This window comes from Corvus moneduloides, chromosome 2 (genome assembly GCF_009650955.1).
Source record: "Corvus moneduloides isolate bCorMon1 chromosome 2, bCorMon1.pri, whole genome shotgun sequence".
Classification (NCBI taxonomy): Eukaryota; Metazoa; Chordata; class Aves; order Passeriformes; family Corvidae; genus Corvus; species Corvus moneduloides.
Genome location: NC_045477.1, coordinates 90,249,593 through 90,393,771, shown reverse-complemented (window position 1 = coordinate 90,393,771; position 144,179 = coordinate 90,249,593). Strand labels below are relative to the sequence as shown.

The 144,179-nt window shown below is 40.5% G+C and overlaps 1 protein-coding gene across 2 annotated transcripts; it reads right to left on the bottom strand.

Annotated features, from left to right (window-relative positions):
- Nucleotides 1-29,233: 29,233 nt before the first annotated feature.
- ATP10A (ATPase phospholipid transporting 10A (putative)) lies at nt 29,234-143,415 on the bottom strand. 2 transcript variants are annotated; one of them, XM_032100298.1, is made up of 21 exons: nt 142,565-143,410; nt 99,781-99,985; nt 81,905-81,990; nt 75,489-75,595; nt 75,253-75,384; nt 72,799-72,932; nt 70,952-71,204; nt 60,390-60,607; nt 58,733-58,927; nt 56,696-57,257; nt 51,311-51,414; nt 51,013-51,139; nt 48,624-48,808; nt 46,945-47,266; nt 44,954-45,030; nt 41,511-41,636; nt 37,049-37,249; nt 34,850-34,930; nt 34,655-34,759; nt 34,123-34,310; nt 29,234-33,425 (listed from the first exon to the last, which is right to left on the bottom strand). In XM_032100298.1, exons 1-21 carry the CDS (start codon nt 143,005-143,007, stop codon nt 32,720-32,722), a joined length of 4,557 nt encoding a protein of 1,518 aa, XP_031956189.1. In that variant the 5' UTR covers nt 143,008-143,410; the 3' UTR covers nt 29,234-32,719. The 2 variants fall into 2 exon arrangements, with proteins under 2 accessions (XP_031956189.1, XP_031956190.1); XM_032100299.1 differs by lacking the exons at nt 29,234-33,425; nt 34,123-34,310; nt 34,655-34,759; nt 34,850-34,930 and adding an exon at nt 35,145-36,485 and having other exon boundaries at nt 142,565-143,415.
- Between the last annotated feature and the right edge of the window lie 764 nt (nt 143,416-144,179).

Genomic DNA, 144,179 nt, shown 5'->3' with positions numbered 1-144,179 from the left:
AATTTGAGGCCCAGCAGGGAGTTTATCATAAAGTAAGCAGCCTGTGAAAATCAATGATCCTAATAGAAATTTATAGATTTTAAATCCAGAAAGGACATTGTGAATGCATAATATGACCTCTTGTACAACGTAATTGATAGACTTTTACTTAAAAATTTTCACCCACCTTAGCTAAACCAAATAATTTTGAAAAGATAGATGTCCTCATTTCAATAATTCAAGATTTTAAGACACAGCCGAGGATTTTGTTTTTGTTTGTTTTGTTTTGTTTTGAGTGGGTAATTACTTTCTCTGTCACAATATTTTGCCCACTTCTGTTGTGAGTTTATCATAACTGTAATACACATCTGTCTGCTCTGGAAAGAGTCTTCTCACATGCAAGCTCTTCTCACAACTGATCAGCTCATATGCAGAAACAAATAATTTCCTCCCCTTATCCTGCAGACTAACCAGAAAGAGCTCCTTCATTTTTGGTGAAAGAGCTAAATTTTACATTCTTGTCATGTAGTGGGTTTTTGAGGTGGAGGGGGTTGGTGCGGGTTTTTTTTCTTTTTAGTGTTTATCTGGTGTGTCAGCATCTTCTTCACTTACAGAGAAAGTGTTCTTTCTTTTAGTTCAAATGGTGGAAAAGCATTTACAGCATGTTTTATGGGCCAATCAGTCCTTGAGAGTACTGATATCAGATAGCAGATCTGCTGCTTTACACCAAGGCCTTTTCTATTTTTGCCTGTATAGAAGTAAGTCCTTCAATCAGTGAAAATTTGGGGTTGATAAATAATAAAGCAAAGATGTGCAGGGCCACATGCAAGAAAGGGGGCCTTTCCTTTATGGTCATTAGTGCTATCAATAACCCCTATGAGTTACACAGATTTGCAGTACAATACCAAAAGCTTTATGGAAATCCAGAAAGATGACATCAGCTGGCTTCTCTTGATCAACTGGATGGGTTACCTCATCATAAAAAGAAATTAAGTTTGACATGAACACATGCTGGCTGTGACTGATGACTGAAGTGTCCTTCAGGTGTTTTTCAGTAACTCCCAGAATAGTCTTCTCCATAATTTTACCAGGCACTGAAATGAGACTGAGAGGCCTGTGGTTTCCAAGGTCATCTCTTTCACGCTTCTTGAAAACTGGGACAATGTTAGCCAGCTTCCAGTCAACTGGGACCTCTCCAGATTCCCAAGATCATTGAAAAATCATTGAGAGAGGCCATGGGATGATATCAGCCTTCTACTTGCTCCTGGCAAAACAGTATTTAGAATGAATGAGGACCCTTTGATCTCCAGCACCTCACCCTTGGTAAAACAGCAATCTCACCAAAGATAGCGTGATGAGAGTTTGAACCTTTGTTGGAGTGTTAACCAGGCCATTGTTTCGCATTTCCTACTTGGATCCTTAAAAAATTCCATTTGATCTGACTCCACTGCTAGTAGTCCAGAAATAAAGCAATTCCTTGGGGCATGAATGCTATTCAGACAAAATAATACCAAGTTTTGTCTGCTTTCCCTTGCTGATATCCAGCATCTTTGCCAGCTCATTTTTCCTTAAAGAGGAAATAACCCACTTCTGGAATTTAGATTTTCCTGACTTCTTGGAAACAGGGAGTATCAAGTGTTCTGAATAATGTTTCCCTTTGAAACCTTCTCAAAATAGCCTTGAAAATATCTGCCACTTTGAAAGTTTTAAGTTCCCTGGGGGTGTAATTCTGCTGACATTGATGGCATCTGCTAGCAGAAACTTTGTTTCTGCAGTTTCTTCTGTGAGTTGCATTGCCCCTTGCTTGATAAGGAAAGCTGCATGAAGTAGGTCCAAACCCAGCCATGAGTAACTTTTGCTGTGCTCTTCTCAGGCTGTGCTCAGCACTCAGACAGATCCGATGCTGGTCTGACAGTGGCTGAACTACTCTGATTAGTGGGGTCACCACTCACAACTGAGGGAGAGGGCACTTTTCTCTCAAAAATATTTGGTATAGAAATGCGCAAGAATTTGATCATTTTCTTCGGGAACCAATCCTCCCAAGATAATGACTATAAATCAAAAAGCAAAGCTCTCTCACATTACCAGAACAGAAGTCTCATAATTCTTACTGAAAAAATCACATGCAAGTGAGTCATTCATAATTGCTTTATAAAAATAGTGAATAAACGCTGTCTTATTCTATACTTGATTAGGCACATGTACAACTTTAGTCAAAAGAACCTGTCTTGTGAGCATAAAGTTGCGGGAATAAGGCTCAGTAAGAACAGCACCGTGTGGAAAATATGAATCCCACAGCCAAAAATGTCTTTGGGAGATGCAGTTCACTTTTAAAGCATTTTCTACTTCAGGAAGATTTGCTTCTGTGCAGAGGAAGAGCTTGTGCTTGTCTCCTTTTTGGTAAATGAAACTGTCTCCCAAGTTAGCATGGTAGAGGCAAGAATTTCACCTATCTAAAAATTAGTTTCTTCATAAGTTTATTGTCTAGGGCAATTGCGTTTTCTCTTTGCTTAGCTACACCTTTGTTCACAGTACTTTTTTTTCTTCCTGGAGTGAAGATATAGGCTGAGCTCTGAATACAAAATAAAACCAAACCAAACCCTTGGATACCATACATTGGAAGGAGAAAACCTGTGCCATGCTGAAGTTACACAATCTCATTCTTTTAATTTGAATGCTATCAGTTTTCTGCCAGGGCACTTCACCATCTCTAAAGCCAAATTCAGTCCATGTAAAAGTCAACATGAATGTTCGATTTTGGCTTGAAAAATAGATTGTTTGACAGGTATTGCCTCGAGCACCAAGCAGTCTTCTGTCCACCCACCTACAGCTCTCCTACTGACAGGTGAGCAAATTCAGCACTCCCCCATCAATGTTTTGAGAGATTGCATGAGAAAAGAAAGTGTGAAAAAGCTCTTGCAAAGTGAAGCACATAAGGGTCTTAACATGGAGGTTTAAGAAGTCCACAGGCACTGTCCAGATGGAGGCTGCCTTTCAGACCTGCCTGGGAAAGGCTGAGCAGTTCTCTATTACTCATGTCTCATTCACTTGATGGGTTTGCCCCCTGGACCCCTGCAGTTGAAATGTCTGATGAATTTATGCATTCCATCCCCATCAGCTGTTGGGGAAAGGTGTTGAAGAGCATTGGCCCTAAAATGGAGGATTCTGTGAGAGATGCTACCGAAAGTTTTACTAAAATGCAAAAAGATTGTATCAGCTGGCTTCCCTTGATCAATTAGGCAACTTTGTTGCAAAAGAAAATCGAACTTGTTAATCAGGACTTTCACCTCCTGAACTCGTGCTGGCTGTTCATGAGGGGAAAGTCCTGATTAACAAACTTAATTTTTGGCAATAGAGTTCTCCTCAAGGTAGTCTAAGGACTGTCCAGCATACCCTAAAAGAGATGCCTACATCTGGTCAGTGCACCTGCTCTTCAAACATATATGAAAACCCCTAAATTTAGGTGTCTTAATCTGTGAGGTATGAGGCCGTGGTGGCAATGGTAGAGGCCAGGTTGCTGCCATCAGTCCTCCTGCTCACAGTTCAGGGACACCAGGACTGCCCCTTCAGACAAGAACTGGGGCAGGTCCCTGTTTCCCCTGAGGGGAGAAAAGTTTTGAACAGTCCATACTCCTGTGGTGCTGGTGTCTTCTACCTCAAAATGCCTCTGAGTACTTTTCCAGCATAATTATGGTGATACTCAAAGCTATTTGAAGCAGAATAATGCATCTCCCTTGTCATTGCTCTTAGGATGTGAAAAGAAAGATAAGCAAATGAAATATTCAAAATACTAAATGTTCATACATTTAAAGGTATTAAATGCATTTTCCTGTCAATCTTTTGCTCAAATCTTTATACTCAGAGCTAGTTCACCAGGCCCTTGCTAATATCCCAAATAAGTGAGGCCAGCTCTGGTAAAATGAACTGCTTTTCCAGGCCTGGTAAGTGTTTTTAGGGCCATGACAGTTCTGGTCAGACAGAAAATCAAGTTCCTCCCTGCCCCCGGTGCTGTCATAACATGGTCTCCCTGGTCTTCTGTGTGTCCCTTGGCCATGTCCTAAAATGATTTGGGCAGTCCCCATCTGCTCCAAAGCTCAAAGACAATTCCAGCTGTTCTGACAGCTCCGCTTGGGGTGGAAGACTTGTGGGGACTAATTGGAGGAGTAATTAATGGTGTTTGCTGCCAAGGGAAGCATGCACAGCACCCTCTGGAAGGGCTGCGCTGTGCTAGTGGACTGGGATGGCACCCCTCTCCCGATTTGCTTCTGCTGACAAGATGAAGCTGAGATCTGGGCCTTCTCCTGACACTGGGTACAATGGCAGCTCTGATTAATGCTCTTGTCACCTCATGCATTGATCCTTCCAGCTCATCTCCTCCATTTCACCTGCTTGGCCTACTTCAGGAATCAGCTGCTCTGCAAGAAAGCCTCCATCTCTCTCATGAGAAAAATGAGACCTGCCCAGCCATGGTCTGCTCCACAGAGTGATCTGTGGTGGCTGAAGTCTCATGAAGTGCTTTGCCACATTTTTCACCCCCAGACTCATAGGGGCTGGTTTAGTGCTCTGCTGGGCACCACGGGGTGTCAGTGCTCACCTCCAGAAATGCTGCTGACTACTTTCTGTAGATGGCTATTTCCTTAATTACTGTAGTCTGAATAGTAGAGCCTCCACGACCTTTCAGCACAGGGTATAACAGGGTACACAGCCTTCCCAGTGCAGTGCTGCACTGCTCTGAGAAGCGGCACAAGAGAGGTGCAGGGTGTGAAAAGGCTGAGAGGAGGGGAGTCACCATACCTCCACTCCCTCCAGTGCCAGAAGCAGGGAAGGTCCAACTCTACCTTTTGTCATGGAGGTTGGGGATGCAGTGGTATTATAACTAAATGGGGATGCAGTGGTATTATAACTATCGGGAAACTGTGATATGCATTTGCAGGTTGTTAAAAGGTCCAAGACTGGTTCCTGACATTGCCTGCTGTTGTCGCAAGGCTGTGAGTGTGGTCAGACAGCTAATGGCCTCAGGCAGAGGTGATCCAGGCCCAGCACATTGCCTCCTTCTCCCCTGTCTGGGGAGAAAACATTTCCATACCTGATCTCCTCTCTGTCCTGGGGCCTGTGGCACACATGGTGACAGGACCGTGACAGCCCAGGACTTGCCCTGCTCACACAAACGTTGTAAAAGCATGGCACACAAGTGTCCTAAGCTGTGCTGTGTAACAAGAGAGAATAAACCTAAGGTATCAACAAGGGTCTGCGTACGTCCCCACAAGTCTTACCAGTGTGTGTGTACTTCTCTGGAAAATTGTTATCTCAGTCCTTCCAGGAACAAAAGAAAAAGTTTTTACAGTTGCCTAAATATGTTCATTTTGTTAAAGGTAGAATATGTTTTTAGTATAAACGGTGACCTTAAAAGAGCAATTTTTCACCACTGGATGGCAGAATCTTCCTCTGGTCTAACAAGCTAATAGCAGAACAATTTGCTAAAATTAAAGAGAAATTGGACCTGTCATAATCAATCCAGTGTCTGATCAAAGTGGAAGGATCTACTGGAAATGTAATTGCAGAGGCAGAAGTTATATATTTTAGAAACTCCTTTCTGACTATAACACCTGACCTTTCAATATCTGTCCTGTTCACATGAATTACTGGGCACTTGCTCTTCTGAAGATTTGTCACTGTCCCACAACATTACTCACCTTGTCAACATGGTGTTTATGTTTACACTGAATATTTTTTCTCTTGAACTCCATATTGTGCCACAACTGTCTGAATTAGAGAAATCACTACATGCTTGGGAGATGTGTTTAGGAAGATGCTGCAGTTGTTAATATTATATCCCCTTAAAAAACAAACAGTAGTAGGTAATAGTAGGTGCTAAAGTTCGAATAATATAGTGATTGGACCATCAATGGAAATATTATAAAAGAAAAAAAAAAGTTAAATTTCTGTAGGGAGGATGTGGTATTTTTAAATCTTGGAACTTTTCAGGAGTTACTTTTAAATAGAGAAAAATAAATGTATTTATTCACTATTGCTTCTTTCAATTATAGTATACACTGAGCAGCTTCATTAGATCATGCCTGAACAAAAAGAGAACATGGAAATGAGTTAAGACTTCACCCTTGCCAAGTGGGAAGACAAACTTCTTCCTTAACCTCAGAGGGATTGGAACTAGTTTCTATCAAGCAGAGACTATTAGTTTCTATGAGCAGAGACCATTAAGCAATTCTGAGTATAGTTAAGAATATAAAACTTTGATTATTTTCTAAGTTCTACTTCCCTGGGCATACCCATGTGAAGGTTTTCACAGAGATTTCCATAACCTCAAAATAAATCTCATAACACTTGGTAATCCTTCTTTTAAGAGAACTTTTTAAAATGTTCAAATGAAAAAAATTCCCCAAATGGTTAGCCTTTATAAAGAAAACAAAAAGTATGTGGATAGGTAAGAAAGGAGAAAAATCAAGGTGTGTCATAAACTAAGTTGTTTCAGTGCATGAAACATCCACTTTGTATCTTTGACTTCTGCAGCATTCTGTGGCAATGAGTTCAATAGCATCATTATACACTTTGTACAGAGTATGTCTTTAGAAGTCTTTGTTCATGGTATTTTTACCTTCTTTATTGGTCATTTATGAATTCTAAGCTTTTTGTTGAAGGGATTTTAGCTTAAAAGAGACAAATTAGCATTTAGACAGGAACTGAAATATGCATTTGAGTCATTTTCTCAGCAACAAAATGCATATGATATCCTAGAAAAAGTAAAAGAGAAAGTAAGCAGGGCAGTATGAGTGCAAATAAAACAAAAGCCATGTTGACATCTCCGAAGGGGTTGGGGATGCCACTTGCGTTTCCATGAAGCACGAATCTCCCTGTGTATCAGCAGGTGCCGTGCTGGAGCAGCATTTCAGGAGGCAGCAGTAGCTCATATGGCAAACCCCAGTGAGGGGCTGAGAAGTTGCCTATTCTCCCCCTAGCTCTTGGCTCAGGATTACAGCTTGCCTTGATTAAAGCAACCCCCAGGATGACCTAAGGTCCACCCCACCCTCCCTCTGTTCAGAGCAGCTCTCCTGGTGTGTTCTCCAAAGAGCATCTTAACCCTGAAAACTGCAGAGCTGCATTTCCTCTGTGCAGCACTTGTTAAGTTGTGCCAGAGGGTAAGAGGGCCTTGAGAACATCTGGATTATAATTAAACAGGAGTTTCCAGTAACTAGACCTAAGTGGCTTGAACAACAAATTTACTGCTGATAAAGAGAGATGAATTTACCAGGGTAATCCTCTGTGTTTTCTTCCATCCTGAATAAAATGTAGCTTTTTAATTTATAGTGAGGGAACACTGGGAAAGGTTCATTTTCACTTGAGGGCTAATTGCAGGTCCAATAAAAGACTTTATCAATGACAATACCCAGCAGCATTACTGTTTACCTGAGTACCAGGCTCACTTCGGAGAAATGTAGAATTCAAGCTGCTGATTAAGAAGTGCAAAACCAGATTCAGGGCAAATAAACCATCACTCATGATGTTTTAAAACATCCTATTAAAGCTACAGTTAAAGTCTAGAAAGAGTTTGCAGCACGGCCTGTAGTTTGTTTTTCTAAAGACCTCCTCATTCAGCAGAGGCCTGTCAGGATAAGTTCCCCATACTCAGACTCAACACAGCAAGTCACTGATATGCATAACGTGATATTCATAACAGGGTAGGACATCGATGTTACACCTGAATTAAACACACCTGGGGCTGCTCTCTGGCATCAGGCCCGCAGGTTTAATCCAGCCTCAACATGTTTTTCCATCTCTTTTCCCTTTGGAAGAGGGGACGAGAGGTGCAGCCAGACTGTGCACTCAGAGTGGCTGCTGGAATTGGCTTTCCCTGACCATGACTGGATGGACATGTAAGGGTCTCTGCCACTCTCCCTGTAAGACCCTGCAAAGGGCAGGCCATGCCTCTTCAGTTCCCTGTTTTCTTACAAAAAACACTGTCTACTTCATCCTTGGCCCTGTATTTTTCTCTCACCTACCACAGGGATGGTACAGAACATCATCTACACAGGTGGAAATTCCTTGAGGTCTCCTCCTACATCCACAATAATATTAATGCTGACACCTTACACTTGCCACATCTCTGCTGTGTTACATTTTTGATGAACAGTAGGCAAGTTTTTTTCCCTTAATGCATGGGGAACTGCTAAAGAGGGGGTTCCCAATACACTGCTAACAGAATTTGAGGCTCTGAGTGGCTGATTTTTAGTACAGCTCTTGTCTGACATCACACAGCCTTCAGCTGCTGTGTCCTCATCCACTGCCTCACAGGTTCGCATTGGAAGGAGCCAATGGACTAATTTGGCATGTCAAAGCTAATGTTGCGAAATCCTTGGGTATATCAACGTTTCCGAGCAGTCATAAATATCAGCAACTTCAGCGACGGAATGAATTACAGCAAAATTATGGTTTAACCTGTCATGAAGAGTAGGCTCTGACAAATTGGTAATCTTGCCCATGTTTTGCAATGTATGTCTTCGACTGAGGTCACATTGAGAAGTCACTGCTGAATGTTTAGCAGAATAAATGGTGCTCAGTCTGGTGCTTAAAAACCATTCCTTAAGTTTTGCTTGTGCTTTGAACATTTATTTATTTTTCCCGTTTCTTTTTGCAAGGCTATTCCTGCTGTATGAATGTCCCTATGAAATGCTGCTGTCTTTCAGCATTACTGTCACAGGTACAGGGCTTTGTCTCACTGTGACTGTTCCCGTATGTAAAATAACCCAGCTAACCTTGGAAAACCATGAAAAAAGCTGTTGGTCCTCCCTTTATCAGTGTCACCCAATCCATTAATGAGATGCTAATGGAAAGGTTTTTACTTCTGGTCTAACTCTGCTTGCTAAGGTCAGGATTAAATGTAAGGGTTTCCTTAACTGAACTCCTCAGGGTTCGTTCCTTTCCTCTGGCAAAAGGACTTGTGAGATTAGATTCAAGCTTGATGTCTTGGATGTGAGGAAGAAGTCCCAGCACTTATTTCTGACAGCTTTTTCTTCCAACAGTTTGAGTCCTTCTTAAGGCCATTCCGAAGGCTTAAGGGGCCCCTTTGTTCTTGTGCCAACTCTGTGTGGATGCAAACCATCGCCTCAGGACACTAAATTGTCTGGTTTGCCAAGGTGGAGATCTGCTTCTGCTTCAGAAAATGGGTCTGATTTATATGAGGGCATTTGGAAAAGAATGGGAGGTGCTATCTTTGTGACTCACTCTCTCAGGCAAAATGCAAAGTAGGGTAAAGACTGTATAGCAGCAACAGGGAATAAATAGGTTTCTGTTTTGCATAGCTGTTATCCAGGGAGACAGGGCTAGAGCAAACATATTCAGTGATAAGTCTCCTTTTTTTGTCTCATCGCTGGGTGTAAAAATCACTGCTCTAAGCTTGAGCAGGAAGAATTTGATGCACAGCAAGAAGTGGCCAGAATAAATGAAGAGACATGAACACAGACCAGGGTGTGTTTGTGCTGAGAGAAGCACCTGCAGTTCTTGTGAAGAGAACTACAGGGAAGTCTCTGCAAATCCAGATACTTTATTTTTTATTGTAACAAAATAGAAAACCTGCATCGCAGGGAAATGAAACTCTCCATGTCTCCCTAGAAATGGTGGTTCACACTCTTTCAGAGGTTCTTATTCCCTTGATGGTCTTCGAAGGGTAATGAGGTGATCAGTGGAGGACTCCTTCAGCTATTAGTCTTCCCTGGACTGAGTGGTACTGCAGAGAATTGAAGCTCCCAGAAGACAACAGACCTTCCCACGGTCTCAATACATTTTATTTCTGTAAGTGGAAGAAAGGCTACAACAGATTTATTCACCCTTCCCCCACCCCCATAAGTTCCCTTATTGCTGCTGTATAAATTAAGGCTTGCAAGGGTTTTTCTCCTGAGCAGACTCTGAGGGCAAGTGAAAAACTCATTAAATGAAAACAAATGTTCAACCCTTCCCTGTTATTTCCCTCTCCAGCTGGCCTGTTGAAAAAAATAAAATCCTAAAACTGAAATAGAAAAAGGTAGGAGTTTCCTGTTTTGCTCACTAAAGGAAAAGGCCAAGCTGAGCCCTGCTGCAAACAGTGGGACCATCCATCCAGCCTTCAACTGGGACTGACCAAGAAAGGAGAAGCAGTCTCAGAAGTAGGTGTGGGGATGCTGAGCCCTGGGATAAGCTGGTGGACAACGGGAATGAGGCATGTATCTCCTCTTCAAAGTACAGCCCCAGGCCACCGCTGGGTGCAGACCTGTGTGCAGGCAGCGTGTCCACCAGCAGCTTGAGTTGGCCATTTAGTGACAGGAGATGCACTCAGATTGACTCCAGCCACGGTGTGATGGAGAGAAATGCCACAGAGATACATTGGCTTCATGGAAACACGCAGTAAGTTTGCCTCTGCAGTGATTAAATGGAGTTGTAAACAATGGAACTGCAGAAGGGCTTTGAAGGGGTAAAATGGCCACGCAAAGCCAAACAGAGCCCTTCACCATCTCAAGTTGTGTAACCCCAGTAGCAATGAAAAATACAATGAAACCCACAATTTCCTAGAAACTTCAGGTGTACTATACTGGGGTCTATGGGTGCTGAAAACAGCCATATTTCTGATTGGTAGGGGGTTGGTAATACCACCAGAGCCCACATGGCAGTTTTCCTTTGCCCTGGTGTGAGCTAATGTCTTCATAACTCTCTGTCAGTGAATTGTATTAGCTGCAGTTCAGAGCAATCAGTCTCTCTTGGGAAGTTACAATTTGACTTTCGCACTTGCCCTTACTAAGTAATACTATAAATCTTTGAATCATCTGGCTGCCTTTGATCGAGCTGCAAGTGTGTTGAATACTTGGTGACTGGAGTGGAGGAAGGAGGGAGAGAAATACCTCGTTGCTGTGCTAAAGTCATTCAGAGTGCTGAAAAAAGAGAGATGGATATGGCTTATCTCCCTAATGAAATTATTTTAGTTTGCAATGTAGCAATTTGTGTTATCACACTTCAGAGCTAGGGAGGAATAATTATTTTTGTAAGTGTATATTGTCTGGGGAGAAAAAAAAGTTTAGTTGTATCTTGAAATGGCTTCAAAATAAGATCTTGTCAATAGCAGAACTTGCAGGTTGTTTGTAAATGGCATTTTGATACACTATTATACAAAATATTTAAACAAGACAGAATTGAGGAGGGATATGCTGCTTGCAGGTGGAGCACCCATGGCAGAACGTGGGGAACCAGATGATAGTGTAGAGTACACTGCACTTGCAGCATAAAACCCCCGAGTCATAAGCCCAAGTGATTGCAATACAGGAAAAGCACTGGATTTCCCAAGGGTAGGATTTATCTCATTAAGTTCAGATCTTGCACAGTCATCTAGAGTCCCTTTAGCAGCTAACAAACAGACTCAGCTCATTGCATGTCTGCTGGAATGTGGAGCTGACCCTGCTTTTCGTTCCTAGTTATCCAAGTGCTGCTGTTTGCATTGCCCCTTCACACAGGCAAAGGGGCAATTTCTCATCCCCTGAACATTTGTTACCTATGTTCTTGTGACATTGTGAAGTAAGAGAACAGACCCAAATCTTGCAATGGGTTTAGCATGGGCTGTATCAGCATTTGTAACAGATATAATCTGGTGGGCAGCTCCCTTGGAGTGGATCAGTCACTACTAAGGAGTATTAGGGGCAGCCCAGCAAGATGTGCTGTGGGAGGCGCTTTACTGAGAGGCAACGTGGTTTGTTGAAGCTTCATTGGCCTTATTACACCACATCAATGACATAGAGACCACATTGCCCTGAAGTCTGTTCAGAAAAATGAGAGTGATAGCTGTGCCAAGCAATACATTAAAAAAAAAATGAAGAGAAGGGCATTGTACTCAATATTTGCAAGGCCATCAGCCACATCCATCAGCAATCACATCTATTAACACGATTACTATTGATAACGTACCCTTCAGTTCTGAGCTTCCTTAATTTGAGCATTCATGGAACTCAGGTACCAGCTGGAAGGCTTCTGATTTATTTTCCCCTGAAAATTACTAGATGAAATTATTATCAATGATGAGAAATCTTTGAAAAATGCCTTCCTCTGAGAATTTAATTTTGGCATCCTTTTTGGGTAATATTTAATACTCTCTGACTGTCTGCAAACAAGAGCAGAAGTGGGAGAGAAACACATCCTTGAGCACACATTCGGTGCTCAAATTCAGCTGCAGCACCAGATTTAAATGAGACAGCAAAGCAGGACAATCACCTTTTACTCCTGAATGCTCTTGAGGTCAAAAAGGAGAAAATGCACCATTCAACTATTGAGACTTCCAGTTTCTGAGGCAATCACTTATTTTTTGTAACTGTCATCAGCTACTTTTGTTACTGTCTGTTATAAAAAATGACTCCCACACCCTTTATATCCTTGTATTGTGCTTGTTTATCTGTTCTGCTGAGGCACTTATGAAACAGAGGAAGCTTGAAACTAATCTTCCTATAATATTACACATAGACAACATGTGTGAGTGTATGTGTGAATACATACTTATTTATCTGGAGGCTGGTATAGTCCGGCATCCCTGGATACATTCATATATCTCCTAAGGAGAAAAGTGTATCTTACTATAAAAAAAAGTTTATCTGTATCTATACCTGTACCTATACCTATAGCATGGAATCATAGAACGACCTTAAAGATCATCTTGTTCCAGCCCTTGTTCCATGGACAGGGACACCTTCCACTAGACCAGGTTGCTCAGAGCTCCATCCAACCTCGACTTGAACACTTCCAGGGATGGGGCATCCACAGCTTCTCTGGGCAACCTGTTCCAGTGCCTCACCCATCTCACAGTAAAGAATTGCTTCCTAATATCTTATGTAATTCTGCTCCCTTTCAGTTTGAAGCCATCTTCCCCTGCTACTTTCACTCTTTTAAAAAGTTCCTCTCTCTGTCTTCTTGTAGGTTCCCTTCGGGTACTGCAAGGCCCCAGCCTTCTCCTTCCAGTCTGAGCAATTCCAAATCTCTCAGCCTTTCCTTGTAAGAGGGGTGCTCCATCAACCTGAGAGGGATGTTCTAATCAACATAATAGGCCTTCTGTGGACTCACTCCAACAGGCTGATGTCCTTTTTGTGCTGGGTGATATCCCAGATATTCCCAGAGCTGGACGGTATCTATCTATTTCCACAAACACAGAAAAATTAGAAAGAAATAAATGTGTGAAATGGACAACCCTCCCAGATTTATTCCTGGATTTGAAATTAAATCATATATCAAGGGCTCTGAGTTATCCATATAAAGCAACAGTGGGATCCTTGCCTCAGACGGTCTTACATGGGCTCAAGCCTTCTGCAGCTCAGAAATGCTCAGAGGGAAATTAGGAGGCCGATCTATTTCTGTTGTCACAGACATGTCCGCAAATGTGAGTTTAGCCCGCTCCTGCCATTGCCTGCTCCTAAAGTGTATGTTGTACACAGGTCTATGAATACCAGAGAAGAAAGAAGGGTTGTATGCCTTGTGAGTAGCTTTCCAGTCCTCATGGGAAATACTATTTTCTGCTTAAAATATACCAGGGTTTTATGGTCTTGAATTTCTTATGAAAGAGGAAGGCTTTTGATTTTCAGAAAGGAGGGTTGACTGGAAAAAAAGTTCTATTTGCATTTTTTAAAGAAAAATATTGACAGGCAAAATTTGCCAGGACAAAACTAACCCCTTCCCATTTTTTGTGAGCAGTAGGAAAAGCGTATTTTGTGAAACACGCTTACACTGTCTTTATGTGTTGAGGTAGGTGAGACCCAGCACACTGAAAAAATGTGTTTGGTGAAAACAACAGGCAAGAAATCCAGGTGCCAGACTAGTGAGAATTAGACAATGAAAGCACTTTTCTCTCCTGTAACAGAATCAGAGGTATAAGTTACAAAAAACACACTGCCTGCTTTCTTCCAATACGTGGGACTCACCTCTGGGACTGCTCACCTGGATGGGACATTTGGAGAGGGGAAGTGTTGCTTTTCTTTGGAAAGGCAAAGAGCAGGTGTTCTGGTGCACTTTCTATCTGCCTGCTTTGGTTAGTTCACTCTGCCATTAGGAAGTGGTCCCCACTTCCCACTTCTGCAGCAGAGCACTCCCACAGTGTAAAACAAGCCAGGGAATGCAACCTTCTGGTCAGCTAGCAGGATCAGCTCACCAGCCCAGTGCTGATGTCTTAAGACAAAATGACAGGAGGAGGTTGCATGAGAAATACTAGTTCCCACTAATGGTTGAGAGCAGAGGCATGTGCAACAGTTTGATTTGATGGATTTTCTTTAGAAGTGAAGCAGGTAATCTTGGATCTGCTCCAGACAGCTTATTCTTGGTTTGTAATAGAGTGAATAAATATCACTCCTTGCTTGTAAGGCCAGCTCCAAGCAGGTGACTTTCCGCTGGGGAAGCTCCATCAAGCCCTCTTCAGCTCTACCAAGTTCCTTTGATTAGGCTGAGTGCATTCTATAGCAATAACCCTCCTCAGTACTTTGGAAAACCTGTATTAGAACCAGCAAACAGGGGTTGTGTGGCAGTCTGGATGGACGGATAGCCTAGGTCTGGTCACAGCAGCAACATCAGAAAGAGCAGCAGGATACCATGTCTTGGCAAATGCAGTGGCAGGACAGAAGTAAGAGTGAGTGAGTTCAAGGAAGCTTTAACATGTCCCCGGAGGTTGTTGCAGCTCAAGCCCTTACATCTGTAGGCACAGACCACGTAACTGAGCAGTGGGAAGGATCAAGCCCTAAGAGAGATGTCACCTAGCTGCTTGCCTGGGGCAGCTGCTCCCTTGTGTCTGCCCTGGGGCTGCCTCCGCCTCCAAACACCCCACCAGGATAAGGTATGGCAGGCATTACACTGGGGCACATGCATCTATCTCAAAAAAAGAGGCATTTCTGAGTGTCTTTTTTCCAAGTTTACGCAGAAGTTTGGATGCCCCAGGATAGACATGCTGACCCCAAGCAGCTCCTGAGCACAACCAGATTGCTCTGGGCTGTTGGCCCTCACATCACTAACTTTTTAAATGAAGGGAAAAATCCTCAGAAAATACAGAATTTTCCTTTAAGCTTCACTTTATCATTCCACATGAACAGTGGAGATTTCCACTACAATGAATAGAGAAGTGTGTACCTCTTTCCAGTATCTATACTGCCTGACAACAGCAAAACACAGCTCTGCTGGAAATAGTTGCATGGAGCAATTTGCACATCCAAGAGTGGGTAGGAGCCAAACTGCTGCTGTAGTGCTCTCTTGGGGGTGCAGCATTTTCCTTGAAATCCCTTCAAGCACTCTTGATAGGCCTCTGGGGCAGACCCTGAAAGCACCTCACAACAAGCCCAAGGGATGTCCTCCAGCCTTGGCATGAAGCCTGTGACGATTTTGTTTCCCTAACAAGGAAACCCTCTCCAGTAAACCTCTGATCTCACAATGTGGAGTAATACTCATCATTTAGATCCTCCTATAAAGGATGAAGAGCTTTGGGACTGGGATGGATGCACTTGAAATAAGAAACTTTGGTCCTATTGAGTGCTTACCTTGGGTGTGTTCTTGGTTGCTCAGACAGGAGGTTCAGCCAGTAGTGCCTTGGAGGCTGGACATTCACAGCCCTTCAGAGAACCTAGGGTTGAGAACCACTGTGCTGACCAACAGCACTCATCCCCTTGACATAGAGCAGCCTTCTCCATCTTAATGTAGTGAATTAAAATCTAATTGAGATTGGTCTGCAAACAAGGCAGGTTGGGGAAGTCTGGATGGTCCCCAGAGCACCAGATGATATTCAGGTCCAGTTTTAATTATTTGTAATAGAGTAAGTATCTTCAGTTTAACCATGTTAAAAGTCTCTGAATTATGTCTACAAATGAAATAGGTACCAACAGGAACTCCTGCTAGGCTTTTACATGAAAGATTTCTGCTGCTCATTGCTAAAGGCAATCATCTCTATGTCTCTGCAGGACTTGTAGCCTCAAAGATCAAGAACTGAATCTCTTAGTCATATTTTTGTCCCTGAAATCCAATATCCTGCTTTTTTACGTTTTACCAGCAAAAGTCTGTAGTTTCAGAATGCAGCTTGTAGCTCCTGTACCTCTCTAGGCTCAGTCCCTTTTTTCTGCTTCCTTTTGTTCAAGTGTTTCTTCCAGTTTACCAGCTCTAACAAGTAAATAGATGGTTGCTCTGATTATTCTCCATGCTGAGTTAAATGCTGCTAAAAGTATTAAAGGATTGTTATAGAACAAAATGCCCCTCTGGGTGAAAAGAAAGTAGATAATGTGGAAAATCTGGGTGTCTCCATGCAGTCAAAATACAATTTAAAGCAGACAGGTTTCAAAAGTGCTTTAGTTGGGCAAATATAGTGCATACTTTTGTTATCAAAATATATTTGGATCAATATTGCTCTTTGAAATCACACGGGGTCTCTGCTGGAAGACAACTGAAATGAAAATTGCTCTTCTACGATTTCACATCGGGCTTTGTTTGCTCTCTAACTGGGGGAGAGGTTAGAGAAATGCTGATGCTGAGGGTACTGGGCTACCTCTGAAAGTCCTTCAGCTGTTCTTCGGTGTTTTCTGGCCAAGGGATATAAGGCAATGGAAGTCAGGCATAGTATTTGCTTCAGGTCCTGCTAAGTTGCAAGACACAGGGTTATAAAGATATTATTGACCCCTAAAAGCAGGTTGTTTTTTGAAAATAACATTCATTTATTATGATTTTCTTCTCTCCTTGGGATACTTGTACTTGGATTTCTGCTACCATCAACTTTTCAAAAATTAAAAAATTGAAGTGTTTAATGCTTTAACACTGTAAACTTTTAAGGCCCTTAATTTTCATTTTTTAATTTTTTTATTTTTTTTTGGTGGGAAGGGTTCTTCTGAAAGACGTGCATGGTTTGCAAAAATCTAGTTGGAACATGTGGATATTTGAAAAACCCCATGTAATTTCCTAATGTTAATGACCCATCTGCCTCCCTAAGACTCCAGGCCCTCTGCAGTTTCTTATCTCATCTCCGTCTTGATGCAGCTTTTTATATTATTGCCCCTGCAGGGATGAAAACAAGCCCCACTGACAAATTACCTGCACCACAGACGTGCAGCTTCTGGGCCAACCTCCCCATCTGTACCGAGGGCCGGGCTCTAAGAGCTGGGACCAAAAAAAAAAGGATAAAACTCTGATTTATTTTTCTGTACACCTGCATGCAAGAGGGTGCAGAATATCCTTGACATGGTGATGCAAGTGCACAGGTTGTCAAATAATTTGAAGGATAGACAATAACTGCCTAGCTGCATTTTTAAAGGAAAGTGCATATGTTTTGGAATGCCTGCTAACAAGCTGTAGAGGAGTAGCATGGAAATCGGCATCCCCCTACCCCCGCTGAGCCTAGAAAATGCTATTTAGAGCAGTTTGTTTTAATTTTAGTGGAGAGATCTGCTTTAAAAGCTTGTACTCTCTATAGTATTATGCAACATATGCCCTGAAAGGCATGTTATTTAATCTGTTTTCTTGTTTGTGTTCTATTTAATGCTAAAGGGAAAAAAGGGAAAAAAGGGAATACAGAGGTTTTCTACTGTCCTCCCCTCAGCAGCTTTTTGAGGAGGGTTAGGAAGCAAAAGCAAGGGACATCGTATTTCTGCTCTGGGAAAAATGGCACAGGATGGATGTACTATGGACCAGCAGGAACGAAACCTGAAGGTGTGGAGCCAATCTCTGCCTAGCTCTGCATGCAGGAGGGGAGATTGTGCTGCCAGTTAATGTAAACAACACAGGGGTTGTGTAGTTTGGCATTTCACAGGCACTCCAGCCATTTCAGGGCATGGCAGCCACCTCACAGGCAACTGCTCTGTGGCACCACAGACAGCAGCAATACAGGTTCAGCTCTGCCTCCTCTCATCTGAGTGATGGGCTCAGTCCAAACCTTCAACCAGAAACTGGTGAAACTTGGAAATAATCTGCTTTTTTAGCACAAAAATAAAGTGCAGGATTGTTTCTGTTGCTAACCTCAAGAATAAATGGCTCTATAGGCCCTGTCTGTACCACTTCATGAAGAGAAACCCAGGACAACTCCTGCCAGGAAGAGAGGCTCATTTTGGGAGCAGTGACATGCTGCTCCACAGAAAGCAGAGTTTCATTTCTTGGTTAAGCTGCAGGATTTCTGCCTGGCGTTCAGCTTCTGGCCGCATCCTGCTCTTCTCTCATGGACTGAACTGAAATAGTTCAATGCTCAGAGGGCTCTGGGGAGCACCCTCAGCCCTGTGTTCAGACATAGCTGCTGAAACATCCCCAGGGTAGTGTTTTGAGGTTTAAAAATCTCTCACTCTCAGGAAGGGCAGCTCCATTTTCCCACCTTTTTCCAGCAAGAAGAAAGTGATTCCCAGGAAAGAAAATACATTAAAGCCCTGTTAGAGATATTTTCCCAAGGAGAGATTGGGAGGGCATGGGGTTGAGGGAGGGTGAAAATGGAAAAGACTGTATGCAGTTTCTGGGCAAGTATTATACAGAAGAATTCCTCTGCCACTGTTGGTCTCCTCAGCAGCTGACTCTTTGCCAAGATGCAACCCAAACCTTCAGGGCAGGAGCAACCTGGATGAAGCCCAGAGATCCAGCAGGTTTCTCACCACTGGCCATAACTTCATCCAAGACCAGTAGTCCTTGCTAGTCACTGCAGGACTTCCCCTCGGGTGGGGAGCAGACACCCTCCCAGGTTTCCTAACGCAGGTCATGCTTTTGCACTTGACAGCCTGGTGCATCCCCTCCCCTTTCAGTGGCCCCATCTAAGGCCGCTACTTACACGGAAGAAAGTAACACAATATGATACTCAGATGGTGTAGATTTTTTTTTTTTTTTTTTGAGGCACTTCATGTTCAGGAGAAGGGAAGGAAAGGCAAGAGACTTTTCAGTCTGGATGTGGGAGTCTTGGCACCCTTCATTCTGCATCTGCCCAGGGTGGGCTCAGACCCTGATCATTCCCAGGAAGGAGGTCCTTTGGGGAGTTTTCTCCAAGGCTGTGAAGCTCCTCTGATGTTATGGCCCATGGTAGCTTTGCAAGGGACAAAGAGTCTCACTCCCACAGCCCTGGACCAAGCACATCTCACCCTCCTAGCAAGCAGAATTCCTAGCTGTACTGTCCCAGCCATACCTAAAAAAAGAAAAAAAAAAAAAAAGAAAGGAAGCAAAATGTAGTATTTCCCACAGATTTCCCCAGCTGCATGATGTAGTTGTGATCTAAATACCTGAGGCAGCATTTTCAGAGCTTCAAGGAAGCACAGCAGTTAATTAAGGGATTTTTATTGGCACAAAGGATCCTTTTCAGTCAGTGGCTGAAGGAAATAGGACAAACCTGAACATCAGAGGGGCAATGCTTCAGCTCAAGCTTCCTAAATCCTTTGTCAGATGACCTGACTGCCACAAGTGACCATGCTTTGAAAAATGCTTCTTGTCAAAATTTCTGATAGTAGAATCCTTCTTTAATCTACACTGAATCATGCCATGCTGGCCTTTCTCATGCTGCCAGGGTATCCCTGAGAGTGACATTGCCCAGGAGGATGACAGGTTCGTAAGAGTAGCAGCTCTGGTGAGGGAATGCAAAAATGATCCTAGATTTCAGTATATGCAGAGTGCTACCCAGATGGATGGGAATTTTCTCATGGAGCAAGGCTTGGACTATAGCTTCCTACTATGAGAGGAGGGAATAAAACAGGGCCCTCATTATTTAAGAGCATGAGGAAGGATCCACTCCTCAGGCAGACATTTTCCTTCAGTAACTGAGTATGAATACAGGCCCCCAAAAAACCAAAAAAGTGGAAAACCAAGGGAGTGGCCAGGCTTAAAAGCAGTATTCGGGGTGGGATGCTTTGTAGTCATGCACTGCCATGTGCTGAGTTCTTGAGCTACCTACCTGAGGGGTGTGTTGTGGCTAGTAACTCTAGAAGTACCTCAGTTAGAAAATAATTTTAAAAATACACAGAAATCAGCTGGCACCTTCCTAAATCAATACAGCTTACAGCAATCAAAGTAAAGAAAAAGAACTTGATTTTATTTGCTTTTTGATATTTTTTAGGGAAAAAAGAACCTTAAAAACCTGATGGTATTTTACTGAGTAGATGAATACATATGTGGTGGGCTGATCCTGACTGGACACCAGGTACCCACCAAAGCCGCTCCATCACTCTCCTCCTCAGCTGGGCATGGGGGAGAAAGACATAAAAAAAGCTCATGGGTCAGGATAAGGGCAGGGAGAAATCACTCTCCATCACAGTTACCATCACAAGCGAAACGGACTCAACTTGAGGAAATTAGTTTAATTTATTATAATTTATTATCAGTCAATTAAGAGTAGGGTAATGAGGAACAAACCCAAATTTTAAAACACCTTCCCCTCACCCCTTTCTTCTTCCCAGGCTCAACTTCAGTCTTCCATGAACTTCTCCAACACAAGTCCTTCCCACATAAACTGCTTCAGTGTGGGTCCCTTCCATGGCGTGCAGTCCTTCAGGAGCAGGTTACTCCAGAGTGGGTCCCACGCTGGAGCAGGTTTGCTGACAGGACCTCTGTCTCAACAGGGGACCCACATCACAGGTCCTGCCAGGGGCCTGCTCAAGTGTGGGCTTCTCACAGGATCACAACCTCCCTTGGATATCCTGCTCAGGCATGAGGTCCTCCATGGGCTGCAGGGGCACAGCTGCCTCACCATGATCTTTGTCACAGGCTGCAGGGGAATCTCTGCTTCAGTGCCTGGAGCACCTCCTCCCCATCCTGCTTCACTGACCTCAGTTTCTGCAGGGTTGTTGCTCTCACATATTCTCACTCCTCTGTTTCAGCTGCTGTCGTGCAGGGTTTTTTGTCCATTTTTAAATCTGATATCCCAGAGGCTCTACCACTGTCACCAATGGGCTCGGCCTGGGACAGCAGCAGGTCTTTATTGGAGCTGGGGAGCACTGACTTCATTGGACACAGGGGAAGTGCCTGGCACCTTCTCACAGAGGCCACGCCTGTAGTCCCCCACTCACAAAACCTTACCATGCAAAAACCCAATAGAAAATAAAAAAGAAACCTGGCTTGGTCCTAGACAAGCTCAAATTAATCAATTAACTTGAGGGAAAGCAAATTAAAGTGCTGGGAGTTTAATAGTAAATAATCATACAAAATTTTATGAGCTGTGGAAAAAAATTGTGAAGTGTCCCCAAGTTAAGGTAGTCTGTGGAGTAATAGGAAAAAAGGGTCAAGCTTTCCCCAGCTACCTATAGCTTCATTGTTTAATCAATGTACCTTCTCAGGTTGGTGGAAAAAGATGGACGATTGTGAACCGGGGTGCAAAAAGAGGGGGTGTGTGTGTCTCCACAGATGCAGAGGTTGGATGCTGAGCATAAAAACTTCACTTTTAGGGTAGCCTTGTCTGTGTGTCTAGCTCAGCCTTTGTTTCTTTTTTTAATTGTGCCACATCCCGAGTCAACAATCAATGGAAGGTCCTGCTTGATATTCAGCTTGTTACGTTCTTGGAGCAAGCACGTGTGGAATAAACAAGAAGGGATTGCTTCTGGGTGCTTCCTAAAGGAGAATTTCTGTCTGCAGAGGTGGTTGGGACTTTTTGGCTATGAGGTGGGAGGTGGCATGAGAGTCAGGAGAGCAGCTCTGTACCTGCTGGGTTTCATTTAATGGTTTGAGTGGGAGTCATCTGTCAGTTTTCCTCCTGGCCCAGTGGCAGAAACAAGCAGGGAAACTTCATCCTGGTGGTCTGATAGATGATCAGTTCAGCCTATAATTCTTACATAGGCCTTGAGGCAATTTGCTCTGGCCTGCAAATGCAAGACAAAGCCATGCTGGGTGCCAAAATGAGATGTCAAGTTGCACTGCCCTTTTCAGTGAGATGAGAAATATGCCTCGGACATGAACGCATTCCTCTCGGAGGCCTGCCTGCAAAGCCCTCAGGTTTCTGTATAAGGGAGTAAATCTGACATCTGTACCCTGAGCAGGCTCAAACAGCTGTGCATGCCCAGCTCCTCTGCACGTGCACTGGGCTTTTATCTACACATCAGGAATTTACATAGGGATGATGACAGCTGTCTCTGCAGGGGTGACATCCTATCCCTGCCAGTAGCCTGAAGAGCCCACGGCAGCATCTGTGGCACAAGTGCATCTTGTACTCCACCACGTTCTGCTGCATCCTGTGGCACTCCACAGCATCCTGTAGCATCCTGCTGAATCCCATCATGTTTTCCTACAGCCCGCTGCCCTGTCACTGGAGCAGAATTCATTTACTCTTTCTGGCTGTGCTGGTGCCAGGGAAAGGGGCTGCATTCCCAACCAGCCCTCCCTGGCTCATACAGAGATGGCAGCCGAATGTGAGGGGGTGGTTTATTCAGTTGTGGCCTTTGACTGAATATGTGCACTGGGGTGATTTAGGGCAGGGAGATGGCTCACTCCTCGTCTGGTGTATAAATGTGTCTCTACTTTGGTTACAAAGGACTGGAGAGAGGAATGCTGAGTGCCAAGATTTATGGAGCCACATGTTTGTCAAGGAGATGAAAAGAAAGAAAACACCTTACTAAAGCTCAGCAGCATGGTGGCATCTTTTTTTCTTTTTTAATACAGGAAGAATAATTAATTCTCCCCACTATGACTCTTTCTCTGCTGGCTTGCATGTTATTTCTTCATTGGGTCTAAAGTCTGCTTGCCCTGCACTGCCAAGGAAAAGCTCTAGAACAGAGCAGCCCTGCATGGGAAACTCTTAGTGACTGTTGTGAGGCAACAGACAAGTCTGCCTTTGTGTGGTGGTTTGTTTTGGAGGTTTGTCACAGCCTGACACAGACGAGCACTCGCTGTGCCCAGGCACCACCCAGCCCCTGGGTGTGCCCCATGCAGAGCCCAGGGCCCCTCAGTGCCTTTGGGCTGGGGACAGCTCTCCCACAAATCCACACCCTTAAAAAATGGGGGAAGGGGGAACGGGACAAAAGTAGTAATTAGGTATAGGGTTAGCTAGCAGTGTGTGTGCTATTTTGGGAAGCTCAATTCTCAGTGTAGTGCGGCATTTTTCCAGATTAACAGCGGTGTAAAAATATCCCAATCTTTTAAATAGTCTTCACAAACTTGTCTCAAAGAGGTTTCTTAAGGATAAGCCTCACTTAAATCTGAAGCAAATATAATTGAAAATATTACAGATTTTAGTTAACACTTTCTTTTTTGACTTTGTAAGGAGCAAAATGTTGTTTTCCTGCTTGGAGACCCTTGAAGTTGAGATTTTGTCTCAAGGCACCTAGTTACAAGTTTAAAATCTCCACATTGCTTTCAAATAAGTATACAGGGTTTTTTATTTAATTTTTTTCTCCCTCTATGCAGAAGCACTTTCTGTTTGTAGATAACAAGGGCCTGGAAATGAAAGCCAGGGGTGGGAATAGAAGGATACAAGGCCTTTTCGGACTTCAAGCAGGTGATTAAAAAAAAAAAGCCCACAATGTGGTAATGCAGTCACTTATATTTCTTGGGGTCTTTTTTCCTGCTCCAAACAAACACCAGAAAATGTAAATTGCTTCTCTCTTCAGACAACACTGAATTACGTCTAAGCAGTGTTCAAAAGTCTATTATTTAAACATAAAGAAGTCTGCATGTTTCCTTCTGGCTTTCTTTGAAAAACAAAAGCGTTCTCCTCTTCAAAACACAGCGGTGGGCTCTGACAACTCCTGAGCACAGAGTTACCCCTGGCCTGGCCCAGCTAGAGACAGTGAGCTCCAGACTGTGCTACAGGTGCCAGCTCTGGACCCATCCTTGGGATGGACATGGATGATGAACTGAATAGCTGTCCCTGGCACAGGGCTGCCAAGCAGGAGAAATCCCACACTCAGAGCAGTGCTGGAGGAGAGAAGGAGATGGGATGAATCCTATTAATTTTTTAAGCAGGTTTTCTCTGCACATTCCACAGAATGGAAAATACTGGTGGTGCACCTATGCCTGTAAAGTTGTTTACATGGTAAAGCACCTCCTGGTGCACACAGACTTAGGACTTATGTCCCAGAACTGTCCCTTTTCAGCTGCCCTACCACTCACAAAAATGAGATCTTTTGTATTTTATTTTTCTGAAGGGCCCCTGGGACAAAGAACAAACTCTAGCTGCAGTACATGGGATGAAATTGTGGTAATGCTACTCAGAGAAGTAAAACTGGCGGAAGCAAGATCCCAGTCAATTTTTATATCAGACTAGGATGACAAGAGGGAGCTTGGGGGAGGAGAATTGTCCATGGGTGCTTGTTTGGAAATGTATTTGGACATGACTTTCCTCTGCTTGTGTTGCTGCCTCTGGAGGGGTGTGTGTGGGGCTAGAAGGTGCAGAAGGTGCAGATTTGCTGGGAGAGGCTGAGAGAGGGCTGGGCCCACTCCCACTGTGACCTCTTCCTGGGGGCAGGTAGGGGCAAAGTGTTGTAATGTATTTGAACCCTGATGGTGTGCCCCAGCCAAACCATCTTTAGTTATTCTTATCAGAGCCCTCAGGAATTCATCAAGGTTACTGAAATGTAAACTGCGCTAAATTGGGAAAGAAGAAGGTGAAAAACAGAATACCGAGACAGCAAGAAATACATAAAGAAGGACTGTGCTGCACTGGACTAGAACCAATCACAATATCTGAAAAGTGCTTGCAGAACGCGTGGACAAGATAGAGAGGCCAATCAAGCAACGCGTGATCGCGTGTAGAGCAGTTGTAAAATGTATAAGTAGAGTGTAGTGTAAACAATAAATGGCTTCTGAGAAATCATATTGATTCGTTGCTCAGAAGTCCTGAGCTCCCACAGCAGAGGTATGCACTGAAACCTCTCAGCATTTGATGTGTCCCCAAAACCTCATGACAGGAGTCACCGCTCGACTTCAGTCCTGGATGAGCAGGAGCCATCTGGCAAGGGGGCGGTTGCTGGTGGGCTACAACAGCAGCCAACTGAATGCAATAAAACCACATGGGGTATTTTTGGAAAAGCTGACATCTTTCTTTCTCTCTTTAGCACTGAATAATCCGAGAGCCTGGCTTCCTTGCACTGTGGACCTTGCTGAAAGCAACAGTCAATGGGCAGGAAATGCTGCCCCCTGGTTTTGATGGTTGCAGACACCACCAGTACAGTTGGATATAAATGAATTAATTCACTCATAATCTTCAAAACTCAGAAAACTTCAGATGAACTGCAGGTCTTGGTACCTACACTGACTGATAATTTCCATGGGCCCCCAGGGGAGAGGAGTTTTTGTCTGCAGTGCCTCCCATGATGCCATAATTTGCCCTCAGTTTCCAGATGATACCAACTCAAACTTTCTATTTTCTTTCATCTTACAAGGAGATTTTAGCTATAATGGTTTTATTGAGTTCTTGAGTGTTAAGCAAAACAATCCAGCTATGAAGTTAATTGTGTCTGTAAAATGACAGGGATCTTACAAACTGCAAACACCCAGCCCACTCGGGCTAAAAATGGTTCATGCAGCTCTAACAGTACACACGGTTGATTGAGAGTTTGTTGGTAATTTGGGTTTTTAGTAAATATAACCCCCACATTTTCATCAGCAATTTGATTTAAAAAAAAAAGAAAGAGCTTTGCATTTTCAGGTTTTTAAAGTGAAAAGCTCAATATCCCCTTTCTTGGTCTCAAGTTTTGGAGCATTTGCACATAAAGAACAGGACAAGAAGCAGCGTCAGGCCCTTCAGTGGGCAGTTGTGTGGGGTGTGAAGGACATGTCAGCCAAGATGCTACTTAAACAAGAGGCATCTCTGCTGTTTTCATTCCTGCTTTTTTCTAGGCATGCAAGTGGTGAGCAGTATCTCTGTTGTGGTTTGAGTTTCTGAAAGTCCAAGTAGATTTTTGTGGGCACTGTGTTTTGGGGAGGAAAGTGAGGAAGGGTGGAAAGGTGGGAACTGCATCCAAGCAAGTCTGGCTGCAGGGACAACTCAGTGCCTTCATGCACATAAAATGGGTGGTCCAGGAATAAACTGGAGACTTGAAAACCTGCAGCTTTTGGAAAATGTGATGAACAAGCACAAGAAATATATCACTGGGAATTTTGGGCCAGGAAATGCTAACTTTAGCTACAGCAGTGCTGTGTTTAAAGGTTGTGGGGCCAAAGTGAGAGGCTCCTTGGTCCAGCTCTGAGTCAACGCTGCCTCTGGAAACCTGCACCCTGTCCTGACTAGGGGAACTGCCCAGGTAATGAAGAGGAGTTAAAGTCCCAGCACGTCTCCCTGCAGAGGGAATGGGCATTCCACCCAGTTTGAGCAGCTTTAATTCACCTTGGCCAGCTCTTCACTGACACTTTTCCCAGTCTCTCAGAAGGCTCTTTCAAGCATTTTGTGTTCACTAACAGAATATTTCCCTGCATTGTGTATTTCCATGCTGCAGCAACAGCCATGAGCATGCTAAATGCTGATGTCTTTAATCTGCTTCTAAGAAGGTTCTTGTTTAGTCATACCTTGCCCAGGGCTACATCACAGACAGGCACTATGCAAGATGAGCTGATGAAACAGGATTTTTAGAGCTGACCCAACTAAAGTCCTTCCAGCAGCAGAGCTGGCTGCAGGACCTGGCTGTCTTTGCCCGCCCTGGCGAGGATATGCTAAACCTCATCTTGGAAGGATTTATGTAGTGCTGCACTTCATGTATCAAGGGAGACATTACTGCACAGAGCAAACACCTGTACTTAAAGCCACATGGAAGCTGCTGCTCAAAATAGAGATAATTCCTCATGCAGCTATATGGAAAAACCTTCCCTAAAAGTTAGTCTTTTCTTTTAACTGCTCATCTTCCATATAGATAAAGCATAGTCCTCATGGCACTGTTGGCATTTTCAACAGTGGCTTCTAATTCTAGATTTTGAGATTTAGGGGTGGCCAGCCCCCTGGGAAACCACAGGAAATTTTAAAGCACACAAAGCACCATGATCCCTCTGAGTGTGTGATATACTACAGGGTTTCACGGCCCAGGAGAGCTGGACAACCCTTGTCTGGATATGGGTGTCCAGACCCAGAGACATATGTAAATCTTTCCCCGTTGAACCTCTTAAGCCAGAGCAAAACATTTTGCTGTTGTGTTTTTCAGCTGAAGATACATGGGCTGTGACCACACAGAGTCTCCTTCAGCAGAAAGGATGCTCAGTGAGAGGCACATGGGGTGGCCAATGGAGCTGTTGCTACTGGCAAAGGTGCCTGTCATCCCTGGGGCAGTGGCCTCAGTGCAGGTGCTTCAGGGGCCCCTTCAGGAGGCAGCACAGGACTCCCCATGGCATCTTGCATTGCAGGAAGTGCAACCATCCCAGGGGCTTTCCGACGGCCGGGATTCATACTGGAGAGCACGGGGGAGAAACATGGAGGCATTTATGCAATGACACAGGGGATTCCTCATGGAGGAGGAAGTTTCTCTGCCATGTTAGCTGTTGCTTCCCTTCCTGGTCACTACCAGGACACTGCAGGCAAATTTGTGGTCTCAGCCTAGTGAGCAGTGGAGGGCTGCTTGCCCTGGGATGGCACCGAGGCCCCTTTGCTATGGCTCCTGCCCTGGTTTTCAACACAGGGAGGAACTGCGGGACCAGTAGTGGTACCTGCCCTGGTCCCTGGCTTGGGAGAGCTCCTGACTGGGGCACAGCCAGCACGTTCCTGTTTGCAAAGCAGGTGCTGACCTACCTCCATCTGAGTCAGCATGAGTTCAGTTCCAACCCCATTATCCATTCTCAGCTGCAAGTAACAAACCAAATTCACTTGTGGTGCAGCTCCAGTAAAATTTAAGCTTGATGGAGTCCACTAGCAGGCAGAGAGGGAGATGTGCAGAACCTTTGTGAAGGCAAAAAAGGCAGTTGGAAAGCTCTGAAGATCCCCTTATCTCCCCACCAGCTGTAGGACTTCTGAATAGCATCCGGCAGTGCCTTTCCTTCCTCACCCACTTTACCACACCTGCATGGCCCTGCCTCTCATGGTTTCTGCAGTGCCTTCGACACATAGCTGTTACTGCACCATCACAGTGCACGGCTTTATCAGCATTGTTTTTGGAACTGCCATGTGTGCTCCACTTCAAAAGCACACAGCTTCATTTAATGCTGGACTGAAAAATGCCTGGGGCATACATCAGTCTGGATCAAGAACCAACTGCTGCAAAAACATGAGACTTTAAAAAATGTATTTATTTATTTCAAGTTTTGATGCAGATTTATGTTTATGTTCTATGAATTGTCACTCCCAGATGATTCAAGCACACGCAGTTCTGACAGTTTATTTTAAGCTGAACATCTCCATTTACTGAAACCAGTATTCATGCAAAACCCTTTTATATAGCAACTTTAACAAGTAAACCTCCTCAAATCCTCTGTATCTTGTGTGTGTGGATCAGGCAGTCAGTAATGTTTAGAGGAACTATAAGCCTGGAGTGCAGCAAAAGGTGAGCATGACACTAGAAAGGTGGCTCAAGGCACAGCAAAGCAGTACTTGATTAAGTGGGTAGAGCCTTCAGGAGATGTACTGGGAGCATGCACAGACTGCTGCCCTGAGCAGTGAACTGGATGTGAATAAATGATAAATCAAAGTTCAGTGCAAGGTAGTTCAGGAAGTCATGTAATAGAAGCAAGAACAGTCTCTGTTTGAATAATCTGAAAAGGTCTGAGGAAATTTTAATCAGGGCGTAAGGCTGTGGTTCCACAGCCAGTGCAGGAGGGCAGCAAGAAGATTCATGACTGGGCACACAGAGCAGTGATGTATAGCTGGAAAAGCCTGGAAAAAATAGTGGAAGGTTGTTTTGTTTCCATTTTGATATTTAAATGCCCAGTTCTAGTGCCCTGGAATATGTGTGAGATAAAATTTCTGAGACTAGAGAGCCAACCTGATAGAAGACTTCTGGCTGTTTCTAAAAGATCTTTATACATCCAGAAGGAATTTTTGAAATGGATAAATCACTGAGAAGTTGGTTCCCATAAATAAGACTAAGAAGTATGGAACACTGTGATGCTTAATTCAAAACTCTCTTCTTCTCAGTGATTAATTTCATCCGGACTACTTCAGCCAGCAACGTCAAGCAGACACAGAAGTGCTTGCAGAATTCATTGCAAATATTTCAGTGTACAGGGGGCTGTTGCTGGTAAAAGACCAAACATGGGTATTGTTTTAATTGCCTTGTGGAATCTTTTAATAAACAGTTGCATGCTTTTTGTGGATTAGTCTCATGAATTTAAAGCTTTGTTTTGCCTGATATAACAACTCCTCAATTGCACCAACAGGAATAACTTTACAAGTTTATTCTATTTTATTAAAATCAATGTATACAGCTTCAAAAAGAAATTAGTATTTATTTAGCTAAAAATTTTCAAATATTAATAGCAGCTTCAAAATGTTGACAAGCCCTAAAGCCCAGCAAGTAACATGCTTTGATGTGTTTGTCTTCTGGCAGCTGGAGAGAGAACTGATTTAAAATGTAAATAATTAGTTTGCTTAATATTTTCTTTCCAAATGTGAAACCTATTTGGGCTTTTTTTCCCCTCCAAACTGTGGTTTAAATTACATTTTATTTATATGATTTTACAATATATCTCCCAAAAAAAAATGGAGACAACTTGCTTGCTGACATCCAGCTGACTTGGTTCTTGCCTTCAGGTAACTGGCTGTGCAGGTTTGGCACATGTTGGTCTCAATGTGGCACGTCCTCCTACCTATCTGTAGGCACACAAGCAACCCTGCTGAGGCCACTGCTACATTAAGGTCAGCAGGATTATTTGGTTTATTTAAGATTAAATTAATACATTTTTGAAGGATTGCTGCCATAATAAAGATATTTTATCTTTCAGTACAAAGGGGTTAATTACACCTTAGGTATTCCAAAATATATCTCTAAGGATTTTTTTTTTTTATTATTTTACAAAAAATAGAGCAGTTATGGAGGCCTGATTCCCAGCTGGGGTTAGTCAGCTTGCAGGTATTGGAAAGGCTATGATGATTACAGCAGCTGAGGATTGAGATCTACAGTTTCCCTAAATATATGATGCAGATGTACAACTCGCACTCACAGTGGCAACTTAACACATCTATCTGGCAGTGCATGAGCACCTCTCAGTCCCAAAGGAACCCTTCTATCCCTCTCCTACAGAAATAATCCTCGAAACACTGAAAGCACAACAACTAAACCAAATCTTGTACCGCAAAGGCATGGCCAGAGAGGAATTTAGGCTCTTTTTGAAAAAAGTAGTGTGAAGTACAGCTCTGAGCCAAAGCCCAGTGATGCTCCAGCCCTTTCTGCTGCCAGCAAATCCCACGAAAGCCTGTGGGACACCAACTCTGCTGTGAAAAGGTGCAGAGGAGTCAGTAAGTTCAGGAGATCCGCACCTGGCTCTTAGGGCTGCTGCAGTAACTGAGAGAGGGCACACGTGTGACATCGCTGGCAAGCTCCAGCTATGACCCCGTGACACTCTTAGACTGAATTTAACATCCTGCAAACCTATGAACTCTGCCCACCTGGTATCTGACACTGTGTCCTTCTGTGAGATCCTGTTTTACAAGCAGATGAAGGTCTCTAACCAGATGGCAACATTTACACATTTTGAAGTGTCATTTGATTTCTCCTCTGACATTAAAAGACGCTGCATCTCCACACAGATGAGTATTTAGAACAGCAATCTCTGCACAGGATGTGTTAAATACAGCCAGCTAACCTTGCAAAAAAATTACCTGCAAAGTCATCCCAACAGTTACTATCAAGACCAAGAAGGCTGGTAGAGCAATGAGAGATACCTGAACATGGAGGTATCTCCCCCAGCTAGAGACCTGTGCAAAGGAGGTTTCTACAGCTGAGCTGAGTTCTGCAGGCTCCCTTTCCAGTGAGTGGAGAGTGCTCTGAGGGCACGGGATCTGCCCTGCTTCAGAGGTGTGTATCAAGACCCACACTCCTGGCTTGTGTTGGCACCAACAGGGCAGAAGCCCACCTGCCTTTGTGGAAACCAAGTGGACACTTCAAATGCCCCATTTCCATCACAGTTATTATAGCAGAGAAATGCCAGCATGTTTTCAGCCAGTGACAAATGAGTCAATAACAGGCATGCTTTCCTCCACTAAAACCTATAGATACAAACCAATGTTCCTCTTTAACTCAAGGGTAAAAGAAAGAAGTTCTGCTTCAGGTTCATTTTTTTCAAATCAATCATCTGCTAAAAGCTGTTCACAGGAGACTACAATAGTGAGTCCCTTAGTGCCTTTTCCCTGTCCCTAGTCAATTCTAATCCCAAAATGCAGTTTAGTTACATGAGGATGTGTCATGTCTCATGAGGGTAACACATTTACAGGCTGACTGCTCTTATTTACATTGCTTTCATCTCTTCCTTTCATTGGCATTTTACAGTATCATATTATCAATTCAGCCTTTGGGAAAGAGGCCAGTGTATATAAATCTTTGAAAAAAAAAGATCCTGAGCGGATTAGCAAGTGACAGATGGTAGGCACTGTGTCTTACCACGCTGAGGCAATCCACATGGCAGGCAGGTTGCCAGGCACAGAGCATGGCACGAACAAGTTGTGGCCTTACACAACTGATGGCAAGAAATGCAAAGGCCATCTGAAAATCTGCAAAGAGGAAAAGAAGTGCAGCACATAGTGCATATGTGGTCATGGTGACCAGGTGTGAAAGAACCAAGCAGCGTTCCAAGGCTGGGATCCATCAGCCTGGCACAGGGCAGCCGCACACCCATGTACCAGTGGCAGTCTGGGATTTACAACCACGTGAGGTCAGCTCAGGCATAGCCTCAGAAAGCAGTGCAGCTTCCTGCTTTTGGGACTGGATAGCCTGCTTTACACCAGGCTCAAATACCTCTGCTTAGCATGTACCCTCACAGCTGGTCATTTGGCTTCACCATCCCCAAGAACTCGATTTAACCTGGCTGAAACAACAGCAAAGGCGTCTCACAAAATTCCTCGCTGTCAGTCCTTCACCCCACTAGCAAGCAGAACAGACCCCTTCAGTAACAGCGCCTGTGATAGGGTTCCAGCACTGAAGATCACAGGCTTCCCCACCCAAACTCTACAGCAGACATGAGGCACCAGCTTTTTGCCACCAAATCCTTCCTTACAAACAAGCAGCAAGCTTTTTGTACAGCATGATATAAGGCCATGCCCAGCCAAACGCCAGCTACTCCAAGGGAAGGGCTGAGTTACAGTTAATGCCAGACTGGGAAGTCACTTTGCAATACGGATGGTCATTTATTTATTGTTTTATCATGACACACCAAATGCTATGGCTGCAATATCAGAACAAGGTGTCATTTATAAAATATCAGTATTATTAATGTGGTGGTAAGATACTGTTAACATTTACAGAGAGGTGTATAATAATTCCATAGCTTTGCCTCAGTGACAAAACACCCTGGCAAGCAGATGATGGATGGAATACAGTGACTCTTTATTATCATGGTTTTTCCTCCTTGATTACTGAATTGCCTATAATGATATCAATAATTGTTGCTGAATCTAGTCCTTTCAAATATGGTAGATAGATCCTTTGCTTTTACAGTATGTGTCAGAATAAAAGAGAAGCATCTGAAAAATAAAGATAAGGCATTTTCTTACAAAATGAGATGAAAAAATAAAACAATATAAATGGAACTTTCAAGTGTTTCTTTTTATATTTAAAGCTCTTATTTCAATAAACTGTATTTAAACATTCTTAAATAATCATTTTGTACCTTTGATTTTCTGTTTCACCTTTGGAAACAAATAGAGTAATCTCACTATAAATGTGTGCAAATAGAAAATATATAAATATTTTTATGGCCCACGTCATAAAAAGGTGGTCTCGGAATTGTCATTTTTACAATGATCAGTTGGGGTTCCTTTCATTTTGCCCTGCAAGTTATTTGAGCTCTCTTCTTTTAAGCCTTTGAAGTCCACATGCAAAGAAGAGCCAAGCACACACATACTGTCCTGTGTTTCATTTTGTAAACTGCTGGATGACACCTGTAGAACAGTCCCAATGTGACTGAACAGTGGAGTTGATGTGATCCACTTCAACAAACTGAAGTCTGCTTGGTCAACTGCTGTGCTCCATGGGAATGTTGTTCCCACAGGCAACGACTCCACCTCTGAAGTGCCACATTGAACTTCATGAAATCCCACAGACCTTTCCAGACTACTGGCTGATGAGGGGAGCTTGTTTTCCTCATACAACACAGCACCCTGGGGAGAGGCAGCTGCAGTCTGATCTGTTTTATGTTCTGCCTTTGTGTGCTCTTGGAAAAGTGACTCCCTTGTTTGAGGAGATGCTTGCAAAGGAGTGCTTTGGTTATTAGCCTTAGAACAATCACTAGCATTTGAGCCAAGGCTCGGTGAGAAGCTGTCTGCAAAGAGCCGTGTCTGACATGTTGTCTCCTTTACATTCAACTTGGTGAGAAGCTGGGTGCGAGTCTCTGGGGACAGTTTACTCAACTGGCGTCCAAGCTGAAGCTGGGTTGGGAATAGTGTTCCCTGGAGGGTTCTGTACAGGAATCTGCAAGAGGAAAATGGGCACGTGAAAAGAAAGGAAAGAAGGAAATACCAAATACGTTATTATGAGAAAATATCCAAGCCAAAAGTACAACACAGAAAAATAAGACAGTTCTATGTGCTGTTCTTATGCTCTACACAAGAAAGCTTGCAGATGGACAGCTCTGAATGCTGTGCTAATATTTTGATTAATAACTTAATTAAGCAGAGTAGTAAATCTGACTCTTTAGCCAGTGATCCACCTTGTGATTACGCACAGTCTTTCGTCTTTCCTGATGAGGAATCGAAGGCAAAGGGGATAAGTCTGCAGAGCAAGCCTCCTACATCTAGAAATAGGCAAGTAGGTCCACAACGTACTATGAGAATTTCTGTACTGTGCTTTTTGTGTGAGGATGGACTGAATCTGGAAGCAATACAGAAAACCTCAGAGGGCAGCAAACCTCTGCATGGCCAGGAGGCTTGACCAACAGTCTACAATTATCCCACTCCTGTGGCCTATGGTCAGGAGCTGTGGTCTGTTCCTGTGGTCAGAAGCACAGAATAGGTTTGACAACCTGATTTCATATAATCAGCTGCTGAAAGAAAGTGAGTTGGCTGGTAGGCAAAACAAAAGAGGGGGGGTGGAAAATGTTCTTGCTCTCCCAATCATATGCATAAAGTGCCTTTACAAACAAGAAAAGATAGGAGAGAAGATACAGTACCTGGGCAGCAACGCAACAACTGGTGATATAATGCAAGCAAAATAGAACATAGGGTCTCCCATCAGCCTTTCCATAGTCCAGTAGGGATTGGATGGAGGATGGCAGACTGGGCAGGAAGCATTGTAAACCAGAGCCACAAAGAAAAATAAAACGATACTGAAGATGCAAGATGTCCAGTGAAGAAAAGTCTAGAACAGCAACCAAAAAAAGAACAAAAGTATAATTATTCTTTATATTCTGAGAAATTTGCTGTGACTTATTTAAATCAAAACTCCTTAATTTCTGGAGTCAAATCCATGCACAGCAAAAAGTTTAGAGCCTTGTATATTTATAAATTCTTATTATAAATACAACACCACAAAGCTGTTTGCAGATCATACTTTAAAACCTTCTCCATGTTTGTTTAAAATGATTGCTAAAAGTAGAATGTGCTGAGGGAAAGAAGCAATCGTCTTATATTTTTGAAAGGAAGCACTAAGAGAAGAACTATGTATGTGCCAGTGAGTTTCTATGTAGGCTGTGGGTACCTTACCCAAGTTTTGGTTTCAATAGCCAAATGCAGGATGATGGTGAAAAGAGCTATTGTGGTGATGGGAGTTCCCCAGGAGAAGATGTCCACCTCCGAATCATAGTAAGTCTGTAAAAAGGAAGACAGAATTTAGCCCAAGCTGAGTTGCCAGTTCTCCTCCAAATGCTTGAAATAGAATGGCTTAAACCAAACACTTACAAAATAGGGGATGAAGAAGCAAACCAGGCTTTGATACATAGCATCAATCATGTTCATCCAAAACATGTGTGGTTGGTACTCCTGCATCATTAAAAAAAAAAAAAAATTAAGAAAATCAGACAATGAAGATCCTGGATATCTGCCAGGATAGGTATTTTAAGGGGCATATTTCAAGGTTTAAGGGCTTGGGGAAATAGCTTTGTAACTTTGCCAATCATTTAGCTACCCTGGGGGACGAAGCATGAACAGTCTACCTGCAAGTCACTCTGTTCTGGGATGGAAGTCTTTTGCCTTATTTTTTTTTTCCTGGCAGAGGGTGTAATTTGAGTCTGATGCTCAGGCCAGGAAACATTTATGAAGGTGCCCTATTTTATGCAACTACAGTCAGACAACTAATGAACATGAATAAATGGGTTCTACACCACATATGCACAGGGTATTTATTGGCAGAGAAGAGAAAACAGAAAATGCACATAAACTTAGAGAACATCCACAACAATGGTCTTTAGTGGAAATTCATGTAGTGATGTATGCTATAAATATGTATATACAACATATATATACACACACACATCTCTCTAAGTGTGTGCATAAAATTGCTTGCTAAAACCAGTATTAAACTAACATTTTGGTTTACAGAAATATACAATTGCAGGGGTATGTATGGTCATATAAGGGACCTAGAAACAAGGAAAAATAGTTTATAAATGGCAAAATATTTATACAATTTTGGTATATATTCTACATGTCCAACAACTGGGTTCATGAGGTCTTCTTCCCTTTGTGGAAAATATCATTGCAGACTAAAAATGGGAATTGCAAGATGCTTAGAAAGAATTATGGTGTTACTTGGCCTACTGAACTAACATCTGCATCAGGTTGCTCAGAGGTGTTGTGGAATCTCCAGTGTTGGAGACATTCAGAATGGACTAGTTAAAGACTTGAGAAACCTCATCTAGGTTTGAAGCTGTTTGGACCAGAGGTCTGGATCAGATGGTCTCCAGAACCATCTAAACTATTCTATAATTCTATAGGCCCTGAATCTCTTTTTGAAAGAGATCCTACCTGAAACAGGATTTTTAAGTTTTTAAAATGCCTTTTTAGGTAACTATAAAGAGAATATCATCAATAGCTTTAAAAAAAACCTTAGAAGGATCTCTGGGCTTGTCTATGAGAAATAACTGTGCTGTGAACCTTGGAAACTTCTCAGTTTGAGAGCTGAAGACAGGCAGACATAACCTCCCAACAAGCCTTAAGGCACTGCAAGATTTCTATCACCCTAAAAATGTGCAAGATAGGAAGGCATTAATATTACAGATCTTTCAAGTGTGATGCACTGAAACAGAAGAAATGTAGAAAACAGAAAACAACAGATGAAAAAGACAGAATTTGGACTAATGGACTAAAGTAAGTTACACTAAAATTCTCCTTTCATCTTTCCAGGAGAGTATCTAGCAATGCCACTACATGTGTGGGGTACCAAATACAGGTGTACACTTGGAGGTAAAAAACACTTACTGTGTCCTCTCAGAGGACAGCTTTGTAAGATACTTTAAAGAAGACTTCTGCCTTCAAAACAACATCTCCATATAGATAGTTCTGCTAAGCAGCAAGATTTTCCCACAGTACACAGTACCTGTAATTAACAGGAATGGTTTGGCTCCTACAATTCCCTCTGTTTTCATTGTACAGTTCAAGCAGATGGGGACAAGGTGTTTTCAACAGGTATTTCAGCTGAATCTGTCATCTGTGACTACCTCTCTCAGAGACTAAGTTTATTGTGCTACTCCCAAGGCCATTTTCTCTTCTTTTTGTAAAGGGCTGGGGACTGAAGTTTTGAGTAAGTACTGTGAGGTTATTCTGTGAAAGCCCACACTAGCTACAAGGTGCGATCTGTTTCATTTTTGTGGTTGGTTGTGAGCCTGGACCATGAAGGAGGTGTTCAGTTTAGGCTGAATTAAATCATCCAGTGCTCTCTCCTGTCACGTATTAAAAATATGGCTGGTTGGGGTTTTGTTTGTTTGTCTTTTTCTTAGGTGTACTTTTGGCATTTTGACTCAGATAAGAAATATCACAAAATAATAACACTGACTTCTCAGACTGTATTTATCAGTCATCTACCCTTTGAGAGCAGGGTTGGTTTTCAGCTGAAACTAAAGATGTTCAGGAAAGAAATTACAGTAATCAAGAAGTTTTTACCTCCATATTCTGTCCGCTTTTATAAAGCTGAGGTACAGCAATTAACACTTCAGCTGGCACATCCTTATCCAGCACACCAGTAATCAGTTGTGGAAGAGAAGAGAAGAATAAATTAAAGAAGATCAGATACCACTGATCAATCATTGATGAGCCAGAGAACCCGCAGTAGAACTGGTACCAGAAGAGAAGGGCCACAAACATCTGAAACAGAACAAGCAATGCTGTAAATATAACAAGATAAGGAGGATCATCATCCCACTGCATTCCGAAACCTTTCTGATTCCAGTTCTGCAAGCACTTAATCTATGAAAGCTGAACACATGAGCAATCCTTCTGAGGATACCTACTCTTTAACTCACTTCCTGATGCATGGACCACTTGGCTAAGCTGCAAACATCTGGCACACCTGCAAGACTTTGTGCTGCTGGAACCTCAGATCTCAGGAATCACACAAAATTAACTTTCAGTTCAAGTGAAACACTGAGGTGCAATTTAGTTAACTGTAAAAAGCTCTCCCAACCACTACTGACCTCTAGGTAAGTAAGTACTGATGTCACAGCACTTACATGACAACTGGAAGAACAAGCATTTCCACAATAATACCCTCTGCTGGCTGGAAATGTTTCGGGACACTTTTCTGGTCTACAACAGATAAATGCAGAGGTTTTTTGCAAGACTAACGTAAGACCAGCAGCAGCAGGGAAGGTGAAACTGTAAGGTCTAGAAAAGTTGTCTTACTATTCAGTCTTTGTGCTTTGACATCCAGCAAACTAGCAGTGCTGTAAAGATTCCTCAATCTCCCTTACTCTTCCGCTCTATGTAGAAATCAGCTGCATACACAGCTGCAGAAGGGTTGTTCATCTACTTGGGTTGGAGTCCCCCAAAAAGAAATAAACCACACAACTTGTTTCTTCTACAAACCCGGAGGGCTCAGGAAAGGTGCTGATTTCAGACGTTGATGAAGGATTTGAGGCCTAGAAAAAGATGGCCAGCTTCCTAGAGAAGGAAATAAATTCCCAGGCTTGGTTCTCCTAAAACTACAATTTTTATTATGCTTTGTAAAGTGATTAAAACCAGAAAACTGTTGGACACTGCTGAGAGTTTCCCTCCTTTTAACCATGAAGATGGGAAATGACATGACCTCTTCTTTCATTTCCTCTTCTTTTTGTATTCTGTTCTCAAAAAGCTTTCAGCCAGATGGAGAATGTTAACCCTTCATGAATTTTAGATACACGGAGGAAAATACAGATCTGTTCTACCTGTGTGCCCAAATGTGGTTGAAAATTAAACATAGGAGGAAAAAAAGGTTATGGAGTGCTTAGTCAGTGAAAGCTGCTTTAAGGAGACTAAGCCTATCTCGTAAAGGGGAATTGCCACAGAGTAAGAGGTCAGTCCTGCAGTACACAAATGTACATATGTGTGTGTATATATATTTATACACATATATTTATACATATATATATACATAAAGTAGATATATGCTCAGGCAATGTTTACATCCTACATTGAAGTGGCTTGTGTATGAGCAGCAAATACACCTCACTGTTAGTGAGCCCATATTATAAATTAACCTAGGAAAAGTTAAATGGTAGTATTTTTGTAAGCATGACCTCTAGATTTGTTTCTGTAAATATATTTATCTGGCCCAAACAAGACTGAGTTACTAAAGCCTACCCTCTTCAGTACAGTTGTCTGGGACACGGCAATTTCCCAAACTGTACATATTTTGAAAATTATTTCTTTTCCACATCCAAAACCAAACAAAATTTCTTGAGTAATTTCTCAAAAAAGAAAATGAAACAAACATGTGAGTTTAGATACTGTTTTCTTACTGTTTTAAAACAAAATGAAGCTAATCCTGGACCTATTAAATTTTCTCTCTAGAGCCTTGCTAACCTGTCTTGGAAACCATTTGGCTCTGGCGCAAATAGGCAGTTTGATGAAAATACAATCAGCTGAAAATCTTCCTACCACCTCTACTATGGGTCATAATAGTGCTGTTGAAGAAAGCTACACACATAAATGAAATTTTAGCAATCAAGCTTAAATCAGATTTTTTTCTCCTAAAAGTTTATTTTGTATTAAACAAGTTTTAAATTTTATTTCAAATGTTCTCTCTTGCCTCTGTGCATTACCCCTCTGAAAAAGACAAAACAAATTTACATAAACATTTTAAATAAAAAAGGTTTCCTTTCTTTCCCAGCTAGATTGATGCCATGAAGATTTTTGCCTTTTCTTTTATACCCCTGTTATACCTTTTACAACTTCTGTATTCCTAGTGCTTTTTGCCTACATTCTTGGACTTGTTTGTCAAGCTAAGAGACTAAACATCTTAGAAGCTTCGTAGCTAGGGATCAGTGTGCCCCAGACCCCAAGGTCCTCTCCAGAACATATTCTGTAAACCAAGATAGAACCATCCAGGGGAAGGCTCCTTGGGGAGGGGGGGCTCACTTGAACCTCTCATTGGGGAATCTTTGATAGATATGCTAATTAGTAAAACCTATAATGTTATACCCAATGTTGGGGGGGAGAAAGAGAGACACAGAGACACAGGGAAAGAGAGAGATAGGCTCGGTGGGGTGCATCTCGATGCATATGACCTGATCGTGTACACCTAAGGATCCTTAAAAATAAATACCAAGGTAAAATCCCTTTTCCCCTTCTAACTGTGTATGCCTCTTGATTTTAAGACCAGGAAAAGGCATCAAGATGAGACTGTTTTATAAATGTGGTCCCAGACAGAATGTCTCAGTGAATGAAGCATATGTCAAAAAAATGTTCAGTGCTGTCTTGCAGAGACAAAGTATAAAGGGAAGAAGATGAGCATGCTTGTGCAGGTAAAATTTTGTTTACATGAAATGCCTTTTCATCAAGCTCAGATATTTCCAGTCATGCTATGTTTTAGTTTGTATTTTACTTGCATTTTTCTCATCTCCACGAAGCCAAACATCTTCTTGGATAAGTCATTTGAGTTTCCAAATGGCTTTTGCAGCAACATGGAGTTTAAATTTTAAATTAGATAGGTTCTAGTAGAGAATGGAAAATTTCATAGTATGAGCAAATGGGGAAAAAACATTTGAGGAAACAGAAAACTTGCAGAACATTTGCAGTGTAGCTATCTTGACTGTGGAGAATCATCCAGAATAGTCTCCTTGCAAAAGGTTCAGGTGCTCTTATCTTTCCATTTTTAACAATCTTTCCTTAAGGGCAGGCACTGTGTCAGACATATTCATGTCTATATGCTGGATATCCAACTACAATTTTAGAGTCAGAAGCAACAAGTATTTCTCAGAAAGCTATGAAGGCTGCCAAAACACAGCCAACACAAAGAGATTTCTTCAGTTTCTAGCCTTGAGGCGGTAGCTTGTGAAAATGTCTAAAAATGGCATGAGAAATAATACTTGTAATCAAGGGCAGTTGTACCAAAGAAAATGGAAGATTTTACCCAAGCTGAACAAAAGCATCGATGTATAAACAGCATCTCTGGCTGCTGATTGCTGGAGTGTCTTATGTGCATTACTTTAATTTAAAAGATTAAAATTGGAAAGCAACTTTTAAAAAACTGAAACCCACTTTTTTTCTGATACTAGGGAAAAAATCCAGTCTCCTGCACACAGTTCATACATTGCCCTCTGGAGAAAACAGAGGTATGAGTGTTCTAGCTGTCCTCTTCTACCTGCTTCTTCATACACCTTACTCCCAAAGTGATCTGTAGCTGTTGCCAAGTGAGCAAATATATGTGCCTGCCAGGGAGTCCCACCCAGCTGGTGGTATTCTTGGTTGCCTTGTTAGGCTGTTTTCAATCAATCATCTTTGTACTCCAAGATCAATGCAAAGAGCCTTTGTTGAGGCCAAGGAGTTGAGTTGCCTCTGGCTCGATGCCCAGTACTGGATTGAGTCCTGTTTCATACACCAGGGAGGAAACACAGACCCGTCATCTGTTCTTTACCACTGTGTGCTTCCTTTCTAATGAACTCTTTTGATTAGTTGGAAGTGAGATAAATCAAGAAAAAAGCCTTCCCAGTCTCTGCATCTGAGATACAGAGAGGACTCGAATTATCTCAAGTCACTAGGAAATATGTACAATGATTCATAAACAATGATGAGATACAGTCAGGAAGAGAAAACACACTCAACTGCTACTTGGGACCAGTTCTGGATGTCTTTGGCATTGAAGACTTCTGTATCCAGCCAGCTAAATTCTGCAAAACTGCTCTATAAAGAAACTTTTCTTCAGCAGGGCTTGTTATTTGTGTTACCTAATTTGCACATTCAGCAGCACACTGTAGCTGTTATGGAGTGGGTCCCGTATTTCTGCAAATGGCAGCCAGCTGTCTTTCAGCTCCACAAATTTCTTTGCAGCTTATTTATAAACCATTTGAAGGCTGACCTAATGCTCACTTAGCACAAAATAAACCCTGGAAACATGTGGTGCCATAAAGCTGCCAAGTCAAACACTTACGGCATTTTTGTAGAAGAAATACAGCACCATGTTGGCGAGTCGGGAATAACACCAGTGGCCATGAACAAGCAAAAGCTTCTCCAAATGCCTGAACCTCGGGATTGCAAAGTCGCTTGCCATCACCGCCTTTAATGAAACAAAGGTTGGAATCATTATTGTAAAGCACCACTTCTAACACTAACAATGCATCTAGTCATCTTGTCAACTCCTACAGTCAGTGGAAGTTATACTCATGAAGAATGAAATTCATGACAGTGCTTATGAAATGCAGCTATTGCTGCATGGATTTGAAATACCCATGAGCAAATGCAGCAGCTTGGCAGGACATGCAAGACAACCCAGTCCTCACCCAGACGAGATTACAGCCTACACTGCAGATGGTGACAAGCAACAACAAAAAGCAAGAGGTGGGAGAATGGCTGGAAATTGCACTTGGACGAGCATGAAGGCTCAGGGTCCATGTATGAAGATCTTGGTGGCTGTAACATCCTTCTCTGTAAAAACTACAGTGTACTTACAGGGCAAAATGAATTTCCAGAGAATAAGATAAGAACAGCACAATTAAGTGGTTGCATCATAATTATTCGACTTCAAAAGACAAAACAATAAAAATATTAGTTTTAATTTTATTTGCAGACCTGGTTTATAAAGTTTACTTTGGCTGTCCTGAGATACCAATATTTTGATGGTTTTTTAAAATCGCACATTTTCTATAACTGTGTATGAGAAAAAAATCACACTAGATGAGAGTCCTCTGGGACTGTGCAGACTGTCAGATGACACTGACAAAATGAATCACACAGTTTCTCTCTAATTCTGACTAAATTTCAGGGTACTGTACATCTAGGTGAGACCTACTTGTGTTATCATGGTTGTTTCATGATTTTCCTTATGCCTAGGATCACACTAAGGTTTCAGTTAATATTATTTTACATTTAATTTTCTATTTTGGTATCACCTTTCTTCTCACAATTCATTTCAGCAAAAAGAGAAGGAAAAGTGGAAACCTCCAAAGGAGCAGTATCCTCCTTACACTCTGATGGCTATATTTTGTCTGTATTTTTAAATGAGAGACATATTTCCTTTTAAGTTTTCCTAATTCTCTTTCTTGGTAAAACATCAAAAGGGCTCAGTTTTTCCCATGTAGGTGCTTGTAGAAGCTATCAAAATAAACTCTAAAACAGTATGCAAGAGAAGGTGTAAGAATGCATTGCAATTTAAGCAGTAGATATATATATAAGGACTGAGACACTTTTTAGTATGTTGACACATCCTAGGATTTCTCAGGTACTGACACACACTTGTTATAATCTCCCTGCACAGAAGTCTGATTTGTCTTGCAGACATACAGCTATCTTGCAGTTTGAGGAGAACAGAGCTATGCAATGTCTGCTTCCTTGTCCTCCACCCCATCTCAGCCTATCCAATGTCAAAACAAAAACGTTAGCTTCATTTGTGCTTCTAACATAGTACTTCTCAGCACACTCTGAGAAGTGTCATGATTTTTTTCTTTTTTCATTCCATTTTTATGATGGTGAGAAACACAGAGAGAAAGATATGTTATCCAGTTACATTTGCATGTTTACTTAGTCTCAAAATAGCCCCTTGATTTTTCACATTTTACTTCTTTTTTTTCTTCCAGCTCCACATGCTTCCACAGAATGTGGTAAGAAAATAAATCAGACAGTATTGCTGTCTTAGACATCTAAATGCTCAACGCCTTCTGAGTACCTGCATGTGTACAAATCTGACAGTTGTTTATAGTAAAGAGGTCTGTGTGGTTCCTTAGGACTTGCAGGAAGGGAAGGGATCTATAAACATTTTCCACTCTATTGAACTTTCATTTAGAAAAAACCAGGTAGTTTAATGAGTTAATGAGAAAATAGCTTTCAGACCTGAATACACTGCAAAAGCCAGGGGAATTTGAGGACTGGTTATTGTAAGTGTATGAGCTCAACTGAAAGTGGCATAAAGGGGCAAGGAGTCAAAAAAAAATCCTATGAGCAATGTATGTCTGCATTAGGAAAAAAATTGATCTGAATTAATACATAGATGACAAGAGCTTATTGGTAAGTTCATAAGAGGTGGTAAGACTGAAGAAGTTTGCAGCAGACTTTTTTGAACTGACAGGTTTGGAGGGGAGCCCACAAAACCAGTCTTCTCTGAGCTCTCTGAAGCTTGGACTGCCTGCAGAGTGACAATGCAGAAGTAATTTGAAGATTCATACACATTGAAAAGTGTATGATAAAGAAGAAAAATATCTACTGACTTTTCTCCAGTGACCTGTCCTAGCTTCTGCTGATCTGGAGTCAGAAAATGCATAAAGTTGATACCCAAGTTCATAGCTCACTTTAATTTTTGTTTCATAAGTTTGGGCGTTGACCCAAATAAATTACAGCATTCATGAAATCCCATGAAATAAAACTCTATAGCCAACTTGTGCACTGTGTGAAGGAGGCCTCTCTTCCCTTTTGAGCAAAACATCCAGCCAGTGTTGCAAAAAATGCAATTTGGGTCAGAGAACCACCCACTGGTAACCAAGTTAAGGAGCATGCTCATCTGCTCAGGTCCTCAGGATGGAAACACTTCCCACTTTCAAACAGAGCTATTTGACATATACTCAGCTACTCTCTTTTCTCATGCAATCAGCCCGCCCAAATACAAGGTAGGTTGTGGAAATGAGGTATCCTCCTCATTCTCTGTGTCTTACTGCCATGTCTGGTCCTAACACTGCAACTGATCTGCAGTAGCAGTAGAGGAGGCTGAGATAATACATACATCATTTCTGGGGATGAGAGAAGTGCCTCTTACACAGTGGAAAATGCAGTAATCATGGGTGGAACACATCCAGAAGACTACAAGGCAAGTACCCTCAATCTGCTATTCCCTGTGGCTGGAAATGTAGCCAAAACCAAAACTTACTATAAGGTGTAGGGAGCAGTGGTTCTGCAAAGGGCCACAATTTCTGTTTTGCTGTCTGAATAAGCTGAGTGAGATGTGTGGGTGGCTGGGCTAAGGGTCACCACCACATCATGCAAATAAGCTATGTGAGTTGTATTGGCTCGTGCAGCCACTCCACAGAAGTATACCCAAGCAATACAGGAGAGAGGAGAATAAAAGCCAGAATAAGATGAACCTTTATTTCCTAAATAATGCATAACTGAGATTTTTTTTCCTCCTGTAAACAAGTATTTAGCTAATTATTTCTTTAATCATATTGCTTAAAGGGATATGGTAAGTTCAATTTTCTGAGAAAGTAGAGTGTGTGTACATGCATCAGAGATCTGAGAACAACTGTGAGCTCAAACTCAGGTTGAAAGAACCTGAGCTGCTTTTTCTTTATTTGTGCTGACTGTCCAGAGGCAGTCTGAACAATCTGACCTATAGGAAGTGTCTGTTTCACCCCCTCATGGGAGTGCATTCCACTGGATGAGCAACATTACCTGCATGCCTTCTTGACCAGAGATCCCCACACCAACATCTGCCACTTGGATCATGCTGACATCATTAGCACCATCACCTAAAGATAACAGAATACAGTTTTGCTGTCACTAGTAGATCACCTACTTTTAGCAGCAACAAAACAAAGGAAAAACAGTTGTTGGTTGAGTGTAGAGAGACATTTAGTAAGTGCTGGTTGGGTATAGTAAGGGAGATGTGCGGTAGAAAATGATACATCTATAGAACATAAGGTTCAAAGCTTGCAAAGTTTCCAAGACATTCAGATCTTTGTACACCTTTTAATTACAGGAGAGTAACAATAAAACAAATCCATCTCATTTTAGTTATACCTAAAATTCAGGTGTCAGGCCTGAACTGCACTAATAGTAAAACAGTGGAAGGCTGAGAATGAGCTTCCCAATACTTCTACTTCCTGATTAACAGTCTGCCTGCAATCAGGTATGACCAAGAATTAAATGTCCCAGAAGGCCTAAAGCCAGTGAAGATGTCTAGATGAATGAAAGAAAAAGTCAAGAGAGTAGGGTTGACCAGTCCGAGATCTTTAATACACCGAAGACTGGTAGATTTAATTGGAATGGCTGCAGAGCCACCACCCACTACTCTGCTTCCAATCACGATACCACAAGTGATAGGTGCCGTAGACAGGATATCAGAATGAGATATGTATCTACTTATTAACCTCAAATTTACAGCCAGTGTACTAGTGGAAAATGAAACTGTATTGGCTTATGACAAGACACGTAGTTTTAAACTTCAGTGGCTGAGGTGCACACCACATCTCATCAGTTTCCCTGCTGTTGGCACATGTAAAGAGTAGTATCCACTCACCAGACAAAGCTGATGTCTTTGTGAGTGTGTGACACAACCCTAAGTTAGCTCATGTTGGTTAAAAGGGAGGATGCATACAGCTAGGCTCTAAGCCAGAGCAGGAGCTTGAGCTCAACCCATAGGCTCAAGATACTCAGAAAGAGTGAAAATACAAGCTGCTCAGTCTCCACTAGGGTTTTTAAGCATTCTGGATAATTCAAGTTAACGAGCCAGATGTTTTTTACAACATATGCAAATGATTATGTCCACAGTCAATTAGCCAAAGATATAAATTCAGTGGGAGGGAGGCATATCTGGGCTAGATATATTGAGCATAAAGATTATGATAATCAGCATGTACTTGGTGATGTAGATGTCACACAAATCTGGCAATTATTATATGTACTTAGGGTTTCCCATGGGCAGGTCCCACCCACATATGTTCCTCCAGCTATAATTAACCAATACAGGTAGATGAAAGCAAGTGTATTTATGACAGTGAATGCTGAAATCGTATCTTCTAATGAAACACGAACCTAAACTTGAGGCAGGGAAAGAAGAGCTGGATGACTTGTGTAAAAATCATAGAAACATGGAAGATTGTGTCAAATTTAAGACAGATCAACTGCCAAAGTCTCCCCTTTGCTAATTGAGTGATTAGGTGGGAAGAAGTGTAAGCGTTGGCATGATAGCAGTTGTAAATCCACTCTCTATAATGACAAGGCCAAGTCATAGCCTGTGCTGTATGGCTGACTTGTGATGATAAATACAGAACCTTGAGTTTAAGTATGATCAGATGAAATAGCAATAAGCACAAATTTTTTTTTGTGTAATACAGTGACTCCAAAATGGTGTTTTGCACAGCATCAGATAACCCAGTTCTTCACAGCTGTGTTCAGACATGTCAAAACCTCTTAGCATAACTGGTCCTGATCACCTAATTTCTGTATGAAGAAATCCTAAATACTACTCCAGAGTTCTATCCTGGTTTTGAGTAAATATGTTAGAATAAATATATTAGAATTGTCCAACATGTTTTCAGACAAAACTGGAAGGCTGTTTCAGTTGTGAGGCAGCTGGGAGGGTCCTACTGCATGTCAAAAAAATCAGAATTTTCAAGACACAGTATACATCAAGGCAGGCTAGTTTAAACTGAGGTATTTACCTATTGCCAAGGTCATTGCTTTGAGTTTGTCTCTGACTAGTTTCACTACCATGCTCTTTTGGAGTGGGGTAGAGCGACAACACAGTACTGAACGGCATCGCTTGGCTAGTGCAAGAAATTTATCTTCTAGCATGGGTTCCAGGGCATAAGCTAGAGTCCTTCCATCAATCACTAGGCCCAAGCTGGAAAGCACAGAGGAAGAGGGTGGATAGAGAGGGGTGAACCCAACAGTCATGTTTCCAGTAGCTCCGTCTATTGTGTTGTTTGAAAATTTAGACTCTACGCATTGCAGACACTGCTCCAGCAAGACAGCACATGTCTCCTGAAAAAAAATTCAAAATACAAATGCTTGAGAGAAAAGAACATGTATTCAAAGGCTTCTGTTTGCTATATGTTTAGGCATAACTAATATGGAGAATGTATTATTTGTTGCACTGTTAAAAGTTTTAATTTCTAATAATCTTCTTTTCTACTTGTTCTGAGCACAATTCTTGCACAAGGTATGACAACAATAAAGAGTAGAAAGTCTTAAAATCTAATTCTTCTTTAACATGCACTTTTGTACGCTAAATTAATTTCTTTTAGCTCCTTCTCAGAATAACAGTGCTGGGAAATGATATATAATTGGTACCAGTTAACTATGGTGATGAACACCATTATGGTGATGAACACCATGTATACGCCCACAACTCAGATCAAAGAGTTATGCATTGTTAAAGGCCAATTAAAGGTTATTTAAGCTGAAATCTCTCTCCTAGCCATACTCAGCTAGAAGATGTTACTGAGAATACATGAGCATTCAAAAAAAGTGCTATTGGTCTTACAGCAAAGTATGACTAAAAAGAAAACCCATGGAAAATTAATTTACCAATTCAGTTGATACACCCAACAATGGAAAATGCTGTTATCGTTTCTTCCTTTTTGAAAGAAATTGGAACTGAATACTGATGGCCTACCTCTCCTCTGCTGATCTGAAGTCCAATTTTATCACCCCATAAAAGGACTACAGCACTATCAGTCTGGTTCCTTGTATGTTAGACCGTATCAGTAAACTCTTTGCGCTGCTTGCAAAAAGTTGAGCACAGGAAAGATCAGTAATTCAGAAGGATTAGAAAAGCTCTGTTAGGAAGCAAGGCATTACTGTAGATGTAGTTTTCTGCCTCTCAGTGTTAGCATCGGAATTTAAATATTGCTTCTCTCTCCAGAGAAAAAGCCACCTGAGAAAACATGAATGACTGAGTTACCTAAATACTACATTTCAGTGGCTTAAATAAAGCACAAATTCTCAATAGGTTATCAATTGCTTTCTTTCTCAACATGTTTTAATAACAGGTTGCTTTTTAGACCCATTAGTGCCAATAAACAGAATTAGGGATGTTTTGAGAATGCATACCGAAGACAGTGATTTATGCTGCTATGGCATATTTTCATTCATGGTGGAGTTCACTATACACAGTTACATGTTTTCAGTATGTTTATGATAGATGAGATTAAGGTTTAGAAGCATGACTCACTGAAAAGTATTCAAAGACATGTCCTACCTGAAAATTATAGATGAAGCAGGAAAAGAAGAAAAAAAAAAAGAGGAAAAGGAAAAAAGCCATCAAACTTTAAATTGTGCAAGTTGAAAACAGAGCAAAACTAGTTCATTAGTAAACTTGTACAGTGGATCTGCTTACTGGTGATTCAGCATTCAAAGTGATAATTTCTTCATCATGATCTAGTAGCTTGCAGGCATATGCAATATTAACAGCTGTTTCTTGCTTGTCTCCAGTAAGAACCCAAATCTGCAACCCAGCTTTACGCAAGCGTGCAATGGTTTCTGGAACACCATCCTGCAAACGGTCCTCTATGCCAGTTGCACCTAAGTACACAAAAAAACCGCAAAATATTCCATATCAAATGAACACTTAGGGTTCCCCAGAAGTTTTAAGATTAGATTTAAAAAAAACCAAACCCCAAAACAACCAGCAGTCACTTTTACCGGGAAACAGCTAAACTACCAATGCTTGCAAGATTTGGGCAGCTTTTTGGGGGTATTGAGGAAGAAGAGAGGAAAGTAGCTGTGGTAAACATTTGCATCAACAATAAACAACAAATCCAGAATTCAATATTTTAAAAGCAACCAGACGCCACTCCTAGTCCCAGAGGTTCACAAGGCTTATTGTCTCTATGCTCTATATCTGCATCATTTCTGCTCAATGTTGCTAGAGAAGGTATTGGTTCTTGGAGATCTTTTCAGTTCCTAAGGGTCTTAACTGCCTTTTCTCCATGAGAAGAGAGTGGGTCACAAGAAATTCCTCTCTTGAAGGGGAATAACAGCAGGACTGCATCTTGGCAACAGCATATTAGGCTGCAGACATGAACCTTTTTATGCCTTGTTGCTGCTCCTTGCTCTTGCAGAAAGACACTGGTGGCCAAATGAGATATAGCAGAGAATAAGTCATAAATCTGTTGACCATGATGTGAGAGTAAAATGTGTATTTTCATGCTTTCAATGCATCTTTCTACCTGTTTTTAAGAGACTGGGTATCTGTTTTACGCTTACATAAATCAGTTGACTGAGATGAGATTTTCATATATATGAAAAGTGGCAAAAAGCCACTCAGGACCAAGCTCAGTGTCACCATTGCTACATCAGTGCTCTACTGAATGTCAGAGAGTCTTCAATGTGAGGAAATGCAAGCCCTGCTACTAGCAAATGAGGAAGTGACAGACAAGCAAGTTACCTGGAACAAGAAGAAAAACAAAATCAACTTTTCTCAGCTAATTATTACTCCTACGGTTGCTCCTTGAAAAAAACCCAATTAACAATAGAAGTCCACTTAAGTCTGAGCACCAGTCATTTACATGAAAACACATTCTTAGGGCAGTGTTGGGAAAGCTACTGCTATCCAAACAAAGAAAAATATATTCCAGACTAAATTTTTATTCCCACAACCTAATGATGACTGATCATTGCAAACTACAAACCACAGTATGAGCTTCTTGGGGAATGACTGAACTGATAGTTTACTGCTGGCCAGAGCTCACTTATTTGTCTAGCAGCTCAATTTCACTTTTTTTTTTTTCTCTTCACCTCAGACTGCAGGCAGAGCCAACAGGTACACCCATGGTGAGATCTTGATTACTCTGGGCTGAACTAGGCAACTCATGCCCCCTTTTTAAGTCAGGGGAGAGAACCAGACACTTCAAGAGCATGATTCACCTAATCCTAAAGTGGATATCTAAGTCAGACCAAATGAACTATATATTTTTTTGACTCTCCATTATATGTTATATATGTTATATGTTATATGGTTATATGTTGAGCCTTGGAGATCTGCAGTAAATTCATTAAAAATTGGGTGAGGTGGCTCTGTCTCCCAGAGACAAGCAGGCTGGCAATTAGTGAAGGTTGTTTTCTCCAACAGTGTTATGGCTGTCCCACTTTCTTTGCCAGAGAAAGTAGTTAGATGCATGGAGTACTAGTGTATATACGTACATTTTAGAATCTCAGTGCTTTCAACATCTCAACTCAAAAGACTATGACTTAGCTCTTGCAATGCTTTTTACATACACTGATTTTAACTGCAAACCCTTGCCACAGAATACACAGGCCCTGAGTGCATGTGCTGAACCTGATGTATATGAAAGTTGATGCCTCTCACAGATGCAGTTTATGAGCTTTGCTTTATGCATGTCTCTGGTGTCCCTGGAGTCACGGAAGTCTCTGACATGTTGAAGTGGCACTGAGCTAATGAAATTCTGTAGACAGCTTGGGCCAAATCCTCCTCTTGTTTAGAGCAGCAGTTCCCATTTATGATATTGTGTCAAATTCATCCCTGGTTATTACTCCACTTATTTCACTAGTGATAAAATTATGGCAGGAGCAAGGAAAACAGGGTGTCTTTTATGTTAATTATATCCCATTCCTTCGTGGTGCTGCACATGACAGCCATGATAAAGTCCCACGGAAGCCAATTTCTATACTGTCAGAAACAATTTAAGGGAAAGAACGGATTTCATAGCCAAGCTTTCAGAATTTTTATTACATTTTAATTTCATGTCCAGCTCTCATTTCATTACCTAGCAGATGCAGATTCTTCTCTATCCGCAGTGCTGATTGAAACAGAAGTTCTTCACGATTTTCAAGAGAGGATTCTGCTTCCAAATGAGTTTTTAACCAACAGCCATACTCTTCCTTGCTGAGAACCTATTACAAAGAGTATGTTAGGGCACAGTCAACATGATGCAAAGGCATTCATCCTTTACTGAATAAAATGAAAAAGAAGTTATGAATCAAGAACAATAAAATAATAAATACCTTCAGTAATCTTTGTCAAGACTCTGCTTAAAAGCAAACTAAAAGCCTGCATTTACTTACTCTTTTTGCAATACAGAGGGTGCGCAGCCCATCTACAGCATAAAGATTAAGGTAATTCTGGGTTTTGCTTCGGATTTTTTTTTGATGTTTGCCCCGAGGGTCATCTAGATAAGAATAAAAACATAAATTACTCATTGAAAAATAACAGCAGCTGAATTGCCTCAGAGAATAAAAACTTATATACAGTACTTACTGTACCAGCACTTTATAACTGATACTTTTAAAGAGCTGTTGATATTTCCTGGGAAACTGAAATAAAACATTCCATTAAAAAAAATTATCTTTTTGTTCTCTTTTCTGTCTTCTCTCTTCAAAAAAGTCACTGCGAATATACGTGAGAAAGACCTTTTTTTTTTACTCCTTAAGTATTTCTTTTGCCTGAATATTTTGAGAAATCATGGTAATCTTCACACCAAACAATGCTGTCAGAAATAGAAGTATGATTTTAAATACACTAGTAGCAAATGCTTTTCCGCTTCTCCACAGCTCATCATGTGCAGAAAAACTACACTTAAAAATAGCACTCAGTTTTCCACCAAGGCTAGTGTCTTGAAATAAGTGGAAACAGTGCTCTGTTGTGTGTATCTAAGTGCATGAAGGTCCTTTTGTCTGTTAGTGCTGTACTGATACTTCCTCTGAGCCTGAATCAACACACCAAGTTCTGGGTATGACTGTGATTTCATTTAGAGGAGAATTAGCACTTGCAGACCTCACAGCTAGCTTTTACCTCAGATGCATCAGCAAAATTTCCACTTAGCTTTACCCTTCACTTAAAGCCATGTGTAACCACTCAAAACGAGGAGTGAGCATCTGTTTCTTTTCTCTCTTGAGCTGGGACTGGTGCAACGTGCTCACTCTGTGATCAACATAGAGAAATAAATATGATGGCAGCACATTTTGTTCTATCTTATTACATGAAATGGTGTCTCCAAAAATTAAAAACAAGCAATAATGCAGTTTTTTATTAGCTAGGATAAAGACAAGTTCATGAAAAAGGTACGGTAGTAGTAATATTAAGTAATATGAATTTCAAGGCTAGCACTAAAGTAAACGTACAAGCTGGTAAATTTTTAGATTGGAACCATTGAGTGAGAATGACTGGTACCTTCTGGCAGGTTTTCCTATTCCCTGATGTGATACACTTTTTTTTTACTAAAGTCTGAATATTTTCAGGGGATGTAGAATCGTTTCAGGATATAATTCTGTAATTGGAGCTGTTCTTAAGTGCAATATTTGAGTTACTGGTACTTACACAGTAACCAGTCACTGAGTCAGGTGACCACTCCTCACCAGAAGTCTGAGTACCTCAAGACTCAATTCAGCACTGAATGTGCTCACCTCTCATACTGAGAGCCTGTGGGCACTATACCATTATATTAAGCACTTAATACTGGTATATAAATTAGATGGCATAAGTATCTTACAGTTTATACTTTTCAGAGCCCATTTACCCAGTGTGCACTCATACTGAATTTGATCCTGCTATATGTTGACTGCATACATATATATATCTGTCTGGCTACACAGCATTCAGCACTTCCATATTTATACAGCAGCAGAGTATGTAACTGGGCATTCAGATGCTCCACCACAAACACATACATGGATTGATTTTGCCAAAATAAGGGAACTGTGAGTTTGGAATCCCAATATTCTGGTTTTTGTTCCATTTATCTCAACCATGTATCAGAACATTTTACTCACTGTAAAGCTATTTTTTCACCTTTAAAGACTTTTCTATCCTCTCTAGGTCTGCAAAGCTGGGAGTATACATATGCAGTTGTTCCCAAGGGACTCTGTGAAGACTGTGGTATTCCCAACATGTGTTCATTTCAGTTCCATCTCTGATTAAGTTCATGTGGTGAATACTGACTGGTAGGAATATTCTCACGGGCCTGTCCATCTACCTATTAATACTACCTATGCTATCACTCTTTGTTTCAAAGGGACAATATAGATATATTATTCGCGAAGGACATCCCTACAAGTATTATTTGCAATTGGAAAGCCCTTTCTGACATTATATATGGAAGTATGCATACAAGGAACCACCAGCCTAATACAGTTTCACTTAGCTACTTTTCTATTAGGGTGTTATAACCTTTATGTCACATGTGACTTTGCTGCGTAATGTAAGAATTTTTTCTTCTGGGAGAAGTACTGCAGCAAATCTTCTTCGAGGCTTCTTGTATTAGTGAGTCATCTTTTTAACTTAAACAATAAAGCAGGTAAGCCTTCTTCCTAATTTATTGTGATACATTAACATTCTAGAGAAAAATGCCATATTTTTTGCATATCCCACATGAAATTGTCTTACGAGAGTGGCTATTTTAGTGGCTCACTGACTTCAAATGATGCAAACTTCAATAGCTGCTTAAACACATCAAAAGCTGTTTCTATCCCTCTAAGGTTAAGTGGTGTTAATCACTTCAGAGCTGTCTGAATACCACAGGTGTTAATGCAGTAATCATAATGTCAAATGCTCATACCTCCTTCAATGAACAAAGACAGCAACTCTCTACAAGTAGAGATGTGCATTCTACAGAATTTCTGTGCAAATTCTCAGTTCCAGCATGTCGCTCTTCCACCAGCATACCAGTGACAGCTAAACCCCCTTATATCTGTTCATGTGCCTCATCAGTCCTACCCTGAGATTTATCTTGTGCTCAGAAGGTAGAAGGGGGGAAGGAATCTCTTGCAGACAAAACCCAGTTGTGGAGATTCTTTTTTAGCTGGGATGCAGTGTCTGCTCTGAGCAGACGCACCATGCCAGTGAAAAAACAGCAAGGAAGTCTTCTCCAGAAGAAAGACAGAGAGCTAGTGGCCTTCTGCTTCTTCATTTCTTTCCATAATCTTGAGCTGCAGAAAGCCAGCACAGTCATTGTTTTCTCAATGACTTATGTTCACAGATCCTGTGTGAGCTGGGTACTGACTCAAACAGTAACTTTCTTATTTATGAACACAGTGACTGTTGAGGTAATGTAAAAACAATACACTCTTGGGAATAATTTCAAGGCTTTTGGAAATCTGTTTGCTATCAGAATACACCAGGCTCCACAGTCTTAACTAGATATCCAAGCAGAGCAAATGGAGTCAATTCATAATCTTTTTAAATTTCAAAGCTCATGACGATTTATACTTTTCTATGAGACACAAGGAAGCTAAAACATAATACTTCTGCTTCTGATTTTAAGCTGTTTCTCATGTCATATTCTAAAATACTCTTCCTCCAAAACAGGAATCTTTGGTTCATGTCATGTGATGTCTGAGCTGGGAGATTACAGACATGCCTTGCTCCTTCAGTCTAAGGGCAAAAGTCTCAAGACACACACTTGACTAGCGTGCAGTTCACATGTCTCTGAACACTAAGAGAGCAAAAACCAAGCTGTGGGATTAGTTGTCATGTCCATTCACTTTTTAGTAATTTCCTTGAAATGATAAATGACTGAATTCTCGTAGCATTACATCTCCCCTCACACTCATGTTCCATCGTTACCAGTGAACTGGGTGACAACAAAGACAGATCCCACAATATAGATAACAGCCACGGCATAAATCTTTTGAGGCTTCCTCTACATCCACTGACACTAGGATAACTGCAGGCAGACAGTGAATTCAGTTCCAGGAGTGAAAGACACTCAAGAGAAATGTCAAATGTTTTTTCAGACAGATCTGCTGAAACTCACAGAATTACTGAAGCTGGGAGGGGCTTAAGAGGACTAGAAAACAAGGGGAACTGCTTACGGTGTTCTAGTGGCTGCACTTTACATTGCTTGCAAAACCAAAGCACACCAGAACTCATAGCTCAATCTGGGCTAAAAAAACCCCAAACAAACAAAGCCCAAACCAAAACAAAAAACCTCCTGCACAATTTCATAACCACTTTCAATTTGTTTGCTTGTAATGATGGTGGCACCTGTACTTGTCCAGCTACAGACATTGCTCATTCCTACACTGACCTTCAGGAACTGTGCTTCTTCTTCTCTGACGTCCATCACCACTGATAACGTTGTCATTTTTTTATTTTCTAACTGGCCTTACTGTTTTTACCTAGGTGGGTTCTAGACCAGCCTGAAATTTCCCTGAAAATTCCTTGATCCATTGAGTCTACTGTGAATGGACACTGCAGCTTCGAACATAGTCTGTTATATGGTGGCAAAAAAATTTAAGACTTGGCATAAAATATTTTTTTCTTTTCTAAATGCTCAGTTCTCATTCTGAGAACTAATTTGTAATCAATATTTCCTAGGTATTGGAAATTTTCAGTGCTATTAGTAGTTTGGAAGGAAAGAAGTTTCCATAGATGCTCTACATGCCTTCTGTCATATCAGATCTTTGCTAAAAAATTATTCATGAATACTTTGTTGTTAGTTAAGGACAAGTTCTTGATATTTTTGGCTCAGCTTTGATTTATATGGCTGTAACCAGAAAACTAATGCCAACATTTTTCTGTGTTTCGTTAAACTAAAACTACACAGTGTAAGCCTTTCACAATTATTTACTCCAATTCATGTCAAAGTAACCACAAAGTCAATGCATTAGTGAAACATGGGAAGTACCTCTAGCACTTTGGGGCTCTGTCCATTCATATTGGGGTAATCTTTAAACACTGGATGAAATTCAGTGTTGAAAATACAGTAAATTAGATGCAAACTGATTAATGCAAACTGGAACCCCTGTGTCTCCTCTAACTTCTGAAAGCTTACAGGATTCTTCTTGAAACCAACTGATTACGTGTAGCTATTTAAGGTAGACCCTGCTCCCTAGGACATTTGGGTGCTGGAGAATTCTCCATGCTTTAGGGAAATTCCATGTTCACAGCTACATGCCTATTGCTTGCTAGTCAACTATGTATTTGAAGCCAAGATTTCTTGTCTGAACAGCATCTCTCCATCTTTTGCCACAGCCTTTCTGTTTTGATGGCTGAGTCACATTGCACTTTAGCATCGTAGTTAAACACCAATAAATGTGCTGATTAATGCGACATATTGCATCAAAAGGACGTAAGGACTTAAAAATGAAACTGAGGGAGGCAGCAATAAGAAGTATTTCAGTTTCATATAAAATACTCAACTATCCAAGCACTGCCAGGCAGGTTTTTCTAAAGAAATGGAAATTGCTTTGGCAGAGTTGCAAAAAATTCCTTTAAAATAAAGTTTTCTAGTAGGAGATCTTCTACAGAAATTATCTTCACTCATTCTTGTGAGGTAAGGAACCAGCAATTAGTTACAGAAAATTTGCTATAATTACAGAGTATTATAAAAGAAGGGTAATGGTTGCCACTCTACCAAATGAAAGCAGGCAAGTTTACTTGCTAGACGAGGCAGTGAGATCTTCAGAAACTAATTGCCTCCCAACCCCCCCAAAGGTAAGTAAGAGGTGTACCTGAAGAGCAGGGCAGAAGAAGATCCATAACAACTGAATCTGCTCCTTTAGTGTAAACATTTATTTCATCTGTGAGAGGATGCCTGACCACTACTGACATCCTCTTCCTGACGGAATCAAAGCCCAGCGTATGTAATACTTCAAAGCTTAAGGTTCCCAGGTGAGGTAGCTCCACTGATACCTGGTCAGACAGCCTTCCAACCAGAGAACAGCTGTATGCCCTTGCTGCATAGACAAGGGCAGCTTCATCTGGACTCTCTGCTTCGTAACGGAGTTCTCCTTCCTCAGGTGCACTCCCCACAGCTGTCCTGCCTTGCTGCGAGCTGTAGCCATTGTTATTCATCTGTGCAGAGTATGCCAGCTTCTCTTCCAGTTTTAATAAAGTGCTATCCGTAGATGTAGATGAAAGCACGCTTAAACCAAATCTGTGCATTGATTTGCTTGTAGCTAGACTAGATGAACTGCTGCTGTTAGATCCAGAGGTCAAGCGACTTGGAGTGAATCTTCGTATGAAGTCTTCAATGGTTTTTACTGGAGATTTTAGTAAAAATCGGTCTCGAACCTTGAGAAGAAGAACAAAACGCACCAATGAACAAATGCCAAAGACAAGCTGTACAAGAATTCTGACACTGATAGCCAGTTTAAGCATCTCCAAATAAAGAATAAAATTTCTTTGACAGCAAAAAGTAATGGTATTTGTATTTTGAGAAAGGAAAGTAAATGGACAACACTGACTCAACAACAACAAAAAAACTTACTAGAACTTCAAAATTGTATCTGTGTATGAAAGAGCATATGTTTGTATTAAAACTTTTTTTTCTTCTTTCAGCTCCTCAGATATGACTAATGGATAGTCTGTCAATATTGCACCACCACCATCAGCAGTGCATACTAAAAGCTACCATTAATATGAAACCTTGTCATCCCTTGTGCATATTCAGTGAAGGTAGTGAAAAAAAGTTAATGCAATATTTTTCTATTGAGAAGGGTGGTATCTTGTAGAAGTAAAGTTTAATGAGAATATGCCAATGTTGAAAATATTAAGTAAAGTTTAATGAGAATATGCTAATGTTGAAAATATTCTCAAAAGACAACGTTGCGATAAGTAATTTTCCCTGTCTCTTTCAGCATTGAAGCATTTTGCTTCAGACGTATCATTCATTTCAGTTCAAACAGATCTGTTCCAAAGATACAGTATTATTAATAATAATAGCATATTCTTAGTAATATATATTATATTATTGTGTAACAGTGTAGCATTCCTGAAACAGCAGAACTGAGCATTCTCCAAATGTTTCCTTGGCACAAAACCACATAATTTTGCAGACTAGTTCACTTTTTATTCCAATCTGGAACAGAAGCAAAGTGCAGAATTTTCTCCAGAATGGAAATTCCAGCTGCTTGTGAGCTTTAATATTACATTCCATTATAGTTTTGTCTTACAGATCATCTTGGGATTGCGTTCTTGAAATTCTCATTCATCAATGACACTAGTTAAGGCCAATTTAAGCAGTAACGATCATTATTTTTCATAATGAGCTTAAGATGCATCTTTTACATAATTTGAAAGTTTTAAGTGATGTTTTTCAAGTACGTTTCTCTTTTTAGACTTTTAAAAATGTCTCAGCCTTTTCTTAATTTAATCCATACATATGAAATATTTATTCACTGACAGCTTATATCCCTTTCTGGTAAGTTTTGCACATTTACAAATTAGTTTCCTCACATACTTGTATATTTATGCTTATTAAATGAATAAGTTACAGTACAAGAAATCAGGAGAGTTTCAGAAGTATCTTGAAATTGTCGATGAAAGCGTATCTTGCCATGGAGGCAAATGAAATAGCTGACAACATACTCCATTCAGCCAATGCATTATTAAACTCACTCAAGTCACATAGTGGTTCTACGAGTCATCTCACAACTCGTTCCAGCGGTTTCTCACTAGAACAGGAGGTTTTCATTTCCCTACCTTACAAGATAAATTACTACAAAGGCAAAAGTAGCCTGAACTCTTTTCCTTTTTCTTTACCTTACCTTCTGTCGGGGCTGATTTGGTGCAGTCACCACAACTGTGTTACATATAGTCAAAGCTATGAAGAAGTCAAATATGTCACATAGTTCTGGACTCAGATGGGATAATGGCTGTTCGTGGTTCCTCATGACCTCCAGATGCTTTGCACATTCATTCACCTTTTCTAACAACCTTGGGTCAGGTGTGATGTCCTTCTCCTAGTAACAAATACCAGTGATTAGTATCTGTGTTTCTACATGTTTCCAAAGCAGCAACAAGCAATTAAAGCATCCAATGCAGTGTCAGTATCAAGAGTTTTGTGGCGGCCTTACACCACAGAGTAGAGGTGGAGAGAACTGTAACACACCCATTCTAGACAATAAACAGTTAACAGTGAGCCTATGGGTAGAAATTATGTGAAATATTTATAGTAGCAATATTTATCTACTTTGGAGGTAGTGGATAGGAGAAGAGTTACATACTAAATTTTCTCCCTCTTTCCTGTTTAATTCAAGACATTTATTATCTAATACTGAAGTATGGTACACTGCAGAGACCAAAAGTGTGGAAAAAATAGACAGCAATGACATTTAAAGTTTGGCTTTACATCAGCACAGGAAAATGAAACCATCTTCAATTGTTTGTTAGAGAACAACAACCATCCACACATTTGAAGTTAATTCACGAGGGTTTTTTACATTGAAACACTGAGCACTTTCAACTCTATTTCATCAGTATTTTCTACTTATTTAATATAATTCTTGTCAGAGCAAACTCTGGTATTTCGTAACACAGAGGGAGGCAAGGATACAAAAGATTAAAAGATAAACTGATCTAAGCCTCTTTTCTCAGTAGAATTTTATCTCTTGATGCACAGCAGCTGATGAATATGGGCAACCACAGAACTCCACGGATAAAAACTGCAGCTTGGAATTTTATCAAAAGAGCTTACTCCTGTCTGAAATCAAGAAATGCCACCAGTGAAAACAGCATCTTTCTTGGTCTGTATTTGTAATTTGCTCTAAGGGTGAATTTGTGTCAACAGTGCAACAATGCAAAACCCCTAAATAGACACGACTTGGCTCCTCTCCCCTCTTATTACCATTCATCTTATGTAAAACTTACACAGAATTACAGCAAAACCAAATGAAGTTGTAAGGACATAAAGCCACCAACATTTTGAAATGTAAAGATGTTTACTTTTTAAAATACAATACACGCAGTCGACAGATAACCACTGAAACACACTAAGAACTATGCTATGGTGTACATCAACAGTGTCTAAGAATTGGAATATGTGGTGTCCACCCCAGCACTTGATAGTTTTAAAATCCCCTGACAAAAGAGAAAAGAAGAGGCATATGCAGAGCAATTTAAATCCTTCACCTCAATGCTATTCTCAGCTTCTGTAGATAAAAGACATACATTTTCTTTTCAAAATCAAAGTATAACTAAAACGTTTCAGATTGTCTTTACCTCCAGCTTGTTCCCACAGACAAGGTATTTAGATAAGATCTATGCCAACACTTGATTGTTTTTGTACAAACAGCTGTGACCACAGAAGTAAAAACACCAAGATGAAATCTATAAAGAAATCTGCGCTACAGATTTCTTTACCTTTTCAGGACATGGCTCTATTACAAGATACAGGACACTGGGCATTTAGTTCTCATGACTTACCATTGGGCTACTGAATGCAGTGTGCTTCGAGAGTATGCTTGCTCTTTTTGCTTCAGCTCTGCTACCTGTGCGCCGGTGGGTTTTGGTGCTCTGGCTCCTGTGTATCACTTTGATGCTCTGATGGCTACAGATACTGTCACGCTGGGACAGAGTTCCTCCTTTTGGGGCTGCCTCTTCTTCCTCAGAATCAGGTTCTTGGTACATTGCTAAGCGTTTGGCTATCAGTAAAAATAAAAAGGGACAAATGTTGCATATGTTAAAAGTGGCTTAGAAAGAGAGAGAGGTGACTTTTTTCCAAATGGTCTGATTTTAATATTATACTGTGCTTCCACAGTAATAATGAATGATTCCATTACCAGGAGATATAGTGTAGTCTTAATTGAATGGTAATATCTAATGGAGGATGCAGATAACATAATTAGAAATGTAACACGATGCACTGCCTCCCTTATCATCACATTCTCTCTGAAAGGCAGTTAGACTCTGCAGTAACTCAGTGCATCCCTGAACACTATTCTACAGCTCTGCCTGATGAAATCAACCAAATAATTTGGTCTTCACTTGAAATCTGAGTAGGAGATAATCCAGAAATTTTTCCTGTAATTTCCAACACGAATTTCAAATAAAGTATTTTCCAGAAAAAATGTCACATCTACTGAGTACCAGTTAATGACACCTGTAATGTACTCAGAACAACACACCTACAGAGCACTACTATTTTACACACAGGGATGAGGAACAGACAGCATTAAAGCCTTGCTTAAGGTCTGGGCCATTTGCTGCAGAGTGGAGACATGAACCCCTATTCTTGACTGCTAGCCTAGTGTTAAAACCACCCTGGGGTCTGTCCCTTCCTCTCTGCATGATAGGCAGGACAATGCAGCATGCAGTATGAAAACCAGGGTACCCTCACCTGCTGCAACACTTATTCCTATCACCATTTGCTGCAGTGACTAATTCCTGGTTTACACAGAACGAAAGAGTTTTTCCAAATGATAGATGAATGCTTCCTCAGTGAAGAATCCAACTAAAAAAATTAATGCTAGAAAACAATCTTGGCAGTTGAATATACAGAAATCAAACAGGAAACAGAAAGCAGAGGTGTGAAACAACTGTGGAATCCTGACCCTCTAATGACTGGCTGTTTAGCTCTAACTGATATACAACATATTTTTTCATTCCGGAAGACCACGGGCATTTATTAATCTGGGTGATTCATTAGGCAGGCAAAACCACTCTAGGCAGGTATCTATTTATTCCTTCATTATGTATTCATTGAAAAGCTTTTCATTGTGCTTTCAAAATAATCCACACTTTACAGATATACAGTACAAGTTACATACTTGTGGCTCAGTTTGTTTCAGTTCTCCAGTGTAACAAATTAGATTTTCCTAATAGCAAAGGATAAATCACTAGCATGTAAATTAATTATTCAGGAATTTAACAAACAAACAAAAAATTATTTCAAAATACTTCCTGCGAAAAATCTTGCATTTTATATGGTGAGTTTGGCGTGCAATCACTTTCAATGTATCTAGCTTTACAAACAAAGAAAAACCCACTCACTATCCACTGTAATTTCCAAACATGTTTTAGCTGTCAGAAAGCAGCTGGAGGAGTTGAAACCAGACCACACACAGTACATGGCAATAGCTCTGTCACTACAGTATCATACATCAGAGGTTTTTCCAACTCATTCGAAACATGTTTAGGCTTTGTCTGAAATGTGGCAAATGGGAGAGTTTCTCAGCCCTGGCTGTGACTGCACACCTGGTCACTGCTCTAACTGTATGCCCATGTATGCAGTATCCTCCACTGCACTCTGGCTCCTCCTGGCAAAAAATTCAGACCGTGGATGTAGAAAGGGCCATAGTGCATTTGGAGACACAGAGATTGCAGGACACACTGCAGATCACTTCTGCCCCACAGCTTGAATAGAGCCCCTGCAGCCCAGGCCCTGAAGCTGATGTAGACTATCGGTGGATGACTGGGGAGTTTCCTTCATTAACATTGTTTGGTGGGATACATGTTCCTCTGTGTTATGAGGTGGGAAAGAGGTTGAGCAATGGCACATTCACTGCTATGAAGGCAGCTGCTCCTTGAGCCACACAGCTTCCAAGAGAAAAGCACAGCACTGTTGCCTTATCCTTTCAGTGCCTGCCTAGTTCTCTGATTTGTATGACAGAACCTACAGGACAGCTCAATGAATTAGGCAGGTCATTGGTCTCCTTGGTCCTTCTATTGCATGGTAACGAGCTGCAGGTAAATGAAGTTTATTTCACCTCCACAGGCTGCTTCCTGCAACTTCATGCATGTGCTTTGGGCCAGTGCAGTTCTAAGCTCTCCCATCACTCTTGCCCACTAACTCCCACTTTCTTCTGCTCTGTAAGCCTCTATGCCTTTTGCCAGTGGAAATACAGATCCCTGTAGTGTGAATTTAATTCAACTGATTATAGATTTGTCTATATCAGAAGTAGTCTACACAGAGGGCCCAAAGTGAACTGCAGCACATACTAAGCAGAGATCCAGGCCCTGGATCAAGAGGAGAGCCAGACAGTGCCAGATGGCTCACTGTTCCCCCAGCAAAACAGATTCCTTTCAAAGAAAACCCAGGGAAGGAAGGAAGGAAGGAAGGAAGGAAGGAAGGAAGGAAGGAAGGAAGGAAGGAAGGAAGGAAGGAAGGAAGGAAGGAAGGAAGGAAGGAAGGAAGGAAGGAAGGAAGGAAGGAAGGAAGGAAGGAAGGAAGGAAGGAAGGAAGGAAGGAAGGAAGGAAGGAAGGAAGGCAGACAGGAAGGCAAGAAGGCAAGAAGGCAGGCAGGAAGGCAAGAAGGCAGGCAGGAAGGAAAGCAGGAAGGAAGGCAGGCAGGAAGGAAGGAGACGTTGACATCCCAGTGTGTTACTTTGATGCCTCAAGAACCAGAATGGAGCAGCACACTGAAAGGCTTTTGTCCTTCTGTTCTCTTCTCTTCTCTGCACTGGCGATGTATGATGGAGTGCACACCCTGGGATGGGGCCTGTGTGAGGGCAGTGCCCAGTCAGACAGTGCAAGCTCTGCCTTCATTATCTTCTGCAGGCTCCTAGTTACATGCTGCTAACCCCAGGCTGAAAAAGCATTGCTCAAGATGACACACCAGTAAGGTTTTCTGCACTTTATCAACATTTAAGATTTAAATCAATCATAAGAAAAACATTTTTGTGCCTCATTTTCATTACGGCCCTCAGCAGCAAAACCAGTCTCAAGCAGAGTTGGTGCGACATGTGGGCATGGCCATGCTCAGGAAAAGCATAAGAAAAGCTTGGATTTGCCATAGGGATAATATTTTCACCAAAGATGCTGGACATTTGAATGGTAGGCTGGCAGAACTCTGTGCTGCTTCTTCTCATAACAGGTAATATTCCTTGACAGGGGAAGGACTGGCTACAGTTACTTACTTCAGCTTTGCAAAATGTACTACTCAGCTGGTCCAACTCCCTTCCAAGAAGAGGTTTTTTTTAAAGGATACATTTTCATACTTACTGTAAGCTTCTGCTCTGAAAATACATCTTGAAATATAGGACTTCAAAGATCCTGAACTGAATATAGTTTTATTCCCTGTATAAAAACCCCATGGTTAAGCAGACAATGCATTTCCTGTACAATAGTTATGCCTGCATACCATATTTTTGGATTCCTCATTGCTCTTCTTTCTTGCATTACATCTGAACGTATTTTTTTAATTCAACATAGCAAAAGCTGTTTCCTAATGCAGCACTCAGTTTATTTATTAGCATTACACTGATAGTGTGGTTCTTCTTAGTCTATGTAATAATAGCTACCTTTTGCTCCCTATACAGGTTTTATTGTAGCACATCCATTTAATTGTCCTTGCCACTGAGAAAAGGAGGAAAAGGGAAAGACGAACAAGACTAGAATCTCATTTAACCAAATCAAATGTAATTCTTTTGATAAAAATGGTTTTATTTCAGTTTATACCAAGGGAAACTTGACAACAACAACAACAAAAAACCTGAGCACCTTTCAACATTTTCTCAAGTGCAGTTTTATACATTATGCAGCAAGAATTAAGAAGTTTAAAGAAATACTGAAATCAATCGTTGTGCTACGGCTAAGGTTCACATTGCTTCAGCTGTGCAGTGCGTGCTTCTCTGGGAACATGCTGTTTTCTCCACCCACTCAGCTCTCTCCAATTGAGAACCTTTTCCTGTGAACGTGAACCTGAAAGGCATTGTTGTGGGATGCTTTTCAGTTTCAGCACTGAAAATTGATGGCCTTGATCTTTTTTTCAATCGAGTTTCTTATTAAGGGCAAAGACACAAACAACTTTGGTAACACAACAATGCAATTCATGAAAGTCAAATTTCACTATCCTGTAGTTCACTTTATATTTATAGCACAAAGAAGAAACAACAGTTAATACTTATTCCATTAACCCTCTTCTATCTTTCAGAAGACAGCAGGAAGCTACAGATAAAACTCCTGTAGTAGCTGCTAAATATTTGAAGATAAATTCTTTCATTTTAAAAATGTTTTTCTTTCATATCATTTTGATTTTGTTTTCTTTCTGTTTTACCTTCCATGCCATGTATGTTCTATGACAAGAAGTCCATTTTGCAGGCTGACAGAGACACTGTTTCCACACAGCCAGATGTTCCACTAACTAGAAATGTGGCATTAGGAACCTGTAAAGAATTTCCCTTCAAGCAGAATAAAACTGCAGACCCCCTAAACCAGAATACTTAAGCTGTCAGTGTGTGGGCACTATTTCACCATGGAAAAATTCCATTTTGCCTCAGACCATTCAATAAAGTTGCTACTGAACTGTCACAAAGTAAATCTAGATGTGTAGCCCTTACACCATTACACCACCGTATTTCCTTGTTATTTTGTAAGTGCAAGCTTATTTCACTTTGAAGTGCACTCTAGTGTCTACATAAAGGTTCAGTCAAGCAGCTAGAATGCTATAAATTTGTACAAGTGTGCTAACACAATCTTAATTTACTTTGCAAGAACTTCCCCAGAAGAGCAAGTCTTGAGCTAAGAAAACACCAAGATTTCCCTTCCTCTAACCCCTTGGCATCCCCAGGGGCTTAATAACCTTAAGTCCTTTATTAAGAACTCCTTAGTCCACTTAGAAACGGAGGTAATTCCTTGAGATTTTTCAGAGGAATTGTCAGTAGGTATATGCTTAGAGAAAAGTAGTACTTGTCTCTAGGTATGAGTTATTCTGTCTTTTATAGGATTTAAAATGGGGCACTCTCTATGTACTGGGTTCTACATCAGCTCATACTGGTTCTCTCCTTAGTTACCAACTAAAATTTTTCAAAAAGCAGTAAGAAAGGTAATGAGAAACTACAAAAAAGCTACACAGAGTGCCTGGAGTACCCAGTTCTGCTAAAGGTTTTCAGCTTTCTGGGAAAGGCTAAATGGACTATCCTGATTTCTGAAGATTGTCAGATTTTAAAGGTGGCAGATGAGAAATCCCTTTGGAAGCAACTGCTGCATTTATGGAAAAGGTTCTTCGATTTCTATGCCTTAAAAAAAATTCTCTAATATGGCTGAACTATGCAGGCTATGTTCCTGTGACTGCACACAAAAAGTGTAAGAAAATTCCACTACAAAAGAGCCCCCCAAACTAAGACAGACTTTTTTTAACATTATATACTTTCCTATGAAAATTAGTTGCTAGCCAACCTTCATCAAGAAAAACCGGACAGCAGAAAGAAACTCATTCTCTCTCAGATTTAGTGATTAAGAAACTTTGTTAGACAAGAGAAAATCACTGAGGTTTTTATCATCTGCCTTCACTTCCATAAACTTCTCTTATTCTTATGTTGTCTATAGTTTTTTTCACAATCATTGGAAGGAAGGGGGAGGAATTCAAAGAATGAAAAATTCAGATTTTTCAGATTTCTGTGGTTGTATTCATGGAGATTCAATTCATGTTTTGTCAACAGCTTCATACAATGGGTAGCTAAAACTAGAAAAACAGAGATCACATCCCATAGGCAAGAGTGTGATTAATTCAGCATTTGGAAAACAACTACAGCAAATGTCAGGCCAAGACCATCTGGTTGTAGCTAAATCGTGTTAAGACTTTCAGAAGCACAGTTGGCTTTTGGGCACTTACTGTCTTCGGGATTAGCAGACAGACTTGGGGCATGGCTAGTTCTAGGAATTGTTAGAAGCTGTCTCCTAGCCTGAATGGAAGAGCTCTGGTATGGCCATGAGATTTGACATACAGGGAAACAACACATTTTTTCTTTTTCTTTTTGTGCTAACATTCTTTTGGGCTAGAAGGTAGTACTGATTGGAAGAGTAATTCTGGGATATAACCAGAGTGTAGTGCCAATGGGTATTTTGTAAATATCCAGGACATTTACAAATGGGACAATCATTTTTCTGCTTGGAGTGCTCCTCTTTTGTGCTCCTGAATTAACACTTTGCCAGTCAAGAAGAACCTTTGGAGACACAACAGTCACACAGACATGAGATGAGAATTCTCTTTGTCTGTACCGAGAATTCCAAACCACAGAGAAACAGGCACATATTAGAGAACCATGTCTAAAACAAATCTGATAAATTACATCCCACAAATGTTTAATTTTCTCCAGTAACTGTAAACTTACGAGATTACTATCCTCCATGCAAATATCAACAATTAGGTAACTAGAATCCCATCCTTGTCAACGTTCCACAGGACCCAAATGTGCAGTACAAATTCCCAAAATTTGATCCAAACCAGTGCATAATCCACCATCAAAATACTGTAAGTGACCTCAACAGTGATGAATATTCCACAGCACTTCCATCATGGAACTATTATTAAGTATGCTCACCATTTCCCCTACAGTCTTCATGAGCACTCCTGGATTCCTCTTCAGTGCTAAGCTTTCACATAGCAGTACCCATGAGTAATACTTTGTACTGCCTCCAGCTGATTCTGTCCCACACTAGTGCAATTTACTGCCCTCTATTATTCATGTTTTTGTCACCTCTTGTCTAGACCAAAACAATTCAATACTCCTGGGCATAGCGCCATCCATGTCATAAGAAACTTAGAGCTAATAGAGAATTCTGGAGGAAAATGTCTTCTCCAGAAAATTCAAGAAAACTTGTTTCCCATACCTAAAAATGTATTAAGTCTCGCTCAGGGTTTCAGTTTTTATTTTAAAGCATGTAATAATTGCTTCAACCCCGCATAAGGTCTGCATAAATCTCTGTGATGAAAACCATGATTAACACATCCATGTCTGATGCAAAACAGAACTCTCCCTCATAATCACAAAGCTCACCTTTCACATGGGGAATTTATACAGCTTTGTGGTACGAATTTCCAAGGAAAATAAGGATACTCCTACCACTGAAGAAAAAGACACGCCGCCTCAAATATGCCAAACCTAACACAACATAGCATATGCCTTTAAAGTAGCTCCCAAACCCCCAAAATTGTGCATTGCACGTATAGGGAGAGGAAGAAGGGGAAAGACCAATCTACACGTCAGGGAACTCATGTGCATTGCTTAATGCACTCCCTTAGTGCAAGGAACTGAGATATGACAATGACAAATGCAGTATAATAACAATCCCTGTAGAACAGAAAAAAATGGGGTAATTTCTCATAACTCTGAATAAATTTTAGGGAGGAGAGCTTATAAAGCAGCATAGAGAAAATTTATGACGGCTATCCACAATCTGTTGGTTGAGTAATTAACAGATTTGCAGCAGTCCAAGATTATGCAGAAAAAAATGCTTTAAAAGAAAACAAAAGGTCAGAAGTTAGGAAATTTCAGACCTCAATTTGCCAGTGTAGACATAACTATCCTGCTCTCTGTGTGTGCATGGCTTAGCCCAAGAATATAGCACCTCCAACTGACTTCAGAGGAAAACTTGCCAGAACATCTTGCCATGGGAAAAAAAGTCTGCAACATCTTAGCCTTGTTCTTGAATATGGCTGAATGGTGCTGTTATAACTGAAATTTCTCTCATAAAATTTATGCCTGAGGCAAACATCTGGCATGGTAAATTTGAACCAAATAGTTAGAAGTTTTGTACAGCTATCCAAAACTGAAAACAGGATCTTATCATGAGCAGGGTCAAGCAACTGGAATGCCAGGCACTGCTACCCCACCACAGCAGAAAAACAAACTTAAGTCAAAGAGGTCAGAGCAAGGATATTTTCATCCTTAGGCATCTACTTTTACAGTGGAAAATGACCTGTTATCCGCAGCTTTTGCATCATGACCCATGTAAAATAATTTAAAATTAATTTCTTCATCTAAAGTGCTACTCAAAGTTTGACTCCAAGTAACAAACCATTAGGCAGGAAAAAAATACTCGGATAGGTGAAGTCATAATGTCATCTATGAAACAGATCCAAAAAGGCAAAGGCATTTTACTTGGTTTTCTTGCAAATACGGCAACCTCAGATCACCCCGTAACTGAAAGATTTTAGAATTTTCTATTTCATGACGTCTTCCACAAAACCTGAGGTGCAGAGCAGGATGGTATCAGTTAAAACGTGGGAAATTCAGATACTCTGGTATAAGACACAGAAAACTGGCTGACAAATCATTTGCAAGTAAGCACACAGCAATGAAATGTTGTTGATGCACACCCTAAAACCAGAAAGAGCTGTGATAGACGTTTTATCATATCTAAACAAGAAGGTTTCAGCAGCAGGAAAGATAACAGATGGTTATAAAATCAAACTACAGAATGGAGCTAACAAAATACTTGAATGAAGAATAGTATTTATTGTGTTATTTATACTGATTATAGAGAACAAAATAAACAGAAACTATCACTATTTATATAAAGAATTATAGAGAAAGACCTATTTTCCCTAGAGGGAAAAAACCAAAAGAATAAAATGCTATGTACATATTATATGTCAATTTAAAAATTTGTCAGAAATTTTATACTGACTGGAGTTACAATGAAGCCCAAACACAGCCATAGGTGAAAAGAATGACTGAAAAAAATAATCAGTTTATGTTTTATCTGACACTTTTGTTTGTAGCGACATTCACTCTATTTTCATTAACTTTTATATTGTAATATGAGATCATAAGAGGAAAGCATGCACAAACTTAGATTTCTGTTAAATACACTACATTTGAAGAAAAAGGATCTGAAAATTCAACACTCAACGCAGGGGCCTGAGTTCAGCCTACATATTATCTGATGATACCAAGCTCATAAAAATACCTTTTCTGCTCTGTTTTAATTGGCAATAACATCATTCTTGCAAGGAACAGAATACACTCTGAAATTAGTATAAACAAGCAAACAATCAATGGCAGAGAAGAAGAAAAAAAGAATGAATAATCAGAGTGTCACAAGCAGAATTAGGAGTCCAGCAATGTACTCCTACTGTACAGAGGCAGGAACTCACAGCTTCTCTCTAAGTCCTTTCTCTAACAATAATAACACTACCGAAAGATCTAGTTTCTTGAAAAAGAGTGCCTTAAATTTAAGGCCTCAGTACTACTTTAAAGCAGGAGAAAAAAAAGAACAACCCAATACTTCAAAATATCTTTTTCCAATTTAATATCTTATCATCTTTCTAAAGCATGTTTTAGAGTTCCCAGTCTATTTTGATTCTTTATCTTATTCTGTATCTTATTTGTAAGCTGAAATTCTGTAGTGTTCTTTGAGAAAACTTCCTAATCAGATAGGATTTTTTGTGTGTTGTGTAGAGTAAGAAACTTATTTTTTGCAAACAGGAATGAAATATTGTAGCTATCAATATTTTTCTGCATACAGAACATGATTTGAAGAGTTAAGATCTGTTCTTTCAAAAGTGATAACAATAGTATGTTAGAGAAAAATAACACTAATTACAAACATCACAAAACAGGAAATCAATTCCTAATTTTAAAAGGGTGAAGAAATAATAGAGGGATGACAACTCTCACATTGCCTCATGAAAAACAGTAAGTTATTAGTGTTTTAAGAGGCTGATACTTGTGGATATTCTCTCAGCTGCAGTGTTCATAGAGCAAACATACCTGACGCAGACACTTTTCACACAGGAGCACTGAAAAGAATCTGACAAAGGTAACTTAAAATACTCTATCAGATTATGTTTCTTGTTAATATGAAAACCAGCAGCTTTGTTTGCATTTATTTCTCAGCACAAAAGGATAATCTCATTGCAGGCATTCAATCAGACACTAATCTGCCTGTATGCTTAAAAGTGTTATTTTACACTGTATAATTCAAACACACCAAAAAATTGTGATACCAGCAGCACTATTCAATTTTCTTACATTACCCACGTGCTCAAGTGGTTTATTACATCAGGAGCTAAAGCCAAAAGCTTTAAAAGTCTTGACAACAAACTGTAGATATTACAGAACACTCTGGTAAGATAGTCATTGCTAGCTGAACACAGCCATCAAATTACACTGATCTGAAAACAGCTGTTACGGAGTTTGCTGAGCGCCTATGCGCAATTTCTTTTGTTTTTCTTTTTGATTTAAGATTACAGCAACTTTTATGACTACTTCAGTTTGCCCAAAGTACAACTGTTAGATAGAAAACGTGACCATGAGCTCACCGTTATCATCATGGGAATACTCTATTCCAGAAACAGTGCATCTTCGGAAAACCATCTTATTTTCAGTAAGTGTCCCAGTCTTGTCTGAAAAGATAAACTGCACCTGACCCAAGTCTTCTGTGATATTTAAAGCTCGGCACTGCAGCTGAGAGTCTGTTTCTTCATCATATAAATCTTTATCTTGATGAATAAAGTATACTTGGCAGATTTTAACTATTTCAATGGATACATACAAAGAAATTGGAATCAGAACCTAGAATATACAAAAGGAAAGAGAATTAGGAGAAAACAGAAGCAAGGACACAATGAATTATTAAAGCTAGTTAACTTGGTATTAGACTGGAACATAAAGAAGCTATGTACTTTAAACATCTACGCTAAAGTTATTATCATCTTTAAAGAGTTTATTTACTGTGTTAGATGAAGAAAACCTATGGTGAATTGCAGGGCTGGAATATGTTATTATGTCTAGAAAACTGATTATCAAAACGTGGACAGAAGCAAATCTTTCTTAGGCTAATAAGCTGAGCTTGAAACTAGCTGGGGAAGGAAAAGAAAAAAAAAATCCCAACCCAAACCAGACCATACAATCAGAATACTGCAGATGTGAAAGGATTGAATACATTTGTTCTCCAAAAGTAATAGGACTGTTTACAAATTCACTTTGCAGGAATACAAGAAACAAAATGAGAAATGTTAATCTCTCCATAGGAGCAATATCTTTTAGCCTTGGCTTTTGTACTGCAAATTATTTGAATGAAGATCACATTTTGTAAGTGCTGAAGAAGGAGACACGAAAAGACTTTAAACTGTTTCTTGAGGATTGTCAAAACTACATAAAATACCTAATTTGTACATGAGTTTTTCTCTGCAGATATTTTTTTCAGGATAGAAATTCCTGACTGCATACATTGTTCAGTCTTCTGAATTAGATATGAGGGATAAATTATAGCAAGTCTGTAAGTGGCTAATGTGGTCATTTAAACAAAAACTTCAGTGAAAGGTAGGTGTTTAAAGAATTCTGTGGTGAATTTTCTTAACCAATATCATAACCTAATCCCTCAGGGTAAAAATGATTTTAACATTCTTTTTCATTCCCTTTTATAAACAAGTTGCTGCCTCCAGTAAAGCAACCTCCTCTAGTGTCCCACTAGGCAAAGTTCAGTAATATCTCAGTGACATGAGGTTTTTTTACTTCTCTTAACTTACCACCTTCACCGTTCAAGATATTTCTCCTCAGGACCAAAATCTTTTAACATAGTTTGTTACCTGGCTGACACATGGATTTGCTAAGAGAAGTCTATCTGAAAAGCTGTTAAAAAAGTATAAAATTTATTTTCATACCAGAACACTGTACCTAAACTGGCATCCACAATTCTTCCACAGTGGGCAGATAGGAAGAGTGAAGCTTGTTTTCTGGTTCATGAGCTTGTTCCTCCCCAGGTGCAGGAGCCTGCACTTGCCTTTGTTGAATTTCAGGCAGATCTCTGAGCATCTCTCCAACCCTCTGAGGTCCTTCTGAAGGGCTGCACAGCCCTCTGGGTTATTGACCACTCCGCCCAGCTTGGTGCCAGTGAACTTGCTGAGGAGGCATCTGCCCCTTCATACAAGTTACTGGTGAATAAGCTAGACAACACCGGACCCAGTATTGAACCTTGGGGGACACCACTAGTGACAGGCCTCCAAATATACCCTGTGCTATTTACTACAACCTTCTGGGATCTTTTTGGTGCTTGATTAGCTTCTTACATGCCTTACTGGTAAAACGAGTACTACACATATTGCAGATTTATAACTTTATCACAGCCAACTAGGAACAGAGGTAACAGCATGTACAACTTGATTACCTGGAACACTATGATCACTGTCAGAAATAAATATACTGAAGCTAAAACAGGTGACAAATATTTGCCATCAGGCCCTGGAACATCAAAAATTGGTTTCTTCTTCTCACCATACTGCCATACCCATAGACCATGACCTGGAGAAGAATTGGAAGAGAGAAAAAAGCAAATTAACTCCAAGGAAAAATGCTTATTGTATGAATTTGTTCTTAAGAGTTATGTAGAAAATTGGTACTTGTTTTCAAATATTCTGCATGACTTCTGAAAAATGCCCCAAATCCATGGTTTTTTCTGCCTTGGGATTTGGGGTTTGAGAAAGGGCTTTTGGCTTTTAAAGACAGCATGCAAGATTCATTTTACATAACTTTATCTAAACAAAGTGAGCTGGCAAGTCTCAGTAGTTTAGACTGTTTCTGTAATCACTAAGGAAAACTACACCTCTTCAGAAAGTGATTAATTTCAGTGATACACTATGTGTTAAAACGGAAGTACTCCACTGTACTAAATATATCACCAGTCAACTATCAGTAAACTAGTTTCAGAAGAGACTTTAATTTTACTGTGTGAGTAATATCTACCACATGCACAGAACTAACAAAATAGCAGTACCAACAGAGTCAACAGCATGGAAGCTGAGGAATGAAGAACAGAAGCAATTCTAGGTCTTGATCGAAATGTTTTTTTTTAATTGATTGTGCTGACAACTAAATAAAGATAAGATTGTTATTGCTGGGAAAATTACATTCTTGCTAAAGAGACAGAACATTGCCTTTTTAAGTACAGCACTAATATTTACAATACTAAAATCCCTAAAATGGTATGCCTGATGTTTTTAAGGCATAAAAAATAAGGAAGAATTCTTCTGCAACAAAAAGCAGTCAAACTATCACTATATGTCGAAAATCAGAAAAAAAGACAAAGGTCTACTTTAAAAGTAATCTTCTGTAAACCACCTTTGACTAGATCCTTGATACACAGACCCAGCACTGAAAAATAAAAACACGTAAGTGAGCAGATTATTTTGTCCCTGTACTACCAATATGAGATCACATGCATGATGTCTTTATTGATGTGTGTATTTTTATTCTTGAGAGCAAAAATAGAAAGCTCCACACCGAGAATGACCTACATTAAGGTTTGTTTTATAAATAACCTTAGATTTTCAAAAGAATTAAGTGTCATATCTGCAGTTATACATTATTGACAGAAGGTGCGAAAATGGCCTGACTTCTACAGAGCACCACGCAACTCAAAGGGCTCGAGCAAATTTCTTTCCAGCTGTTTGTGGCTGTCAGCACCTCGAGCAGTTTGCTCTGGCCCTCTGCTGGCGGTTTCCAGCCTCGTAGCAGGCCGGACAGAAGGGAAGGCGCGCCTGTCACCTACTGTGTGCCTCCTCCTCCCGTTCACGTTCACTCCTCTGGGGAGCCCCAGCTACACTGAAGCCACTCACAGGGCATGCCCCGCTGCTGCTGCTGCTCTGGGGACAGCACCGCGGGGGCAGTGACAGAGGGGACAGCTGCCAGCAGTGCCTCCCTGCTATGAAGCCTCACCACGACACTTCAGCCCTGTGGACTAGGCTCCCAACACTGAAACACTACCAAAGCGTGTCATGAACTCAGTGGAAACAAGCTGGCTGATTCACAGCTGGAAATGCTCATCTTTAAGCAGCATTTAACAATACCTGGGAAAAGGCACACAGAGATGTATTAAAATGGCATAAGATTGTTATGAAACTACACCACGGTTGTTAGGAAACATTCTGGTGTTTATGCCATATGACTCACATACAAACATTACAGAACACACAAATATTAAGGATGTGGAATTCATATGCCATACATAAAAATCACTTTGGGTGCCAAATGTAAAACTCAATTCTCACAAATGAACAGAAAAAAGGCCTGAAGAGACATAACCTGAACTGCAGCATTTCCTTAAACACTCCCAGAAGGCTAGAGAATATTCTACTTGGATTTATGCAGACTTTTGCTTATTTCTTCTATGTTAAAGCTGCAGCCTCAGGGACAGCGAGTCCATGTTGTGCACTGTGCCCTCAATTTAATAAATAGTATTGGGGAATACCACTGTGCTGATTATGTTTATTCTCTGCTCATAAATTACTTTGCTGACTGATTAATGACATGTTACACTCTAACACTTGTAATTTTGAGGGGACTGCATATAAACTGGGGGGGGGTTTTGACTTGACATTTTTGGATGCTGTCAAGGGTAGTATAAGACTTCAGATCTCTGGTGCTAATAGCATATATTTGATTGAGACTAAGAAGGTATTTAGATCAGTGTGTGTATTAAGACATTTTGATTTTTGACAAAAATTAGTACAGACACAGCTTTATGGATTTATGTTTTGGCAGACACGTATGTTTTCCATAAAGCTAAGTGTATGAATCCCAAGACAGTGTAATACTTAAGTTTCTACTAGTAAAGAGCACTTACCGATGGCAGAAAACAGACACATGATTAGAAGTATGAGGACACACCAAAGGACATCGGCATTCATCTGTCTTTCAAGCTTACTGCGCTTGTAACGTGGTCCATTATTATTTAACAAAGCTTTGGTCTCATGCCCTGCAGAGAGAATTGCATCAAATGTGTCCTCTGGAACTCTGCTATTATTTTAAGAAAACTATAAAAAGGTGGTATGCCCCATAAGACAGAAAAACAGCTCTTACCTGCATAGATTACTATTCCTGCAACTTCTTCTGTATTTCTAATGGTACATCCACGTAACAAAAGATTCTCTTTGAACAGTCCATCCTTTTTTCCACTTTTATGAATACTACAGAAAATTTAAAACCAGAACAAAACACAGCATGTCAAAACATTAAGCTTGTCAAATCATACTTGTAATATAACAAGCCCAGGAAGCATCTTCAAAGTTTAAGAATTTTTTTCAATTTGAAGGCAAAATATTTTCTTAGATCTTCCTGCGGGAAGGTTCTCTGTCAGACTTTGAAATCTGAAATTACTTACCCAAGGATCCCTGACATGCAGCAGCTCAGCTGGAGCAGTACCAGTTGCTGTTGGATATACAAATGTCCTGGACAAATGTTCACTAGAGATACGTGGGCCAAATTGACAGCATGTGTGCAGACTAGATAATACATGGAAAATGCACTGGATTTCCTGTGCATGTGTACACTGACTGAGCAATCACAGTTAATCCAGTCCACCTAAAAGCAGCTGTGTAGTTGATATGATTAACCCACTATTCCACATGTGCTTACTAAAGAAATCCTAGAAAGAGATATGGTGAAGTTGGGAAAAGACTGTGCTTCAGAAGCAGTGATACTAAGGAAGATGTGCCAGGGATAAGACACATCAGTTCAGTGAAAAGGAAAAATATTCCATGTATTCATCAGTGAGAACAAGAGAAACTATTTTTAGAACTTTCACACCAACTATCTAAGAATGGCCTGCACCCTGAAAATTCTTGTTGACTAACACCAAAATACATGAGAAAAATGGAATGAAGTCACATTTCTACTACAACTTATTATCTGCTGTGTATGGCCTGCCTGAAATTTCAGCTGACAGAGAAATACAGAAAATAGCCTTATGAGAATTAACAGGGAAATGCTAAACAATAGTAACAATTAAAAAATGGTATTAGAATTTCTATTATGTAAAAAAGACAAACCAAATAACAATTTCAAACCATTTTCAAATGAATAAAACTTCATTTTATCAACTGAAGTACCCCAACGCCTCAGAGAAGACTAAAGCAAGTCTGGATTGTTTAAATGTTCTGTCCTCACTTTCAGACCATCAAAACCATCACACTTGCAAAGACTAAAAAACGGACTGCTATAAAAAACTAGCAAAAGCTGGAAGTCTGAGAGAAATCCTGAGAAACTACATATGCTGCACTAAAATTAACATTGTGCTGCTGCAACACCAAATTTTATGTCTACCTGGATTTGAGCACTTAAAATGCTATGTCCCCTGAAATCTGCAAACTGGCTTAAAATTGTGCTTTTTATAGGTGGATTCCTTTTATTTGCTTACTATTTTCTAAGCCTTCACGTCTGGGTTATGTATCCATGCTTTTCCCTGTTAGACTCTTCTCTTTTTCTAAATGAGGACCAAAATTCTAATTTAAGTACATACTTCTAGGATCTCAGGCCTAGGAATTATATCAAATATCCTGAGATCTGTAAGAAGAAAAGGTTCACACTGGTGAATTCTTTGTACTTGTCCCAGTCTGTTAAGACTACTTGCGGATTATTCTGTAATCCTGGTTATGCTATGTAACCTCAATAGTCAATGCTTTTAGTGAGCAGAATATACCTGTGTATATATACACACACACAGAGAGCATTTTTTAGTTCAGCACAACATATTATACCCACCCTCTGCTCAAAATATATATATAGCATTGGTGTTTCCACTAGTATGCTCAGCTTTTCTCTGCAGGGACGGAGAAAAAGCACTGGGTTTGACTGCTGAGGTAGCAGCAGCAGTGATAACATCTGACTAGAGACCAGAAACGGAGAAAGATAGAAGTAGATACCATCAAATTTGCAATTCTGACACGAAAATTAAAGGTGGTTTTTTAGTCAGGAGAGAACTTCTCCTTCTCAGCCCATCGTCCCTGCCAGCCTCAGATAGAAGAACAGAGCTTTTACTTCTGTTCTTTTGAGCAAACCTCCTTAACCCACTGCCTCACCTTTTGCCAAAGCAGCATCAGTTGGGGGGCTGCCCAACATCCCTCTTGCAGAATGCCAATAGGTGTTAATTTGTCTGTGCTTAAACTGTGGGAAATAATTTATGTCGAAATTACATTGCTACTAGGATTCTGTCATTGTTATGATTCCTGTTAATAAATGGGACATTTTAGAGATGAACCTACCTAAGCAGTACTTGCTCTGGCTTATAATTTTACAACCTTTGTTAATTTTTTACACTTCACAGTAACAGTGGACTGTGCCAGGTACATTGCACATGGCAAACTTCACATACAATTACTTGTGTATTTGTTCTATGCAATTATATCTTTGTTCTTACTACCCTAGTTTACAAAACAACTCCAAAGCAATTGTGCAACATCTGAAACTAACCTGTAGGTGTTAAAACCTCAGTTTACTGCTCTCACCCACAGGCTGAGCCTTCTTACCACATCTCATCCTTACATGCATTATCCAAATGAAGTCAGACAACTCAACTGTTGCTCACCACACCTTTAGAAAACATGGATTAAATCGAAATCTGGGAGAAAGAAGCTGACAGAGGCTGGAGGAAACTCACTGTTTCCCTCTTGTCTACAGTCACTCCCAGTGACTCCGTAACAGAACATACACATAAGACCGCTGGGCACTGATGATAAAAGGAAGAAAAAATTACAGACAGAAAGGTCTGGATTAAAAAATAGTGAAAACTAGAGTTAGATAAAACTGCTCACTTTGATAACAAACCTGCCAATTGTAAACTTTGTGTCTGGGTTGAGAGACGGCCTAGTTCCCATTTCTAGCCCAGCAGAGTTATAAACCTTAAGCTTGTTACAAAGGCTTAAGAGTCTGTTTTTCCCCTTTCTGGATTCAGGCCAGTGTAAGTTACAGACAAAGAAGGAAAATTTTATCTGCCGTGCTTTAAAACAGTGTCCGGCTGAAGCTGTTCAGACGCCTGGAATGCAAAGGCTAAGCTATGAGGAAACACACTGGCAAGTGCAGGTATAATGCTCTTTTTCTCTGCACTTTCTACATGGATTACATGCAAAAATGTGGTATCTTAGCATCTAAAATACAAATGCACCACGAATTAGGAGCAGTGGGCAGATCAGGTGCAGTTAACTACTACTACGCTACAGCACTCTGAAAGTGTTTGTACAGAAGTAAGCCTCTGGTTAATTACAGCAACACCAAACTTACCCCGATGGTAGCTCACTTCAGCTATCATGTTTTGTTATGTGTTTACCAGCATTAATATCAAGGTAAACAATCAAAACTTTATTCAAAAGAGAGTATTTTCTTTCACTTTTTCATTTATCAAGTGTCTTACAAAGGAAATGGTAGAGCTGGCATTACTTTCCAAGGCTTGACACTCCCAAAGAAAATATTCAACAATCTTAAACATGGTCTCAGTGAACATTATCAGTCAGAAACTTCCTGACTCTCAATTGATGAAAATTAGTCCAGGTTGTTTTGGGGTTTTTTTCCAGTAGTGGAGGTGTTACTATAGCACACTGAAGAGACATCACTATAGATTTGTAATTGTTTTTTCTTTAAAAAATTGTAACATGATTTTATATTGATTTGGGTTTGTTACCTTAGGATGACCTTTGAAATAGAAATACAAACATGTATTATTCTCCTTCTTCTTCTTCTTCCAATTCCAAGCTATACTTACTTTGGTATGATCAGATAAAATTTTATGTTCTCGTCTAAGAATAAAATTATTATTTTCAAAAAGCTGGAAAGTCAGAATCCCAATTACTACTTCTCTTTTCTCCTTGCCCACATACACACAAGAAGGTACAAACAAAATTTTAAAGCAAATATTGCTATTTTGGAACCTGGAATTGATTTTTGAATGTTTGCCATGCATACCGTACATAATCGGGCTAGACACATACAGGCAGTGGGCATGTTAGGTTTTGTTCTATTATTCCTACACAGAATACTTTTTATAGGGAAAATAAAAGTGAGGGAATGTTCTTCGGTTATCTGGAGGTGCAGAAACTGCAAAAGAGAACTAAAAGTGCCTGAATAGAACTGGTAGTCTGCCTGTGGACCTGCACAGCCCGAGTGTGTTCAATGCAGATTGTGGCAACACAGCTGAAGAATTCATATGTAGTAATGTGCACATACTACACTTTCTCAGATATAGGGTAGGGCTAGGCCCATCTCAATGCATTTTGCAGTATTTTTTAAAAATTATTATCATGTCTCCTTTTACCCTGGCCTGCATGTGCTACATTGGCTACCTACAGTGATTTTGTTTCAGGAAAACTGTGGGGAACAGAATTTTTTAAATGTTTACAGCATACACACACAAATATTTCTATTCCCTGAAAGATTTGACAGCACAGACATTAAAAGCAAAGACCACTTTGTATTTCAAACAGGAAAAAAAAATCTTAAATCAAAACTTGAAACCTACTAAGTGGTCAAAATGTGTAAGAAACTTTGGCAGTAATGTTTTAGCACAGCTTTTACATATGGATCTCTTCGAAAGTCTATTATTTCATGGCATTCCTATTTAAATATTTTGGTAAAATTTCTTTTCAGTTGAGATATTATGGGCTGGTAGCTATCCGAACCATTCTTTCAAGCAGCAACTACTGGTAAGATTCCAAACAAGAATTAAGATCCGAGTTTGACATGGCAGTGACGTGTTTCAATGCAGATGTGTTAATTGCTATTCATCTTGTTAATGTATGATTTGAAATAGACTCCTGATTCCATTATACTAATGAAGGAACTCTAAAAAGAGGGGGGGAAAAAGCCTTCTTCTGTGATAAATCAGGGGACTGAGAATTTATTTGTTGAGGGGCTGGTCCCCACTCTTTACTTCTAATGGCCCATGGTCCTTTAGCTGTAAATCTCTTGGGACACAGCTGATGAGAGCTGGAAATCACCTGATGCTTTCTGCCAGATTCAAAATTTGTGTCAAAATATATTCACATCATTCATGAAACTATAAAATATAAAGAAGATGAAATAGAATCAGTACTAAACAATAATCATCAAAAGGTTATTACCATGTTTTCTGCTATGTAATTTAAAATGGTTCTGTAACTTACATGCCACAGGCCTTTTCCACATGGAGTAAATAAGTAAATATATAATGGAAGACAAATTTATGAATATTTTCTACAGTATTCTGCTCAGTATTTTGGGGACTAAGATTCACACATAAAGTGTGCTAGAAAAGCTGCCAAACTTTCCATTTCCATATCTGGAAATGGCATGTCTGCAGTAGAGCAGGCTCTCTATTAATGGAGACAGTTACACACCCTCATGCAGTAATGTCTAATACTAAACTTTCTTCTTTGCATGAACTGTAGGGCTTTGTGCTGCTAAATAAAGGAACACATTTTCCCACACTACAACTTGATGTAGTTTCAAAGAAACTGTCCTGATTTACACCAGTTGACAGTACGTCCTACACAATCTGTGACATCTGAGAGTAGTAACTGTGGTGGTAAATGGCATCACTATAAAAAACTCCCTGAGTTCCAGCAATTTACCTTGTGACATTTACACAATTTAATACTGCTTATCACTCCTAATCAACATGGGTGATAAATCATTGTATTTGAAACAGAATTAGCGTCAGCTTAACTCTCTCCATTAAAATTTAGGCAAAAATTATGTATCCTGGGCTCTCACTCTCCACGTGGTAACAGACTGTAGAAAAATAAATCATGCAAGAGTGCATCTCCTAAGCCACCACAATCAACGTACCTGTACACTACAGTCCAGGCTACATTAGAAGCAAAGTGCTTTGCACATCCTCAAACATTTGTTTCTGAGCAGGACTGATTGGCCAGAGATGAGCACCCTGTTAATGTAGTTCTGTTTGTTTAGAATTAAGTCAAGTGGCCATAGGTGATGTGGTAATGCATGAGCATACCCATCGTGTGAGCCAATAACTTCATTTTATCTGAATGAGAAGAAAGAAACAGTGCCATAGCTGGAGAAATAACAGTTTTGACTTCTGATTTTCCTCAATGACACATACATTGAAAGAAATATCCAACAGACCCATCTTCATAAAAGTGTACAACAGATTGTGTTTGTTTGTTGCCTCTCTTGGACTTGTTTTCTATTTCTTCCCATTTCCAGATGGGTTTTTTTGATCCATGGAGGAAAAGGAGAAAAGTGTCTGTAACTTCAGTGCTTCTGAATACATTCATTTCTGTAGTGTAAGCTGATTGAAGGTAGCAAATAAATCCATCCAAAGGAATGGAAATATGAGGTTCCCATCTCACCTTGAAGTGAGGATTCTCTAAAACAGCCTTAAATATGCAGCCCTATTTAGACATGAGGATGATGGAACTTACAGAAGACAGCCCAAACAAACAAGCATTTTATTCCATATTAGAGAACAGGAGTGTGTAATGAAGGATATTACATGAAATACTCACATGTAACCTCGAAACCTACTTAAGTCGTTGTTTGGCTTCTCACATTCAATTACACTGGTGAACTTCAAGGGGTCAAATTCTGAGTCCTGAAATAATAAGAGTGTTCATATTTAGAGCAAAGACTTGAAAATTGTATCCAAAATAACTTTATTTTCTAGTTTTTGTAATATAATAAAGTCCAGGTTTCTTCCAAAGGCAATCAAAGCAAAGATGCAGACCACTGGCACAGAAAATCAAAGGGACCTGGGAAACAAAACTCCAAAGATGCCTCCCAAAATCTCCCTTACAAAGATGACCTCTGTTCTGCAAGTGGAAGATGTCAAATGAATTTGGTCTGGAGTGGAAAAGTGAAATTTACCTGGCAAATCTCAAAATATTAAATATGATCATTATACTTTATGTTCAGTGAAGCCACTGAAAATCTAGGACAATATAAGTCAATATACTGCCAATTATGAAAAAGCTAATATGAGCTTTTGAAACATTAGTAAGACTTCTTAATTGCTTTATGCCAACAGAGATAAATTAATCTACTACAGTAAATTACACACATATAGCAGAATAACTTTTTCTTAATTATCTCTTAAAAACCTTGATTATCTAGCTCATTACTCTGAAGCTGGTATTGTTGCTGACTATTTAAGTTTACCTATAGTTAGCACCTTGTTGTGTTTGAGGAAAAACATCATATCACAGCAGAATTACTTTATTTGGTTAAATAAAAATCAAGGTTCTCCTTTCTTTGCCAGATCAAACTACACATTAAAAGCACAGATATCTGATCCTAGTGCTGCAGAGAAGGCTGTTTATCTCCATCAATGAGGACTACTTTTATAAGGCTGCTTTGCATACCATTTGAATAAAAGAACTAATTGTGAATTATCATGTTATTAAGCTTTCAACAGTGATAGCACTGTTATAATGGTTTTGCTGAGCTGCTGGAGACCCCAACCACCACTTTTTAGAGTAAACTTGTGAGAATAGTTGACTGAGAATCAGTAACCAAAGGACAGACACAATCTTATTGCCAGTTTCTCTGAAACACACAGGTGTCTCTGGGATTTTTTGATGTTGACTCTACTCAGGTGAAAAAACAGATTTTAAGTAAGAGATAAAAGAAACTAGAGGATATGTCAGCATCAAAACCAATACCCCCCCATTTTCCTACCGGTTACACCTGGAAGAAAGACAGACTTACAATATATAGGTGACAATTCAAACCACCCACGCCTGACACTTCTGAAAACCTTTTCTGTACTTTCAAGAACAAGAGATGATAAAGAGAACTGTGAAAATGGGCTGTCACTTAGAGACAGCTACAGCCCACTGGAAAAAGAAAGATTTTTACATGCAGAATTTAGCTTGTAAACAAGGAGAAAAAAAAACCCAAATGAGTAAAAACAAAGGACAGCTCTGAGTAGAGACTGCTTTGCTGAGAATCAAGACTCCCCAAATTACATCAAGGTTGACAGTCAAGAACTTGAGCCTTTGTAAGAAATAACACCTGCTCTGCTGCCCGAGAAGATGATCTTTTCCTTCCTTGCCCCAGTATGTTCCTTGGCAGGAGAAAAAGAATAAAAGGTATAGGAAAAATAATCTATAAACACTCACCACTGTAGCTTAAACTGCATTTATCAATTGGATGGAATGGGAAACATTTATTTTCTCTTTATTATAAGGTACTGTATATAATACATTTAATTTAGCACAAATTTTCATTCAATGGTCTTAAAAAAAGAAAAGAAATAAATCCTAACATCTTTGAGGAATGTCAGTGAGGGAATCCTAGAGACAGCTAATAATAAAACCCAATGTAATCAAATGCAGGTTCCGTATGGCTGCTGAACTCAGCACAGAGAGCATGGTTGGACACATTATCTTCTAGAGCAGTTAGACAACTGAATCCCCATTCTGCTAAGAAAACCTGCCAGCAAGGTTTATATTTCACAAATAAAAAGAAAAAAAGGTACTTAAAATACAGAGGCTTCTAAAGTCTTCCCAAAAAAAGAAGATCTTGTCAAGATTAGAGAGGACTAAATGTACCCGACTTCCCCATCAGTACCATGCAATACTGTCTTTCTCCCTCCTTTGTTTGTTGAATTCTTTTCATTTATGACTCAGTTTTGGAACTAAACGTCCTTTATCATTAAATCTAACTGTCTGTATATTTGTGTTCTGTTAACTTGAAATATGTGATTACGGTCTTTACCCAGATAATATCTAGGAGTGAAAATCCAATTAGAATAGTAGTTTACATAAGGAAAAAAAAACCTGATAAATTCTGATTTATGGCAAAAGCTCTTTGGTTTATTAATAAATCAAATTGCTCCATCTCTTCCCTGTGGAATGGGAGGGCAGATATACACTGTATATTACAGCTGATGACACTGTTTTGATGTGAAAATACCTTTCGGTAAATGAAAGAACAAATATGTCAAACACAGCCTGTGTATGACTGCTTTCAGTTGTTACAAAGAAGCACAAATTTAATGTAAGATTTCACAATGATCAAAGTTTTGCTCCTTTTAATGCTGATACTCACACTTTGGCAGCAATTGAAACATAAACTGTGATAATGTTTATTAACAGCTAAGAGAAGCTGCAGTTAGGCAAAAGTTAAAACCAAAAGTGTTGCTTTTACACGGCACAGATTTCCTCTTTCTTCTTGGTAAAAGTCCATGAAAAGAAAATTCTCCACCACTACCTTTAATTTTTCTCTTACACTGAATTTCTGCATCACTGTTAAGACAAAAGAAACAAGACCAAAACATGGTCAAACATTGAACTTCCCCAGATCTTTGTGCAGTAGTTATCTGATGTGCCTATTTTTGTGTATCTTACTTCCCACTTAGAGAACTGCTGGGCATTAAAGCTCTCCTAGTACCAAGAGGGGTGAAAAGCTCCATGCCTAGACAGACTGCAATCCGAAATGAGGCTTTCCAGTGCCTAATTTCCCTCAAATCTTGACTTCTGTGGTGTTGTCATCATGCCTCTGTGCACATCAACAAGGCTGGGTCATACACAAAAAGTAGCTGGAGGCATTTTTTTAATTTTCTGGAGGCATGTAGCACTTTTTATGTGGTACCTTGGCAGGCGTCCCAAACTTGTGCCTTGTGCACCACTGATCTGAACAACTGACTCTGGTTGCAAAACCTGGGGAGAGATTCACTGATAGCACATAATTTCTCCAGAGCATTTTACAAAACTGTTGGATGGCAAAGGCCAGAGTTAAATTCTGTTCATGTCAGTCACATTATTTCTGTTGAACAACCAGTTCTACTTTTGCTACAGCGTACATTTTACTTGCCAAGACTAATTCTAAGGATAAGCCCCTGTAAAATAAAGTAAGGCAAAACTTACTGCTTTCACTCAAGGCAGATGTCTTGCTACTAGGTAGTGCTTAACCTGGAGCACAGGCCAATGCTCTAATAATTGATGATGCTTCAGGAGAGTATTAAATTATACTCAAGATACACTGGAGGAGTAAAATCCACTTCTTGCTCAACTCTTCTGCCATATTATGTCATATCAAAATGAAAAAAAATCAGGAAAAGGAGAAAAAAAAAAAAAAGAAAAGAAGGGCTTTGATTCAATAAGAAACTGTCTTTCATCAAATCCCTGACTTCATTTTTTGATTTTGCCAAGATAGCTTTAGTCCACTGCTTTCCTCAGGAAAAAAACCCCTGCTGACTTCTTAGGAGGTCAGAATACCTTCATAGGTATTTCTGGAAGTTTGAAACTTGCCAAGAGGACACACAGTGATTCTTACACTGGGTATTTTATATACTCAGGGACTCCATGGAATGTGTTTCATTTCTTCAGTACTCCTCTTGCTAGGAAAATGTTTAACATCCTATACATAAATCCTATTTCTTCCACTTTCTTAAAACCTAGGGAAATTCATTCTTAGTCTAAATGCAGTGATGGAAAAGCTTATTTTCCTTACATAAGCAGACCTAGTCAAACTGCAAAAACCTGCTAAATATTGATTCCTTCAAAGCTGAAATTCAAATTAAAGTTAAATTGAAGATGCAAAGGGTTTTGTGACTAGCCTTTTAACAATGCACTAGCTATTAAATCTGACAAAATGTTCCATTTAAAACAATATCTTAGGTCTGCAATAATTGGGCTGTGTCTTATACTCTAAAAAGGTGAAGTGTTGAGGGGAAGAAGATGTTACAATGCCTTTACAGAGTGGGAAACCAACAGGTGGACAATGAAGACAGTATAGAGATTTGTCACAAAAAAAGCAGACTGAATTTAGCTGTCTCCAAAATGACTTTGTAATTTCAGCTGTAAGATCATTCTGAATCTCTACAGTGAAATGCCAGCCTTTTCAGTTCTGCTGGCAACCTCACGAAACTGTCATAGCTCAAGAAGCAAAGCATGCCAGATGAGTCAGTTTGACAATTACACAATGTTCAAACAACATATTTCCCTTCATTAAATGCCTGTTGTATGGGTGATTTAATAGCCTGGTAGTGATATTAATAATGCATAGTTATTAAAATGTTTTCCTTTATTCATCTGCCCTACTTTACTGCTGCAGAAACCTGACTTTGATGTTCAGTCCTTCCTTCCAATAGGATAGCAATGGGTAGCCAGGATGCCCTTGGGTGACAGTGACAGTTACCCGCTTATCACACTGTATTTACTGGCTATGCTGGGGATCTTACCCAGACTTCTCCCTGCAGTGCAGGGCTGATGAGGGCTCTGGGATTTGTTTTGGCATATATGTCTGGAGGAAACAAAAAAGGAGAAATGGAGTCATGGGGATAATTCAAAGAAAATATTTAATAGACAAAAATCTGCCTCAGCCAGAAAAATAGCTTTTCCAGTTTAAAAGCTTTTAACTGCACTAAGAACTCCTCCTGTTAATGCATCAGTCCATCCTGTTACTGCTTTATATAGTAGTATCCTGCCTTTACCATATAAAATTAATCTGACCTTTTATTAATGTGCAACTGGAATTACATACTGATGTTATGTATCCAAAGCATATGAACTGTTTATATACTGAAAGAGTGAAATGTTTTCATGTCTTAACTGCATTATTCTCCCTGGCAAAATTTATCTGTGCCGCTAATTCACAAGAAAAGGAAGAAACAGTTGGAGCTATGCTGTTTAGGAACTAAGAAGATCCAGCTGTACATCAGAATTTAACTGTTCTCTTTTTCACACTGAAAACTACTACTACAATTAAGATTTTTTTTTTGAGTATTGTTTGTTAAAATTAACACATGTTCAGTATTCAGAAACACTGGAACAACTGAGCAAGTCAAATACATTTTAGGGAGCTGATCTTCCTCTGGCTGACTTAAGTTTTCCTCTTTGTAGAAAATAATATGAGGGAACAGTGCAACATCCAGGTTGCTTGCAAGGCTTAGGAAGATCTCAATAATTCTATAACAGCCAGCTGAAGAAACTGCTGTTAGTCTCTCACGGAACAAAAGTACCAAAAAAATATGTCAACGATGCTGAAAATACACACATGCAAGTTCTAACGTCCCTTAGGATGATGGCCACCCTCAGCAATGCACTGAAAATTATGATGGTGTGAATAAATTCATTTATGGACTATAGTAGTGCTGGAGAGTGGTAAGGGAACAGTGTATGTCTGTATGTCAAGACTGAAATACAGACCTACATCTGGACAATTAAGAAAGTGGTATCTGCCTGTTCCAAAAGCCAGTCACTGAAATAAATGAATGGGTTCATAGTCTGTAAGAGCCAGCCTCAGTATCAGCTCAGCGCTTCAACTAAACCATAAACCAAGCCTCTCAACAACTCCCAAAACTGTGTACAACCCACACTGCTCCTGCAGCGGCTTTTCACTTCATGCTCACAGACAGATGTAATTCTCCCCACTCTCCAGTGCTTTCTCCTTTCTAGAAAGCTTTCTAGCAGTCTTTCTGCTCCATTTTGTAACTGCTGGAAGAAAACGTTAGTTGATTAGTGGCAGAAACATTGCACAGTAATTTTAAAGTAGCACAACAGCTCAGGTCAGCTTCTGAATATACCTTGTCCTGCTCCTGCTCTAGTCCAGACTCCTGGACAGTCTGACTTCTTGTGGGATGAAGTTCTGACAGAAGAAATGGCAATGGGAAGGACTAAGACCCTTCATTCAGAAGAGAGAAATGCCAAACACTGCTCTTGCATCATTCTACAAATAAAACCCAAAACATCCAAGTCCTGACAGGAGAGAGTGGTTGCTAATGCAGGGGTTTTCTTGTGAATGGTAAAACCTAACAGTAGCTGCTGTGGGGATACTAAAAACCTAGATGCAGAGGAATTTTCCAGGTTTCTGCAGCATTCTGTGAAGTTCTCCTTTCTCATGCAAGCTAGCTGAAAACAGTTTGAGGTTTTTGTAAACCAAGACTTTATCTAACACCTACTAACTTGTTTTCCAGTTTTTGTTATGGTACACTGGAAGGTTGTTTTAAAATGGATGTTGTGGAGTCTTAGCCAATCATTCTGGGAGTGGTTGATCAAGGGACCAATAATGTCATGCCACTCTTGCGACCTAAGGCATATAGTAAGATTTATAATTAATTAAATTGCCCATTTTCTCCTGAACTTGAAACCTGTGTCGTTCTTCTAGCCGTCCTCGGTACAACAGCGACACTGCTGTAGTGTCAGGATGCAGTTAAACACATCAAAGCTTGATGACCCTACCTCAGCCTGAAGACAGGGAATCTGGATAAAAGCAGCTTTACCTTACAAAGTATCATGTTTAAGAAAGGTCTCTAGGATGTGAGGGAAACCTGTAACATTCAGCAGTTGCCTAAGGAACTGAGAGATTCCAGCCACTGGCAACTTCAGGGGAGCACAGAGGGAAAGAACCAGTCCTAATGAAAGGACACCTTTTATTCCAAATACTACAGGCCAGCATTTATATCAGCACTGTCACAGTTTTGTCAGTCCTTGAGCACGATGCATCATGATGCTCATGAGCATCTCCAGTGTGAGAAGGTGTTACAATCAAGTAAAATCTCCCCAAGGTGGACACTGGCATGCTGTCTTCACTTGGATTCATATTTTTTATCAACATTTACCATCACATACCTGCCCTACTGCAAACATGGCATTCAGAGTGAACCTTCTCTGCTTAATCTCTGCTGTTTCTGTTCTTCCCTCTTAGCCCCATGGAGAGGGTGGAGGTGCAGCTGCGAAGATTAACAGTCAGTCTGAGGCCAGCAGGCTGTGGTTGGTATGCACAGTACAGGGGGGAAGTTGGGATGGCTGCAGAACACTTTGGTTAGGAGCTTCCCCTCTGGTCTATTTGCATCTGCTATCTATTCTACTGAACAAGCTCCTTTGCAATTAACATGTTAAAGCTACCAGTAGCAAAATGAAGAACACCTTCTCAAGGAATTCAAGGGTGTTTTATTTTTCAGACACCAGCCGATTGCATGAATCTTATGAAAGAAACTCACAATGGCCTTTGCCAGTTCTAAAACTAGGAAAAGAGCTGAGGGGAACGAAAATGCATCGTTGTGGCAGAGACCAAGGTTTGCTTCCCTTTTTACCTCTCTGGACAGCCTTATGCTTTGGGCCAGCAAAACGGTTACAAAGTCCCTGCATAGTCTTGTCTTCAGTAGTCTGTATGCTTTGTTCAGGTAAGTGTGGACATCCAACATACATGAATATGTGTATGTCTATGAATATGACCAGTTGAATTAGATCACAGCAGCACAGCAGAGTCTATTACTCTTGTGCAGGCTTTCCTCACCACCTGTCTTACCCTCTGCATAAATGTCATCCACTTGGACTTCTGCTTTGATACAGTCTTCTGCTTTGATCTGGTCTGTTAGATGGCTAAGGAATTGGCTGGATGGCCATATCCAAAGAGTTATAGTCAATGGTTTGATGTCCAGGTGGACACCAGTAATGAATGGTGACCCCCAAGGGTTTGTACTTGGAACCAGCAGTATTAATCAGTGACACAGACAGTGGGATTGAATGCACTCTCAGAAGTTTGCAGATGACACCAAACTGTGTGGTGTGTTTGACATGCGGGAGGGAAGGGATGCCATCCAGAGAGACCTCAACAGGATTGTGAGGTGGGCTGTACAAACCTCATGAAGTTCAACAAGGCCATGTGCAAGGTCCTGCATGTGGGTTGGGGCAATTACGAATAACAATAAAGACTGGATTGACAGCAGCCGTGGGGAGTAGCACTGGGGATACCAATGGATGAAAAATTAGACATGAGCTGGAACTGTGTTCTGGCAACCCAGAAAGTCAGCTGTATCCTGGGTTGCATCAAAAAAGTGTGGTCAGCAGGGTGAAGGAGGTGATTCTTCCCCTCTACCTCGCTCTCATGAGACCCCACCTGGAGTGCTGCATCCAGCTCTGGTATAAGTAAGACATGTAAGACGGGTTTCAGAGGAGTGCCACAAAAAGGATCCAAGGGCTGGAACACTTCTCCTATGAAGAAAGGTCAAGAGGGTTGGGGGTTGAGCCTGGAGAAGGCTCCAGGGAGATCTCATTGAGACCTTTCAATATATAAAAGCAGCTTGTAAGAAAGACCAAGAGAGACTTTTTACCAAAGCTTGCAGTGACAGGACAAGGGGCAACATTTTTAAACTGAGAGTAGATTTAGATTAGACAAAAGTATACATTTTTTACTAAAAGGATGGTTAGACACTGCAACAGGTTGCCAAGAGAAGCTGTGGATACCCCAGAAGTGTTCAGACTCAAGTTGAACAGGGCTTTGAGAACACTGATCTAATGAAAGATGTCCCTGCCTTTGGCAGGAGTGTTGTATTAAATGGTCTTTAAAGGTTCCCTTATAACCCAAATTACTCCATGATTATATGATTCTTATGCATATATTCATTATTACAAGCATTCAAAAAATGTGAGATGTTGACGTGCAACCAATGAGAACAAGTGTCAGACAAAAGACCAACAGGAAGAACATCAATTAAGGAGATAATTTGTTTCATTTTCCTTCCATGTCATTATCAGTTATCTAACTTAAAGATCACCGAAACAACTTCCTATGAAGCACCAGGAGATAGTCCACAGCTTTTTGTTTCTTAGTAGCTGACATGACCCATCTCCACGCAGCTAATAGCAGGACAAAGTCATTTTTACCCCCTCCTATTACACTGCAGCAGTCTGTAAGCTAGATCCCCATGATCTCAGCCATACAGGCCACAGCTGTATGAGGCCATTTCGGGTATAGTTTTCAATCTGGTATTAGATCAAGTCATACCGAAAATATAGTAAGTAAACAAGCTTGAAAAAGTTAATTAGAGGAAGGGAAAATGCTTAGGACAACTTATAAGCATTTTTGAACCATGGTGCACGTTAATCAAATTCTCTTGAAAGCCAAAAGGCTGTGTTCCCTGCTTTGATGTAAACCAGTCCATTTTCTATATCATTAAGAAAGCTGAATTAGGGTATTAGCACTGCTGCCTATAAATCTCCAGGCACTACTGATGTTTTTAATTCAACACCACATAGAAGTGTAAGCATTATAGTGCTGTGTGGAGAACAGTATCTTGTCCAGTCACATACCTATAGGACAGCCACAGCTCTGTCTCTCATGAACCCACACATGTAATGGAAAGTATCTGACCATCAGAAAGTCATAGCAGAGCTTGAAAGTATGAACCCAAGTATAACCAATGAACAGAAATGTTCATGATTTCATTGAAATAGCAGTTTTGAGACATACAGCCAGCTACTTCCTATGTAAGTAACATTTTAATGCAAATTTCTAATGACTGCCATGGCTTACCACAACTAAACTGTGTGAAAGACTTGGAGAGTAGCAGCAGGTGGAGAGAAGAGAAGTGGGATGAGAGCTCACATCCTTGATGCTGAAATAAATACAGGAGTTCCTCACGCTGTCCCTCTGCCTTTTCTGGCAGAAAAGCAGACCCCTTCTCAACCTCAGTACTTTCAGAGGAAAGTGAGACCATACCAATATAGTTGGGGTTACATGTGGCTTAATACTGTGAACCCTTCTGCTCTGGAAAAGAAGGTCTTTCCATCCTTTCCTAACCACTGATACTGCCATCTGGGGTTGTGGTTTCAGAGACCAGTGTAATATGACGTGTTTCCAGCTCAAAAATCCTGGCCCTAAAATCGTAAGTTCTCAGTGTTATATTACAAAATGTCATTTCCAAGAACATATATTCCAGGTATTTCCTGTTCTCAGGCCAATGAATGGCTAAGGAATAAACAGTTCTAGAAATAAACATTTGTTCAGTAAAATTGAATTAGGCTAGATCAGAAAAGTCAAGACCAAAAAAAAAGGAAAATCTCTTCTTAACTTGCTTTAAATGTAAATGTTTACTTTTCTATAACAGGAAAGCAGTATAGCGTTTTATTTTCTCTATGGACCTGAAATGCTCTTTTCTTTTCTAAAACTTTTTCAGAGAAACAGCAAAATGGAGAAATCCTGGGTTATTGATACAGAGAATGAAATGTCCTGCCTCTCCAGAGGTCTGATGCAGCACAAGCACTGGAATAATACATTTCCTTAGATAGATTTACCACTGTTCCACCAGTGCTGGAAGGATTACCCTAGGGATGAGAGGTTCTTCACAGCCATGACACTCAGATTCATCAATTTAACCCTGTTAACCTATATTTAAACACAAAACCAAACAACCAATGCCAATGGCAAAAGTCAAGTATTCAGGACTCTTCTGAACTGGACTCTTCCTCTGCTCTCCCCCTCCCTGCTACTGCATAGATTACTATACCCAAAATTTTCTCTTACAGTTATTCAAATTCTTTGTCTCTCTAATGAAGCTCTCTCAAAACTCAAACTTGTGGCCTGAACACCTGTGCAATGGAAACTAGAAGGAGATTATAACCGTGCCCAAAGCTGACCAAGGAGGAAGTGAACCATCATTCTTGAGCTTTTTATTTCCCCATGCCTCCCAGAGCGAGACTGCTGACTAAATGCCATGGTTAGGTGTGGAGTGAAAAATTGGTTCTCAGCCTTCCTTTAGCACGCTCAGCTCAGACAGAGTTTGCCACAGCACTGACTTGGGTCATTCTCTGCACCAGGTCGCTCTGCAGGCATCTCTTGTATGTTTGTTTCTCTGTTAGAGAGACTTTAGTTGCTTCCTCTTTAACTAGACATGTCCACAGTTTCCACACAAGTCATCTCTGAACAAGATACTATCCAAAAAAAGACACAACAATATAGGTGTAGAGATTTTTGTAATGATTCACCCCTATCAAAGAAACCTACTGAATGTTCAAGGCATTACCTCAGACAAAAGTCCTTCTCAGAGTGTGACATGCTTGCATTTTGCACTGACAAACACAAGTCTTTTTTACAAGACTTTTTTCTCTACAATCTTCAGCTAAACTGTAAAACTAAAAAACAATAGGTTTTAATTTAATATTCTGGTAGTGCATAGCGAAAACCATTCTTTATTTTTGCTTGCTTGGTTCCTTTTTAAAAACTTTCTTTTCCCTTAGGGAAATTAATTTTTCCAACACCTGTGGGATGGAGCACTAATCTGATGTTTTAACATGTGCATATCTGGAATTTTCAAGCCGATTTGTATCACCTTCTGAACCTTCTCAAAATACTGAAAAAGAGAAAGGCACAAGGGATAACCTCAAAAGATGCTAGAGAGGCATTTGCTGTTATTGTGGCCTGATTCTATCCTATTAAAGTGCTCACAGTCAAAACAAGACTGAGTCAAACAACTCTGAGTATACTGATTAATTCCCATCTACTTGATTATAACAGTGTACTATTCCTACTAATTGCAGGTGGATGATCTCCTGAGTGTCCCAGCAAGACAAGAAGCAACAGGGAGAACATAGCTATACCTCTCTTGTCTTGCTTTAGAAGACCCATTCAGACTCTTTGAGATAAGAAGCTCATATCAGCAGGTAAGTTGAAAACTAGTCTGCCTAGAAGTTGAGCTGGTTTAACTTCAGCTGTTCTCTCAAACTGGGCTAGTTTATACAATGCAGATTGCTGCACAAGAAATCTTAGCTCAAGTTTAGGCTAAACCAACGTGAAAATTGCTTTATTTTCCCTGTGAGTTTTTTTGTTTTCGTTTTTTTTTTGAGTAAAAACTGAATGCAAAAGCAACATCTACACTGAGATACCAAGGCTGCCCTGTGAGTTGTTTACATGCAATTAGCATGAGCTGCCCTTGCCAAAGTACCTCATACACAGAGGAGCCTGGAGCCACCAAGTCAGGCTTACAGTGTAGCCCTTCTAGAAAACAACCTTCCCTTCTGGGCCAGCTTCTGCCTGGGACTCACAGAAGAAAAAGAAATGGTATAAATGGCTTAATGCTTGGAACAGGGAGCTGTGGGACTGTTTCTCTAAGTCCAGCTGTACTCAATATATTTCCTGGACCAGGAAGGGCTGGAATGAAAGCTGGATCTGTCAGTTTAGCCCAACTTCCAGGCTGGGACTGATAAAGAAAATATGCCTGCAGTAAGCATACGTTCTGCATTTATACATATTCCAGAAGGGTTCACAAACTGACTTGTGAGGAAATCAGATTCATCAGTTATTTTGGTGCTAGTCTGCATGCAAATGAACCTCCCAAACAGGCAGACGCCAAATTCAGATGTGCTTTTCAGACGAAGTAAATAAGCAGTCACAAAGTAATTTGCAAGGCTTATCTAAACCTGTTTAATCATGCTAGTAATAAGTTTGTTTTGAACAAAGTTCTACCCTTAGGAGAAAATGAGAAGGAAAAAAATGCAACTCCTACCCCCACCAGCCCCCACAGGAATACACACACCTTCTCACAGGGGATGGCAGCTGCTACATTTAGCTAAGCTTTCAGCTGAACTGAAGCTTTCCACATAAACATCCAGGACAGGGGCAGTGGTTAATACACCATAAGCTGCTCCAGAATCCACAGTGAGTCTTTGTGGATTTTGTTAAAAGGCATACTGAGTAAAAACAGTGGAGCAAGGAAATGTAAATGTTTTTCATGAGTCTAGATTCATACTATCAAAATATCCTAAATCAAGTTTATGAAATCTGAAAGGGAGTTTTGAGCTCTTGCAGCCCAAGCTGTATCTGCTTATCCACTCTTTAGAGAGTGGCTGACATGACGTCTCAGATGGATGGAAAACATTCCATAAGCAACTGCGGAGGGTGTGGTGGCACGGCAGCTTGCAGAGTAGCACAGAAAACACATTGATTCCTCCTGCCTACTGTGTCTCCTATTAGACCCAGTGCACCAGAAATGGCTGCTGTGACTCGGCAACAGCGAGGGTGGGTTTGAAATTAAAAGGAAATGGGTAGAATACCTACAAAGAGTTGGTTTGGTTTTTTTATTTTTCCAAGAGATGTTTACTGGTCACAGCTAACACTGTTAGACCACTAACAGAGGGGTTTAGCACAGTGCTTTCTCCTAGCTGCACTTGCCAGTGAGTCATGCTGCACACATGGACCTGATCTTTATTTCAGGGTGAAGACAGTCCACTGTTCTGTTCGTTTTAAAGACATAGCATGCAGAAATATGCTTCTGACTATTTTAAACATTTCTAACACATCCTGTTGCTGTAGTAGCAGAATAACAAGAACACAGCATTTAAAGTCTTGGAGGAAAAAATGTCAAGGCCTTTGTAAAATCTCCTGGTTTCTTTTTTTCTTTCTTTCTTTTTTTCATCTACTCAGAGAGCGATTTTCTTTTTTCTTGACTATTTTGAGTCTACAACAACAAGGTATAATTCAAACTGGTGTCTTCAGATATGGAAGCCAGAAGAATATATCAGTGACTCAGCTTGTGCATCGATAAGGTGTAGAATCACGTACTCAAAGTACAGGTTTATGTCAGACAGATGGCATTCATTAACAAACACGTAAAGCTAACAAGCAGTATGTTCCAGTCTACTATAAACTTCTCAGACAATTCAAAGCAGCACTAAAATAAGCACTATTTATGGCCACTTGCACTATAAAGGAAAACAGTTTCCTGGAATTCACAAGTGGGGAGATACAATCCAAGCCCACAAATGCTGATCCTGGGCCTTCTGAGCATATATTCAGAGTAAAATAATGCCTGCAAAGCACTGGAGACAAGGATACAGAAAGCTTCTATGATTTCTTATTGCTTCTTCAAGAGTCAGGCTAAAAAGGTATCAGAATGCTACTTTTCTGAACAAAGGTTTGGAAGGGGGAGCCTTTTCCTCTCTGAGACTATGGACCTTATATACTGTTACTGCTGAAAAGAAAACCACAAAGATCCTTCAGGGGATGCGGGAGGAACAGCGACCTTTGCAGAGGACAGTTGTACCCAACATAAGAGCGTTGGCCTTGCTGGTCTTCGGAAAAAATGCAGTGGCTGCAAGAGGACTGCCCAGTGCACACGCCACTTCAGTGACCCCCCAGTGGCAACCAGGCTCTCTCTGAGAGCTCAGCACAGACCTGTGGGGCTGTAAATTGTGTGGGCGCACACACGGCAGGAACAGAATCAAGAAAGCATAACAGTAGCTTAAAACAACAGTGCGTACTGCCACCCCCACTACATTCCCATGCCCAGCTGAGTGACAGGTATAGAAATAGCTGTCCTTCATCGACCTGCTTCACAGGCGTGTGCTCCAAAGTTATCAGCTCACATATGAAGCACAGGCAAGCCAACCTTTGTAAAAGTTTCTTTTAAATACTTGAGATACTGATACAGAGACATTATTCAAAGACAGCTATTAACAGCTGATACTTTGAAAAGAAGCTTCCAAAAAATCTGTTTCTTGTCCTGTGATAAGCCACATGACAAGGCACGTCATTCTGTAAAGGAGGTAGGGAAAGTGTTTAGCAGTGTGGGAAAGAGAGGGTCAGGACTACATAATTTATTTGTTTGTTTTCCTGCTTGAACAACAGGGCTGCAGAATGACACAGAACCAAACAGCTATAAGCATAACTGAGATTTGTTCTGCTGAGCACAGTGTTAATACAAAAATGTAAAAGCATTCTCGGCCAATGCATGAACAGATTGGGATGCAGGTCTTGTAAGAGATTTGGGAATAAGCTTCTCTGAGGTTCAACAAAAGGAGGGTCAGCGCTAGGTGCAAGAAAGTTTTGGTCATCCAAAAGATTTTATGAGATCTGACAGTAAGTTCTCTCCAGTTCTGACAACTTAAGACATACCCAGTCCAACAGACAGGCAACACCTTCTTATTCCATTCTACTTGGCTGTGGTCTTACTATTCATCCAGCATTTCCCAAGCACCTCCCTCTATCCCACTGCTGAGTGTCTCTCGGCAAGGCAATACCTTCAAAAATCAGTAAGAGCCTATTCCTACTAGTATGGAGTGTGAAAGCTAATGGTGCTGCATGAACTAACAGTATGCTTAGAGAGTTTTTGGCCAGGATTTTAATGAGGATGGCAAGTATTCTTCTGGATAACTTATGGGGTGCTATTACAGAGAGGTTCTGTGATGCTGCAGCTGCTGAAGACTTCATACTTGCAAGTATGCACTTTGTCTACAACTTAGATAATGTAGGAACCCAGGCTTGGATATTTCCTGCTTTCTCAGCTATTTTAAGAGAGGGGAGGTAATCACATGTGGTTTTCTTACAAGTTCTCTTTCAATACTTGAGTCCTTGAGAACCAGCCCTGTTTTCATTGGAATGAATGAGCTTTTTGTCACTGACCTCAGTTTGACCCCTGAAAATTTACTAGGGACCTTACTGCTATTGTAGCTTGGCACCTTGTGATCTGAAATTTATTTTTAAAAAATATTTATCCACATTTTTCTGAGCACGCTTCTGAGATAGAAAAGTTTCATATTCATCTTATAATACAAAGAACTAAGACAGAGAAGGAGGATGGGCTGGAAGTCCAAAGTGTGCTAGGTGTCTACAAAGCTGACTGCAAGTATCTACATGATAACTAATTTCCTCAGTAAAGCAGGGTATGCTGAGCTAGCCATGCCATATATACTGAAATGTGCTTGGCACTATGCTTCCCTAGGCAGGAACTGTTTCCTCAGCCTTCTTCCTCAGTGGGGCCCAACTCAGTCTTTGATAACCTTTAACCTGTTTGAGGAGGAAATGCCAGTCACTTCCACACAACAGTCTAAACGTTACAGGTCTTGCCAAACTGTACAAACCCCAGAGCTGGTTTTCAGCTGCCTAGTTTGGATCAGCAATTTAAACCTCACTGAGTATGCCAAACAATGTTGCTGGGGTACTCCTGCTGGTTTTCCTGCTATGTTAATGCATGCATGTGATTGCCGGTTGAAGACACAGAAGTGACTCCACAAGTGATGGCTCAGGCACACATCTAGGTGCCACAGCTCACAGAAGCAGGGCAGTCTGTAGGCTTGGCAGGTGTCCTCTCAGCCTGACAGCTTCCAGGAATGCAGAATCACTACTCTGCTGCCAGGGAGCTGGGGATCCCAAGACAGTATAAGGGACTCCTTTGGGTAACAAGGGTCTTGAAAACTAGTCTTTTGATAATTTGTAGTTGGACACATCAATTCCTTTCACCATGTTTACCAACACCTACTGATGTGTGTCCAGTGGTCCTGGATTGCAGAAATCTGACCATCTGCTGTGGATGAGTGGAGGACCTGGTGCCTTCCCTTTGAGGCAGAGATGGAATGTGCCCTTAGCTTATAACTGCACCCACAAAGGCAAAACCATGCCTGTATTCAGTTACCTAAATGAAATCTACAGTTTTTGTCCTACATAATGTACCTGAAGTCATGCGAGGAGTCTATGTTGGCAGAAAACTGTGATACATCATCTGAGCACCTCCCCGAAGCTCTAACCACTGGGAGAGATTTCCTCTCAGCAGGAACAGGATGGGAGGTTTGAGCAGAAATTCAATTAACTTTGAAACAGTAAGAGTTTTTGAAACATTTGGCCTGTAGCTGATCAAGCTTCTTGACAAGGTGGTAGCTGCCATGTCATGTCTAAATTCTGTGTGGAGATCATTGATCATTAAACTAGTCCTAATCTCATGTTTTTACAGGCTATTTAGAGAGAGAGTCTACCTACCATGAAGAATTATTTGGAAGGCACGTTGACTTTTATCCTGTTGGTTGGATAATAACTTCATTAATGCCGATCTATCTCAGTACAACCACAGGCTTCTGTAGTTAGTTACCTTTGATGACAGTGGTAATAGCAACAGCTCCCATTGTTTGCAAAATCCCTCAAATTAGAAGTGCTACTAGGAGAACTGATGTAGCTCAGTTCTAAAAAATAATTTTTTTTCCCTGACAAATACAGGAAACTGGAGTTAGCTGGCAAGAGGGATGGGAGAGGAGGGCATACAAATAAATACTATTTCAATAAGATCATTAAAGCAAGTAAAACTTCAGGTAATTTCCTCTAATTCTGCTGACAGTAACTGATCTGGATTATGTTTTGTTTCAAAATAGTGCTGTTGGGGAGAGATAAGCACAGTGTGAGAGCAGTAAAAGAGTTTTTGAGCACAGATACCTCCAGAACGAATGTGTGCTGTCCCTTTAAATCTTACAAGCTTTAATGCTCCAGCTGCTGGAGGGGATATTCTGCAACATTTGAGGCAGATTCCTAATTGAAACTGATCTGGTTTGTAGGCAGGAAAAGTACATGTTTATATTTAAGTATCTTCTCCTTGGGCAGTTAAAATGTGTTTTCAAGACTCAAGCTACAATAGAAGCTATTAAATTCTCCAGCATTTTCCAACCACACACAATTGCCCCAAGTAATTCCTACTCAGATTCAAGGAAAAATGATGGTAAAACTTCTGATACTATGATGAGATCAGTTGTCGGCAAGTGCTAGCATTTTAATGACAACCATAACAGTAGTTCATTAGCGCTATTAGATCAAGCAGATTTAGCTGGTGTGGAGTGTATTGGTAACCAGCTACTTACTCAAAAGAAATTCTTATCTTAAATGAGAGCTAGGAATGGAGACTTACCAGCTCTAAGAACTTCCTCACCACCTGTCTTTGTTTTAAGTTAGTTTCACCATCCAGGTTAGCTGTTTCTATATGGCACAGCCCATCAGGATCACTTGAGGAGAGCAGCAATATGTCAGCAGGTATAATTTCATTACAGCGAAGCTGCACAAAGTCTCCGACTTTCACTTCTTTCCAGTATCTGCTTATGTATTTCTTCTCATTTCTGAAAAAAAAAGGACATTTACAAGACTTTTAAATTTAAAAATTGCACAGACTGAGATCCTTCTGATAAATCTGGTTTGATTTGTAACAGGAATACCTGTTATAGGAGTGCCTTTCAAAAGTCCTCAGGAACTCTCAATTTACTCTAGGAAAAGTCAATGCAGAATGCCAAGAGGCCATTTCCCAGTGACTCAGAACCAGGTCTGAGTTACCAAGACCCTCTTTTAAGATCCAGAGAAAAATCATGTTGATGTCAGACTTGACTAAGCAGGGTAAACAGAAGCTTCACACATTCTCCTTTCTCTCCCTCCATGCTCTGAGTCACCCATATGACCCTATGAAGGGGAGAGGGCCAATGCCCATACTGTGTGAAAAGGAGTCACTTTTAGGGCAAGAGAGGAAATGAGAACAGGTCTGGGCACAGGACACCTGCTTGGAATGGCTCCTGAATGTTCTCACTCATGTGCCACCCTCTGATGCACCCTCAGATAGGCTCCCCTTGCTCTCTTTTTCCAACAGGGACAAACTGTATACTGCTGCACGTCATATCTGAACAAGGATCCCTAACTGAGAGGAATTTCCACTATCTATCACTAAACCTAGAACTACAAGGACATGTTGTGTGGTAAAATGCAGTCCTAGCTGCTCTACTGGGAAAGCACACTCTAATTTCTTTTAAGTATTCCTACTCTATTTCCATTCTAGCCAGAGTGCTGTGTGTTACATAGCTAATTCCTGCTTAGTTACCCTGAACCTTTCATTTTGGAGTACAAGCACTAAACCTCTCTAGTTTTAAAGGTCATGCTAGTTTGCTGCTTTTTTATTTTTTAAATTTTTCTTGAGAGTAAGAGGGAAAACGAACACAACTGCTTAATTAATTTTAGCTAAAATTTCAGATTTTAGTTTTACAGCAGGCACAGACTCATGTGCTTTCTTGGCATTTGTGGAAAGTGATTTATTTTGTTGTGATTTTGAAAGAAATAAATTTCAAAACAGCCCCAATATTGACTTGGTAAAATACCTCCTGAAAATGGGAAGCTAATATTCTGACACTTTTCTAAGCCATTAGAAGGCCTTTTGCTGTGTGAGGACCAAGATGATTGTCAATGCTGGCACTGTCACCAGAGACTGTCTCCTGGGACAGCACTTTAACTGGCAGAATGGGATTCTGATGAGGGGTGGGGAGAGGTGGTGACAGCTGTTTTATGTTTTTTAAAGTACATTATTTTAAAATACATCACTTTCAGCAGTAACGTGAATAGATTTGTAACCACGTGGAAACAGGGCAGTCCTGACAACATTGTTACTTCGGAGTTACTGATAGTCATGCCTTCACTGGCGTTAGAGGAATTACTAACTTAATTGGCATTTATTCATGTATTTAGCCAAAATCCTGAACGATAAAGGGTCAGGTAGCTTAACAAGGATGTATCAGATCAGGTTTTATACCCCATAATTTCTTCATTGTCTTTTCATAACATCCAGTTTATAAGGGAAAGAATGAAAATTATGGCTGTGATTTCTATTTTGATAAAACCTGAAAAGGATTAGTACAAACCAAGTGTAAAACATGATAATCTAACAAAGGCAGGTAATACACTTACTAGGTGTTGAAATTACTCATTTTCTTCATAATCACGCTGAAACAAACATTTAATTTTCTCTGCTAATGAGTATGAATTGCTTTGAAACCCAGTGTGCCATAATACAGTACAAATTAGTGCACTGCAGATCTGAAGCGTTTGTTAGCTCTGCAATCTGTAACTCTGAATCCCTTTACATGTGTCTGTTGTTCTTCATCCTTTTTAATTTAACTGTGAAACTGGGTGATGTATAAATGTACAAGGAGCAGCAGTACAAAAGCACGATCATGATAAAAATAGAAAGTAGTCCCATACTATGCTATAAGCACTACTATTTTTTATTTAATTTCTATTGTTTGAAAAGCATTGCTATTTTAGCATTTCCTCATCTCTCACATGCTAAGCAACTGCCACAGCTATGTACACTGTGGCAGGAAGGGTGGATATCAAGCAACACAAGGAACACAAGTGAACACAAGGCCAAATGGCTTGAATAAATGAAGTTGTTCAGCCTGGAAAAGAGAAGGTTTCAGGGAGACCTTATTGTGGTATTTCAATATATAAAAGGGACTTGTAAAAAAGACAGTTATTACCAGTGCCTACAGCCACAGGACAAGGGGTAATGGTTTTAAACTGAAAAAGGATAGATGTAGATGAAATGTAAGGGAGAAATTTCATATGGTGAGGCTAGTGCCCAGTGAAGCAGTCTATGACCCATCCCTGGAAGTGTTCAAAATGGGGCTTTGAGCAACCTGATACAGTGAAGGGTGTCCCTGCCCCTGGCAGGAGTATTGGACTAAGTGATCTTTAAAGGTCCCTACCAAGCCAAACCATTCTATGATTCAATAAATCTATGAATGTAAGACCTCTTGGACATGCACCAGGGCCCCAGGGCACAGCCCCCTTCATTAGGCACACGGGAACAATTTGGCCCTGTATTCCACTTGATCAGCTCTTTGCTAACAAGGGTCAATAGTGGATGGAAAATTACTGTCTTCATGGAAAATTACTTCCTAATCCTCTTTAGACCGGGTTGCTCTGTGTCCTCTAGCAGAGCTCTGAACTGAGACTTGTCTCACTGCAGCCAGTGAGTGGTCACTGCAAGCATTCTCTGCAGAGTATGGCATGATACCGTCTTCACTGGGTGGTTTGGAGACTATCTGGACCATGAATACATCAGGCCCTATGAAGCTTTCCTTTAACATGTTCAGCCTAGTCCTCTGAACATGCAGGTTAGCTCACCTTGGACAGCCATCATAACCTGCAGCCACTACACACACACCAGGTGACCCCATTGATAAGGTTAAGATTTTTCCTTTGATTCTGCAGAGACAGAACTTTGTTGTCCAAGTTTTATATTACCTAGTAAATGTTTATTCTTGCTGTTATATTGTGCCAGTAAAATTATATAATATAGAGAGTTAGAAATGCCAGACTTTCTGTAAGAGAAGGAGCCCAAAACAATGGCAATACTGCAGTCACAGTACAGGGCTCTGTGGTGGTGCATTCCCTACCCCTCCTGGGCTCTGCTCTACTTCCTCAAGCCTGCTCTACAATTTCAATAATCCTTGTTAGGCCTTTGTGTAATGAGTTGGGTGCTGAAATGTTCCTCGACCACACCAGGAACTCTTGCATGGCTAAGGTGGAGCGGCACTGTTCATATCAGGGACACCTGCTGCCTGACCAAAGGAGGGGAACAAGAAATAACTGGTCATCCCCATATAGCCTTGGAACATTACCCACCTGAATCATAACCCCAGAGAAACTGGGCTTTGGGATAATTTCAGTAATTATCAACTTGGGTTATAGTCAGGATGGAAATGGACTAATGAAAAAAAAGCCAATCATCTTGTGACCCTATAAACAGTGGTCCTAAGTGAGGCCCTTTGAGTTCTACCAGACCACAGCAGGCTGTACCAGCGTGTCCCTCAGAGTGGGATGCTGCTCAGAGCTTGCAGACTGTCATGCTGCAGTACTGGGAGGACTGTCACCAAAAGCTGGTGAGTCAGCCTGGGCCAACATCCCCCAGCCCGTGACACTCAAGCCTCTCCCACTGAGAAATGCTAAGACATTCAGTGTGAGTAATTCACTGACACTCCAGTGAAACAAAGTGGAACTTTAACAAGTACCTTTGTGCATATATATAAATATACACATACACGCACACACACCCTACAGATAACTGAGTTACTATTTTGATTAAGGTTAATCCTATTGAATCACTTTGTAAATATTAAATTAGTCAATTATTGAGTGCTGCTAAATCCTTCAGACATAAACCGCTGCCCAGGTCTGAGGCTAAGACTGGACTCGGCCACACCTAGGCTGCCTCAGGAGTTTAGAAAGCAAGAAGCTTGTGACTCAACATCAGGATTTCCCTATTAAATCTTTTAGATATCCCGTGGACAAAGTCTGAGATGAAGTTTTGGATTGAGCTGCACTTAGGTTCCATTAGAAGTTTAGAAAGCAGGGGGTCCACTCCATAACTCATGACTCAATGGGGAAATCTCTCTTACCCCTTGCACCCTTACCCTTACCCTGGCTCTTGTGTAAATCATGCAAAATTGATTATAATTCTACTTTCCCTCTATGCTTCATCTCTGTAGTAATAGAGTGAACCTTGCCATCAAACTCTGTTACGTCATGCTTTCACAAATTTATATTAAAACCTGCTTTTGGTAATACCTTTGATTGTGACTCCTGAAGTGGCCTAAACCACTCACTTGTGGCAGCTGCAGGCACTGTTTGCAAGGGACTTTTAACAAAAGCTTTTGGCAAGTTTAAGTAAACATCAGCAAACCTCTCGGAATATTTTGTTGAAAGGCTCAAAGAATTCTGTCAGGAACACAGGAATGGGAGGCAGCATCTCAGTGAGTCCAGTCCCCTGAAATGGTCACTGGAAACTCTGACATGGATATTAAGCCCAGAAGCTGACACCCCACAACTCTAGTTCTACCTGCCCTCATTTATCATGAGCCTGAAGATACATTTTATTACCTACAATACACCTAAGGCTAATACTACAAGAAACAAATGCTGCAAACCATGATGAACCACAGGAAGAAGTCAGAGATACTAAATCTTTCAATCTTGGGAGAGTTAGATCTAAGTCCTACAAATCAATATGCTACCAGGAACTAATGCCATTCAGCAGAAGGAATAGATATTTTTGCTATTCTCCATTTAAATCACAATGATGAACTATTAATTTCAGACAGCTATGCTCAGGTATTATAATGTGTTATGTTGAGCTCAAATATTAAAAAAGTGCATCCTCCTGCACACAACCTAATCTTTATCAATACGCTTGCATGCAAAGAATGTATCTGTCAGCTGTGATTTAAACAGTCACGTGGGTTAAATCTTCATGCTTGTCTCTGCCACAATTGGAAGTAGAACTTTCCAGTGCTTTCACTTTTCTGAGCATATTGTTACAGGTAAACACTACAGAAATCTAAAGATGAATAGCTGAAAAGTCAGCTGGTACAGCTGCATTGACATCAACACTTTTGTTAGCCAACAGCAGATGTGGCCCTGGCAGGAGTCAAACTGCAAGGATAAAGTGCCATTATCCTGGCATATCTGCTCTTGAATATACACAGAAGAGTCTGAAACACCCTCTCAAGTGTATGAACACAGAGAAAAATACTTTCTTTCCTATTAAAAATTTGCATTAGTCTACCTATTGCATATATTTGGCCAATGCTCTGTTTTGAGGCAGAACAGCCTGCAGGTGAGTGCCAAATTTGAGACTGACTTTGATTAGCAGCAAAACTGCTACTTGGTTCAGCAAAAACTGAACAAACAAAAACTATTGATGATTTTTTTTTTAATGTCAGTTTCTAATTTAGAAACACAGAAACTCATAAATGGCATTTCCTTTTCATATTAATTATGCTTTTTCTTCTTCTGGTCTCCTTTGCAACATGAGATGATAACGATCATGCCCATAATTTTGCTTTCTGGACATGTAGACACCACTTGATATCTGCAAAAGGCTGAAGATTTTCAAACTGTCTCCATTTAGAAATTACAAAATTAATTGTTTACTTCTTTTGAGTGTATTTTAACTATTTGGGCATAATAAGGAATTATTAAAAATTACTTAAGATAACTTCTATATATATGTATATAATAATAACTTAAGATAAAACATATCTTGCCTTTTCTCTATAATTTCTTTTTTTTTAAGTTAGGGGAAATTATCATAAGCAATACTTGGCAAAGAAGTATGAAGGCCATAGAGCTGTAATCTGTTCCACTTGTGTAAGGTCTGCATACTAGAAATTTTATACATTAGATTGAGAGGATGGGGACTACTAGGTAATAAGTTCTTACTTCCTGTACTTCTCCACTGAAAAATATTACAGTTAATGAGTGGGAATGGCTGATGCAGATTTGCTTCATCAGATCCAGTGGCTGGGGCACCCGTGCTTCTATGTAGCGCTGCCCTAGCTTAGCCCCAGCATAGGCTCCTACATTCATCTCAGCAGGGCTTGTAAAATACGTGTACCAGAAGACTGGAAGATGTTCTCTTGTACTTTTTGGGGTGTTCAGCCTGTTTGACCTGGCTTACAGAGCATACCCCTTCTTACATACATTGCAGCTGCAACCCAGAGGTTTTCAAGCCTCTCAAAACATCCAGATAAAATGTCTTTTCCCAGTCCAAGCCCATCCGCGGACCTGCTTTTGAAGTAACAATCTTCTTTACTTCAAAAGAAATCTGACTCCTTTGCCTTCCCTGCCAGCTGAGGTTGGCCATTGAACCAGTAGGATTTTAAAGAAACAGCAAGAAGTTAAGTCTGTGGAAGAGGAAAAGCTCTCTACAAAAGACAGTCAAAGAGCTGTTGTACATGTACAAAGCATACTTTGTATCTGTTCTTGATGTCAGCCAGGTCCTTCCTTTTCATATCAGGAGGTAGAAATAGATTGGAGTAGCACAAAAGAATGATTCAGGTACATCTCTGCTCCCAGTGACTTAAAATATGTTCCAATCAATTGCCTACAAGTGCTGTGACAAGTCTTCTGGTTAGGAACTAAAAAAAAAAACTTGGAGCTAATTAGCAGGGCCCAAGCAGAGCAGCAACTTCTGATGGAGAACCTCAAACTAATGCAAACACAGAAGTGTCACATCAGGCCAGACTATCTTTATCTTTTTAACATCATAGCTGTTTCTCCATAGGTCCTTCATGCTCATACTGTTTTCCCAAATCATCTGTTCTTTCTCTTGCCTGCTCTGGAGCCTCCACCTTCAGTCCCCCACCTCTCCCAACACCTGCAGGTGTGGAGAGGGTTCCCACTAAGGGAGCCCACAGCACTCTATGCAAACTTCAGTGGAAAGCAGAGATGTTGCAAAATTTATCACAGGCTACAAAAGAAGAGCTGGGGGACAGCACTGAAATATGTGAACAAAACTCTTATAACCAGTATTGATTATGATTTGAAAACTATGGGTGTAGCAGAACTCAGAGTTTAAAAACAAGAGCTATCTGTGAGACCATGGCATACATTCCACAAAGTCTGAACATGTCAAGTATCTATGGAAACATGTTGAGAACCATTTGGGTACAATTACAATGTTGTGGCAAAATGAAGGAAAAACATGAAGCATAAGTTAATGCCAAAGGAGGTTACATAATGCCCAGAATATGTCTCCATTCACCACAAATGATAACATCTGTTTTTATGAAAATAAATCATGAAGAGACTCTGAATCTGATGTTAATCAGACGAAACAGATTAGCAGAGTGTGTTTTTGAGAAACACTGAAGAGGAAGAAATTTCTCCATCACTCAAGTTTCTAAATAGACTCCATAATCTTCACATTATTTTAAGGGCATTATTTTAATGGACTTCAAATATCCTTTTTTCTTTTTTAGAGGATTAGCATGTGCAAATGTCTGTTACATTTCCTAGAAGCAAATCTGTGTATATAGCAATGATGAGGCCTAAAGGTGCCTTTTATCAAATTCATACTTTCTGAAAACTGCTAATTTTTCTGCTATTAGTGAAACTTGCTATGAAAAGGTACCCAGGAAACCTCAGCAATTCAGGCTTATAATGTGGAAGCAGTAATTTAACTTTTCTTGGCAGTGTTATCTCCATTATACCTCACGTTGAAAGAAACATCACTATTGTTAACTGTAATGAAACATTTACTACTTGGAATAAATGATTTTTCAGCCAAGAAACTTGTTGTTGCGATAACAACATGAAACATAAAAACAGAACATGTAATGGAACTTCATACAAACTGAAGGAAGAAAAATCTGTCTTCTAGAACTTGATTTCAATACAAGACTGTTCCAAGAGGCGTCTAGTATTAGGGTTCCTGAAAGTGGTATGATTCTCAACCTCTTATGTTTGCTGCCAAATATGCTAAAAAAGCCCTATCACTCTTCCAGTAAACAGATATATTGGGAGAGAAGAGTATCAGCTGCTTTATATATAGCAGGACAGATCGTGAATGGTTAGTGTTGAGGCTTTCTAAATGGTATCATACAAGGAGGTAGAAGTGGAAGAACAGCCTGGATATGACCTGTCTCACAGCCAGGTAAGGTTCTCGTCTGATTTTCAGAGCCATCACAGATATTAACATTGAATATTTCCATTAAAGTGCTGCTCCAAGCCACTGCAAAAAGATTCAGCGGAGCTCGGTGCTTTGAAAACATAGAAGAAGAAATCATGCCCTGCTGAAGGGAACCCACTGAAACAGTAGATACCTAATGACACAAACCTCATGAATCTGTGCCTGCTGCCTAAACAGTTAAAGAAAAAGCAGGAACTCTTCCTAGGGAGAATTTAGGTTACAAATTTTGGTAAGACATGAGCTCCACGTAGGAGCTTTCCAGGGTCCTTGTTCTCTAAATCAATAATTAATGGTGTGAGGAGACTTAGGAATAGTGTCTGAGTGCCTAAAATTCAGGTGTGAGCTAGATAAACAAATCTGGTGGACTCAATCCTCCTTTTGGTGCTCTCCCACTACATTTAAGGCAGTGCAATCAGCTGACCATTCCAAGGCAGCTCTTCATATTTTAAAGGTATATTAAAAGGTAAATTAAGCATGGCTCTGCACAGTTACTGAGGAAAATCCCATTCTTTAACAGATTCAGACATTTCAATGGAAATTTTATGCGTTCTCATTCCTCTTGTTCTGCACATCTGCTTCATTTGATCTGAGGACAACTTGACCCAGGACATGAAAAAGCTTTAATATACTCACTATGTAAACACAAAAAGCCATTTGTAAAGAGTTTCTAAAGACAGGTACTCCTTAAGAAGTGCAATTGTTTTTATTCGAAAAAATTATTCCAGTTCTTAAAACATATAAAAATGGAAAGAACTTCTATCAGGAAAGGTATTCACTGCTAATTACATTCACAATCCTGATGGAGTTGTCCACTGATACTCAGATGGGGAGACTATTTTTCTGTATCTAACTGTACCATACATCTCCTTTAAAACTCTAAAGGCCACATTTTACCTAATCACTGCAATAAAGCACTCTAGAAGTTAATACAGCTTTGCTATTTAATGTTAACAAGAACATTAAGAATTCATCATTTTCACATTTAATAGGCAAAACCAACATCTCAGACAGAATATAAGCGTTCAACCTTCTTCAGGTCCTCCTAAAACTATTAAGTTCTAAATTTTCCTTCCAGTTCTGTTCTTGTCTGGGCAACATCCATCCATGACATCCATCTCGTTTGGATGTTCTCATGTTTTCCTCTGGACAATCTGAAGTACAGGTCGAGGGCAGGAAAGATACTGAGTACCAGCTGAGATCTCAGAGGGTTCCAGGGTGCAATGCATACATTCAGAACAACTGAGGTTATGTTTTGCATATTGTTGCCTTTAAGTTTCTTCTGGCTGCAATTCCAGAAATTAGCTTTAGCCCATACACTAGACTTTGTTATTACAGTGCCACACAAAATTAAATCGCTTAAAGAACTGGTATTGATTTAAAAAAAAAAAAGTGAGAGGGAAAGAGAGAAAAACTCTGGGCTGTAATGTTATTGGAAGAATCTTGCAGAAGAAAAATCTGGATGCTACTATATATTTGCAGAACAGTTCTTTCTGCTATGCGGTGAGACTCAGCAGAAAGGTGCGAGACTGTAATATGTAGGTTACCGATTTTGAAGGCTATTAGAAGCATGTATTGGTGCACTTGTTTCTCAATTTGTATGAATTATATTTAACTGCAAAGTTACTAAGGAATTCCTTTTGTCTGTCTGATGAGGATGTACATTCAATGGAGACTGAATGAACAGGAAAACCTCGAACTCAGGCACACTCAAGCAAACTTATGTTGACACCAAGGTGTAAAAAGGGAGATTTAAGGTACTATCCTGCATAAAATCGTGGTCTTTCTCTACATCTGTTCAGTTAGATGCCTGCACCAAACACCCCCAGGCAGGTACAACAAAGGTGGGAATTTAACCTGGCAGTTGTGGATGCCTACTGGCTAGCAGGCAAAGCAAACGGGGACACTTCTGCGTGCTTCTAATGGTGATGGAGGAAAGGTTTGGCAGGATTTGTAGGCAAACGTTGACCTTACCTTGAATGCCAACTTGCAAATGGAAGAGGCCCCAGAACAGTCAGAAGTCAGCCAAAATGTGTATCACAATAGCGTCTCGCAAACTTTTGTTGATCAGATGCTGCACACTGCTTTAGAGCTCTGCCATTGGTATGACTGGTGTCCTAAGCCTCGAGACGAATTCCCAAAGAGGGGTGAGGTAAGACTTCACTTGTGAGCCACTGCTCTTGCCCCATCATACTTATGTCCCCCTAACCAGTTTTGGCTCAGCAGAAAGGAAGGCAGCAATTCTGTGGCAACTGAGTTCTCAGAAGTCTGTTCCTAATCTGGAGGAACATAATAGATGGCTAAGGACCTGAAATATGAACATAAAGATCTTTCTTTTAAAGCTTTTTAAAAATATTATTTACTATTATTATCTCTTCTTTGTTGCTATTTTTCCATATAGTTTCTTACACACAAGAGCCATGAGACTTCTCAGAAGAGACATCTCTATCATGCTAACTGAACCAAACACAGAAGAGCAGCAGGTTCCTGCAGTGCTCTCACTAGTGCTTGCACTGGTAGCCCAAGAGCTGCCTGACATTTTAAATCTAGCTCTTTGAAGTCACTGTGAGGAGAAGAAAGACACTGAGGTGCTGGAGTGTGTCCACAGAAGAGCAGTGGAGCTGGTGAAGGGTCTAGAGCACAAGCAGGATGAGGGGAGACTGAGAGAGCTGGGGGTGTTTAATCTCAAGAAAACAACGCTCAGGGGACCTAATTGCTATCTACAACCACCTGAAAGGAGGTTGTAGCCAGGTGGGGGTTGTCCTCCCAGGCAGCCAGAGACAGGACAAGAGGAAATGGCCTCAAGCTGTGCCAGGCTTAGGTTGGCTGTTCAATAAAATTGCTTCACTGAAAGGGTGGTTAAGTGATGGAACAGGCTGCTCAGGGAAGTGTAGAATCACCATCCCTGGAGGTATTTAAGACATGCAGATGTGGCACTTGGGAACATGGTTTAGTGGTGGACTTGGCAGTGCTACAGTTGGACTCAACTGTCTTAAAGGTCTTTTCCAACATAAATGATTCTATGATGCATCCCTTGTCTGACGCATGAACACTGTGACCCCCTGATCTGAAGCAGAAACATCTATCTCCAGCATCAGTACATTCGCAAGAGGGAAGGAGTAGTAGAAGGCACTACAACTCAGAAGAATCCTAATTTGTCCATGGAGATGGCAGAGAATAGGACTTAACCTGTACTGAAGGCTGATCCGAGAAGCACAGTTGAAGTTTTAAACATACTGACTTATCTTAGGCTGTATCTGGCCAATTTTTCTGTGTTCAGCTGCTCTCATAGGTTATACAGCCTGTCTTTACATTTCTGCATCACTGCTTGCCCCAACAAGAAAAGAATACAAATGCAAGGAAAAGCAAACAGCCTCAGGCTGTATCTTAGACTAAGACATGTTTAAATTAGCATATTGTTCTCAAAACAAAATTTTAAAATCTGAAAATCTCTAAAATTCTGGTATAAAATAGTAAGAAGGTATTTCCCAAAAATACTTTCTTAATGAAGACCAATAAAGTCACATCTAAACTGGGTCCCGGGAGCACTTCCCAATAGTCCTGCTTGAGTGCACAGACTGGGCTGGATCCTGCATTAGATTGAAATCTGGGTGTGTGTAAGCCTCAACTGGCTATGCTCTAGGTCCTAACGCAATTTGAATTCAGCCTTACATAAGGCCATCTTACAGAAATTCACAGAATATAAAAATGTTCCTCACTTCCATCAAAGAAGAATTAGAAGACCAAACTCCATGCAAATCATATGCAGTGACATGAATCTTTGAAGGTTTGAGTCAAAACAAGTATGCCTAGAGATGCAAATTTTATATTCAAAATTCTTGGTGAAAGTAAATAATAGAGATATTGAAGAAGTGAGAACCAGGAAATTTAAAATCCTACTATTTAAAGGAAATGCCTTTAGTAACATTTGAGTAGTTCAGATTCAAACCCAGACTGATACTGCAGGTATCTACATATAAAAAAATCAGGATAAAAATTCATTTAAAGCTTTTAATGTCAGCTTGACTATATTTTCACACTACCTGCTGCTTCCTCTGAATTAAAGATGATGGTCTTCATCTTATTAATATTCCAAACTTACTTTAGCCAGTCAATATATATATAGTCAGACTATAGTAGAATATGAAATACTAAGCTAGAATAATACTTTTCACAATAATGTTTTCACAGAGAGAAATGTAGTCTTTTCCTGTCCCACTGATTTACAATCAAAATGACTATGAATTATGTATCTCATAATTCCAATAGCATTATGAGATACAGTCAGCTCACGCAGACAGTACATCTCAACCTGTTAACATAGTTCTTCAGAGACCTTGTAATTACAGAGCTCTGCAGGGAAGCATGTCATCTTTGCCACTTGTCCACAACTACTGAACTACCATCAATAAAAAAACTAATTTATAAAGAACAACACACCATCAGTACAAATTCTGATAGCCTGTTTCCACCACTTTACCAGACAATAAATTTTCAAAATGAAGTGTATTTTACCATAGTAATTCCCACAGTAGTTATCCACACTTTTGTAAAATCATTGTCAGTTATAACCAAGATATTTTCAAGAGCTTCTTAGTTGACAGATGTGTACATATTTGTACATATTTAAACAAAAAGCCTATAAATATAAACTCTTCTTCACTACTGCCCTATTACAAAGAAATAGTGTCATTTGTGAACACTGTTTCACAGAAACACTTTTTTAATTAATTCTGAAGAATTTAAAATCTAAGCAGGCCAACTAATAGGAATGGATATTGTCCTTTGTTTCTTTTTACACAAAAGGTTTCCTCATCAAGCTGTCTTTCTTGGAAATGACTAAATAATTTGTTGGCAAATATTGCTCCCACATTTAGAAAAACATTCTAAAAACCAATTTTCGTGCACGATTTTCACTTATTGTTCACTGAACTCCAAAACCAGGCTACAAATCTTGGCCCAAATTCAGAAACACATCTGAACAGATGTCTAAACTCAGGCAGAAAAGTACTCTTTCTGGCCAAATTCCAGAAAGACAACTTCTCTGTAGTTCGCATTCATACCTTCCTTGGGGGGAAAATGATAAAATATTGAAATCCAATATCCTAGAAAAAAAAAAAATTCAAGGTCTTTATTGCAGCCAGAAGAAGAAAGTGACTGGCTTTTGAAACACCCAGAAACTGAGCTTAGAACAAGCAATTTCAAAGAGACTGTTTATTGAAAGGATTTGAATCATGGAAGGGGAACAAGCAGACTAAAAGATGTCCTAAAAGAGCTCCTGAGATGTGAAGCACCTCAGCAAGTGCCAGCCACCTTGTTCATAGGCAGAAAAAACCAGTATTCAGCAGCCTGGCATACATAGACCAAAATGTTTGTGTCACAACCTATAAGCAGAAGCTAGCTTAAAAAGTGAGAGTATTAGCTTTAAAACTGAACTTCAAGCTGATCTCACAATATGCTATTCCAAATTAAACCAGTCTAGTCCTGCAGGTAGAAGTTGTGGACCTAATGAAAAATTTTTACCCAGAACCCTTCCCTACAAGTCTGAAAGAAATTAAAAAGAAATTAAAATATTTCCCAGCTTTTTAGAGCTGGCACATGACCATTTTCATCTCTATTATGCAAAGCTGTAACTGAGGGTTATTTTTCACTCCTATCTCCATGCTAAAAAAACACACCTTAAATGTATGCCTTTCTTTCTCTCCCTAAAGCAAACTCATATCAAGACACTTGCTTCCAGGTTTTTTCCATCCTTTTTCCATAACTGTTTTGCTACACTTTCCTTCTTTATCCTTAGCAATTAATAGCTTTGAACACAATGGCTTCTCATTGCTACATCCAGTTGAATGCTAAACCCTCTCCAAAACACCTTCCTTATCTAGTCTTTGCTATATCTCTGTAGACAGTGATTTTTCTTGTTAGCACCCCATGATTGATTATGCAACTTTTTTTAGGACTCATCTACTGGATAAAACTTTTCCAGACATTGAGTGGATTGCATTTAGTTCCATATCTGTAAGGTTAACTAAGGATAAGCCTTTGTAAGGAAGACACCCCAGCTTGTAAAATTCCTAAAACTGAAAGTCATGGTTGCAATCCCCTTGTGATGTGGGTCTTACTCATCAGAGGAAAATAATTTTTTATCTGCAGGCACTTATTCAGACCCAGCTGCTTTTTAAACGCACAGCAGAAATTCTGAAAACGCTTTCCCACCTACCCTTGACAAAATCCATTTCTTGTGTAAACATATGTCAAGAGTTACTTCTGCCACCAGGACAGAAATTCGGTCTAGACACGTTCCAGCATACATCAGGTCCCTCTGTCAGCATGCTACTGGCTTGTGTGCTGCTCACAGCTCAGTCTGTCTACAGAGACAAAAGCCATACACCACTGGCACTTTCAGAAACCCCTGACCTACATAAAAGCTGTGACATTTGAGCATGAGTGTGGTATGAGAGAGATGCATAAATTCTTCAGGGTTAAGCTAGCTAAATTTTTTTCTAATGTAATCCAAACAAAATATGTTTCCTTGACATTTTTAGACTTATATTCATTTATTCTGCATAAAAATAAGCAGAATGTTTTATGAAGCACTGGAAAGAATCTTTAGTCATTTTTTGTTTAAGATGAGAAAAAAAATTTGCTGTTGGCCTAAAAACTTGTTTGAGAACTCTACATACAGCACATCATTTTCCTTCATCTTTTCAAACACGACACAACAGAAACAGTGACATGATCTTAATCTGGGTGGAAAATGCTGCAGGCAGCTCCAAATTCCTCCCATCACTACAGACCATGCCTTCAAAAAATCCAACCTATTAAATTCTAAAAACAAAAGAAAACCACTGAGCTCTGAAAGGGTTAAAGGGCTTGTTGCATACATATTAATTTCTAACATACAGTTTATTAGAACATACTAATGACAGGCATATTTAGACACTAGAGACTATCAAATGGACCACTAGAAAGAGTGGCATTCTCTAGGAAACAGGTTTTACAGCCTGTGGTACTGCCCATATGCTGCTCCACTGCAGCTGGCAACCCAAGGACAAGACCAGACCATGGTTTGTAATGCAGGGTCACTCTGAGGCAGCACCAAATGGGAGCCCTGCAAGAAACTCCATTTGATACTTTGTGAAATGAAGCACATTTGGGAAAGGGACCTGTGGAATCAAAGCAGCAGTTGCAACGCAACTACTTTTCAATTCAGACTACAAGAGGGCTTCTAACCCTACATTTGCTAGTCTATAAATGATTTTTTGACTAGGAAGAATGAAGAATTTCTCTCCTTTCTTACCATCTTCGCGTCAATGAGCAGATCCCTTCCAGGATGGATCGATATCCTTTTAGGAGAACTCTGATTTTACACATATGTCTCAGACACTGATGAAGAGACAGACTGCAGAAGAGTCTGCTAGATGGGAACAGAGAATTGAGAAGTGTGTGAGAATTGAGAAGAGGTACATGAGATACACACAAAAGAGGAAAGTGCACATGTATACAGGTATACATGGAGGAAAGTGTAACGAAGGTTAAAATCAGAGAAAGGGAACTACTGGCCACTTGAAAACATAGAGGAAGGGTTATTACGGAAATCTTTTAACTTAAGCAAGATCACAGAAGTTCTGGTTTAGGGAAAATTCAGTCCAGTTTGAAAGTGGAGAGAAACTAATGCTGGGTAGTAATAAAAGATTGTTATTTCTGTGACTCTACTTCTGCTGGGGACTTCTAAGCTTTATTGCTAAGCCTGCAAAACAGGGCAGTATTGTGCAGCTCTGTCTTCTTGATCTGCCGTGTTAGTTTTTGAGACCAGTTTGTGGGCCACAGTGGAGATGTAGACAGTGAAATAAATTCACACGCTGAATATACGTTGAGGGCTGCACTTTTGAAGTGACTTTCAGCCAAGCCAACAGAAGACATTAAAGATAATCTCAATGGACTATTCACATTCAGTTTCACACACAGGACATACTGGTTTTCAGAGAGAGGCTAAAGCAAAATGTACTTTGCAACTGCTACATTGCAAAGATCCACCTCTGAGCAGAGAGACTTGCTCACTTACTCCCAAGGAACACAGGAAGGTAAAGGAGATTTCTCGATTTGTGTCTTTCACAGCCAGCCTTAGTTCACATGGTAAAGCATCTTTAGTTCTGTACATTTCATATAAAATTAAAGGAATCAGGAATAATTGTTTATGCCCAATATGTACAATAAAACCTATTATACTTTGTTATCAATCACACTTCACTTCCACATGAGTTCAATTGGAAAACATTACAGAAACTTTATAGATCCATTTTTCCTGCCTTGATTTAGAATGAATTTGAATTTATTTTAAATCAATCTGGAAACTGAGGATGGTGAGACTAAAAAGTCTTACCAAAGGACAGTGGTAAAAAGATATAATCCATAGATTGGGATTTTATAATTAGTATGGCTCATCAGTAGACTATTTCTTAATTGAGTGAATTTTATGTAAAGAAATCTAGCAATCAAAAACAAGATGAGGCTGTATCATTTTAGCTGGTCAACTCAGACACAGTAGTCTCTGTGTCTCCTTCAATCCTGAACAGAGAGATAAGCAAATCATGACAGCATATGGGAGAGCAGGAATCCAGCAGGATCCCAACTTTCTGTGAAAATATTTCATCTTTTCCCATGCCTATACTGACAGCTATCTTTGAGTCAGAAAGCCTCAAATGATTTAACCTTGCAGTGGAGTGAGTGTTCTGTACCCAGCCTGACCACCCCAAAATTCAGTGCTGAGCTCAGCAGAGCTCTATCAGCTGACAGCTACCCAGAAAGTTACCCAGCATTTACCTGGACTAAGGTACTTGGCACTCAGGCTGGACTCAGTAATTCCCCAGCAAAGCATTATAAGACTTTTAAAGCCACAAAAGCCCAGACTGGACTGCAAAACCTGTTTGTATCAAGTGATAATCTATTTGAGCTAGCATGCACAGTAACTGCTTAAAAATGGAAGTGTGGGACTCTGGCAGTCCTGTTTATCACAGACTGAACCTGTCCAGCAAAGCGCTAAAACTGAGAGAGCCTTAGCCAAATTCCAGCATCTACCAGCTACAGAAGCGTCAAAGTAGTGACAGACTGTGGCTGGAACTGACTGGTTAGCCTAAACCAAAACAAGTTGTGCTTGGCATGAGGCTAAAACCATCGTCATCTGAAATCCAGAGAAAATGAACAAAGATGACACCTTGTTTTCTAAAGCCAAGAAAAGTATGAAATAGTAGAAAATAATCAAAGTTGCCAGATCATAAAACACTGGAACAATTAAATCATGTTATCTCACTTTAAACAAACCTGCAGAAGCAGGAAGCTGGTTTGCATATTCTCCTCAAGTGGCAGATCTCCCTGTCCAAAAAAACCTAGGATATTTTAATGACCTTGCTGTCAGTTTGCTTTTAATGGAAACTTGTCTTAAGGCCTCCTGGTAGACAGAATGTCTGTATTTCAATAGAGGATGGAGTACCATCTCTAAGTATCACTAAATCTATTATTCCTAGACTAACGAAACTTATTGCACGTAGATCAGAAAATTCAAAAAGGTGTTCTTCTGAGGTTAATTAATTGCTTTGACCGAATCTAAGAAATTAGCCAAAGTTCAATAATAATGTCTACAATCTATGGAGGTGAATTCTCGGATTTCTTTACACTAAAAACCTATGTCACCTTTTTATACAAAGATATTCAATCCTTTCTTCAAGCAGAATCATATGCTATTTTTTTTAATAGCTTAGTGGAAAAATGAGAAAAAATATAACTGTCTGCAGACTGTGACTATTTTAACTGTTAACATGTCTCATTCAACTCTGTGCCTAAAATAGATAACTTAGCAAGGTTACCATGTATGTCTTTGGATAGACTAATAAATCCCTGTGAATAAAACTACTGATTGTATTGTACTGATTATTATTTGACAGTGTCTGGCCAATTTTTAACTAAAAACACCATTTTGTTGCACTCTCTGAGAAACTGGAGTTTACGTAAAGGTGTGAACTATTATAGTGGTCAAAGTGACATGTAGTAATTGAATTGACATGATGAGAGATTGAGGCTAGATTTTTTTACTAGTGTAATAGAGTACACAGATACACTCAAAATCTTCACTTCTTTCCTTTTGGGTTCAGTTGGGGTTCTTTTAGTTTAAAAAAGATTTGTGTACTATGAGTTGGAATCATACTTTTAGGGTGATAGTATAATACATGAAGAAATATATTAAATGTCAGAATGAATAACAACGTCAAAAGAATCACAGACTTCTCAAATAGTTTCATGACAAAATTCTCACTGATGATAATTGCAGATTTTTGGCTGACCTCTCTGGCAACAAACAGCTGCAGAAAAACACCTACAAGGACATAATTCTAAATGTGATTGCATTTCCAAAAGCTTAAAAGTACAAGAAGAAAAGAGAGCACATAAAAGTCTGACTAAGTGCTGTCATCAATACAGTATTTTACAAAAGCTTTCTGAAAATGTTACTTTTAATAGCATCAGGTGTAAAGAGCAGTGTAATACGGCTTATAAATTACTGGAAGGGCTGTTGACACAGGTTAATAATAAATGACAGTATATGCAGTAGAAAGAGAGAGAGTCACAGAGGAGTGCTTGCTAACTCCAGTTTTAGTCACCATTAAAGCTAATGATCTGTAGGCAGTGCATGCATCATGGTAAACTAGACCAGTCAAATACAGAGTACAGGACCTACTGAGGTAAGTTATCTTCTACTGCTCTATTGCACAGGCATAGCCATGTTAAATTAAACTGATGGTTTTATTAGCACTAGGCTGTATTGAGTCAGGTTTTAAGACAGCTCTCTCATTTCAGAAAGGGATTCTTAATTCAGTGCTTGCAGAAAGATGCAAGATGCTCAGGTTAAGTACAAGACTTCTTACTACTTTAATCAGCTCTGAAGAACCCCTCTCTTGAAAAGCCTCTGAAAATTATGCATATGAAGAAGAAATGAAATAATCTCCTAAATGGACTTGCATGGGGGGAAGAGGGCTGTGATATCCGCCGGTCATGTCACAGGTGTAGATGACACAGAGATTAGGATGTGAGAACACACCAAAGCACAAGTGTCACTCACACCAGATGAGTGTGTGGATGGCAATGCTACCTTACAAACACAACAGTTGAAGGTCAGCACAGTTTTAGCTAAACACAGAGATTATTCCATCATAGCAGGGATTTCTACTCCTCTGGCTGCTCTGCAGTTTGAAATATTGCCAGGGACCTCAGCAGTCCCTGGAATGAAAGGGATGAGAATCTGGGCAGAGTTCAGAGAACACAAACATGGAAAGATCTTTATTAGGAAATATAAAAATAACTAAGTATGTTGCACAGTGCATTCAAATCATTTGCAGAGGTGTGATAACCTTACAAATACTGGGAGCTGTTAAGTGGAAGAGGGAAGGCATTTTAAGTGTGGTACAAAGAGGCACAGACAGAACAAAACAATGAAAATCCATTCAGATGCCCATCTGCTGTACCTGGGCAGCAAATACACAACAATGGGCCTACTAGACCAGGACTGCCATTGTGCTCAAGCAGCACAACACCCACGCATTTTGATAGAAACTTATTTTATTCACACCTGAGAAAGGGAAAGGCTGGATAGCCCCACGGCTCATCCCAAGTACTAGCACAACAGAGGCAGTGGAACTTCATGCTTTCCTTGTGCTGCTTTAGGAAGATAGGGCTCTGCCTGCTCTGAGTACAGCTGGGCCAAGTTGAATGGTTACCCTCTGCAGCTCACCGCAGACAGCTCACCACTGCCTTCCTGTAAGATGTGACTGATCATCACTCCAATTGCTGGAACAACTGCTGCTTCTTAGGTCAGGTCAGTTAGAAAAAAAAAATCCCGCTTTTAGAAGTGCTGGAGTTCATCTGGATCATTTTGACTGAACTATGCTAGGAAGAGACCTTAAAAGCAGCTAAATGGTGCAGCTGAGGGAGTGGAAGGGGGTCCTGGGGGCAACAAGATCTGCAGCGCTCAGCTGCAACTAGAACAGGATGTGTAACCACACTGCTGTCCCCTGCTTTATGTCACAGAGGATGTTTCTGCTGGAGGAAAGCAATTCTTTCTTCGAGCCTCTGCAAGCCCTTTTGGCTGAGAAAGCATCACAGTTTCCAGTAATTGTGGTGGCCTGTCCACTGCCCATTAAGCTAGGACCACAAACTATCCAACACCTCAATTACTACCCACAAATACAGAATGCTCCTTTTTGTTACTAGTCTGCCCAGGATTAAAAAAAAAACCCCTAAAAACAAAACCAAACAATTAGCCTCAAATAAGAAACTCTACCTTTTATGATACCCTGCCTCATCCAGTGTTTTACCTTAAACAAGTATGACATGAGGAAAACAAAAACAACCTCTCTGACCCCTCCATGTTCTCCAAGACTTATTTTTCTGGAGGTTTACTTGGCATGTAGCTTAAAAATGAGGTGTTGAACAGAAATGCTGAGTGAAGATGTCTGTCATGGACAAGCATCTCTGAAACTGTTAGTACAAACCCAACTCTGACCAGAGTGACTTCCACTACAGCTACTGGCTTTGAGAGCTGTGACCTTTCAGTGATCCAGCTTTGCCCCTAATGCACTGCAACACACTCAAGAGTGCTCTGTTAGGAGGATAAATGAGTTTAATGAGTAGTTCCATTCTGGGAGACTGCCCCTGCCAGTATATTCTGGGTTGTGTGGTTCATTTCTTAAACTAAAATATTCCTTAGGAAAAAAAACCAAAACAGGACAATTCTTGGCTGCAGGGTGGATACAGAAAGGTGGTTTTCCTAAGTAATAAATTAGGTCAGTCTTTAAATAAGTCATCTCCTTCTGCCTGGATAAATATTTACTCCTTCCAAACTAATATTAGGTTTATGTGTCTCCCAAAAACTTTGTTCTGTTCTGGTTTTCATTAGGAGTTCTGGAGTCGGCCACAACAGAAATCAACTAGATAGCTTCAGGGGATTAAAAAAAAAGGAACACCAAAATAACAAAAAAACCCACTTGGGCTTCTAGTTTTCAATAAAACCAGCCACTGTTCATTCAGCACACAGATAAGCTATTTCCACAACAAAAATGACAACTGGATCAAATTAAACCTGAAATTCTCCAAATGGAACTTAAACTGGAAGGCAGGAGTTTACATTTTCAAAAACAGCTGATAATTTACTACAAACTGAATATTAGAGAGGCCTTATCCTTCCAAAGCCCAGCACTCCAGAAAGCTGTTGTGTCAAAGACAGGGAGAGAAGCAATATTTTGAGGGTACAAGGCCCTGCCATATATATACAGGGCCCAGGGGGTAGGGGGAGAAAGGAGGCCAGCAAAAAATTAGGGTTAGAGAGTCCAGAGGACAGGCATGAAACTTCTAGAGAAGATCAACAGTGATTACCTAAGAACAAAAAATTCAAGAGAAGGCTATTTCACAGTACACTGTGAATCTTAAAGATGCCATATGGCAGACAAATTGTCATTTTCACAGGTTGCATGCTTTTCTGTGTTTTTTGTTTCAAATTTCTGTTCCCTAATGATTTTAGTTCCTCATGGAATCATAGAATGATTTGGGTTGGAAGGGACCTTAAAGATCATCTAGTTCCAAACCCCCTGCCATATGCAGGGATGCCATTCACTAAATAAGGTTGCTCAGGGCCCCATCCAACCTGGCCTTGAATGAACCTGGCCTTCATCCTCAATGAAGAACAACTTCAAGTTTTTAGTGATCATTTTGTGTTAATCAGAAAGCTTCTGGTTTCATTTTGAGCTTTTAAAATGATCTAAAAGCAAATCAAAGAAACACTTCTTTTCCACTAGCTATGTTTGGTTTTCTCGAGGAACAAAACAAAGCCAAGTGAGGTGCTTGATTACTCCCATCAGAGCAAATTTGAGAGGAAGAGAATGGGTGTTTAACCGCAAGGGGGTAAATCCTCGGACAAGACCAAGTTAAGTACAAAAGTGTCCATGAAAAAACTAAGGCTGGAAAGAATGGGATTTCTGAGCACTGGAGGAAGGTACAGGAGGCCGCCCTTCTCATAGCAGTGGTCAGCACAAGCAGCACAGGCACTTCAAGGCAGAGTGTGGTGCACTCACGAAGGAGGTTATTTCACAGGTAGGAGGGACAGGGTGTCATGAGCCAGTTCCACCTCAGCCACAAGGTAACACAGTTTCTGAAAATGAAGACTCTGACACTATAGTGAACCCTAGGCAGACATGGCTTCTACTGGCAGGCAAGTTTCTGTCCCCAGCTTACTGAGCTCAGTGAGGCACTGACACCTACGTCTTCCCAGTACCTCATTTTCCAGTATGCTGAGCACTGGCGATTTTAAAATGCTCAGCTAAAAGAGCACCTAGGAGTTTATCATCAGGCATTGCTGCAATTCACAGCTACTCCCTCTAAAGAAGAAAGCCTAACAAAAACCTGAGGAATGTAAACTTGATCACCTAACCTTGAATTTTAGGACAAACAAAATAATTTACGAATCTCTACATATTCTTCCCTAAAATTGGGAGCTATAAGAGCAAATAGGCCTGGTATCAGTAAGCCTTACATGCAAGAAAAGCCAAGCAAGGGCAACCTAAGACAGGTTAAGTTCTTAGTGGCTTTTATGAAAACAGTTTTTAATGTAGGTTTTCTTGTTCTGGACCAAGTACAAAGCTGTACTTGTTTATCCTTTCTGCTATGGAGTGTGTGCATAGCTGAAGCAGAACAATCAACTCAAGGAAACATTCCAAAAAAAGAAAAGGTCTAATTTTTTTATTATTCAAAAGAGGGGAGAAAAACAAACATGTAATTTCAGTATACGCCCAAGAGCTTTTTTCCAAAAACACTTGTATTTGTTATTAGATCAGTAAGTATGCTTTGCTGGCCACATCAAAGCTCTTTAATTTATCTGTGATCAATCAGGGGTAAGCTTGTAAGAGAGTATATTTTTTTTCCATCAACTAAGAAGAATAAGCAGAAAAAAAAATATCCTAGACATCAAACTAACCAAATTATACATGTTCTTGGTCTCTAGCAGCTCCTTAAAAGTGATTTTGGAGAACAAAGTGGTCTGCTTTAAAATTACTTACAATTAGAAATATTTGCCATTTATTTTCCTTTCAGGAAATTCCAGTGTTTTATCCCAAACTCACTGAAGTCACTGAGGTTTTACACAGTGATTTCTGTGTTCTTTGGTGCAGATCTCTGCTGCATTCAGATTTCCGTCAAGCAAAAGTCTTTGAACTACCCCTATGCTCCTATGCTAGGATGGGTGGCAATGTGCTCAGAATATCTTGCACAATGTCTGACACTGCAAATCTCCCCCTACATTAATAGATGATTGGCTATTAGGCAAAATACTGTAGTGAAAAACAGAATACTGTGCAAAATAATGTATAATTTATGGTCTTAAAATATGACATAGAGTAATTTACTTTAACTGTTTGCACTACTTCTCATGCTTAAAATTTTACCATGTAAAAAGAGGAAACTAATCCTGCATCCATTAGAAATACTGGGACTACTGCTATTTAGTCCAAGCAGGACAAGCCTCTAGATTCTTTTGATACTATTCATAATTTGGGTTGTCAAGAATACATTAAGACTTAAATGAAGAACTTTGCTTTGTAATCTGAATAGATAATATGTGCCTGTGTAGGAGGAAAATCTAACTACACCTTGACTTTGTGAATAATGGGGTAATACTGAGTTGCTATACTACGGGTCAAATTAATTAATTAAGGAAGGACAAGAAATGACCTAATGAAAATTTGTTAAAAGCTACTCAGCACAAGGCTTCCTAAGGGAGGTGATGAGGTAAGGAAAGGACAAGGTTCACTGGTTAAGAGCCAAATCTAAACAAAGTTCAGATAGAAAACAATGTGCAAGTTTTTCATTGTATCATCAGGATGATTTCAAAAGGATTTGCATTCAGATGAAATCTTTAAGACAAAATTTTCCACATCAAACAGCAAATGATACAGAAAACTTTTTAAAAAGTTGCATCCCGTGTCTTGAAGACAACATAATTATCAGACAACAATTATCTTGTCATCATTAACTGTAATCTGTTTTCCATGATGCACTGCCTTTGTATTTTTTTGCCTTTGATCAAAACATAGGTTTTTGTACCTGACGTGCCCATCAATGCTAGCAACACGCTATGGTCCAGCATGGAGGTCTTGAAACTACATGTAAATGACTTTATTTCTAGTGATAGATTAGAAATAGGAAACTGCTAATTTGTAGGAGAATGTCTTTCAAAATTCAGCTTCCTTACACCATTTTCCCCTCTTAATTAGGAAAGCAGTAGTGAAATTAGGCATTTGTTGATTGTGATTCTTAGAATTACTGGGATGCCTCTGCAATCTGAAAGGTTAAAGCAGCTTTCTTTCAAAACACCTGCTGTGTTATTACTGGAAATAGTGCTTTTCTACAGCAATTTGCACCCTAATCACTTCCCATCCAAGGAATGTCTGACTACCACCATTACTCCTCAAAAATTGTAATGAGATTGAAGCACAGTATGAAAACAAAACTTTTACAGATATTTGGAACACTTCCATTTTCTGTTTACTAGTTTGTTTGGCTTTTTTTTTCCCTCCCAAGAGAAAGCAATTAAGTACTCTCTGGAGGAAAGAGGTTTAACTCGTCATCCTTACCTGTTGAGTAAAGATCTCTCTATTTGAGGCATGACACACAGCCCTCCTTACAGAAAATGTGCGGTCAGCTTAGGTTGTATTTCTAGAATAAACTTACACCTTCTCACCCTGAAGAAACACCAAAAACCTCTTTTGTTCAACATTGCTCTATCTGGAAATAAACAATGGCGTAACAGCAGTAAGTGTGATAACTGAATGATTGAGTACATGGGGGGTTTTTTTGAGTAGAATGCACTAAATTAGATTCTATCCACTTGTTATATTTGCAAGGTTTCAAAATTGCGCAGAAGGGTGCTGGGGCAGCAACTTAGCTGAGATAAATCAAAATAGCTGAACTGGATAGGATCAAATGAGACTGTCTCATAGTCTTTGCACTGTTCAGTCCCAAAACCGGAAGCAGTTGCAGTCCCAAACACAAGACAGCAGGAAATTTACCATTTTACTTTGCATAAGTGACAGCAGAGATTTTTGTGATTTCTCTTATTTTTTATGTGCAAGCATTTTTCTCGTGAAGCACTTTAAGGCTACTGACAATAAGCTTGTTTTTATCTTCCACGGAACCGATGCGTAATGCCTCCCGCATCTCCTGGGATTTGTAGATGCAGGTGGAAAATTACTGCTGGGTGCATTTCAGGAGATGTCCAAGAGCACACCAGCTGACTGTCAGAGCTGGGCAAAGGAGCAGACTAACACTGCTGAGTCCCAGCATTCGAGTACTTGTATACCTGAACTGTTATAGTCCAAAGCCCTTCTACAGGCCTGCTAGGACTCAGGTACGCTCACAGCTTTTGAAAGCCTGTGTTTCTTCAGTGCGAATGGTGGCAGAGGTACATGGGCAGAAAGGCTCCATCCACTAGTAACACGAGGTTGACATAGGAGGGCTCCCTTGGCACCATGCTCATGCAGGCTGGGGATGGCCTGGGTCTGGACTTGCTGCTCAGTTTGCTAGCTTCAATCACACTTGACAGAAAAAGTAAAGTCTCTCCAGTGAAAAATGAAGCATGACAATTGCTAGAAAAACAGCAGGTGCTCTAACAAAATTACAGGAGTTTAGACAAAATTGGGTCTATAATGGAGCATGGGATTTGGTACTAAAAAGCATCTTAGTGATACTTGCAGCTACTTGAGCTGCTTCAGAGAGCACATCCCAGCTTGTATAAAGCAACAGAACAGCACTAATTAGGCCTAAAACTTGCTAACATTTAGGTTAAAACTGGTAACAAAGTCTGATATTTACAACAAACAGGGCATGGGTCTGTCAGTATGATTCAATTTTCTAATCATCAGTATAAAGGTAAGATACTGTCCAGTTAAGACCACCTTTATGCATATCCACATCTACTCCCCTGGTGACACAAGGTTTTCATTCCACCTTATTCAAGCTCTCCAGATGTGAGGGAGCTCATCCGCCCTACTTGCTTAGATGTCTCTGTAGCAGATGGCAAGATGGGGGAGGACATCTTTGGTGGGCGATTCTTCTTAGCAGAAGATGGATACGACCAGCAGCTCTCTGGAAATGCCCATCTTTTTGCCCAGGATTGTGTGCAGGACTACGAGTTTAGTGGGACAGGATGCCTAATACCCACATGGCTTAAGACTTTCAAGAGAAATCTCATGTTGATCTAAATGGTTTCAGAGAACACCAAATAACTTCAAAGCTATAAACAGAGTTTGGCTGGCGGATACAGAGGCTAATTTATGCCTTAATCTCACCCTTTCCGAGAATCCCAGTTTTCCCTCTGAGCAGATATTCATGTGCATGTCCTTTATTCTGCTGCATATAATTAGAGAATGGTTTAGACTGGAAGGGATCTTCAAAGACTATCTAGTCCAACCTCTCAGCCATGGGCAGGGATGCCTTCAACTGAACCAGGTTGCTCAAAGCCCCATCCAACCTGACCTTGACCACTTCCAGGGATGGGGCATCTACAGATTCTCTGGGCAAGTTGTTCCAGTGCCTCACCACCCTAAAAGAATCTCTTCTTAATGTCCAATCTAAATCTTTGAGTTTAAAACTGTTGCATAGTCCAATCCTAGGGAAGGTAAGTGAACACTGAATTTGGCTTAATGTTTCCCGCACTTATCAGCACTTTCTTTGAACAACTTTTCCAAAACCACCCCCCTCATTTTCAGCCTGATGACATAAGCGATCCTCATGCCCAGATGTTTGCAGAACTTCTCATTACCTACAGTTAAAACCTGTAAGACTATTGCATGAGAAAGGTTTCTCACCTCCTGAAATAAATCTTCTAGAGACAGTTTCAGTATGACCCTTTTTGCTTTGAAGTCTTTTTTTTTATTTGACCTTTGGAACAAATATTTCACAGGATTATTTGTAGCTAAGGAACATGATGGAGAATCTCTCTTTCTGCCTCTAATTTGTTACTGTACATACGATTTTATTTTGAATTGCACCTCTACTTCCAAAGTGTTCCATCTCTACCAGCTGGCAACTGTTGTTGTGCTGTAACATTTCTTCAGTAAAGAGGCATTTCTGAAGTGGTTATTTCTGCACATGGCACTTCCAAATGTTTTGCTTTGTCTTAACTAAATGCCCACCTTTTTTTTCTGGGGTGCCTGACAATGCCCTTTTAAAATCTTTTTTATTTCAGAGTTTCCCTGAGGATTGTGGGAGAAGTATAATAATGATAACCCATTTACCACAGTAGTGTTGGGACTCATCTGGCCCTTACAGATGGTAGATATAGATTTCTTTATAACTGAAACTGTAGTTTTCCCATAACCTATTTGCTACCCCATTTGAAAAGATGGTGAAATCAGATCACTAATAATCCAAAAATCCACGAAAAAAAATTAAAATTAAACTTTTCCACATAAGATAGCTGATTTGAATATTGCTGAAATGAGAAAATCAAAACACTGAACTCCCACTCAGTTTTAAGCAGAATCAAATCACAACAAAGACTTCTTCTAAAAGTCCTGGCTCAAACTGCAAAAACTCTATTAAATAAATCATGGTTTTCCCATTTTGAGGACTATGACTTTGACACACAGAAAGGGTTATGCAACTTGCTCAAGACCCTTGTGAAGACCCAAGTGGAGATCTGCTGACTCCCTGTAAGTGTCTTCTAAGATTCAACACTGTCCTCTTTCCCAAAACGATTGCCAAATCCTTTCAGCAATTCAGCAAGAGACTCTAACAAACAAGAAAAGGAAAAAAGGGGCAGGAGAGAACACATCTCTTGCACAAATGGGTTACTTAAAAGTGTTCAGGATAAATAGGAAGGAAACAGCAAGCACATCTTCATTCATTGGTACACTTGAAGCCCCAACTTGGGGGGAGGATATAGCTTGCCTTGACACTGCTGATTTTCTCATACAGGTGATGTTCCCATCTTGCTGCAAAGAGAGTTCATGTGCTTAGAAGTGAAATTAGTCTGTCATGATACAGAAAAGTGTCCATCAAAAAAGAAATCAAGGGTTAGATGTAAATAAAAACCACAGAGCCCTAGTTTACTCCCACGGCTCATTTCAAAACCCAGGTATAAAGCACTAAGAATTAATTTTACTGATATTAAAGACTGGAACCACATTTGTCTTTTCCTTATTTTTTAACTTATCTTAACATTGGTCTTAAGTGGCCTTCTAATAATTAAATTTTGCATATTTTTCTTCAACCTCCAGAGCTGACCTCTATAGTACTAACTAAAAAGCCACTGGTTTTTCGACCTTGCAGACCCAATTTTTTGTCCACAGCAGCTGGGAAGAAGCATTCTGTGAAAACATGCAAGCAGAAAATAAACTCAGGAATGCTGATGCAAAAAATAACTTGTTTTGGCACGTTCAAGTATTTTGTGCATGTGTATCTGCAAGGTGTTGGTAGCAAAGCTAATTTCTACTCCATCCTAAATATTGTAGAAGAATAACCAAAACAAAATACAAAACCCCCCAAATACCAGTGCTTGCCAAGTGGTGGAAAAACAAAACAAAAAAACCTACTGGTAGTATAAAAATATTTACTTCCCAGCATCTAAAATTGTTATGGGCATTAGAGAGCATTTAGGAAAATGCCTCTTAAAAAACAGTGAAGTGTTATTTTAATAACGTGAAACAGGAGACAGAGTCAGTGCTACTGATGCATGAAATTTGGCTCTGTTCTTCCTTCTCCTAGCAGGCTGAATTAAGGACTGCCGGTACCACCCTTGCAGACTGATTTCTTTGTTAACCATCAGCCCTCCCTTTGCCAAGAGAGTTCAAAACACAACTTCAGACGTAAAACACCTCTCCTGCAAATGTAAAACCAAGAGCAAAAGCTTGAACTGGCCAAAGCATAATCCCAGGACATGAAAAAAATACTGGATTTCCAATTTCTTGGCTGTTGTGTGTTGCCTGTTTTCAGTACCATGAAAACACTGGTTATGTTGGCCATGAGTTTCTGGACTCTGAACACCTGCAGAAAAAGACCTATCTCTGCTATTTTATCATGGCTCCCCAAAACCAGCTGTTTGCTGTCTACTGCTCACAGGATTCTTGATACAGCACAGCTATGCAATAAGACAGCTGTCCCAGCATACAAACTGCTAACTTGCTATGTGTGAAGCCACACTTTCTCTTGACAAGACAGCAAAACTGTCACCCTGGCCATTTTCTCTTGTACCTCTCCTGTTGTAAAGCACTCAACTGATACTTACAAAATGCCCTCTGCTTCCTTACAGAAAAACAACTATGACTCCATTCATATCCATTTAAAGACTTATTAAACTCCCAATCATATTTTTAATACTTTCTCAATTCAAGGACTGTTGATTTGATGGTGCCATATACAGCTGTAAACATGGTAACTTCAATATTTCTTCTTGATTAGTGTATGTAAACCAGGCTCAGAGACTCTTCTGAGGTGCAAAATAATCTTGAAACTCGAGTTGGAGACTTTTGTACTGAGAGCTGTACGGTGAGCTTTCCTCTCCAAGCAGTGTGACTGTGACAAGGCGTTATGTGCCTCACGCTGGCTGTCAATCCTTACTGAGCAGCTCAGAGATGCTCATCAGAGTCATTCTGTGGAGGGCTGAGCTCATGCCAACACAGCAGCATGCTGCAGCATCCATACAGACCCTGCAGGGTGGAATGAATGTACCTTTGAGTTCCTCACACAAGTCACCAGGGACTGCCCTAACACCAGAGACAGATGCACGCAGACGTCAAGTATGAAAGCCAGTGATGTTTAAGGCCATGGGAGGTGATCCTGTAAATCATAATGAAGGTCTGACTTGCAAAAAGTGTCTTATTTCTGAAAGCCAGGTGCAAAACTCATGGCTCAAATAGAACTCTCCTGCAGACTTCTTGCAGGGTAAACATTACTCTGGAACATGAACTGCTGATGCTGCTGCAAAACAAAGACGTTACTTTTTTTAAGCTTCGTAAAACTCCTAAGAATGTTGTGCTCCCTTCCTAAGAATTTAACAGCAGCTTTTTCACGTAAGTTCTCAGTAAAAATGAATTCAGATGGTAGAAATATAATAGAAGGATAACAACTTGCAGTAGCACTTGCTTACATCTGCTTCACCTGAATATCTTAAGCCTATATCCAGCTTGTTCCATTTGCTTTTCAACCCTGAATCATGAGTCTCCTGATAATTTGATCTGTGCTGATGTAGCAAATCGCACTTATTATCTATATGTCTTAAAAAAGAAAAAAAAAAGGAGTGTTTTGACAGGATTTTATTTCATACAATTTACCTTCTGATCCAAAGATATTAAGGAAACAGTGCTGCATTAACTGCCAGTAATGGGAATCATGGTTTACTATCAATTTGGTCACAGTTAAGCTGAAATAACACCCTCAAATTAAGCACAATCATGTAATTTGTATATGCATTTACTGAACATTTTTTTCTTACTGGGTTTTATCAGTCTAAGGACAATAAATTAGAGCAGGGCGCAGGGCTGCCCCCACCAGCTGTGCCCCATCCACACACAGAAAAATGTTAGTCATGTGAACTTGGCCACGTTTGAGCTGACAAAATCTGCTAAGAGACAGGACAGCACTCATGGCCCAAATTGCTTCCAGAGCAGCAAGCACCTCTGCATGGGGCTCTGAAGGTGTTGAGAAACACCAGCTGGGACAGCCATGATTCGTGCAGAATGTGTGCTGCATAAACACACCTTTTACAGCTGAGAGTTTTAAGAACTAGCATTCATGTAACCAACTGCATAGGAAGTCAGACTTAAAAAGAACCAAACAAACCTCTTTTTCTGGGTTTTGCCTCTTATTTGAGTTTGCATACCACCTTAGAGCTCCCATTAACTATATACAGGTGTGTAGCACAGCAATAAAAGTTACAGAAAACACTGACTGGGAACCTCTCCTTCACAGACTGTATTTTCATATTGTCCATGCTCCCAGTGGAATGAACTGCTGAGGAATCTAACTGGAACTCATGAGCTTCAAGAACAGGTCAGAAAGGAGTTAGACATCAATGAGGACACATCCTGAAGAAGACTTGGGCATCTGGGATGTATGTTCAGTAACTGGAAAAGTAAGAACTGTGCTCCCAAATGTTCAGCAATCAGGTTTGCATCTAATTTGAATACTGCTCAACTAGCCGGGACGATACATCACAGGTCTTAACCACTTCAGTCTCTACATTTGGTTGTCTTTCTGTACTTCCTACCAGTGGTAAAGAGTATGCCTGGTAGTTTTCTTGGTTAAAACTTTTTGGTAGGGTGCAGCACTGTCAACTCAGGCATGTTTTCTATAAATGCAAATAGTGGTTAAAAAAACAAAACCAAAAAAAACCCCCAAACTTGAAAACCTTTCTAGAAGTTGCCAGATAGGACAGCCGAAGGGAATGTTTTTACAACTAAGAGGCTGGATTCCATGCACAAAACAGCTATTTCTAGTGATAAAGCATAAAGGTTAAACAACTGAGGACAAGACTGCCAGATGTAAAATGGAAAGTTTCCAATTTAGGAGCAGCAGAGGAAGAACATGAATTAATATGGAACGACCAAATTAGCATTATAAAAATCCTCCAAGCCAAACCAAATGCCATTGAAAATAAACTCAGGAACCCTCCCCCTCTTCTGCTCCCTGCATTCCAAGGAGGACTGAATTTAGAACAACCATAGGGAATTTTAGAGAAATCTTACACTTAAATGCAGAGCAAAGGCTTTAAAAGTTAGAGACTGTATGTGCTTCAAAACCACTATTCTATGCTAGATTCTTCTTCAGTACTTCTGTTTAAAAGGAAATAAATATTCTGGACATAAGTTTTTGCATTAGTTTTATCCTTAGTGAAATTGGTAAAGATCAGGCTGATTCTTCCAACAGTTTTGAAACTGGGGTATTAAATGATAATTTCTACCTTTTTATTAACTGGATATAAAAACAAATAAACACACACACAAAACCAACAAAATAAAAACCACATTAACAACCAAACACTTTGCAAATACACAAAATCCACTGGCTGTTGGGTTTCCAACCTAGACTATATTTCAGTGCTAGCTTTGTTAGCTCTACATACTGAGATGCACTGTCAGTCTGGGGGTCCCATACTGCAATATTCTTTGCAGATTGCTCTCACTGGTCTCACACACATTTTTGTGGCATGAGCTGGCAGATGTCAGTCCACAGCGGTATTCCTCAAATTTAAGATATATCGTGGATTGTTCAGTCCATAAAATACTATTACAGACTTTTAAACTGGACTCATGGAACATGGGTGTAGCAGATTAAACATCAGCACTACTAGGCTGATGGTTGGCTCAGCTGTGGTACATCTTTTCTGTTGAGCTTGAATTTTAGAAAGCACAGGATCTGACAGCAAGAGGAACTTACACACACAGCCAGGATCCACAAAAAGCAGACATGCACTGAAAATAAATGGGACATACATGTAGGAAAAACCTGATAGGATTCAGTACATTTAAGCCTAAAAGGATCAGGAAGAGCAGAAGGTCAAATGCTGCAATTGGACAGATTTTAGGACTCTGAAGATAGCAAACAGTGGCATGACATCTTATGAAGCTTGCACCTCATATTGGCTACATGGTATATCTGCAAGAGCTTATGCTCCCATAGGGACGGACACTAAAATTCCAGCAGAGAAATTGGTAACCGCGGGTAAATCAGCAAAATTAGCAGAATAACTTCACCATTGATTCCTCTGATTCGATCCCTGATAACCTAGCAATATCACCTGCAGGTTTGAATATCTGAACCTACTGGGCAAAATCCAGAAGCCCAATAGCCCTATCTGATATTTATGAGACACCTGACAGTGAAGCCCCACTTTCATTCTTGCAACATCCATGATTATGTCAAACACACAACTGCCCTCTGCATTTCAGAGACACAGCTTGCAAAGTAATTTTATTAGTTGACCTAATATTTAGGTACATCCAGGCAAACAAAAGACAGAACTAGGAACCTCCTACCTTGTGTTTCAACACTCATCCCCAAAAGCTGAATCTGAAGTTAAAGAACAAATAAGACCCCCAAAATACCAAGATTCCCTACATTATGAGGACAGTCTGGAAAACTCCACAGAAATGCAAATGTAATCAGTCATTCAAAGAAGAAAACTATTTATTGACAACAACTAACCTCTTATATTGTTTCTCAACACTGCGATAGATGATATAAATACATTTCACAAGTATGAACAGTAAGTTAATGGCTATTGCTGAGGGCAGAACATGGCAAGAGATGAAACACTGGATGCTAGGTTATCCCCTTCACCTGACAGGTGAGTGTACTCACATCTGTGCTTCTTAAATAATAGTTCTTAAATAAATCATTAAGTATATTGAGCAGAACAGGCTACTTACTCTTCTACAGTCAAAAACCGTATGGCGTGTTAATTGACAGGAAGTAATATCTATCCCCTCTAAGTTTACTAATGGGATTTACCTTACCTGAACTTAGCTGTATAAGCAAGCCATCTAGTTGAGCTTCACCTGTATCATCACTGGAGAGAGGTAAGGAGCTCTTGATCCAAACTTACCCAAGGTAAGTGTCTCAAATAAGCTGGAAAGATTTCCTTCCCCAAACCATTCGATGCTCTCCACCAATTTTGGCACAAGTGTAGATGATTTGGTCAAGACTGGACATGTACCTTTTAGCTAAAAGACACATGAAATAAATCTCACCTCATGTTCCAGAAAGAATATTACAAATTCCTATAGGAAATACCTTTGTCAGATCAGAGAGGACCTAATTAGCACTTAAGAGGGCTTCTTGCAAGAGAGCTACAGTCACTGGCTCGCTACTGTTTACAGGGAAAGCAACTATTGGCATTTGCAGAAGAGTCAAGATATAAATCAGCGGCTCTGCTGGGAGATGGGTACCCCAGTCCATGCTTCTCTGATAAAACTGGAACCTAGGAGAGTGAAGGAAGGAAGACCTACATGCTCTCAAACATGCAGATAAAGTCAACATATGTCTTTATTCTGGTAAATGGTGTAAGATCAAGCTTTAGCTTCACAGCTCTGCACTTATACAGCAGAGGGAAGTATGGCAAGGAGAAGCTGACAATGAGAACATGGAAATCCTAAAAAGGGAGAAAAAGAAAATACAGGAACCATACAAATCTCCAAATGTAAGTGTAGGCCCACGCAAAAACAATGCACTACAACCGCAGAATCAGACTTAGGTTGATTATATTTGATTTCTTATCATCTACTTCTGCCCAAATAGGTTACATCTTTCTAATGTAGTTAATGAACTTTCTGCATCTCTAAGGGTTTGGCTGCTAAATCTGCCTGCTAAAATTGGTTCACTGACAAATTTTCCGAGGTATCTTATTCCATGTCTAGATATTGAGAATATACTCACTGATGTATTGACGTGACTGCTGTTCTGCACTTCCTTTGTTGGCGTCAGTATTTTGGGAGATTTCACAACAACTTTGCCAATGACTTGCTAGTCACACACACAAAATCAGCTAACATGGCCAAAACAGGCATATTCAGGTTGCTACTGCAAGGTGAAAAGACAGGGTCTGAGGCTACATGTACATGGCTGTGAGACCCAGAAAAAGCCCAGGAAGCGTAAGAAAATATAGAAAGATAAAAGACCTCTGCTTACAAAAGCTGACACTTCATCGTGGACTTTCTCTTTTTATTCAGAAAGTCGAAACTAAAACCTACATCAAAAATACAGAAATACCAAATATTCTGCAATAGTGTTCACACCCTCAGTGTTAATGTAACAGCACAGATATATAAGAACTGAAGTCAGTTGTCAGTCAAGGAGTTAAACTCTTCCTTGAAGTAGGTCAGTATTTCCAGACAACCAGAACATAAAAACAAAACAAGTGACCTCCCTGCCTGTTAAAACAAATCTCCAGCAGAGTCTGGGTTTATGAAATGACTGGGCATGATGCAAATGTTGGCCACTGAACTGAAGAGACTGGCCTACTTGTCACTCTAGAGAAATTGTGGTCAGACAAGAATAAAATTGTAACAAAATAGCACTGGAGATGGAAGATGTTTCCCATCCTTCAAAATGCAGCCTTGCCAGTTCAGGACTGTCCTTTAACCAACATAGCCTGAAGGATGTGGGCTGACCACGGCAGGGTTGTTCACCTGCAACCACTCTGAAACAGAGTTAAAACACTGCTCCTGCTGGAGCAAAGAACAAGATGGTGGTTTCCCAGCTCAGAAGGACTAGCTATCCCCAGCAGCCCACAGGACAGAACACCCTACTAGCTGGATGGCTAGCCTGATTTGGACAGGCTGTGTATGTGTATCCTTGAAAGAGTAAAAAAGAGAAAGATGTTCCTCTCAGCTCACATCTTACAGGCACTGTAAGCTCTTACTTTGAAGCCCCCTCATTCCCACTTCCTGTACACACAGCAAGGATTAAACCAATTCACTCAGGAACATGCAGGTCATCTCCAACTAAATCTGAGGTTTGCTTTATCTAATTTTTTCAGAATCAAAGATACATTTGGAAACGTACATTTTCTCAGTGGATCTCAATATTAGGGCTATTAAATCTCCTCCTTTGCACTTCTCCCCTGCACACCAGCACTAGCACCTGCTTAGGAGAAGCTGTAAGCTAGCATATTTCACAAATATGCATTGTGGCTGAATTTTGGGTGTGAGTCAACTTTTGTGCTTGATGTGCAACCGAGGAAGCTGCTGCCCATAACTACACAAATTTACCCATGAGAGGCAAGTGTCCTGGCTTTTAGCAGGCTCCTCACTTTATGCCATTCACTGAAATGCACTCTCCCTGGCCCAGTGCATGGAGAATCTGTCTTGCTTCCACGTTCTGGTGAGGCAGTGCTGGCGGGTACAAATCACATTTCTGCTGTGGATCACTTCTGGGTACAAACATGACTGGCTGCTACCACAGCTGCGTTAGTAACAACTCCCAAATTGAGAACACTAAGGCTGAAGGTAAGCCATGCAAACTGGTTCACCTCCACAACTATGTGAAGTGAAACAAATTGTTCTGCTTTTCATGAACTTAATTGCTTTCAATACATGCAATTGCTAAAACCAAGCCTGCACAGCATAAATCCTGCAGACTGGGTGTAATCCTGAAGCTGTGCACTTGGCTTCCCAGCTGCATTGACCTTACTGTGTCCATACACAAAAAGCACAACATTCCCAAAAGGCCTGGTGTTGCGGGGAAGAGGAGAGGCACCCCTTAGACTGCTCTTACACAGAGTAACTATTCTGCAAATTGGAAGCATGCTGGATTACACAGCAGGGAGATGTGGCAATCTGACTTCTCCCTGTGCTATGTCAAGGTAAGCAACCTGCCCATCCATAAGGGTTGTGTAAGCCTGGAGGAGGTACCTGTAAAAGTCCTGCCCAGTGGCAGGGACCCTTCTTCTTTCTCCAATTATTACTTCTGGAGGATTGATCTGCTTGTGAGAGGAACGTCCTGACTAAGTTATGCCATGCTAACTAGTGAGCAGTTCCATAAACATTGATTTTTGCATGGCTGTCATGGGTTTCAACTCTGGTTTTCAGTTCCACTGACTACGTGACACATGGTGGAAGGTGGAATCACAATTATCAGGCAGAGCTGAACAGTACACACAATTCTCTTGTGTATTTTCTTTGGAAATGCACTCTGACAGAAACAAATAGAGCTGTTACTCTTTTGGCTACCTCCAACAATAATCATGGTCTCAAGTTAATAAAGACACAAAACAACAAGTAGATCTTCACACAAGGTGGCCACCTATAATTCTGGGCTATGGTCTGCTTAGCACAAGAGATTATGGTGTCTCTCTGGAGTGTGGTGTATAACAGAAAAAATTGATTTGGGGACATCACCAGGTCTTTCAGTGGAGATAAACAGCATCTTCTTTGGCAGTCAGCCAGAGGCATGTGAAATAGCCGACAACAGTTCTCATGACATCCAATACAAATGAAAGAGCTTAGTAACAAGAGGCAAGCATTTTTCTTTTCCAATAGAGAAGCTCAGGCACTTAGAAAATTTACCCTACACGGAATAGCAAATAAACTGTATACATACAGTTGGACAGAGAGACGGGTTGTCCTGCGCATTCCAGCTGGCTACATCTCAGAAGATTAGCACAGATGTCCCTTGCTACTTGGATAAACTCTACTGGAGAATAAAACTGCTCACTATCAGTCTAACAGAGGAGCCTCTACTACATTGCTCACTGAGTTTACTCACTGCCATCCTGGCTCAAACTGAAGTGAAGGGCAAAGACAGTAAGATGAACAGAGAGGCATCTTTCTGAAACTCAGGGAAGGAATACTGACTTCACCAACAGATTCAGACCACTACTTCCTGCTTTCAGCTTTTTATGCACCAAATTCACTCACAGAGGAAACTGAGTAATCCCAGGTAGTTTCCTTTTGAATCACTTCTAGTGACATTTGTGTTCTGGAAGGGAGACAAGCTTGTTTCTTCTAGTGAGAAATGTCTTACCTGCCAGCACATTTTGGGACAAGAAGCTGCTCTTGACTATGGTAGCAGTGGGAGATATTCACAACCTAATTCCTCAGAGACTGGTGTTGCCAGCAAAATAAGGCACCTAAGAAGTGAAGTGGTTGCAAGCAAGTCATCATCTGGCTGTTTCTGAGGCCATGAGTGGGATCTACCATGGCTTTGTGAGGATTTGGTAATACTGCTGCATCTTTTTCCTCCAAGGCTGGAATTGCTTTCACAGGTGAGTTGACAAAGAGAAGAAAGAAGTGTATTTTTGAAACTATAGTAAATGTCGCCCACATCACACTCTCTTCTCTCCTCCCCAGTCAGTTTTGCAGAAAGAAATTAACATTTAATGCAAAACCGCCTGCTTTGATAGCTGTCTGAATGCCCCATTAAACATTTTCCACACCTCAGGGGTGACAAGTATCCAGTCATAAATTGCAATTTGTCATGGATTTTCTAAGTCACAGGTTGACACGAGAAGCAGTTATCACTCTTTCATCAGTATGCAGAGGCATTACAGTTTTTAGCAATACTCTTTGATAGACATGGTAAGGGTTAGAGAGTAGATTTAAAAGACAAAGCCCTTTGGTTTTGAACATACGGCTCCTAGAAAAATGTTAGCAGAGATTATTTCACCAGCACAGCCCCGAGACAGTAATAAAATGTAATTCCCTGATGGACAAGTGTTATTATTTGTTGTGATTGTAGTTATCCCTATTCATCTTCTATTTACATGTCATGTAAACATATACCATATTTTGTATCAGCACACTGAAATCAAAGCTTCTGCCCCAGCCACAAATTTAGTTCTATCAAATATTTAACAGCAGACATTTACATGTGCAATCCACGACTCCAATGAGAGCCAGTGAGCACTGGAGGACAGTAACTGCAAAGAAAAATGTCACCCTTCCATCCTCCCAAGTCCAACACTAACACAGATTTTGCTGTGAAGATTGCAAATTTGTAATTTCCAGTCTTCAACCTCAATCCCTGGGCAATAGAAATGAGGAAGAGGAACAAAGAGAGGAGTCTAAGGTGATCACAGGTTTGCAAAAACAATTTTCTGCAGGCTAGGCTCTAATGCCTTTGTAACTTCCCTCCATTTAAATCAACTAAGAGTTTTGGCTGTCATCCAGCATTCCTAGCTTAAGCACCTGTACAGAACTGAAATTCTAGGTGACCTGTGAAACCGTCCTCCTAAAGTAAGTGCCTCATTTCCTCTGTATTGCCAAATGAGAGAGGTGCCCTAAAGGCCTGTGGAGAGAGGTCCTATTAGCTCCTCTTGGCTAAGAAATCTTCCTCAAGACCCTGTCTGCTCTTACAGACAGACCTGCTAAGTCCATCACAGAGCAACGCAAGTCTGCAATTCTCCTGTGTGTTTCACTCCTTGACATAAGCTGCCAATTTAAACTCAACAGCTTCTTTCAATTTATTCAAAGAATCAGGTCTTTTCCCTTTTCATCTGACTCTAGAAAGCAATAATTTTCTGAGGTATTTTCCACTCTCCACCACATCCAGGATTTCTAAATGAAAACTGTCTTCTTTCTGTCAAAACAAGCTGCATCTCTCTTAAACTTCTTACTTTAGGTTGCATCATCCTTTGCTGTTTTGTTGTCTCATAAGTGTTGCCAACTCTGCGTCACAGAGTCATTGATTCCACAGTGGCTGTATGAGAATGGGTCATCTGAGTCCACTGGACAGGCAGGAGGAAGAAGGCCAGCTGTCAAGCAGTCAGCATACCAGGAGAATAGCATTTTCACCCAGATCAGTTCTTGACACGATCTGCCTGTGTAGGCTGTGCCAGAGCACCAGCCAGGAGACACTGCAGGGGTCGTGTAGAACCTCCTCCTGATGCGCTGCCCTAGGCTCTGCCTACTCCTGCATTCTGTCCTGTAGGTTTTGCATCACTAAATGCTGCTTGTACCTAACAGAGGACAGGTACTTCAGCAGCCAGGAAAGCACGTATGGATTACACATAAAAAGGATACATGACAGAACACATAGTATCCTACTTGAATCTTTACTTGGTCACTAAATAACATGGAACATGAGACAGAGGGCTTTTCTCTACTACTGAAGCAAACGTCCCAGTCTCCATTTGCTGACTGTTACAATTCAACGTTATTTTGCTGTAGTGTGTTTGAACGCTGTAGTCTGTGTTTGAGGTGGCTCTAGCAGCTGTGTTGAAGGCTGGCAGGAAAGGGAGCCCATCACAGCACAGAGTCCTGGAAGTCAGATACATCCCGTCCTGCAGAAGGCCTCTTTCCAAGTTATGAAATACTGACCAGCAAGAGAAGAGTTACTGCTCCCTGACAGTCCTAGGGGAACACAGGACTGCAGCTATGTTCATTAACCTACAGCAGCATTTCTATCAAGGACAGCATTTGCATCAAAGTCTACCAAAAGGAAGTGGCAAGTAGGGGGAGGGAGAGACAGAGAGAGTCTGGTCTGCTCAAAAGGTAGTAAAACTGATAAGGGATCAGCATTAAATCGATGTGAGGAGAAAGCTGTCATTTATTACTTCCTTATGTGACATGCTTCAACATTTTTCCAGAAACAAAGAGACTAAGGAAACAAAGAAGTCAGGATCAATCCCTTGTGTTTCTCCTGGCATGACACCTTTCTAAGAAAACAGCTTTTCTGAACTCACGCCCAGCAACTTCAATGACCTTGATATAAATCTCTCAACCTTGGTACCCCGTCACTCAAGTAAGCAGGAATCTTAGCTCTTATCTGCAGAAGTAGCAAGTTTCTAGTCCCATCTTGCTCACTGGAGCTGGAGTGTGTTTAAAAAGGTGAAGTTTAAAAAAAGCTACAAAAGAAGAAAAAGTGGGCAGATTAAAAACATGTGAGCAAATTACTTTAACCGCATGTTTTGATTGTATTTTTCAATTGTGGGAGGGAAGCTTTCCCTAGGGACTGCTGGAAGGTGAAAATAGGTGAGCTGCTGCTGGGAACCACGCTTGTGTGGTGGGCTGTTAAGCACACACCGTTCAGCTCTGCATCCAGCCAGAAAGCTGTGCCTGAATAGGTGATAGAGCTCACACACTTCCATGTTTGCCACCCCACAAGGATTTGGCCGACATGTGCCTTTGATGCCAATGCAAAGGAAAACCACTCCCAAATTATCTGTGTAAGTGTCACTCAGCAGCAATCTAAACTCTGCAGTAAAAGGAACAATTCTGACTTACTCTGCAATAGTACAAGCATTACAAAGGGCAGTGCACTTAGCTGGGACTCACAAAAGACCACAAGAGATATTAACATCAAAGCCTTTTCCCATAGTCATGTCTACTTTTTTGGCAGCAGAGAGGGATATGGAAAATTGCTGGGGGAAAAACATTCCAGAATTAATATCCCAGTACTGGTATTTGTTAATATTTTGAACATCTTCTGCAACAGGCACTTACTGCTTTTCAACCTAGGAGACACAAGAGCTTATTTCTAAACTGATTTTTTTTGGAAAAGGTTAGATTAACCATCCTTATTAGCATTATTTTACTTTCTGCATGAATAGCCCCTTACAAGACCTCCTGCAATCCATCTTCCTCAACACCAGAAGTGGTCAGAGTTAAGGACAGCTACAGACAAGCAAGGCAGTAGGCACAGGTATAGGTTAGCAGTAACTACGAGTGTGATTTGACTGGATTGGTTTTGGCTTAGTTTACAGAAATAAGGCCATTTTACTTGTGTTTTCATGCATGCATATCTACTGGTGGAGGAATATCCCTGGGTGAGATTTCTTACATGATACCAGTTTGTGAAATAACAAGCTGAGTCTGCTGATGTTGGAAATGCAGCCTTTTCCGAGTTCTTTTTCAGTGTGTTTTTTTTTCACATGCCTTTCTTGCAATAGGAGAGTTGCTCTGTCTTGTGCTTACGTCAGCCCAGAAGACCCTCCCAGACAAGTCTGTGGAATCAGAGTGTAAGCTTCTTGGCACGTGTTTCATTTCTGTTAGACTTAGAAACATCAGAAATGAAACTAAAATCTGATTTCTCAGAAAATATATCCTTCTTTCATTCCCCAGGAAACCTTAGCCTTGGACTACTAAGAGATGACTCACACTATGAGGAAAGCAAAACAAAAATTTTGTAAAGCTGGCTTCTAAGAACATAAATGTTAATGCAAAAGTCATTTCAGTGTGATTTACAAATACCACAGAAGTGCTCTATATGTATTGTCCAGATCATTAGAAAAACTAATCCTGAGAGACATAAATGACCTAATGCTCCATCACAAGCACTGGGAAACAGCAAAGTCACAGGGAATGATGACATTTGAGATGATCAATAAAAAACATTCGCTTAAAAGTAAATGTCCAATGGAAAGACTGGCTCATTCTTTAGAAAGACAAAGTTTGGGCTCGCTAATTTCACGTGTCATGAAATCTCACAGACCTAAATGAAATTCAGAAGCCTCTGGCCTCTATCCTTCCTTCACTCATTGAAGATTTAATAGGAGATTGCATGAGTTCTCATGTTACTATAAGGAAATTAATACCATAAACTATACATGAATGTAATTTACAGCTCACACTGTAAATTGTGAGCTGTCAAACTGTGTGTTTGCATGAAGTGATTTACTGTGGGACCCCACCTGTCAGAATGGATTCACTTTCACCTGTAGGTACAGGACTGTATGAACTCCCGCAGTTCTGAGTTAAGAGTTGGGAGACACGGGCAACTGGAAGTTTCTTCGCCCTTGAAGTGGAAATGAAAGCCCTCCACAATGGACCTGCTCACTGCCCTGTGTCCTCACTTCTGCTGGCCTGAGTCCTGGTGCCCGGCGGGACCCCAGCGCGGGCTGCCACCACGGCGCTGCCGTCCCCTGCACTCACCCGCCCTGCCTCACCTGCTGTACACCAGGCACTCCATGTGGTTGATCTCCTTGTCGGAGCGGTAGCGGCTGTAATCCTCCCAGAGGTCCTTGATGGCGGTGACCGCCAAGATGAAGAGCACGGGGGCCAAGGCCAGCTCCGGCTGGAAGGCATTGACGGCTGGCACGAAGTTGAGGAGGGCGATGAACACAAAGTAGACGTTGGCCAGGCGGTGGAACTGCTCAAAGAGGTTCTTGGGCAGGAAGGACAATGCCGTGTACTTGGTGGTCTTGAGGCGGTTGCAGGCCAGGACCGTCCTCCTGGACTTCTCTGTCTCGGCCTCAGGTAACAGCAGGCTGGAGCGCACCAGCCGCGTCTTACTCTCCTTCTTCTTCCTCCGCCTCCTCTTCCTCTGTCTCTCCTTCCCCTCCGGCAGCACCTGGGGCGCTCCCTCTCCTCCTGCCGTGCCCTGGGACATCGCTGCCGCCCCGTGTCCTCGCCCGGACAGCGCGGGCAGCTCCCACGGCCAGGCACGGCCCTAAGTTATCATCCTCCGCCGCCCGCCACGGCTCTCCTTTCCTCTTCCCCTCCGGGGGCGGGCGGGGGGAGGAGGGCTGTCTCGAACCCGCTCCTAGCCGCTCTGCCGGGACCTCTCTCGCTTTCTCCTCCTCCTGCTGGCTCGGGGAGGGGACGTGGGCAGGCGGGGAGCCGAGCCCTCCGCCCGCGGGCCTCTCTCCGTCCCGGGCGCGGGGGATGCGGGCAGGGCCGGGGGAGAGGGAAACGGGAGCGGCCCTTCCGCGCACAGCCTGCCCCTAGCGCCGTCCCGTGCCGTGCCGTGCCGGCGTAGGGACCCGGGAGGACACTATCGGCGGCTTATGACTTGTAGTTACGTGTGGGAAGAGGAAAGAGGTTCGAGTGAGGAAAGAGAAAATTCCCACTGAAGCGTCGGCGCTGCGCTTTATCCACGGTGCCCCAGCAGCAGCTGGTGGGAGTTTTTACCAGCTGACTCACGGCGAAACACTCCACTTTCTGCCTGAATCCGTGTGCCACGTTTATACCCATCCCTGTGCTTAGCATGGGAGATAGAGGACATAATCTCCCAGCTCCTCACGTCTGTCTGGTACGCCAGACAGTCTGTTGGTGGCGGCCATGGTGCTTTGGGACAACCGCAAACGGGGCAACCAAAAAAATGACGTTTCCGATGGAAAGCATTAGGCACTGCCCCCCCCCACACGCCCTGGCAGTGGTGTGGTGTAATGCACGTTTGCCTCTGAGGGTTTTTCTATTCCCTTGTGGTAGGGTAGGTCTTTCCAGCAAGGATTGGAAAATGCCAGTCTCTTGCTCTGAGGTTTTACGCCCTGCACTTTCTGGAGAAAGATACGGTTACGGGTCATGATGGACAGGCAAGAAATACAGAAGAGAAGATAATCTAGATCGAAATATTTAGTCTAAAGTCTCAAGTAAAGAAATGTAGTAAATAAATGCAGAGATTTAAAGAACAAATAATAAGAGAGTAAATAATTGCTATTGAGTGTGACATGAGTCTTTACAGCATCACTTTAGGTTGGGATTTAAGAGCAGACCCTTTGGATATGGGATTCCTCAGGCAGCATGAAAGGCTGCCACAGGTCGCTCCAGGCTGTGTCTAAA

Coding starts and splice junctions, on each gene's coding strand:
- ATP10A (XM_032100298.1), bottom strand. CDS start 143,007: ATGTCCCAGGGCACGGCAGGAGGAGAGGGAGCGCCCCAGGTGCTGCCG. Junction 81,991..99,780: donor TGAGGAAGTTCTTAGAGCTG/GTAAGTCTCCAT, acceptor TTATTATTTCAG/GACTCAGAATTTGACCCCTT. Junction 75,596..81,904: donor AGTAGGTTTCGAGGTTACAT/GTGAGTATTTCA, acceptor AATTTTCTGTAG/TATTCATAAAAGTGGAAAAA.